The sequence below is a fragment of the Poeciliopsis prolifica genome, unplaced genomic scaffold (assembly GCF_027474105.1).
Source record: "Poeciliopsis prolifica strain line A6 unplaced genomic scaffold, Auburn_PproV2 SCAFFOLD099, whole genome shotgun sequence".
Classification (NCBI taxonomy): domain Eukaryota; kingdom Metazoa; phylum Chordata; class Actinopteri; order Cyprinodontiformes; family Poeciliidae; genus Poeciliopsis; species Poeciliopsis prolifica.
In genome coordinates, this window is record NW_026562474.1 from 1063466 (window position 1) to 1172500 (window position 109035).

At 40.2% G+C, this 109035-nt stretch overlaps 5 protein-coding genes and 1 long non-coding RNA gene across 6 annotated transcripts; 1 reads left to right on the forward strand and 5 right to left on the reverse strand.

Annotated features, from left to right (window-relative positions):
• Positions 1-529: 529 nt before the first annotated feature.
• On the reverse strand, positions 530-8671 carry napba (N-ethylmaleimide-sensitive factor attachment protein, beta a). Its single transcript, XM_055023363.1, has 10 exons — positions 8483-8671; positions 4635-4714; positions 4396-4512; positions 3346-3392; positions 3179-3256; positions 3035-3090; positions 1979-2063; positions 1767-1871; positions 1608-1676; positions 530-1409 (listed from the first exon to the last, which is right to left on the reverse strand). Exons 1-10 carry the CDS (start codon positions 8578-8580, stop codon positions 1257-1259), a joined length of 888 nt encoding a protein of 295 aa, XP_054879338.1. The 5' UTR covers positions 8581-8671; the 3' UTR covers positions 530-1256.
• A 1137-nt stretch (positions 8672-9808) lies between these two features.
• On the reverse strand, positions 9809-42502 carry LOC129353933 (1-phosphatidylinositol 4,5-bisphosphate phosphodiesterase beta-1-like). The gene is made up of 32 exons (XM_055023362.1): positions 42075-42502; positions 39828-39905; positions 36271-36339; positions 35514-35654; positions 35333-35412; positions 34283-34336; positions 33706-33781; positions 32622-32722; positions 32084-32247; positions 30870-31016; positions 29719-29876; positions 28676-28758; positions 27586-27670; positions 27313-27478; positions 24916-24971; positions 22197-22293; positions 21884-21968; positions 21220-21344; positions 19377-19531; positions 18645-18812; positions 18466-18565; positions 16761-16865; positions 15377-15489; positions 15121-15271; positions 14962-15015; positions 13965-14142; positions 13623-13755; positions 13434-13510; positions 12898-12987; positions 12745-12802; positions 12544-12630; positions 9809-11708 (listed from the first exon to the last, which is right to left on the reverse strand). Exons 1-32 carry the CDS (start codon positions 42171-42173, stop codon positions 11556-11558), a joined length of 3486 nt encoding a protein of 1161 aa, XP_054879337.1. The 5' UTR covers positions 42174-42502; the 3' UTR covers positions 9809-11555.
• A 10733-nt stretch (positions 42503-53235) lies between these two features.
• On the reverse strand, positions 53236-60285 carry crls1 (cardiolipin synthase 1). The gene is made up of 7 exons (XM_055023405.1): positions 59758-60285; positions 57564-57701; positions 55903-56032; positions 55703-55788; positions 54968-55036; positions 54686-54777; positions 53236-53874 (listed from the first exon to the last, which is right to left on the reverse strand). Exons 1-7 carry the CDS (start codon positions 60163-60165, stop codon positions 53781-53783), a joined length of 1017 nt encoding a protein of 338 aa, XP_054879380.1. The 5' UTR covers positions 60166-60285; the 3' UTR covers positions 53236-53780.
• Positions 60286-60530: 245 nt separating this feature from the next.
• On the reverse strand, positions 60531-71048 carry mcm8 (minichromosome maintenance 8 homologous recombination repair factor). The gene is made up of 21 exons (XM_055023404.1): positions 70915-71048; positions 70114-70397; positions 69895-69960; positions 69336-69418; positions 69110-69259; positions 68913-69010; positions 68645-68843; positions 67438-67523; positions 66675-66820; positions 66467-66541; positions 66262-66400; positions 65533-65563; positions 65302-65439; positions 64300-64360; positions 64066-64146; positions 63458-63653; positions 63171-63384; positions 61861-62070; positions 61704-61780; positions 61149-61338; positions 60531-61019 (listed from the first exon to the last, which is right to left on the reverse strand). The coding sequence occupies exons 2-21, from the start codon at positions 70373-70375 to the stop codon at positions 60927-60929; spliced, it is 2595 nt and encodes an 864-aa protein (XP_054879379.1). The 5' UTR covers positions 70376-70397; positions 70915-71048; the 3' UTR covers positions 60531-60926.
• A 23468-nt stretch (positions 71049-94516) lies between these two features.
• LOC129353952 (uncharacterized) lies at positions 94517-95929 on the reverse strand. The gene has a single exon (XM_055023403.1). It carries the CDS (start codon positions 95927-95929, stop codon positions 94517-94519), a length of 1413 nt encoding a protein of 470 aa, XP_054879378.1.
• Positions 95930-101326: 5397 nt separating this feature from the next.
• LOC129353953 (uncharacterized) lies at positions 101327-103700 on the forward strand. The gene is made up of 4 exons (XR_008605101.1): positions 101327-101454; positions 102732-102781; positions 102889-102995; positions 103265-103700. It is a non-coding gene; the product is annotated as an uncharacterized LOC129353953 (long non-coding RNA).
• Positions 103701-109035: the final 5335 nt, after the last annotated feature.

Consider the following 109035-nt stretch of genomic DNA (forward strand, 5'->3'; position numbering starts at 1 on the left):
TCACTTTTAAAAAGTCTTGAAGTGATATTTATTGTAAATTGATACTTTACAACTAAACAGAACTGATCTGAATTATTTCCATCTGTTTGGAATGGAAATTTTATTAAGAAGACCCTAAATAAAAGCAGTGTGATAACGAATAAAAATCCAACAAACTAGATCATAAAAAATAGACATCTAGTTATATTCAGAGTTTGAGGTGGCTCAGAAGTAAGAATTCTTTGTCTAGAATTCTTACTTCTGAGAAGAAAAACATCCCAACACAATGATTCTACCACATTTTATTGTGGGAGATTTTGTGTTCAAATTGATGTGCAGTTTTTCTTTTTTACTACCCAAATGTAGCCATATATTTGTTATACACATGTAATACGAGGAAGTATGTTAAATCCACAACTTAGTAAAGCAGATAGCAAGTCTTTAAGAACTCCTAATATACAACATTCAGGGAAGAGGTTCTGGCTAAAGGTGCATTGTTACATAATAAATAGAGTAAATTTCACCTGCCTGTTGAATAAACACCGACATGTAGAGTGATGATGTTTTATTTCAGCTCAATATCTGAGGTACATATTTACTGATTTCACATAAATGTATCAGGCTACACACAGGTTTTTACATGATAGCACAACACAGAACATTTACGTCAACGCAGACATGCACAAAGAAGGCAGCAACAGAAACTAGCTGTTCACTAACTGCTCCGCCCTCACAAGAGTCGACCAATCACAAGGTGGGATGTTACTCACTCAGATGTGGCCTGAAGCCATAAGAACAACATAAGAGGAGATTACAGAGGGCTGATACCTAAAATATTTAGACAAATTTGAACACTGAGCACAATAACAAACAATATCTTCAGTATTGACAATAAATATGAACAATTTCTTAAATAGCATTTCTATATTTTTCAGTATCATATATATATGCACACTTCATCAAAAAGTAGATTTGATCCTACTGGAGTGGACACGCGCACACATTTTCTCTGTTGCACTCACACATTATCTTCCACTTTGTCTCTTGTAGTGTAATTCTGTCCAGTCTTACGGAGCAATACTGTGGGACGGGGGACACAGGGTGCTTTAACGTGATTTAAAGGGGGTGCTAATTTGACTGGGGTCACATGCAGACTGATATGTACATTTGTAAACTCTCTCGATGCCACCATCCCTCAACCCTATTAATTTTTTTGCCACTTTTCTCCACAATCTTGATTTTTTCTCTGCGTCTCTCTGCCCTTCTTTGATGTTTCTCTACTTTAAGTCTCCGGCGTCTCCCTGGATGGTCTTTTTGATGCGGAGCAGCATTGTGGTCAGCCACTGGTCCAGACGGGACACGGAGTCAAACTCCTTCACGGCCTCTGTGAACGCCTCACTGTTCTGTTCCTCGTGGGCCTCAAGGAGTTTCTGTTCAAACAAAATTTGGAAAGTTACTTTCACAGCAAAGTGAAATACGATGTAATCATGGAAAAACAAGCTTTCCCAGTGGTGGGCACTAATCTGTCAATGTGCTAATAGCAGTTAATTTCTTGCTTAGAGCTTTAGCGTGTTTTTTTACTTTGAAAATGTTTAGGTATGTTTCCTTTTAGGAAGAAAGGAACATACCTTTAGCAGTTTGAGCTCTCTTGAGTCTGAGAAAGCTGGAAACATCTCTTCATACTTCTCTATGGCCAACTGGAAAACAGTCAGGTGAGCTAGCTGCTAACACTGAACAATTTAAAGCTTAAGCAGTGGAACAACCGAACACGGACAGAAGTGTGTTACCTTAGCATTAAGCTCATCCACTATGAAGTGACACAATGACGCTTTGAAGAAATACTCTTTGGCATTGTACTTCAGCAGAGGATTGTCCATAGTGCTCATAGCAACCTGAAATACACACACAAACATATTTCATTTTTTTCTATCTTTATCTAAACACACCTGAACATAACTACAATCCCAAAGCGGATGAAGAACTACCCCTTGCCGGGTACCTGTTCATAGATTTCGATTGCTTTCTGATACTGTTCCAGTTGAGCGCTGTAGTGTCCGACCTTCAGCAGACATTTGTTAGCTGAGCTGAAACATAAAGAAAACTTCAATCGGTGGAACACAGTAGTCTGCCTTTCATGCTGAAATCTTTACTGCTGTTTCTTTACTCAGTAGCTACAGATCTAGTCATTTCTAGAGCTGAAGAAGTGTGTAAGCAACACTGACAACCTCATTGTTTGTTTCAGAGCCAGTTTTCATATGAAATACTACCCCAGAGGTAAAAGTTTGTTGAATAGATCATATAAAATGAAGCCATCTACTGCTAGCAGTGATGTGAGCACTGACTGCATTGGTTATTTGAGATGAAGAAAGAGTTGGCCAGTCAATTTACGTTCATTTCCTAATCTTTGGGAAGTGACTGATAGAACTAGATCGTCCATACAAGTGAAGATGAGTTTCCTCTGCAGAAAATCTAGACTCTCCCTTAGAGACAGGATGAGAAGCTCTATCAGAGTAGAGTGACTGCATCTGTCCATGAAGAGGAACCAGTTGAGGTGGCTCAGGCATCTCAACCACCAGGGAGGTGGTGTTCCAGGAATCAAGAGTATCGGTCTGGATTCTTGTGCTTCTCAAGAATCCAGAGTACCACTACAGATCTATGTCCATTCTATTTAAACTCTTCCTCTTGCTCTCCATGTTTATGATAGATTTTTCACCCAACACTGCCATCCTTTGGCCAAACCTATGTTTCATTAGCATTTGCCCAAGACATATGTAAAGTGCCATTCCAACTCTATGAAGCTTACTGAAAAATGCGTGGCTGGCTGTAAACAACCGTCCTCCACTGCAAAGATATTTGAACAACGTGGATGTTAATGTTAATTCAATAGAACTGGACATTACCTGATTGAATTACTCTACTGATGAAAATACTCTGAAATCTCAGTATCAACAAAAAAACATACAAGATATCTAGATGCTAATCCAGGACACTGTGTGTGTGTGTGTGGGGGGGGGGTATGTTTTGTATATATGACATTTATTATTAACATGTTTACCTGTTTGACTCCTCTCCCTTGTAATAATCTGCTGCCTGCTCATAGTGAGCAATCGCCTGAACAAACACATTCACATTTAGTTAGTTTGATTAATACAAATGTCACCTCAGGTTTATACCAGGAAGAAAAAAAATATAATTTTACCTTTTCAATATCCACCAGCTCAGATTCATAAATCTCTGCAATGGTGATATGATGTTTGGCTGCAATGGTAAAGCGGCCCTGTTACAACAACACAAACACACACATTATGTTTTGTTCAAAGCTCTGAGTCCCACACAGAGGAATGTACTGGCTTAAGCAGTGCTTACCATGTCAGTGTAGATGTCAATAGCCTGGTTTAGACAGTTGATGGCCTCTGGAAAGAGAGACGGGTAGAAAGGAGAGGAAACTCAGAAAGACTTATGAAGTGTTTCTTAGTCTATTAAGTAAAATTAATGGTTTTTATCTCGGTTTTCTTCCTCTGTGACTGTTAACCTGTTAACCTACAGTGCTTCATTAAGCGCCTCATGAAGAAACCTAGATATCCCTTTTCCTCGAGCGACACTTCGACCCATTTTAATGCTTTGCACACCTGCACTCAAGAGTCGAATGACAAGACAGTAACCGACGATGATAGGATGGAAATGGTAGAAAAAGTCCCAATGCTTCCTTCTGGAACATAAAACTAAATCTGCATAATAAATTACTGCCAAACTCTGTCTCTTAGTAAAACCTTAGAATCTTCTTTTAGCCGTTTCAGTCATGCAAGTTTTGTGAAGTTTATTTTGGTATAAAAAATTAACTTGTTTTTAGAAAAATCTAAATTTTTTCAAACATTGTGTGCAGGATTGGTACGTTCTGCTGCGGCTCAGCTTGGTGTAACAACAGATCAAGCGCCCTAATTAGTGAAACTATTTGATCAGGCTGATTGGCCTAATACCTACTTGATAAAGACAGTCTATGTGTGTGTAATCTAGACTCGGGTTGAATCAAATTGTTGATATATATTTATATAGATATATATAAATATATTATATTTATATATAAATATAATATATATATATAGATTTATATATATAGATATATATAAATATATTATATTTATACATAAATATAATATATATATATAGATTTATATATATAGATATATAAATATATATATATATATAAATATATATATATATATAGATTTATATATATAAATCTATATAAATATATTATATATATCTATATAATTATAGATATATATAATGACTGGCTCCCTCTAAAGTTGTGGCAGACTGTCCTCTGCTCAGATGAGACTGAATTTAAACTTTCTGTCCAACATCTATACCCGTCTGTTTGATGAAACCCAAACACACTGCCGTGGCAGCTCTCACCCTGCGGGTCGGCCTTCTTGTAGGCGTTGCCGGCATCAACGAAGCTCGTGGCGGAGTCCAGTTTGTTCTGAAGCTGCATGTGGAGCCGGGCGGCCTGGCAGAATGCGTTCCCTGCAGCTGAACGCACAGCGTTAATAGTTGGAACATTCACAACTAAACTCAAAAATGAATAGAAATCTCTTATTTTCAGAGTTAGTGTTCAAAAAGCACATTGTTTTTCAGTGTAACTCATCACCTACCACTCCAGTTCTTTGCCATCTTAAACATGTTGGCTGCTCTCGCGTACATTTCACAGGCGTCCTCCACCTTATGATTCCCCCTGTAAAAGACCACAATAAACCTCATCTTATGCTAACATCACACTGTAAATGTGGCTGTAAAGGGAGAAAACAATTGACATGCTTGTGCTGATTCATGTTAGTGTCAAAGTTCTCCATTGAGGGGGAAAAAAAACAAAAACCTGAGCCTGCAGATCTCACTGCAGAGGACAGCTGAGGATGAGCAGACACTCCAGCAAAAACACACAAGCCAGTAGATTTTGTTTCCCAAGGCCACATTTTTGTCCTATTAGGAATTAAAGTAACTCTTATTATGTAGAGATATGAGCCATATAGTATGTGTATAAGTAGTTTTTGTCTGCACACAGAGTTGTGGCCCGACTTAATCTACTGTATTAGGAAAAATTATCTCGTTCCTATATGAAGAGGTAAATGGAGCCTAAATCACTTGGGTAATGCAGTATGTTGTAGCTGACACATGATACATAATTGACACATGGTAAGTATCAACAAGGTTTCGTTTAGTGCATTAGTTTCAGCTAATCATCATGTTGGTGTAGTACTTTAGTGGAACAAATGCTAGTTAGTAAGTACAAGTTATTGTATCTAACAACCACAATGAACCATGATTCACTTCACATCAGCTGAAGCCTCTTTGTCAAACCAAAGAGGCTAACATCAGGAGGAACTGGATCCTGCATGAGCAGGTCAGGAACAAACTGACCAAGGAAATCCAGGCAGCTAAGAGATGCTATAGTGAGAAGCTAAAGAACTGTTTCTAAGCTAACAGTCCAGGTATTTCCATTTTCTGCTTGAGAGCCATTGGTGACCAACTTACCCTCATCCTCACTGAGATCTTCAGCAAGTCTCTGAAGTTGTGTGAGGTTCCTGAGGTTCTGTCCTGCTCAAGCACTCCACCATCAACCTGTGCCCCCCACCCCAAATGGATCATAACAGGATTAAATCACTACAGACCTGTTGAGCTGATGCTTGTGGTTATGAAATCCTTTGAGGGACTGATGTTAGCATCTGCAGGACATCACATGCCCCTTGCAGTTTGCTTGGCAGCTAGTCAATAGATGATGCCTTCAACTTTGGACTATATTATATCCTACACTACCTCAACCACCCAGGGACGCATGCCAGGACAGTGTTTGTGGACTTTAGTTTGTCTGATCCAGGTCAATGACGAGCCTACCGACAGGAGATGGATTGGTTGGGTCAGAACCTAGATCCTTCTGGATCTTAGCACACTCAAGATAGTAGAAATGACAGTAGAGAACACCTCTCACACCTCCGACCTGGTGTGGAGGTGTAGGCGTCCTTCACCATCCTCCGCAACACAGGATGACTTCTGCTTCCTAAGGACCACCCTTACTCTGGACCTAAAAGTAAGGGTTCTCACTCACAGTCACAGTCTGGAAGAAGGCCCAGCAGAGACCATAACACCTGCAGCAACTCAAGCAGTAGAGTACTGCGCGGCGCCTGGTCGTCTACTCTACTGCCAATATTCCGTCTGTCTCTGCGTGGCTTTGCTCATCCACAAAACACGATGGGACAAACTTGGATCAAGCAATTGGGTCTTCAAAGAGGATCACCAGGTTTGACTTTCCCTCCATCCAGGACCAATACAGCTCTAGCGTTAAGAAACGGACAGATAACATCTTCCCTCAGACCTCACACATCCTGGACTGTGTTGGCTTTTACCTTCCAGTCAGTAATTCAGAGACAGTTTCTCCCTCCAGACTGTTTCTCTGATGAATACAATAAACACCAGACACACAGTAGTCATCAACTCTGCTGTGAAACAAAATAACCGATAACCGTTGCAATATGCCTTCTGTTTTCATCTCTATATGTAAAAAAATGACTAGAAAGATTGTGGAAAGAGAAAAAGCACAACTCCCCCATTTCTCTATGGTCTGACTGTACAAAATGCTGTTCAAAGTTGTACAAAATGTGGACAACAAAGGTATCCATGAATGTGCCAGCAAGAATTTTTGTTCAAGTTTTCTCTTAACAGAGTTCTCCACTCAATGAAAAGAGTCCATTCAAATTGAAAGTTGGATTTTTTAAATGTTCCTTCAAGAATACAAGACCGTTCTTTGTTCCACATCTTTACTATCGTAATTGTTGCTAGTGCCATACATTGTACAGATCCACTTGTTCCCATGGCTGAATTAGCCTCTTAATTCTGCGCAGGAGCTCATTAAATAAACATGTTTTGTGCTCAAATGGAAAATTCAGATGTGACCCAATTCACAACTTTCTAGGACAGTGTCTCATTACAGCAAAACTTGTGCATCTGTCAAAGTTTTAATCATATCTGTTTTTTTCAAATTTACATTTTGGACACTTCTAGCAGTTGTGACCAGAATGTCGCCCTGGAAACAAATTTGCAGAGTTTGCAACTTGAGGTTATCGCACACTGATCAGATCCATATTCATTTGTTGCAGAGCTGCGTAATATTTAAAAATGAATCTTTTTTAGACAGGCACAACACAGTCCTTAGGATGTGAAAGTGTCCACATGAAATCCAGAGCTGGGTTACCTCCACTGCAGAGCTTGCTCGACATTGGCAGTGAGTGGGTTTAAGGGAATCGGCACAGTCATTTTCACTATTTTGAAAATGACTGGAATTCTCCACCAAGTACAAGACTGAACAGCAGAAGAGACTGACAGGATCACTCCGTCCAATAACCTTTAGGGGTGAGTGTGCAAATATAAAAAAATAGCTAAAACATGTTGCCTTGTTCGGGTGTTAAACCTGATCACATTGTGTCTCAGTACAGAGACATATTTATACTTACTGTGTTGTGCCTGATATATTTCAAAACATTTTCTTCGTGTTATATGTGATGCCACCTTTTGTTGTTATGACAGTTGACAGAAGTTTGATGTTTGTCTCCATCATGTAGAGACTGAAATTATTGCCCAAGATTTTTTGGAGAGTAGTCAGAGAGGAGGAATTACATGGTTACAGATTTTTAGTTAGATATAGGTCAGAACCTTGACTAGGCCATTCTGATAATAGTTTGATCCAAACAATTCCGCTGTAATTCTGGTTGTGAACTTCTCCTTGTTCTTTATTTAGCTCCATCCAACTGACTTTATGTTAGTCTGTCACATAAAATCCCAATAAAATACACACTTCAGTGTGTGGTTGTTATGTGACAAAATGTGTCTAAATTATTTTAATTCCAAAACATTTTTGAACAATAAATGAATCAAATGAGTATTAAAACAAGACTATACTCTAAATTTGACGCCAGCCATCTGTCCTGCAAAATAAAGGAATTCCTGGGAAATCTTAAGAACCCTGACAAAGCTAAAAAAAAAAAAAAAAAAAACAATAACCAATAATCGTGATTGTCAATCGTAATCCATTTGATGAGCTCATGCGAAATTCATTTCCTTCTGTCGCAAACATCCGCCCCTCCCTCAAACACAAACAGAAAATAACCATCTTCCTCCTCTTCCTCTTCCTCCTCCTCCGCGGCTCCCTGCATCCTCTGCTCGGCCTCGCGCTCCATCCGAGCCCGCTCTCCTCCACATGACACCCCCCGCATCAAGCTGTCATTATGACCACGGGAACTGCAGCTGTCCCCTCACAAACATACACACACACACCCACACACACACACTGCTACCAAACGACCTTAATATGCTCAGGTTATCTAAATAAACGAAGATCTTATTAAAATGAACGGAGGGCCCCTCTGTGCACAAAGCGCCCCCCCGCCTCCCTCTCCCCACCCCCTTTAGCCCAAAATGATTCGCTGGTAAACAGATGAGAAGCTTCCTTTACCCGAACATCCCTCCCAGGAACGAGCCCGACGCTTTGACCTTCTTGTCGGCCTCGGCCATCAGCTGCATGGCCTCCTTCTCTTTGCCGGAGTTGTCCATGGCTCGGTGGGTCTGAAAGCGGGCCGATATTCCGCAGTGGGGAGAGAAGACGTCGCTACTGGTGCTGATGCTGAAGGAGGCTGGCGCTCTTCTTCAGCGGGAAGAGACACAGAGCTTGGTATGACTCAATGGCACCGCCTACAGGAAGAAAGAGCCATTACAACAGGCTGAGGCAAGAAAAATATTCAGGAGGATTTAAAACTGTTATTCTTAGTACAATATCTTGCAAAAGTATATACACTTTCAACCCTTTATGAAAAAAAATCGAGTTAAACAGCAAATTTCATTATGAATTTATCTTAAAATTATTGTGAAAGAAAATTGCCTATACGCTAAATGATATTTCCCTTAAAAATGAAAAAATAACAATTTATTATATTTTTATAACATGCTAAAGCAACAATATTTTAAATTATATTTAATAAAAATATCGATTTTTAATTTTTAAAAACCCAAATTTTTGAGAACTATCTATTAATTTTCTCTAAAGGCTAGGCACAGAAAAGTGACATTTCAATGGAACATAGCAAAATTATGCTTTTAGCAAATTAAATGCTTTAATTTAGAAATAAACTATTTTATTGAGTGACTTTAATGTAAACATTTTGAGTGAAAATGATATATTTAGAAAACCTAAGAACTAAATTAGTTGGTACCAGAAAGCAAGAAAAGCTAAGATTGTCCTTGAGAAATCAGCTTCCTGTGCATACACAAAAGATCTTAATTTATGTTTTTCTAAAAATATATATATATAAATAAAATGTGTTTTTTTTTTAATGAAACTACATGTTTTAAAACTGTTGAAAGAGAAAACAATTTTATACTGTAGAAGCTACATGTTACACTTAGGGATAAGGTAACAGACACTCAGTTTACCATTTTTGGAGTACATATCCAATTATGCAACTGAATCCGCATTTGCTGTTTTTGAACACTAGAGGGCGGCATAGTCCACCTCAAGATGTTAGTCAAATCTTTGCGTTCATTTCTGCTCAGCAGTCAAAATTTTCCTTTTCCAAGTTGCTAAAATGAGTTGGCCTACAAATTTGGGATTGGCGATCTGGTTTTGGAACCATCTTCGGCCAGTTGGCTTGGGGTTTAAAGCATCTTTTTAATTATTTTTAGTATTCCAGATTTCAGTCAACATCCACTCCATGATGATGAAAACATTCCACATACACATCACAAGTCAACTATTGTGAGATGAAGTAAAGTCATTTCAAATCAGTCATTTTTAGATCAAACATTTTATTCGTTCTTTTTAAACAGCACTCAATAAAACCAAGGAATAATTCCAGAGGTGGAGGAACTCAGGACAAGGAAGCATGCTCAGTGGAAACGAAGCAGAGTTGAGTTGAAGCATTTCTCAAGAGGATCAACAGACCTGTTGAACATATCTTCTGTTCCTCATAGACTGGCTTTCAATTTCTAAATTCGAAACAAAAAGGAAACCTGGAAAATGACTTTATTCTGAATAATCACTGTACAAAGAGGAGCAGGCTGGATTTGGCACACAGTTTTACAACAAAGAAGAAATCGAGCTGTTTCATGGTGGTTCTTCTTAATCAAATGTCATGAAATTACTTTTAATAAGAACACATGTCACCAGACTGTTAAGTCTGGAGAGGTTTCACATTAAAGAAAAAAAAAAAAAAGAACATCATGCAGTTGCAAAGAAGCAAACATCTGACTTGCTGATTGTTCAGTAGCAGGAACTCTGAGGGAGTAAAACATGACATATTCTGAATTTCATTGATTTAATAGTCATTTTACACAACATATCTGAAAACTCCCAATAAGATTTGGTACCAGGATGAGGTGGTTTTTCTGCTGTATTTATGTCAGTGTATTTTGCAAACCAGCAAAGGAAACACTTTTTTCACATCAAAGGAGTCATGTTATCAACAGCCGGATGTTACTACTGACAGAAACCATGAAGAAGATGACAGAAAGTAGCAGGAGGATGGTGGAGGTGTGTGTTATTTTAATGACTTATCGCATGAACAGACTTATTTATGTAATTTTAATTGTGTTTCTTATTTAGTGAAAACACCACAATTGTGAAATTGTATTTTTTCAACATTAACAAAATAACAAACTTTTTTGCGTATTTGTTAGTGGAAACGAGACAGTTCCTGTTTTTATGGGCAAAAATGCCTTTTGGGGTTAATATTATTCATATACAGGATACAAATTTATGATGTTGATGGCAGGATATAATCTGTATTTAGTACATATGTTGTGGTTCCAGTAAGTTTTTCATGTGTGCATTTAATGAGTAACATCAGGTTTTCTCAGGCAAGGGCAAGAAAGCCTGACAAATATTTTACTTATATATATTTTAAAAACTGTCCTTATAAAACTGTTGGGAAACTGACCAATCAGAATCGTATGAATCTTGGCTTCCTGCTTGTGCCAAAATAGAAATGAACTAAGATTGTGCATGGAGAAAATCTTTGTAAAGACTAAGTGGTTATCAAAGTCAGTTCTATATGCAAGACACATGAGATAGATAGATAGATAGATAGATAGATAGATAGATAGATAGATAGATAGATAGATAGATAGATAGATAGATAGATAGATGATAGATAGATAGATAGATAGATAGATAGATAGATAGATAGATAGATAGATAGATAGATAGATAGATAGATAGATAGATAGATAGATAGATAGATAGATAGATAGATAGATAGATAGATAGATAGATAGATAGATAGATAGATAGATAGATAGATATCATGCAGTAAGTTGTCAGAATGTTAGAACATAAGACCAAATGACATCTGATTAAATGCTGAAGTACAACACAGTTCATGCTTTGAATAATTTAAAAAACTGTCAGATTGTTTTTTCCATTAAAAAGAGAATTAACAGTCTTTATAAATATTTACTTCCTCAGTGAAGCGCCTCAGTTTCCTACAGTTTCATTTTCTGTATCACTCCTCTGCATCCTCCGAAATTTTTTGGGCTCAGTCTTCCTCTGAAAGAGCTTCGTGGGGAGTTGATGGCCGGGACTTGCTGTGACCTCTGCCCTCCATCTTCCTGTCCTGCAGGAAGTCTCGGATCTCGCCAGGCAGACGCTGGAACTTTTCCTGGAACTCTGCCTCCACCGCTGCCTGCAGCTGGCAAACCGTTTGTGATTATAAGAGATTGGAAAGTAAAGATTGTTTTCTGCAGGGAGGTCATATTACTCAAATGTTTGGCCAATATAAAGTCTTGTTCATTAATGGAATGTCTTCCTATGGACGCTTTGCAACTACATAACCTGATAACGTTAAAGTGCCGAGACAGAAGTGCTTTCCTGAGCAGTTTTTGCCAGTGTCGCCATGGCTTCTACTTGTATAAGTTTAGCTAACTAGATTTATTTTATGTCCCCATACATGTTAGGCTACATGCTGATGAGGCATTTTCTTCTGGGTTACAAATGATTTGATGTGTACCATCTCCATAACTCTTACCTCTTGCTAACTTATGAAGTGTATGGATGCTCTGCTAATTTCTGTGAAAACACAGAGGGCTGCCAGTCCCTGGCTGTCATCCATTGCCATCTTTTTTTCTCGATAAAATGACAAGTTTGGTTTGTTTCCTTGTGTGTTTGTGCAGCTGACGGCTCAAAACCCTATGACTAATTTCACTAAATTAGTCAGCTAAATCAACTAAATGAAAGCAATATTAGATGACCCAATGCAGGTTTGCTGTCAACTTTTAAAGGATTTAACGCACATCGGTTGTTTTGACTTCTGTCATGGCAGAGTGGACCGTCAGAATAATGAGTCAATTGTTCCTTGCAATGGGATTTTTATCCCTTGCACTTTTTGTCACACAGAGCCACAAATCTAAATCTACTTTATAGGAATGTTATCACTTCCAATGCTTGGTGTAAAGACCTGTCAATCACCGTGGCTGTCCTATCAGGTTCCAGATGTGGGGGTACTACCATATGTAGATGTTACTTACCTTTGGTTTCTGATCTTGGATCTCCTGCAGGAGGTCATTGTGCTGCTCTGCCAGCTGATCCTGACGCTTAGTTTGAGTTTCCTCAAGCTGACGACAACAAAACGTTTGTTTCTTTTGCCAACACATCATCCCAATCTTGTTCATCCTCTAAGAAGTTCAGTAATAAATTACTGGAAGGTAAGTTCCTCTACCACTGCTCACCCGCTTTATGTTTTGCACAACCTCGTTGACGTAGGACTTGTTGATCTCAATCTTTTCCCTGAAAGAAAGACAAGTTGAGCAAGTTTACAGTTAGATGTTATGTTAGCATGGTTAGCTAGTTGTATGGATCAGGGCAATGTGTCGAGGACATACTCCTCAGCCAGATGTTTTTCTTTGGTTTTGGCCTGGTTGATCTTCTCGGTTCTCCGTCGATCCATCTGCTTCTTCAGCTCCTTCTTCTCCCTGCAGCAGCAAGAAGAAACATTTGAGCTGCATGGTTGCTAGTTGTCAGTCTGAATGACCACCACATATTTCAGAATTAGGTTGAAAACCTAAATGTTGAAAACCATGTATTACTTTGCTACATATGCACAACTTTTCCTGTTTGTGGAATTATAAAATTCCTCTTTCATACATTGAGGTGTGTTGCCATAACATGGCAAAATTTGGAAAAATTAAATGGATTTGTTTTGAAACCATTGGATTGTTACCAGAGTATTGATAATTAGAAAAATAAAAGGTAAAAAGGACCCCTTTCTAGTCCAGTCTTGGACTGGTCCTAGTCCAGTCCAGTTCTAAAGCAGAGCATTTAGGTTGGAAGTGGGAGATCTGTTAATATCGCAGACGGCATCATTAAAGAGATAAACGTGAAGATCTTTTAGTTTTATGGACGGTTTTGCTGTGCTTACTTGTCACAGATGTCTTTGAGCTTCTTCATGTGTGAGTTGTGGCTCTCCTCAGCCAGACTGGTGAGCCGCTCTGTAAGCTGAAGGAAACAGAGATCCTCACAGCCCTTCACTCTCATCATAGAAAAAAAACATGCTGAGTCATTGTTACAAGTGCAGTCACCCTGAGGCACAGATGATGTCAGACCTTACCATCTTGATGTGCTCTCTCTGCAGATACTTCTGACTGTAGTACTGCTCCTGCCTCAGAGCCAGCAGCTGCTGCTGCTGCTCATCCCTTAGCTGCTGCAGACGCTCGTCTCTCTCACTCTCCGGACACGAAGCCCTGGCAAATGCACAAAGCAATGTCACCTTTCCCTAAAACTTACAAAAACATTCACCAAAGTTTGTTCAAAACTTATCCAAATTGACAGAATACTTTTGCAATGTCCTACACATCTTTAAATGCCACATTTATGCAGCACCTTAACTTACGTGGAAGCGATTAACTGTGTTGTGTTGTTATTCTGTTGGACTGACTGAGGCATTGTTTACCTGCTCTTGCTGCACTGCCTGGCCGTCTTCTTGTACTTGTTGCTGAACTCTCGGAGGAGCTCTGAGGTCTTCTTCTGGTGCCTCCTCACCAGCTCCTTCAGCTCCTTGAACTGACGCCGCTGCTCCTTCTGGTAGACCTTGGACTGCTGCAGCGCATCCAATGTGCATGCTGGGATATCTGTCAGTACGTCATCAGATTCATAGTTCTCATCAAAAAACATGAAACTGTAAGAAGATTGAATTTGGGTTAACAGACAATTTTACAATTGTGGCAGCCAGAGACAAACAAAAACTTCATTCACATATCAACATTCTTTGAGCAGAAACACATTTTGTTTTTGCTAGTGCCTTAATTACTGTGCTGTAAAAAAGTATGTTTCCCTTTCATTTGGAAACCAATGAAAAAAAAACTGTTTTCAAATGATGATTCTATTTTTCTATTTTATGTGGTGAGCAATTTCTGCTAATATGCTAACTTGTTAGCTAATATGCTAATTTGTTAGCATATTATCTAACCTGCTAATAGTGCAGTTAATTTATTTGCTTAGCATTTTTGCACATTTTGAAAATGTTTAGCAACAGAGTTACCAGTTCTCAACACTATAAAATAGATGTTTTCAATTTTGTTTTAAAAATCTGGCTGAATCAAGGTCTGAAATGCAGATTTCTTATGTAGATCTTTCTGCCTACTTCAACCTCTTAGACAGATTCTATTTAAGTGATTTCTTCATTCTGCATGTCACCAGTAAACTTTCCTTAATTGTTCCTAAAGAAACTAGACGCAAATTGGTGTGAATAATTTATTTGCCTAATAAATATATTAATTAAAACCTGCCTTTTGTATCTACTGAGATTACTTTATTAATCTAAGTATTTGTTAAATGATTTTTAATATTTAACAAGCAAAAACAAAATAAATCTATGTGACTTTTTACAGCATTGTAAATCGGTTATTGACTCTTTAATTCACATATTTTATATTTGAAGAAAACCTCACCTATTAAAACACTTAAAACCAGATCTTCAGTCTTTGCTGCTGGTTTGGCTGCTTCTAAAATTCAAAAATGAAATAATCCAATGAAAAGAGCAAGACAATTAAATCTATTGTTACATTTATTAATACAAAAACCAAAGTTGTGATGTTTTTATTTCCTACCAGTTGTAGCTGCTTGCTGATGGGCCGCCGAGGCTTTTGGTGTCGTAGCAACGGGGGTGTGACCAGTTGGACCTGAGGTAGGACTGAGTCCATTTTCCAGCGGAGCCGGTTTCAGGTCGTTCTTCCGCTCTGCTCCCGTGTCCATCTCATCCTGTAATCAGAAAAAATGGTTGTCGCCAAATTACATTTTTAAAAAAACAACAACTTGGTAAATAGATAAGTAAACAACAATAGATGGAATAAGAAGAAGCAGTACCTCGATCTGCGCCTCCTCCTCGCCGTCCTCCAGAGTCAGAGCTGCCAGCTGTTTGGCTCTCTGCTCCAGGAGGTTAACATACCGGATCGGGTTGGACAGAGCCTCGATCACATCTGGACGGAAATGAGGACACAGACAACCACAGGTGGATGAAAACATTTAGCAACGGAAGATGTTGAACTAGAACTTCAGAACTTCTACTGCCATAAGTCTGGATCATTAATTCTTCATGTACTCAAGGCAAGACTTGAACATATTTTGAGGATTATTTATTTGAACTGTAGTTATCACAAGTCTGCGCTTTTCATTATCTTAAAAACTACTTGAAAAAACAAAAGCAACCCAAAAATAATGTGAGATTTCACAGCATGTGTATTGTCCTGAGATCTGAAATGTTCTAAGAATGAATCAATACGCTGACAATTATGGGTCTGTAAAGTTACACAGTCAAAAGTTAACAGCAATAATATGGGTTATTTAGCCTGTTATAAAAGATCAAATGAAGATTAATTTTTCAAAGTCATATATTCATTCATTACAAAATGGCACAGTCTACAACAAATTATTTAATTGGCAACTCTGTAACTTCACAAGCAGCAAGACATACTTAATCAAGTAATTCTTCTATTAAAAAAAATGTCCAGCAGGTGGCTCTATGGAGCTGTGAAGTCCACAAGTTCCCAGGAAACTTCAACAAATCAGTTTAGTTGGTATTACAAAATGATGTTCCAAAAATGACAGTATAACTGATGATTTCTGAAAAAGCAAATTTTTACCAAAGAGGTTTGTGCAAAAATTTATATTTCAAAATCAGTCTATGAAGAGAAGACCATGTTTGAGCAATAAGCTGAAAACATATATTGGTGCCTCTTTATCATCTGTACAGCTATGCAATCCTATTAGCAGTTGACAAAGTTTTTTTCATCTGTTGTTAGCAATGATTGCATCCAAATGAAAGTGCTTCACATAAAAACGGCCAAAGGTATATATATAAAAAAAAGTAATAATAAAACAAAATGGTGCTAAGAATGTTCCATCTCATTGTACAGTTGCAGTGAATTCAGAATTTATTCAGTCCAAGGATGTCCAGCAAGCTTCAGGACCAGCATAGCATTGGCCCATCACAGGGATCAGAGAATGTCTCACAGATGAGAATGGTGAACTTTTGAACTTGCTGCCAGGATTTCTTCCACATTCTAACCAGTCAAAGAACTCTAAGCAGACTAAGCAGACAAATCAATATCATTTGGATCAACTTAAAAGTTCCATTAAGAAAGGATCACCATAAATCAGGACAAGAGAGTCAGACAGAATTAAAGAAGTTAACTAATATATTTTACTTGAAAATACCTTCCCAAAGACTGCATTTCTGAGGAGTTTTTACCTGCAAATGTATCTGGTACATAGTCTTTGACTTCAATGTAGACAAACACAGCTGGCAAAATCAGAGACTGGTTTTTCTCATTCCTCAAGCCGATGTAACGGTAGCCTGCAGAGGAAACATGTACCAAATTATTCACCATGCTGTTGACCCACATACACATTTCAGCTCATCAAGTTAACTTTGACATCAAAAATAACCTAAGGAAATACAACAATTCAGATTTCTAATGCTGCTTTCATTATTAAGCGAAAAAAGTTATCCAAACAGACCTGGTCCATCGGGAAAATGCTATTCGCTTTAATTATCCACATTTTTCAAAGGTGGTTTGAATTTCTCTTGCACTACCAGACCAGTAGAGTCACAAAATCATTTAAGTAGGATATTTCTGACAGAAGTACAGTGGACACTGGCATAGTCATGGTTCAAGATTTTCTGATATTTCTGTGGTATGTGACAACAAAGTTTTTGTGGAAAACACACTTATTTGTAGATTTTTTTGTACAGCATATCTAAAATGCATCAAAGCAAATGCAGCTTGGGAAGTTAAAACACACTGTGGTCCCTAAACACCATGTTAGGGGTCCAGTCTAGGCTAAAATAATTACAAAAGCAAAACATCAACCCCCAGTGTTTAGAAACAAAATGGTTGACTTCTACCAGACTCCTATCAGACTAGAAAAGAGTTAGAACAATTTCTTGGTGAACCGCAGTGAGAACTATTATCCATAGCGTACTTGTTTACTGGAATTAAGACTATGAACGCATCAATGCCTCACCCAGAAGGTCCGGAAGGCAGTAGGACTCACTTGCCTCAGTTAAAGTCTCAGAGTTCACAATTCAACAATAAGAAGAGAAAACTGGATGAAAACAGCCTCCATGTGTGAAAAGCACTGATCAAAAGGAACACAATGGTCCATCTCATATTTACCAAAAGTGGATCATTTTGGAAGGTATTCAGCATGACACACATGGTGTATCAGAAAAAGCAGATCTTCATTCCAACAGTCAAAGATTGTAGCTGTAGTTTGGAGGTCTAGTGCTGCTTTGCTGCTTACAATGACTGACAAAAACCATGAATTCTGCTCTCCAGAAAAAAAAATCCTGATGAAGGATACTCATCCATCAGTTCCTTAATTTAAAAAGCACACTTGTGTTAGGCAGGAGAACAAAAATCCAAAGCACACAAACAAGCCTCCCTCTGAATGACTCAGAAACAGATAATAATTTTTTTTAAAGGTTTTAATTATCTTGCCTTTGTGTGATCGTGTCATTTGTTTAATGATCTGAAAAATATTGCCCCAGAAGAAATCTGTACAAAAAGGGGGAGTGGCCCAACTTCACTCAGGTACATTTAGAATTGTAGGAAAGAAAAATAGGTTACATAGCATAAAACCTGGCAGGTTAATATATTTGCTGCTGAATCTGCAAAGAAAGAGTCAAGCAACACTTATTTAATGAAAGCAGCATAGATTCTCTAAAGCCTCAATGTGATTCTGAACAGAGTGAGTGCCAAGATGATTATTTTAGCAAGACTGTCAGTGTCTGAATAATATGCCAAGTCTATTTGTGAGATTAGACAGCAAAATGAAAAAAAAGTACTGAAATGAACAGTGCTGCAGCTCAGAGCTCTAGTCAGTTGTTTCCTCGTTTTTTTTGATGCCATAAGCAGCATTAGTAGACGAGTTTTGATCTGAATACTACAGACCTGGTCTGATGGCAGACACTGGAATAATTCGATGGCCGATGAACTTTCCTCCTTCCTCAAATGCGGCAATTCTCAGAGAGGCCAGAGTCGGAAGAATAACCTGCACGAAAGCAGAAGTCATCTGTCTGAAAGCGGTTTTTGATTCAACAAGGCCATTTGTTGCTCTAGGCGTCTCTCACCTTCTTGAAGACGATGGGCTCCTCGTCCCACACAGGATTGACAGCATTGTTGTTCTGGGAGGTTTTAGTCTTCAGAGCTTTCCTCCGAGTGTCTGCGGGGAGTCCGAACATCTCCACCTCCACATACACACCCACCCTCCGTTCAGTCAGAAACTGGCCTGAGATGACCTGCAATATGCAATAGTGGCTTTAAGAGCGGTTTTAAATGGATTTTTGTATTTATGTATTTAACCTTTATTTCACCAGGAAAATTCCATTGAGATTAAAAATCTCTTTTGCAAAGAGAATCCTGGGCAAGACTGGCAGCAGCACGTGGAGATTGCAGAACATTCATAGCAAAAAACGAAAAAGTTAGCACCGTCATAAACAAAATTATTTAAAGATTCTTCATTTGTATTTACAGACAAATAAGTTCTTCTCATAGTAAGAAAGAACAGCCTATCCTCATGTTATTATTTTTTTCTGTGATGAAAGGGCAACACCTCCTGTGACGACTACAGACTCAGGCACCTCTCTACCCATGTCTGCTGTTGTAATTTTTTTTTTTTTGTCGTTTGGTGTTTTTTAGATGGACTGTACTCAAACAAATTTTGTTGTGCATTTGCACATTCAAATAAAGGCTGAATCTGATTCTAAGAATATTTAGTGACAACAGCAAATTTAGGTCAATGTACTTGGTGTCATCATTATGAGCAGTTACAGTATGAGAAGGAGTTTATCGTTGAGCTGTACCTTCACAGAGAGAGTATTAGCTACGATGCCATCCACTGTGTTCTCTGCGAAAGGGTCAAAGTGTTTGTCATGACGCCTCATGAACTCTGGTTTCAGTCGGTAGCCACTGCGTCCGTTGTACTCGAACATGAAGAGGTTCAGCTGCATGGACAAATCTGGAACATAAAACTAATTTTTGTTATCAATATCACAAGATTTCAAGCTACTCTTCCTTATTTCAGTCGGAGTCACTCTAGGACTTAAATTTCTTTTAAATAAACCTCTTCAATGCAGTCTGGGTAATTCTGTTCAGGTTATTTATTGGTGATAAAATATAGCGATTGGCAGAAAACTGTGGACTGAGGCCTGAGCTACACTAGTCTATTAGTCTCAAACAGTTGAAACTGTTTTTTATTTAAATATTCTAGATCTACACCATGACAGCCATGGTTCTCCGACTGTTGTACAGATACTGTTAGTATTACTTCTGTTAATACTAAGGAGAGATTTTGGCACTATAATTTGCAGGATGAAAACACACAAATTAACTTTGATTTGAACCTTTTGAGAGAGAAGTGCATAAAAAAGAGGTATTCCCTCTTATAAATTGAAGGCAATGGCAGGAACTCAGGAAACTGTGCAAGATGCTACTAATCTATACTGATGTATTTACCACTAAGGACTTAACTTAGATATAACCTGGCTCAAACTTGATTTAATCTAGTCTGACCTGACTTGATTTCTTCTACTAAGCTTTAAAATCAAGCCACATTTACTTAATCAATCAGCGACATGGCTAAGTGCTATTAGCGAAGGAAGCTAATAACAATGTATTTATCCTGATTTTGTATTTGCGAACACTGTTGCAGCATGTTCACGAAAGGATTAACAAAATCCAGTTTTTATTTTGATCATCCAGTTCTGGTTGTTGGCTAGCAAATTGACATATTAGCTAAATATTTAGTGTAGTGCTGAATATTATGTTTGTTGATTAAATATTTTGCTGTCCAATAGATGATGACAACATCTAAAGAGGATCGACAAGGTCATCAACACTGTTAACGAGGATTTCAGGTAACATTATAAACTGAACAAAAAAGTGGGAAAGATGTAAACAAAGCCTTAAAAACTTCTCCATGATTGTTGTGGCTTCTTCTAACACAGAAGGCACGAGTAGGACTCTGTGTCATTGTTTCTAAAACCTCTTTCCATATTCAAGAATCATTCTCTATAATTACAAACTCAGTTTGTAAGTGGAGTGGAGGTGCAAACACACATGTTTTGCAAAAATCTACATGCACAGAACCGAAAACTTTAGTAAGAAAACCTAGTCACTAGGATCTATTATAAGCAAAACATGTTAGCTTTCAGCCTGAAAATACTAGTGAAAATCAAAAAATAATTAAATTAGTTGATCCAGAGGCAACTAAAATTATTAGCCAACTATCATTTAATACCAGAAAAATGATATGTGAGATTAATGAGAGAAATAGAATCTGTCAGTTTAATACAGACCTCCAAGGCTAAATGTCATCTGCAAAGGATAACATACATTAACTCAGAATAAAAGAGGGCCAATGACTAATCCCTGGAATAAAGTACAATTCAACTGATTCTAAGGATATTACGAACAAAATCAATGCTAAAGATTTTGTTTGGGACACAATTAGCAAAATAAATTTAAAGTGGAATCCATAATTCCGACCCAAGATGATAAAAGAAGTATAATGTTGCTGTGATCAATGGTGGCACTCAAGTCTAAAGGGGATAAAAACTGAAATGCCTTCTTGTTCTAACTTGTTGGTTATGAGTTAAAATTTACTTTTGTTGTTTTGCCTTATCTATTTTATTATTTCATTTTTACCAATAGTTTGGTAGTTGAGAGCCACAAGTTGACATCCAGCATTCCAGAACAGCTGAGGCATAAAGTTTGACGAGTCCACTCTGGTTCCTTTTGGGTAAATTCGACTCAGCTGGGATTTATTATATCTTGTCGACACAACATTAAGGAAAACAACCAGAGAATAATTATCTGGTAAAGAGAAATCATGCATGAAATTGTCTTCAGGGTATATATATATATATATATATATATATATATATATATATATATATATATATATATATATATATATATATATATATATATATATATATATATATATATATATATATATATATATATATATATATATATATATATATATATATATATATATATATATATATATATATATATATATATATATATATACACTTATAAAGGGTTTTGATTTATTTTTAGAAGTAGATGTTAGTAATTATAAATGTTGAAATGGACTTACAACCTTTGAAGTTCCTCCTCTGCAAGCCGACATAAATACCCGAGCTCAAATAAAAAAAAAGAATGCTAAAGTTCCTCAGTGACTCATACAGATTTCTGACATTTGAAGAAAAAAAAAAGAAGCATTGAAAGAGGAAGAGGGAAAACAAAGTAAAGAACCGGTTGCCATGGCGTTCCGCAACTGGGTATCGGTTGCCAAGGATACTCCACGAACTCCACTGGTGACTTTGTGAGGTGCTCCAAAGCTTTGGTCTCCACAAAAGATGACATGTGGTAACAGCGGGCTGCCTCTAGATACAGAAAAACACAGGAAGCGGCTCATTTCTTGGGCAATTATTTTGGTTACATCACTTCCCTCCTTCAGACATCGGCTTTAGGAAAAATGCCTCAGATGGTCTTACATCCTGATCCTGTCATTTAAAAACAATATTGAGGCAAAACATGTAACTGAGTTAGAGACACAAAGATCCAACATTCAAACTGTGTTGCAGCAGATTCTGCATCTGTTGCTCTCTTACTCTTTGATGCTTCAAAGGAGTTGAACTTGGTCGGCTGGACGTAGTTTACCAGAGTTGACATCTCCTCCGTAGCAACAGCCTCTCGCTCTGCAGAGCCCTGAGACGAAGGCCAACAATCACAAGGTTAAACACTGAAATATGGTCAAAAATTCCTTAGAAACAGATCTTCACAGCCAAATAATCATGCACAAAGTTGATTTTGAGAGCGTAGCTGCTGCTCAACAACAGAGACGCAGAACAAACGCACAGGTTTGCTGTTGCACAGTAAAACAACATAAAACAAATCAAAAACAAACATAAAATGAGCACAGCTGAATTGAGATGCAATTCAAGCCTAATAAAGAAAAACACCTTATCTTACATTTTATCAGAAAGTTAAGCTAAGAACCAGTGGTGTCATCTGGAACATGTCACTGTGGGATACAGTATAGTCTCAGCTTTCTGGATATTGAGCTGTTAGCATGTCATCATGACAGTCATAAGGCTGTCATACAGCAAGTCTTCAGATTGAAGATATTTAATTTCCCTTTGGGATTAATAAAGTATGTGTGAAATGAATTCAAATATATTCAGTCTAACTGTGTTTTATGTTCATTATGCTTTTGATTTCATGAAGTGTCTTTCTTTGGACAAGTTTCAGCTTTCTTTCTTAGTTTGTTTCTTCATAGACCCTTTTTTTAAAACTCACTCGGTCTGATGCTGCGACCCTCATGGATGTCTGCAAATGAGACTGCACTCTCCATAATTGAATTATAGAAAATCTACAAGGTCGTTCTCTAAATACTGCAAAACCTAAACTCCCTTAATTATCGTAGTCTGCTCTGTCTCTTCTTATAGACAGAATCACTGATGCTTCTCCAAAGCAGCCTGTTAACCAGGCAAACACAAATGTTCTTTAAATTCTTCCCCCATAATGGAAATAGTCTTTGACACATTCCTGCTTCACCTAAAATCCACAATCATGTTCTCTGTGAGAAATGACAATTATTTCAAATTCAACACTAATTGCTACTTTCAATAATTACTGCAGTCTCCAGATTCTTCAACCCCCTGGAAAGAAGTACAAACTGGGAAATCACATAGTCTGAAGCACTCTGGATGGAACCAGTTAGGGGTTCATTGAATGCATGAGGTGTGCTTGAGATGTAACACCTAAAAACCTGGAGTGTTGATAGTTTAATAGCAAGTGAAGAAAATTAGCTTCCAACTGCAGTTGAAGCAGGAAGTTTACATACACAGGAAAGTCCCCCAGTGCATTATAAGCTTGGCAAACCACTAGGCTTTACTTGCCCCCCAAGTCTTCTTTGTTTTTATTCTAATAGGTTATACACCAGTAACCCTGGACCAAATGCGTCTTTGCTGAGCAACACTGCACACCTTACAGGCGTAGTGCAGTTGTTCCTGAAAGACGGGTTTATCATTGATGCATTGAACGGGGCGCTTGTACCGTCCCAACTGTATGGGGAAATACTGAAACAACTTCTATAAAGATCAGCCAGGAATTCAAAGCTCAGGTGCCGATTTAGCTTCCAAATGGACTATGATCCATGCATACAACCACAGTGGCTACAAAGTGGCTTTTAAGGAAAACAAAGTCAATGTTGTGGCCATCACAAAACTTTGATCTCAGTCCTATGAAAGGTTTGTGGGCAGATCTAAAAAGGCATGTGTCAATGAAGTGGAGAACAAACTTGACTCAGTTCCACCAGTTCTGGCAGGAGGAAAAGACCAGAGCTCAAAGAAACTACTGAGCAGCTTGAGAAAGGAAATCCAAAAGATTTGAACCAAGTCATAAAAATGCTATGGTGTCTGTGAGAAAACTTGGGGTTCATTGACTCTCCAAACAGGCCGATGTTTCCAAGCACAAATAGTCCAGCAAAGCATGGCTTCTGAAGAGGTCCTATACTGAAGTGACAATCGTCATTGTTAATTTGCACTCAATTGCAAATCTCAACAAGCTCATCTAAGATCTGGGGATGAATGCCATCATGAGGCTGAACCATTTAATGACAACATCACACAAGTCACATCATCAACAACCGGATGTTGCCGCTGGCACAAAACACGAAGAAGACGACGACAGGAAGTGGTAGAAAGATCAAGGCACTGCATAATTTTTAGCGATTTATCGCCTGAACAAACTTATTCACATGTGATTTTAATTGCCTTTCTTATTGAAAGGAAAAAGTGCAAGTACAAAGTTATGTCTTTTCCAAATTAGTGAAATATAGACAAAGTTGCACACATTTGTAATGGAAAGGCAGCAATCGATTGTGAAGTCAGGACAGATGGAAACTAATAGAAGAGGCTCTTGATCACTGCATGGTTGCTCCAGCATACTATTAGAGATATTTGCTTTGTGAATGAGACACTAACACAGAGCAAGAGCACAGACCATGGGCACAAAGCCAAACTGAGTGGATGAGGTCTGAAGTCTTTCAATTAAAAACTGCAACAGCACAAGATAGATAACATCCAAACACTGACCAAAGACCAAAACACATCAAGAACAGCACAGATGACAAATAAAGAGCAGCTTCGGCGACAACAGACAAAAAAAAAAAAAAACAGCAAACATTCACGACAAGATCAACAGCGGCACCAGCATGTAAGAACAGACCAACAAAGCTGTGAAAGCACACATCGCTTGCTAACAATAAAAAAGGCTGACAGCGGTGAGGGTGGCCCTCTGTCAGCTCTTTAAAACGTCCCCACTGACCTTTTTACCATCATCATCTTCATCATCATCATCTTCCTCACTCTCAGCCTCCATGTCTGTTAAAATTAAATAAGTCACCATCATCTCCATGTCCCATCTCATTTCTACAGAAGAAGTAGAATGAAACATGACTCTGTGGAGGGAAAGAAGCCGGATGGCTATGAGGCAGATGCGTCATCAGATGTGCGGCCTCACTGCACATCGTAGTTTAATTAGAGTCAACACAGAGCTCTCAGTGAAAAAATGGTCTTGCAAATGTATTCACACCTTTGGACTTTCCAACATTTACAGTGTATTTTATTAGGATTTATGCGACAGACAAACTCAAAGTTGTGTAATTTGTAAAGAAGAAAAAAGGATAAATGTCAAAACGTGATTAAAATTTGTGATTGAGTTAAAGACAGAAACTGTAGGTAATTATAGAAAACCATGTTTCGACAAAATAAGCAACATTTTCAATTCAAAAACAATTTTGATGCTAGTTAATTAAAGAAATAAACATTCTCATGAGCTCAACAAGAAAGATAGTTAGTGTTTACAATCTATTATTTAGGATATTCAACCATCAGATTGGTGCAAAGTCAGATTATAAAATCTAGATAGCACAAAAGCTGGGATGTTTGTGTTGCTGCTACATTTTAGCGTGGAGTTGCTATTATTAGCGATACAGTGGAACAGCTGTTCGCCTAAAACTTGAAGGGTTTGGAGTCGATGTTGTTATTGTGGACTTTAAATCGCACAGATACAGGCCTGTTAATTGAAGTCTGGAATATAAATTGAATGTTCCAATCATGTTCTCTCAGTTTGAGCAGCTTTGCTGGTAGGCTAACTCCGTGTAGCACAAATTGAACACACCAGTAGACTTTTCAAGCGCCTCATCAGAAAGGTTTTTGAAACAAGAATGAACCCTCAGTGGACCAAGGGAAGAAGCTTTCTCTTGCTGCTACTTGTGGGTGTTGTTTGTCTGTCAGATGAAAGAATGTACCAGAAACATGCAAACATAAAGGTTCTATGTTTGGAAGAAAAGCAATTAATTATCTTTGTAGATTTGTAACACCTTAAAATCTAGGTAATTAATGAATCAAAATCAATACATTAAAGTTCCAGCCCTGATTTTTTATTAACATAAAAAAATCGGATACTTTTTTTGTTTGATTAAAATAACGCCCCTAAATAAAAAAAACTGTGAAAGCAAATAATAAATGGGCACACCAGGCAGGTCAGAGATGAAGTGTTGGAGAAATTTTAAGCTGTGTTTGTTTACAACGTATCACCTGAAAACAAAATAGAGTTCAGCACAACTGTGAACCGACCAGGAAATGACCATCTGCACTGACAGACGGTTCAAGAAGAGCATAAGTCAAAAAAGCAGCCATTAAATCCATGGTAACTGTGGAGATGGTTCGATGCAAATAAAAGAATGTGTTTAAAAGAACATACCATAGTTATGTTGAAACATGGGAGCTGCATGCTTTGATGCATTTCTCCAATTGATGGAGCCAAAAACAGGAGAATTTTGATGAAAAACTTGAGACTTTGGCCGATGTTCACCAGAACATGTTGGATGGCCCAAATCTGTTTTCAACTTAGAAGTTGTAGTAGTGTTCTTCATCCAGTCTGACAGAGCTTCTTCACATAAAAAGGACTTTAATATTTTCAGTCATAAAATCCCAATGAAATACACTGAAGTTACTGGTTGTGGCACATGGTTTTTCAAGCAACAAACAAAAAGATCAGAGCAAACACCCTGCAGCTGCTCTCGGACGAAAACAGGCTATTTCTTTTGTTTCTTAAAAGCGCTCAGTGAGAAGGAATTTCAGCTAGAAATTCCGGTCTGCCTTCTAAACCATGGCTGGGATCTTTTGTCCCAGAAAATGTTTTTAAGAACCTGGATGTCAAACATGTCAATACAGCCTTTTAATTTCCCTCTGTGCTTCTCTCTTAATTGGCGTCCAGCCCTTCTGATCTCATCTGGGATGTCTGTTCATTATTGAGGCATCCCTGATGAGATGCAGCGGTATGAATGTAAAGACATCTGAGGTTCCACTCCGGCTAAAAGGTTAAGATAAACACACATGAGCCTTGTAAAAGCAGCCGATCATTTAAAAAAAACACACACATGAAATTGCCTTGTCTCTCTGCCTTCTAAGGACGGCTCCGTCGCTGAACCTTTTCTGAACGATAGCAGTGACTCATATTTGCGATGTGAAAACAACTCCACAGATTGGGACAAAAAGGATTTTAATTTGAGTCCTGAAGGCTCTGACATTTTGTGTCTTCCTGCAGATGATGCAGCATCTCAAATCCCAAAGTAAATGATTGTCTTTTTTTCCCTTTGACTGTCACAGCTGAGCATGTTTCATGTGAATTTCTGCGTCTATTGTCTTTGTGTCATACCTCCCGTGTTGTTGCTAGGAGACACTGGTTCATTGCTCTGATTGGCAGGCTGGTCAATTAGCCTCTTGGTGTCGGTGGTGTTGGCAGGTTTGTGAGATTTCTTGTTTTTGATGAGGATTTTGCCCATCAGCTCCTGAGGACTGGGCAGAGGGACGCCCGCCTCCAGCTGCAGACACAAAAAAAAGTGTCAGGAAAAAAACAGAAAGAGAACAGCAGTCAGTGCAGGGCTACTTTCAAAATCACAGCATGAAACAACGTTCTGCATTTTCCTACAGGGTATTTGTCCAGAGGATCGATCAGCAACGCTTCTCCAAAAATAGAGCGACAATATTCGGCCATTTTTGCCTGCTGCTTCAAGCTGGAAAACACCCAAAGAGACATATTTACACATTTTATCTCAATAATGACATATTCTATATAAACAAGAAAATACATTCACCAGCCAGTTTACCTGAACCCCAGGTAAACTGGGTCATTGATTTGAAATGATCAAAGTAGATCATTGCAATTCAAAAACAATTTATCTACACCAAAGAAAAATTTAATGTCATAACTCATATCGTCCAAGTATCTTAAAATATGCTGTGGGCATAAAGTGTCTGGAGTAGCCGTCAGTCTTACAACTCTGAAGAGGCCTCTGATTGAAGGCTGTTGCTATATGACAATCTCACAGCTTTCTTGACATGCTAACAGATTAAAATCCAGGCAGCAGAAACAATATTCCATAACTAAGACAGTAGCGTGATTCTGTTACCAATGTGTGCCTTCGGCTGTTGAGCATGAGACACTGATGTGAAAAAAATGCTTGCATTGCAGTATTGTAAATTAAATTTATTTTGATCCGACCAAAAAAATAAAATAATCCCAACTCATCATAACACCAAAACCTCTCATCAAAAAACAAGAGGGTTGTTTTTTTTTGGAAATTGGCGTGTTTCTGTGAAGCAAATTTATTTTTGAACTTGTCAAATAGTCAATGAAAACACAGTTACTATCAGTTGCTGACAAACACTGCTATTCCACCTAATTTGTCTTTGCTGCTCCTCTTTAAATCTCTGTCTGGCCATAAAGCAAGGAAGGCTGGACATTAGATCCAAAAATTAACCAACCATATGTGGTGCCTCAAAGCAATTTGGCATCGAGACAGGTGAAGGCAACTTTAAAAGAGAGTTTTAGGATGGGGAAGAACAGGGATTTAACATGACAAAGAATCTATTGTAATCCAATGTCAAACACCTCTGATAGGTTTTCTAACCTCTTGTTAAATCTATCATAAAGAAGTTATGCATGTGTTGCAAGCAAGATAGGAAAGTGTATGAAAGAAAAACTGGCTAGTGAGTGTATATGTTAATAAAGTCCTTACGAGTCGACGTGGTTTTCAAATGAAAGTATGACAGGAAAAGGTGAAGTCTTAAAGGCGCATTCTGCGATGGCTTCAATCACCTCCTACAAAATAACAATAATAAAAAAACATCCTTTAGTCGAATTGCCAGATATCCATTTCACAAATGGGTATGCAGGAAAACAGCTTAAACAAGTTCTAAGATGGATTAGATTTCAGTGAAGCTGACTCAATTGCTTCAATATCAAATCTGTTTAAGACGTAAGTTTGAACCCGGCCAACGTTGGTGCATTGCCCGGCAACAAGAGACGTGACTGAGACTTAGCTTGACTAGTCAGTCACATGCTGGCTGCAGCCAGCAACATGCTTTTAGAGACAATTCTGACTGGAAATTTAATCACTTGGAAAAATTGGCAGTGCTGATTTAAACTGGTTGATTTCCTGGCATGGACTCATGACATGGTGCTTTACAAGAATACTGATATGACTTTTTCACATTTTGTCACATCACAACCACAAACCCAGATTTATTTTATTAAGATTGCTTAGGAGCTGGACCAACACAAGGTAATGTTGTGTTGGTCCAACAATTACAATTAAAGGTAATGTTTAAGTGTAAAGGAGAATGAAAATGAATGAAATTCACTTCACTTCACTTCTGAAGGTTATTTTATAAGATTTTAGTAAAAACATCAGCTATGTGGTTGTGGTTGTAAAAAATTAACACATAGCACTAAAATTGTGAACATGGTACAGATTAGGGCTTTAGGCAGGGCATTTCAGAAGACTATTGTTAGCCTACTTTGGCTATTATAAAATTCGGGTGTTATAACAAGATGATGACCCCAAGCATGAATGGTTAATGGCAGCTAATAATAAACTTCTGAAATAGCTTTTCCAAAACTTTGCCTTCAACCCTGTCTAAAATTTTAATATTATGCTTAAATTTCCCATGTCTTAAAATTGCCAATTAAGCTTCAGATGCGCTGAAGTATGACAAATTTCCACTGACAACATTCAAGATGTAGCTTTTATCTCACAGTTTCAAATAGAGGCTGAAAAACCTTAAAGGAGATTTCAGAGGTCATGGTGAAGCCGTGAGTTATGACCGGCTCCTCCTCAGCGGTCCTCCCTTTCCACACGTCTAGTTCCACACATCGACAACCGGCCAGCAAAACCTGCCGGTACATCTCCACCGAGGAGCTTCCTGCCAGCTGGCCCGCTGAAACGCACGTAGAAGGAATATAAACAGAAAGAAAACTGTGACAGCTTGTCGTCGACCCCAGGCAGCCAGACCCACCATACTGTTTGCCTAAGCTTAAAACACAACATTTATGTTAGAGAAGTTAGAAATTATGACTAATGACAACAAACTTGTAAAAACAGGTGGAATGTTGGACAAAATGAAAAAAATACCAAAGATTTTAACTCCTAAGAGCTGAAAAGCAAAAATAAAATTCAGCTGGATATGGGTTTGTGTCATTTTCCATCTACTAGCTGACCTTTTTTCACTTTGCTGTTCTTATCAAATGTGTGTGTTTGCTGAAGTTGGGTCACTTTAATAAAGACCAGTTATTTTCTATGCAGAGAGCCAGTTATGCCAGTAAGGCAAGAGACCAGCAATATATGTGCATGCGAAATTTTGAGCTTGCAGACGTACACATGCAGGGTAGTGACACAACACAAGACACCTGTAAAATGTTTCACTTTTGTCACTGTCATTTCCATTACATTCCATGTGTTGGGGTTTGCTCTGTCTGGTGGAAAACTATCACACCGATCTGTACCATACTGCTCAGTAGAAACTTGTTTAGAGCTGTAAGGCCTGGTTTTGTTCACTAGCTAATGCTGTAATGACATGCTACATTAACACCACTTTTTGGTAAGTTTTTGTTTGTTGTTTGGTTTCGCTAAGAAATACTGCAATAGTTTTCTGACCAGAGCTGAATGATATTTCACTTTGTTTGCATAGTTAAAATGTCACTGTGTTCAGTAGTTTATGTGGATACACACAATAAATAATTTTGTCTGTGCTCTTCATTTCTGTTTGTGTCAGCTATTTACTAAATTAATAACTTAAACTAGGACTACAGCTTATTTTGTTATACTCAGTGAATTAGATCTGCAGCTTCTTCAAACAACAATACAAATGTTATTGTTTCTTATTGTGTATGTTGGGTTTTTAATATGGTCTGTTTGTTGTGTGTCCCATTACCTGTAAGGTACGTATTATGCGATGAGTTGATGAAATACTGCGACAACGGAAAGTTCATGTCTTCAGACTGATCCAGTTTCTCAGGAGGAATGACACCATTCTCTTCACTGGACAGATAGCTGGAAAAAGCCTGGAGAGAGATAACACCTAAAGACAACATGCATACAAAAACACAATGTCACATAATAAAAGTGAGAAACATATGAAGTTAAAAACAATTTATATTTACAATGAGTGAGAAAAATATTTTGTAAAAGTGTGCACAATGGCTTAAAAACCCTCTAAATAGTTGATAAAACAATTTTATGATTTTTTTACAGTCCTGAACATGTTAAGAAGCTTTCACTCTACTTGAACTTTAGCACCTTGGTGGCTAGGTCTGAAACAGGTGTATGCATAAGAGTCTGTTAATATGCAGTAAAAGCAGAATTTATGTTAAAATGGAGTTCATGCTAAAAAGAAAGATTTGCTGAAAATAAATTTATGTTAACATAGAATTCATGCTAAAAAGGAGTTAATGCTAAAAAGCAAAATATGCTTCATGGGATGTCATGCATTTTAAATTCATGCTAGAAAAAAATTGACTCTAAAGAGGAATTTATGCTGAAAATTGAATTTAAGCTAAATTGGAATTCATGCTATAATGGAATTTGTATGAAAAGGCAAACATAACTTTTGTTATGGCTTTTGCATTTCGTTGAACCTTCTAGGCCACCATAGAAATTGGTACTGGCAGGTAAAAGCCTTTTAGTCTGGACCTCATCCCTGATAAGTAAATATGTTTTGCAAAAGTGATGCAACACTTGTTAGAGATGAGTCTTTCTTTTTAAGATATATTTTTACGGTTTTCAAGAAATTTGTATTAATCTGAGTAGCGCAGGCTGTGGTGAACCAAAAAAGGCCTTGGAAAAAAAAAAAAAACAAAAAAAACAATGGCCTATTCTAGAGCCAGAGACTGGCTTGACATTCTGCAGAGGTGGCTCAAATAATCTTTAGGTACATGCTTTTTGTTTTAAGGTGATTGAAACAAAGTGTAGAATTTTTAAAAATACACTAAAACATTTTTATGCCTTAATTAGATTTATACATCTTATTTTAGCTAAAGTATCATATGTAAACACCAAGCTATCTCTCAAATCATGAAATTTAAACATCAAATGTGTTTCAAACATATCGCAATCACTTATAATAAAGAAGGCTTACACTGTATATACCTTGCTTTAGATTTTCCTGGTCATGTTGGTAACGCTCCATCAGAGTGTGTGTCTGTGCGGGGCGAAGAGGGGGGTAAAGAATTTCATTAAGCCTCGGGTCTCTCTGCTTGTTGTTGATGAACTCGGTCATCTGATCGATGGACATCCCCCCACCCTTGCCTCCTCTGCAGAAAGGAGCGCCATCAGTTTAGCACACAACAACCAGAGGGCAAAAATATGGAGCTGATCAAGCTTAATTTTTGCCCAAAAGTGGCCAAGTAAACCTTCATGCTAAAATTTAATTTTTCTACTGATATTATGTTAACTATTCCTGTATTGTTACCTTTTGTCAAGAATCAAAAATCAAACACTACATTAAAAACAGGACTTCAGCCTTTTTTGATTCTGGCTATTTTCCTCAAGAAAATTCCTCTACTGTTAATTGAGAAATTCAAAACACCTTGATAAAAATCACGCACAAGTATTACACTAGTAAGACATTTTCTTGAGTAAAAAAGGTTCAGAAGAATTCTAAATGATGTGGATGCTGTTTTCCTACTGCAGTTTGAAGATGTTGCCGAGTTCAGGACGAGGACACAGACTCTCCAAGAAGTTCCTGTAAACATCCAAGGTGAAGTCCTCCAGTTTGATGCTGTCACCCTGGTCAAATAAAGAAGACACAGAAATGGGTTTAACTGTAACATCAAGAGGGGAAAACAGCTAAAGTCAAATGTGTCTGGAGCTGTGGGTGTTTATTGTTGTTTATGTATTTGGATTCTTTTGGGTTGTTTATTGTTTTGTGGACTGGCAACTGCTGTATCCCAGAGCCTCAGCCAACCTCGGCTGATGTTTTGACATTCCCTTCATCCCCTGAACCTCCCCAGACCACCTATTGTCCTTAACCTCAGGCTGCATCCACAACTCAAACCTTACCTCAGAGTGCATGAACACTCAGCATTCCGGTGCTCCCTAATCAAAGTCTCAACTCAGTGCTCTAATGCCCAAGCTTCATTTCAGAGCTCCAGAGCCCATGTGCCACCTGCTGCTCCCCTAGGGCCACCTGTTGTACCCTCCAGCCAGCTATAGTTTTCACACAGGAAATCCCCAGAGTCTGTCTCTCAGTGCTTCCTTCAGAGACTTCCTCTATTTTTCTGGACTACCACTTCTTTGCACGTGGGTCTTATTTCTACACAAAACAGGACAGTTTCAGTCCAAAATTGAAATAGCTTAACCATGAACAGCTTTAAGCTATTCATAGTTTTAGCATGAATAGTTCCATGTCCATTGACCCTATAATCACAATGAAATCCTTTGTTTCTGGTTTCATAAACCTCAGTGTGTGCTTTAAGAGAATCCCTGTTTGGATTTGTAAAAGTAATTTAGATTTTGAAAGACAGAGGAACCAATGAAGTCCATGGAACAAGCTCTGTAATTTAATGCTAATAGGAAGCTATGAAGAAGGTGCTAACTTCACGTCATTAGCAGCCAACAGTGAGCTAACATCAGTATTTTCATGGTGCTTACAAATTGTTAGCCTTTTGTCTGTTTACTATTGGGAACTCAAGATCTGAAACTGTGTTATCTTCACTGTCATCTTCATCTATTGTTTATTGCATCTTTTTATATTTTAAACTTCTGCCCACCCGTCCATATGGCAACTTGCAGCTCTCGAGGGCATTCTCAATTCTCTTTCTGTCTGACGAAAACAGCCGGCCAATACTGCAACAGAAAAACACAACCTCAGTTAGAACCTTTAACAAAGTTAATTAAATAAACCCCAGTGAAATTTCTTCTACCTTTATTTTACTTCCTCATCTGGCATAAGTCCCTTTTGAAAAATATCTTTGCATTTTTAGACCTCTTGAATTTTGTAGAACTCCATCCTTCCTTCTTTACTTTTCCAAGACACCAACTGACCTTAATTTGCTTCTAAAAAGCAGCTTTTCTTCATACAATGTCTTATGTGCCTCATAACTCCGGCACTGGTTGATTACCAGGTCAGTGCTGAATTAGGTACCTCCACGAATAATGTCCCTGTTTTTGCTTCCCCAAGTGCACATGGAATTAGGTTTAATCTTGGAAGCAAGGGACACGAAAGAGCAAAGTTTAAGTTTGTGAGTGTCTCTGCAGATTTTCTCAGGCTATTTCTTCACATTTACAAGCCTCTGTGCCTAAAGCCTAATGTTCAGACATAGAACACGGTAATCATGAAGGTCTTACTTTTTCACAGGAATTTTTCCCTCTGCGTTTGGCTGAAGAGTTAGTCTGACATACCTGAAACAAAGAGAAAAATATTGAAACATTTTGACAATTTGTTGAGTTCCAACTGTATGCTTTAATAAGCCCTGTTGAGATTTTATGAGATTACGCTTTTTCAACAAACAACAGTCCGAAATGTGTGACCGGTCATTGTATTAGTCTTCCTGAGTCCATACATTGTAGAATAAGCTTTTGATGAAGTTACGGCTGAAACTTTTGGGGTATGTCTTTACTATCTTTATCCATCTTTACCCATCATCAATCACAGGGAGCAATTAACATGAATGCCAAAGAGTTCAGCTCACTTTTTATCTGACCAGACTTCCTTCTTTCTCACAGTTGCTGTGTCTTCAGTGAGTTGTAGAAAACCGCATGAGTTAAGATGTGTAGATGTATAGACAGGTGTGCAGAGTTAAAGTGTGTAAGCAAAGGGTTTTGTGTTGTTTAGGCTGTGTGTTCACATGAATCAGGTGTTTTGGAAAATGACAAACCATAATTATTGAAAATGCCAGTTTCATGTTTTCAGTAACTGCGTCCCAAGTAGGCGGGGCTTGTTGCTCCAACACCTGTATAAGACGTCTCCTATGATGACTATATCTCATGTGTTTACATCTGTCATTGCCAGGATTTTTTATGACTTATGGCATTTACAAGCTTATTTAGATGTGACTATAAATGTATATATGAAAGAAAAAAAATTATTTTTACTTGGACTCTTTTGCTAAGCGCTTCCCTTTCATATTAAGATAATAGAAAGTGGTTTAGTGAAAGTGGTTCAATTCTCATGTCACTCTTTTGTAATTTATGTAGTCATAAACTAGTTTTATGACTCTTTGTGCCTCTAGGATTTAAATGGTGACAGGATGAGAACATCAGGTTACCCACAATTTATCCATAGTGTATCACATCAGCAATATTTTTGCTAACAAGGTTTTTCAATATTTTTCATCCATCTATTGACTTTCTCCAGTATGTGTGTGCATGAGTGCGCATGTGTGTGCCCAGCCTCACGCTTTCAGCAGACTGTGGTCTCTATTGAGATTGTGACTCAGCAAGTTAGTAGCCAAAGAAAACACCTCCTCACACCACAACTGTAAAACAAACAAAAAAACAATCTCACACATTTTATCTTCATTGTCCTAAACATTATGATCATCCCTAACTGTCCCAGAAGCAGGACCCAGCTCCTTACCTTGGCTTCGTCCTCCTGCGAAGCGATGAAGTTCAGTTGGCCGACGTTGACCAGGTCTGAAGCGGTGATCACGGTAACCATGCGGTTCTCCAACCGACCAACGAGGTTTCCTACATCAAGCAGCTCCCGCAGCTTGGCTTCCTGTCAGAGGACACGGAAGGAAAAATGTTAGCTGACTTGGATTCATAGTGATGATGGTGGTTTTAGAAAGATTACTGTAAACATTTAAGCAATGTGAGATTTTAAATCACTCAACAATTAATTTAATTTATTAGACAAATTTGGAAAACTGATATTTTTCTTAAGATTTTTTTTAATTACAAGACTACTTGGAAACTTCATTATACAGAAGAACCAAACTATTTTTTTCTTAAGCAGAAATACAGAAGTTCCCTTCACATAGGCTGGTAAAACATATGTTGTAAAAATTTCACATGATCTATTTAGTTTAAAAAATAAACGACAAAACTTACAAGATTAAAAAAATCTGACATATCATTCATTAGCCTATAAGTAAAGACATAAAAAACACAAGTAGGCCAGTCTCAAGAGTTATTGCGAATTTAACTTCAAATATGACAAAAAATTTATGAATAAAACATTAGCTTTTCCGCAACATTAGCAGAAGCCTCACTGGGCAACGGGGCACAGAGAACCAAGAGGCAAAAAGAAAATTCAAATGCAAAAGTAAATAGCAATAGAAATACAGTTCAGGACAAAAAGTCACACAGAGGGGAATGGAAACAGTCAGTGGTACCTTGGGAGGTTTGGTGCTTCTACCAGTTCTGACATCCTTCACATAGGTCAGGTCCAACAACTCTGTGTCCTTACGATAACACAACCAAAAGAAATCAAACACAGCCACAAGTATTTAGAAACAACCAGTGAAAAAAGTGTTTTCTTTAGAGAGAAAATCAGTGGTATAAATCAAGACATTCATTTTAGTCTTGCTTGTTTCTTCACATTCAAACTGAGATGTACTAGTAACTTACAAGACAGATAGACTGTTGGATGATAACACTGTTAGCAAACTCCTGTTCCTATTTTTTCAGATTAAATCTTCTTTTATTGGTGTTTTATAACAAGTGCATAACGTCCAGGATTTCTCCTAGTGTTTTATAAGCTTGGCAGACCACCAGGTTTTACATGTGCCCCACCAGGCTAAGCACTGTTGATTTATTAAACAGTTTTTTAATACACCAGTAAGTGTTATCAGTCTTTGGTGAAACGACTGGAAGCACAATGGCAGCATAGTATGGTAGGTACATAAAAGGGAGATTGAAGTCAGAAGTCTTTTTTATTTTTTTAATTCACTGCCTGTCTTTACTCATCTACACATTAACAGATGAGTTGTCACTTTATTCAGCAAATAAAGTGACAAGTCATGAATAAATTATCTAAATATGTTGGACACTTAAATCAGTATGAACCACACAAAATAATTCTATTGATTTAAGTTTTATGTTTTCTTATTCTTGGCTTTTGTAAAACTTTATGATATTACCATATGTGTCTTCTAATAACACATAATTATGTTGCCATATTTTACAATTTCCTATAAATTTTAAAACATTTTTCACTCAAAAACATGGTAGGTCACTGGATGGCTGCCGTAGCGCCTCCTACCACTTGGTTTACAAAGTTGTCGGGGGGAAACCCTGACGTCTGTGAACAGAGAAGAAAATAAAATCAGAGATGAAGTTTACTTGGAGTCAGTTTTGTGTTTATGTTACCCAGCAGCTACAATTAGAATAACTGTAAATAAGTACAGTTCCCCCTGCTAATGTATTATAAACTCCTGCAGCGTTTAGCCCATGTCAGGCTAAATGGTGCTTGTTTTTGTTTTTAGAAAAATTAATAATTGGAAAAAGACAAAAAAAATGTTTAATTAACTTTTTTGTTTGTTTTTTGTTTTTCAAAGCCAAATTGCAAGTATCTCTGTTGCTCTGATGGTTTCACTGGCAGAGCAGATTTATTCCTAAAGGATAGGTTCATTGTGCTTTTTAACCCGGGCGCTCATGGACCAATCACACTGCTGGCGCCTCTGCCGGTTGCCTCCAAGCTGCCACTGCTTGAAAGGAGATGCGTGTGATCCATGGATCATTCAAACTGGACAAAAGCTGACCTGCATGGATATTTACATCAACCCCCTGTGAGGAACTGTTATTCTTTGGAGAACTCTACATCAAGGTAAGAGTTTAAAACCCATTGCATTAGCTCTGGTTGCACAGCTTTATGTGAATCGCAGAAATAACTTATAGTTGTGCTTTCAGTTGAGAAGTGGTGAGAATTATTTATCTTTGTGAACAAAGAAATATGTGTGGCGTTTACATCTCAACACACTGCCCAGCGTGTGGCTCTGTGTTGAATTAGGTACCTCCACAAACTTTATCACAGACAAAGTTTGTTATCGCAAACTTTGTCTGCGATAACAAAGATAACAAATCGCTAACCTCATCGTGCAAGTTCAGCCCGATGAGGAAATTTTATGCTCGCCTCGTTGTCATGCATTACACTAGTTTTGTATTATTTTATCAATATAATTAGTATTATTTTTCTGGTTACACAATCCATCAAACCACACCAAATTCTTTGTCTACTTAGTCAGAGTTAGTGAGCGCTGATGCTACTAAAGCCACATTAGTAGCATTAAATTAAATCTCCCGTTTGTTGCGCATCTCCCCGCAGTGCAGCGGATTTAACTAATCATGCAAGGCTGCATGAGGCCTGGAGCAGAATGTGACGTAGGGGCTCCTCTTGCTGCTAAAAACATCAGAACCTCTTAGAGCTTCTGTGTTAGATTTAGTGAAATCTGGGAGAGAGGGAGAAGTTTAATTGGCTAACCTAAAAAACAATCAGTCATAATTGGAGTTTACTAATTGGTATTTGTGAACAAACAGAGCTCAATGTCAAACATTAAACCAAGATGAAAGCAACCATTAAAAGACTCATAATGACTGTCCCAGAAGCTACAACTCATTAAAATCTTAAATTTGAATGTTAAACAATATAGTGTTTCAATTTATGTATGCTGACACCATTAAATCAAATTCAGCAGCATTGATAAACTTAAGAAACAAACATTGCATTTCTATATCTGTCATCTGCTTTAAAATATTAACATTTATTGGGCCCCTGAAGCCCTGGGGAGATGTTCACTTAATTAGGATTAAACAGAAGCGCAAATAATTTATATTCATCTTAACTGGATTTTTCAATTTGTTGCTTTTAAGGCTAGTTGTGGATTTAAAAAGCGTTTCACTGGCGGCGTATTCCCACAACATATTGTTGCCCAGTAATATTTTTACATTTCCTGTCAACTTAACATCTTTTGATACAAAAACAAGGTGGACCGCCTCGGTGCCCTGACCACTGGGCTTAGCAGGTTTTCCTGGGGGATATCCTGAAATAGCAACTACTGTAGCAACTATAGTTACCTCAAAGCTGGCGAAAACGATAAGAACAATGTCCAGTTTTTTTTTTTTTTTTTTTAACAGGCCTTCCACCACAGGGGGGGACAGCTCTTCAAATGTCATTTTTTTCTTTTGGCAAAGAGTTAATAAATCATCCAATTTCAACCTAAGTTTCAGAAGTGCCAAAATATATTAATTATAGTTTTTAGTGGCAACATGTCACATTATTTTTCAGAAAATTACATAGTGTTTATGTTTTACTGCAAAAAAAAAAAAAAAAGAAATACAAAAAAGCAAACCAATTTTCATAGTAATTTTACCTGAAAATAATATTATCAATATGACGAGCATGCTGGTTGCAATAAAAGACTAGATTTAGTCAAAACTGTTTTTTGTTGTTTCCAGGATGAAAGCAACCATTAAAAGACTCATAATGACTGTCCCAGAAGCTACAAGTCTCCTTTTTGGGTTTATATATGGACCCAGAAATACCCTGAAACACTGTTCTGTTCATTATTTTGTATAAATGTTTAAAATATGCAACACGGTAAAATGTTAAGTCTGCTTTATATGTGAAAATTTTACTACTGCGTTACTTTTGCAGCAAACAAAAGAATAATAAATTGAATTTTTTTTAATGTAAGGAACAACAGGTAATATTCAACTGTGTAATGTTAAAAATGCCCAAAATGATTGTGAATGCAATTTACATTTAATTAAGCTAATAAGAATGAGTAACAAGTACTGATTAACATAAGTAATGATTAATGATATATATATATGATTAAAGGATGACTTAATAACTCAAACATTAATTTTAAAACCTTTTGTTCTTTAGTAACGAATTATCATGGACCAGGCTTTGTATTACTTGCATCCGGTGTTAGTGTGGGTTTCTCACCTTGTTTTGGTCAGTCCAGAAGAGGTAAAATCCATGAGGATCCACATGTAGAGTCACTGGAGTAACTGTTGACAAATCCTAGAAACATATAAATGTATGGAGTGAGTGACAAGAAGAAGAAGAGGAGCCTTTCTGCAGAAAACATTTTAGAAGTGAAAGAAACATTTTAAAAAATCCTGATAAGTGTCTCATCACACAGATCACTGCTTACTACTATGCAAATTATGCAATCAGTCCACCTGCTCTGGTGACACACACTGTGTTGACTCATCAGTGTTAGAAGATGATTTTACTAGAAACTAACATAAACTTCTGATGACACAACTCATTTGAGTGCATTCCTGTTCAGCAAGCGTCCCATGGCAGCTCCCAATTGGATTCACATCCAGCAGAATCACATCTGCACATCTAATATTGTCCACACTAACATTGTAGTGTTGTCCACAGAACAATATAATTATTCGTCACTATTTCAAAAATTAAAAGTTGTGTCTTCATCTGCATTTAAAAATGTTATTCTTTCTTGTGTAGTTATATAAAAAGCATTTAGCTTAGAAAGTTATTTTCAAATGAAGCACGTCATCAATTGTTATTATTAAGAAATTAAGAACAAGAAAAGGAAGAAAAATTGACCATGACCTTTTACATGTAAGGAAGCTGCTTAGTAAGCATCTGTAAGCAGCGTCTACATTCATTCCTACTCACATAAACACACATTGGGATGTCACATCGTCTCCTTATGTAGTAAAGTGATGACCTCTCACTGCAAGAATTAGCATGTTACAGTCGCTTAGCTAATTTAGATTTCATTTTATTTTTTTGTGCTTAATTTAACTTTGTGTTTTAAGAAATATATTTATATTGTTTTAGGGGTGTTTATAAAGGATTTTAATAGTAATGTTGATGTTGACCCCAGGAAGAATAGTCTCTGCTGTAGTATAGAATAATGGGGATCCTTAAATTAAGAAAGAAACAAATTCTTAGTTTGTTGTTTGCATCTGGTTGCTCTTACTTCTTTTTGTTTTTTACTTTTGGACAGTTGTAATTCCAGAAGAGTTGAAAATGAGGCTCTTCCACCAATCAAAAAGGGCAATGACCTTATTCCCTACTTCATCTTTCTAAGCAAAGGGCCACACAGATTTAAGTTGCAAAAGCAAATGAGGTATATTTTAACTCCACATACCAGCACTCTCCATGACCCCACGACCGTATGATATATTTATAAATGATGAGATATATAAATCAGTCAACATTTTACAATAAACACAGCAGAGATTGTAAATTGTACAAAACAACAATGAATGCATCTCCAGTTAAGATATTTATATAGATGAGCTTTGGGAGATGTGTAAATTATTTAGGATGTTCTTTGAAAAGGTCATGTTATTTGCTTTTAGAGCCTCTTAGCCAATCACAGCATTGCCTGCAAGAGGAAGTAGAAACCAACTGCTGTAATGATAATATCAAATACTTCAGCATACACCTGATGCATACACACGCGTGCACACGCACACACACACACATACACACAAACACACACACACACACACACATATATATATATATATATATATATATATATATATATATATATATATATATATATATGTATGTATATATATATATATATATATATATATATATATATATATATATATATATATATATATATATATATATATATATATATATACATATAGCAACATCCTGTGTTTCTTGCCATACCAGTTGCCATAGCGACTGGACAGCACGCTTTTCCTCATTGTCAATATACTTCAGCATACCAACACTCAGGCATAGCTCTACTAATATTCACACTTACACAGCTGATGATGCTCATGGAGAATATTTGCGTGTGTGTACATGCACACACACGTACGCACGCACGCACGCGCACACTCAAAGACATGCCAATGGATGCTGCACCAACAGGTGGCCAAACAGTAGCTGACTGCAAATGCGGTTAACACCATCAGTCCTATCTGGCGCGGCGCGCGCAGGTACTTACTGCCAAAGCTCAATCAACAAATGAACAGTAAACACATCTGATAGCATGGCACATTTCCTGCTCTTCCTCCTCATTTTTCTCACTCTCCATATTAATTCTCTTGGACTGAATTCAATGAAATTCCTAAGTCACTTCATAAACAAAGTCGGCCTACTCAATTCCCCACCGTGTAGGAGAAAGACATGTAAAGAACTTAAGGAGGTTGTAGGGGTACTGGGAGAGAGGGTCTGCATTCTTACCTCATCCCATTTAATGAAGTTGCTTCCGTTCCTCAGGGTGTGTGAGACGCAGGGAGGCTGGAGTTTCAGCGCGTGGACCCCCGGCTGAGCGCTCGCCATGGCTTCACGCACACATTCAAACACACGCTCGCGCGCTATAGATGCTCAGAGTCAAACGCCAGGATGATACGTTTCAAGCATCTCCGAGGCGAAACTCTTCAGAAGTCACAAGCTCTGCTGCTACAGCCGCATCCCGTCGTCCTCCCGCTTCTTCTCCGCTCACTCCTTTTTCTTTTCTTATTTCCGTCCTTTTTTTCTCTCTCTCTCTCTCTTAGCTCTCCCTCTCCTCCTTCCTCACACCTCTCTCTTTCTTCTGCCTCCCTCCCTCCCTCCGCGGGCTCGTCGTCTCCCTCTCTCCGCTCTGTTGGTGCTGCATCTCGCGGAGAGACAGACTGAAACAGATGCCTTCGTGGGAGACAGGATGCGCGCGCGTGCGGGCAGAGAGCGCGTGCACGTGCTGCCTCCACAAATTGACTCATATGCGACATGCGCACAATGGCAGCTTCCCACAGATGGGGGCGGGGGGAGGGATGGGAGAAAGGTAGAAGATAGTGAGTGAAAAGGAAAAGAAAAAAGATAAAAGAGAGGAGAAAAAATAAGACAAAGAAGACGAGTCGGAGTCACGTGAGGTCAGGGCAGAAGACACCATGCGGTACGGTTCCTCAAGTGTGCAGACATGCACCGTCCCACTCATATGTGCTTTGTTTACCACAGGCTTTAATCCGGGTCTAAAACAGCTTCCTCTCCTCTGGGAAGAATGTCCATCATATTCTGACACCGCGCTTCAGGGATTTGTTCCTCGTGAACATTAATGGCCCTTGTCACAGATGACAGGGAAAAACAACAATGTCACACAGAGTTAGTAAAGATTCCGCTGACACCAGGTTTTAGTTGGGGATGACTAAAGAGTTTTTGTTTAATTTGTTTGTTATTTTACCTTAAAGAAGAACAGGTTCTATTTCACAGTAAACTTGATGTTTTAGGTCAAGCAAATAAAGCAGACTGTTTTTAAATTCACAGTAAACGAACCTGTCCCTTCAGAATCCTCTGCCCTGCTTAGGCTGCTTTCACACCTGATAGTCCAATGGAACTTGGTTTCACTGGTAATCAAAATTGCAACATTTTTTACATTTTCAGCCAATGCAAGTTCGGTTTCACACAGCAACAAGGATGCACTCTGAATTAGGTCAGTTGAACTGTCATGAAGAAGTCCGATGAATATGTTGCACGTTGGCAACTAAAATCGGATTTGGGTCAAATTTGTCGGCAGTGTGAACGCAGGCTAATTACTGAATCACAAACACAAGAGCTTTAGAAGTTGGTTAAGGCTCTTTAATGACCTCCTGGTTGAAATATTAATTGCATTAATAATGACGGTAGGCCAGCCACTCCTGAAAGATTTCACATTGCATGTCTTCTTAACTTGTGGATGACAACTGTCTGTCTGTCTGTCTGTCTGTGTGGTGGTATATTTCAAATAAATAAGTATAGAAATTCTGTACAGTTAGCTAAAAACTGGGAGTGTTTGTTCCTTTAAATAATACAGGTAAAACAGGGCGGTGGTGCAGTGACGAGTCAGATAAATACATGGGATTTGTGAAGCATGAGTAATGGTTAAACACGGTTAGAGCTGAATAAGGACGTCTAAGGACACAACCTCGTCTGTAACATCAGCTCCTGCGTGTTGTGTTTAATAATTAGCGGTTAGCTCACATCCAGTTAGACTTTCTTTCCACCTTCTGCGATAAAATTTCCAGTCAGAGTCTTTCAAAGCAGGTAGACAAATTCTTATTGAAATAGCTCTGTATTTATTCCACAAGCAACGTTAGTGGCAGAATGAAAATGCTTACTGATGCACTAAAATATCCAATAAAAAGGAGCAATTATATATTATGGGAGTTTAGTTGTTAATTGCTCGCAGAGACTCTGCTATTAACGAGAACTGGAAAACGGTAGGAAATAGAAAGATTTTAATCAAAAAAAAGCTGAATGTTTTTATTCGGTGTTGAATATTTAAAACCTAAACACCGCCTTGTTTTTTCGGGTGGGGGCAAAACTACACTTTTTTAATGTCTTAACTTGGTGATGAGGGAATAAAAATATATTCTGTTGCTGCTATTTTACAGAGAAAAACAAAAGCAAATAAGGATTCCATGGCTGCACAATGCTTTGTGAAATTATTACACATTTCACATTTTGGTACATTACAACTACAAGCTACAGAGTTTTGGTTTCATCATAATTTTGTGAGATGAACTAGCTTGGAAGATAAAGGTCTCAGAGTTTGGTTTTTAAACTTAAGCTACCATCACAAATCTGAAATGAGTGTAGCTCATTGATCCTTGCCGCAAATCATTTGAAGTTTCAAAAATTTGCCCTTTGGGAGAATTCTTCTGAATGTATTCTTAAGTTATCTAAGCTATTTAAAAGAAAATGCAGTTTGGGTACCTGGAATACTATTTGTGGCATTTTCAAAGCAGCCAATTTATATCCAGGAAGACTATCCACTTTCCTAGGCGTTGATTGATCAAACCCTGAAGAGCAAAGATAAGAACGACCATGGATGTTATAGAAACTTAATAGAAACTGCTACGACAGTTTCTATTAATGCATAGTAATGTATATTCAGTGTTAAATCATTGAAACAGGTAGTTATAAGTATATTTTACAAGCCATCCGGATTTTACTAAAAGTGAACTGTGCATGCATGTGTGCAAATCAATTCCTTATAAATCGTTGAAATGTTTCCTATTTTGGAAAACATGTTAATTATACTAGACTTTTTTTTGTCAGCTGACTTACGAATCTTCCAAGCCTCAATACTGGGATAAAGACAATGTACCGCACAATTAATCAGCCACACCTGTTTGATTTCAACATGCAGCTCTCGTAAATATTGATGAATAACTCGCAACGTAGTGAAACTTACAAAGCACATTACGCAGTGATGCTGTATGATAAACTGATGCAGAGGCCCTCTTTACCAGCCTGCTTCCGCCTACACACTCACACTTGAGTGCATGAAAAGACACGTGCAGAGAAACTCGTGTTGCCATGACACTGAGAGTTTGTGCAGCTAATCAGCTCAGAAGATAATATTTTAACAAACATACAGTATAAACATGTTAGTTCAGATTATGCTGACTCTTCAGGACAAAAATAGTCAGAGAGAAAAACACAAATTACAAATAATCAGAATTTTTAATCTCAGCTCAGGGGTCTGAAATAAGTTACTGCTTGTGGCAACATGCAGAAAATGTAGACTTAAAAGTCAAAGTTAGGATTCAGGGAACCTGAACAGCACTAGTTCTGTGGGAAGAGTAGACAGCACAGCACAGGTGATCTGAGGATGCAAGAAAAATGGAGGGATGAGTAAACACTGCCTTTCACCCAATATCCTTAAGTCATTTAAATCTGTCAACATCAAGTTGTCATCATGTGTTGGACAATGAATAGTTCCCACAAGTCTCAATTGGAAGTGATCTGCACCATCTCAGGAGGCAAAGAGCTCAAACTAAGGCTTCAAGTCCAACAGAAAGAAAGAATGTTGAAACTCTTGACCAATGTGCAAGAGAAATTTATATCAACAAAACTGCATGAGACAGAGGATGGAAACATGTCAGACGATGTGGACAAGCTGTCTCCAATTTCCTACTGTGAACACAAAGGCATCATGAACCGCATCACAGCCTGAAATCCATGGACTCATGCAGTGTCTCGATGTCTTTCTGAAGGATGTATGGACTCTTCATTTGAATGACTGGCAGGATGAGTCCAGAGGCTACATGTCCCTCTTAGCTTGCAGATCAAAGCTGTAACTAAGAAGATTGCTAGTGAGGCAGTCGGCACTACAGTAAATATCACAGAAATTTATCTTAGCGTTACTCAAAAACTGTCATCAGGTAATTGTTGTAATGTACCTGTACTGTTCATAAGTTAGGATGAAGTGAGAGGTAGATCTAAGCTTGTGGTTTGTTAACTGTTGTCGTAATTCCATATCAACTGCCTACTAAAATGGCTGTCAGCTTCAAAGTTCCTGGAATGTGACATGAAAACTATGTGTTGGGTTCAGTTTGATCTGAGTTTATAATTTAGTCCGTGTCAGATCCCTGTTACTTGCTCCATGGCTAGTTCCTTGGTGCTTCCCTTTGTGTTATCATGGGTTATAAACTATTCATCTTCATTTTTGTTTTGTCATTAAAAATACCTCTTCACCTCGTTGTCTGCATCCTACCTGTGTTTGGGTTCTACGGTGCCACAAAACAGAACACCAATAAGAGTCAAATTCCATTCGGTTTGCGTATGACCTGATTTTTGTGTGCTCATATAGATTTTTCGCTATATTTTCTTCATTGAAACACTAGATTTGATGAAAGTATCACACCAAATTAAAATGCCGAGTTTGTTTTAATCTTCTGGGCAGACTTTCTACAGAACTGATGTTTTTAAGTATTGCAGTGACATAATTCACCCTTCCAACCTGCTTTCTCTTATGTCTTAGATGTGCTCCACAAAAAAGAGACAAATAATTTTCCTAGAATAATTTAAAGACAGATACTGCAGCTGACTGGATCTAACTTTGGAATGTGCATTCAGATCTAAAATAAGATTTTGAGTGTCATTTAAATGTTTGTTTTGACAGAGTCCTTTAAAATCTTCATTAAATCTAATCAACATCTTGACTGTTTTTTGTCAAGACCTGAATGTACATAAAATTAGTATGTACCTGCCACTCAAACTCGAGTGGCAGGTTTGTTGTTTGAAAGACGATCCTACCGCAAAAAATGTTGAACCATAGATATTGTACATCTATGTTGGTATTTGTAAAACATTTTCCATTCATTGCACAGTTCTATGCCAACTCCTGCTTTTCTGCCACAAACATATACCATAAAATACATGAAGGTTTGTGGATGTATTGTGACGGAATGTGAAAAAAAACAAGGTGGTGTATTCTGAGGTTTCAGTTTGTTTTATACTCTCATGTTGACATCTGTAAACATCTTGAGTTTTTTTTTGTTTTTTTTTTTGCTGAATATAGACTTTTTTCCCCTTAAAGACTCGTCATATCACCAGGTCTCTGAGCTGTCACATCACAGGATGGTCAAAATAGCACAAATGACACAGGAGTTATTCAATCAAAGCACATGCTATGTAACTCGCCACACACTGAGGTACCAGCAGGACTCGGCAAAGAAACATCCAAAATATTTCCGTACATGCACACACACTCACAAATCAAGACGCTCCTGCTGCCCACACTCTGGCATTCACACAGACAAGAAGCAGAGGCGCACATGTGCACACACAAACAGGCGCATGCATTAACACACACCAACACTTGCACACACCCTAGCCTTTACCAGAGGATGGATCTCCGTGCTGGGAGCTTATATAAGGGGGAGTGGGAGGCTGAAAGCTATTTCAGGACCTGAAAAGACGCAAGTGTGTGTTTGTGTATGGCTTTAGTACCCATATGGATTTTTTACTGGTGCTGCGTTATGAGTACAGGCCCACTCTGAGGTCTGTAAGCATTCTGATTCACTGGGGTTTCATAAGCAGTCAAGTTTGAAGTGAAGTTTGGCTCAGAAGCTCTGGCAGTGCTGAAGGTCTACGGACCTACAATGTGTTCAGTCACACCCCGGAGCAGCCTGCACACACACACACACACACTTATGCACACACACACACACCCACACAATTCCATCGCACAACAATCTCAGAAGTCTGCGTAGCAACTGGAAACTGCCCAAATGTTGGCCTGTTGGAGCTCCAGACAGATTAAGTGCATCCAGATGGTGGGTTAGCAGCATCTTTCACAGCTCTGATAACAGCCTTTCTAAACCTTTTAATTGCAGTTGTCGTACAAAAGTCTCTTTCTTCAAGCCGAACCTGGACTGCAGAAACTGAAGTTGCTGTGACTGCAAGCTGATGCGAAAGACAAAGAGCTGAGTGTGTAAACTGGTGCACCACTTTAGATAAGGTTGGTCCTGATGAGCCGTGACTTCTGCTGGAAAGGTGAAGGTCTGTTCATTTGTTTTACTAAAGCTGATGTGAAGGAAGATGATTGAAAGTTTAACAGATTTTTTTTGTGACAAATAAAAATCTGAAAAGTAATTATTTTGCAAGTCACAAGTATAGTTAATAATTATGTCACTTGAAGGTGTTTTCACATTCAAATTTGTGGAACTGAGTTAGGTAGGTCAAATCATGCATACAACTTTTTATATGTGCCCAAAAGTTTTCTAGGATTGAGGCCATGCCAACACATTGCCTTTGCTCTTGTAAGCCACTTTTGAACCACTGGGTTGAATGCTTAGGATCATCGTTCATTTGGAAGACCAATCTGCTGGCAAACTTTACCTTTCTGATGTTTTTAGATGCTGCTTCAATATTTCTACATATTGGCACGCTTGATTTTTCCAACTGGTGAACAATATAGAACATGTCTGTTCTGTTCTATGAAAGCCTTTAGGCTGGAGTTTGCACAATCAGTCTTATTCCCAGCTTTCACAAACACTCTTGAGACCGTGTTCAGCAGAACCAAGCTTTCTTTAGGTCTGGAGGAAACAGGATTCGTCTAACTCGATGCCAGAATGACTGAAGGCAGGGAGCTGGAGGGAGGTGCTGACAAAAGCGCACAGATCTAAAGTTTGTTCTTGTCGGTGTGATTCAGCCAAAGTGTGGGTTCTGGAGAACTGAGCTACGAAATGCGAAGCCCTCGCCTTCACTAAAACCATCCAAATCAGCTACAAGATGATTTAAAAAAAACAAAACAAACTGGCTGTTGAAGAAGCTTAAAAAGAAGCCTGAGGTCATCAAAACACAAATGGACCCTGGAGATCAGTGTTAAGACTGAAAGCACCAAAATACTCCCCAGGGGATTCATGCTTACAGAACCAGGGGCAGCAAGAAAAGTCACTGAAGACAATTAAAGATGGAATAAAACTTATTCTCCCTCAAGTAGAAATCCTTGTTTTTCTGCATAACTGTTATGAATATCAAGGATTTTGGTTGGAAGCCCTTCAAGGTGTTTTGGTTTCTTGCTAAGATCCCTTTTGAAATCCAGCATTTTTGCAGCTTCTTAGTGTGTCAGTTTAGCTCATGTTTCTGCTGTGCATATTTTAATCTGGAGAGACTCAGACAGACAAAAACAGCGATTAAAAAGTTTATTAACATCAGTGAATTAAAGTTCTTTGGTGCTCGGACCCGGACGGAAGGTACTTTCCCCCCGGTGGTTCAGGTCAGAGAAGGGATGGAGGCCTGAAGAGCCAGGAGGATGGAGGTGGAGAAGGGTGGAGGTGGAGAAGGGTGGAGGTGGAGACGGGTGGAGGTGGGTAGAGCAAAGCGGACGATGCCATGAATGAAGGTTCATATAAACGGAAGCTTGATCGATGATTGGCTGAGACGGGGCATGGTCCGACGCTGAGGGTCTGGCGGCGGATGAACGTGATGCGGCGATTGGATGATGCAAGTGAGTGAAACCTTTGGAACTTTAGTTCAGAAAGAAAAGCTTTAGTGCAGTGGTTAGAGCGGGTGAGGCTATAGACCTCGACAAGGCCGTTCTGAGTTCGACTCCCGAACTCGGTTTCTTTGCCACATGTCTTTCCCCACTTCCTGTCAGATTACTGTGGAGTGAAGGCCACTAGTGCCACAGAAATTCATTTAAGAAATGCCTCTAAGTTTCAAAAGTACGCAGCAAGAAGAAGGCATTGAAAGGCTTCAAGGTGAAGAATAATCAGAGCTGAAAGAGGATCAGAGAGTGGAGTATGGAGGGTTGAGTTCAGCTTCTCTTTCATGCCTTGCTGACAACAGTTACATCCAAGCGGCCCCCACAGCTTGCATCACACATCTCACTCAACTCCACTCACACCCACCAAGGACTTTCACAGAATCCCACTAGCAACACCCACATCCACTCAGCACCCCAGCGATCACCACTCCCTACATTTGATCATCTATGCAGTCAGCATTAAAGACTGAGTGGTGAAACCTTTGGCGACACCTCAAAAGGCTGGATAACAGTGATCTCAGTAATAGGTGTGTCTTCATTTCTGAAATTGCAACTTTCAGTTTCTGAAGTGCTTTAAATGGGATTGTTTACTTGTGTAGGGAGAGGAAGGATGGTCAGAACTTGTGAGGACAGAGGTGGACTTAATTGAAAGCCCTGAGTTCAAAGGTCCCATAGTTCAGGCCTAAGTCTAATTTACAATCTGTGGCAAGACTTAATTAAATATCGGTAGTTGTTATTCCATTATAAATGTATGAAATACTTTGCTGATATTATGCTGAATGTTGAAAAAACACAATTTTGCAATTGCTGTGTTTCCAAAAACTAAGAAACGCAATTAAAATCACACTTGAGTAAGTTTGTTCAAGCAATAAGTCCTTAAAAAAACAGGCCTTGCTATCATCATCCTCCAACATTCAGCTGTAAATCACAACTGGTATGATGTGAAAAAGGTGTTTCCATTGCAGTATACCTATTTCTACTATTTCTACTAAAGGGAGATGAAAACATGTTTGCCCAATAAGTTCTGATGTAGCAAACTTTATCGTCCACTGTTGGGTCTGTACCTTACCAGAGAAACTAAAGTTCCTCTGGGACATTTCTAGTCCCTCGGGCTTGGACTAGAAATGGAGGAGAGGATTCTCTCCATTTTTATGAGATGTGTGGTCCATGCTAGTTTCCAACCTCTACTTTTTATTGTTTATTAGAGCATTGCTTTCGTCAGCAGTTGACATAAATGTACATGTTGCTTAGCCTGGTCGATTGTTCTAAATCAATAGATGAAAACATGAATTATTCGCTTTACTGTTTTGCAACATTTTAAAAGTTTGCTCAAAAGCCACATGACAATTGGATGACAAACATAGATAAAGTCTGTTCACAGATCACCAGTCTGATTGAGCTTAGGCTATTCTGAGCGAAAGAACAGGCAAAAGCTGGAAGAGACCAACTGATAGACTTCCAGCTGCATCTGCAGTGAAAGGTGGTTCTGCCGCATTAATACAGTGGGGGCTGAATAAAGGCAAGTTGTACCAAACCTTCAACTCCCTGTTTAAGTGTGTGGGTGAATAAAAAAAAACCACAACCTTTCTTTCATGCTGCTGTATCTACATGGTTCTGACCAGGAGCGCCGCCTGCAGGATATTATCAGAGGGTGCACTTGACCCACACAAGCACAACCACATCATGTGCATGAGGCACAAAACCAGCACAAACCTAAACCTCACAAATACAGCCACATGTGCATAATGCGCTTGGCCCACAAGCACAGTGGATTTAATCAGCTTTTATATGCAGATGTTGGAATGGAGCAATTGAAGCAACAATGTTTGCTAGACTTGTTGTTTCTTTGGCAAAGTTTCAACTACATTTAATTGTTTAACCCTCCTGCAGTCTTAGTGCGACGCTCAGCAAGAATTGTCAGTCAACCAGGTGACTGAGCTGCATCTTTAACACAGAGTAACCGCATAGTGACATGACTACTTCTGTAACTGGCCCGCATTTGGGATAGAAACCAGGTATGGCATACCGTCACTGGTCCAGGTGTGGCATGCTTCATGTGAACCGGGCCATCACTGCCAGATCTGGCCCGAGTCTGGTTGACATCCAATTTGCCATACCAGAGGTTTGGCAGATGTGACCGGGACAGGTCGGTCTGCAATGTGGGAGGAGGTCTTTGCAACATCATATTTAGCTTAAAGAAAGAGCATCACGCAAATCAACAAAAGTAATCTGACCAATAACATTTAAGCTTCGAACCAATATGTGCCCACCTCCATAGACTCACACAGATCTGCTACATACAAGACATTCTGACACAAAATACATGTTTCCTCCACAATTTTGTATTAAGAGAGTAATATTTTCATTTAATCAGATATTGCATCATATACTAAGATGTAATATCTCGGGGGCAATTTCAGGTTAGGCGGTTTGTGATTGTTTGTTATATGGTGGTTATCAGCCATAAAGAGTTAGAGAAAAAAAATGACTTATAGCAAGGATTGTTAGATAGTAAAAAATCAAACATATATATTTTTCTTTTACTTATAGAAAAATCTAAAGGTAGGCACAGTGTGCACAGCTGCAGGCACTGCTGGTGCAGGCAAATGCTGGGGGGAAAAAACACCAGAGCAAATTGAAAAGGTGGCACATCCTCAGTTCAGACTTCCCAAGTGTCCCAGAGGGCTTGATAGGAAGCACTAGAGGAGGCGTGTTTACAAAAAACGAAACAAAAGAGATCCCTGTAGCCCAATGACTCCAGCACCAAGCAGGGAAATAAGCTGCACTCCAGATTTTTCATTTCCAGACCGGCTGAGATCTAACATGATTTACCTACAACTTACTAAATTAAAAACAAATCAGATTAAAAACCTCATTAAGAAGCAAACATTTACACCATTAATCACAAGATAAAACTTCTGGCTCTCCCCAAAACAGTGAATTATGTTTTTTAATTTAAAATGATAAAACTTCCAAAGGGGCAGTATTGTGTTTTCCAGACAGTGATTTTATAGCACAATCAACAATCATGTAACTGTTACCTTGAAATTGGGCCTTTCTCTAAGAAACTCCTGCTCTTTCTGAAGCTCTGCCTTCAGTACATAATCACGTCGCTCCATTAACACTTTAACATTTTTACCAGTGTTTAGAAGTAGTTCATTTTATGAGCTCAGCAAATGCATTGTTTTATCAGATGTTAGCTTATTTCTGCTGGCTAGTCTGAAGGGGCCTTGAAGGCGCAGCCAGGTCCCACTATAGCTGAATTAAAGGATTTCTCACATGGATCAAATAATCAAATCAGGACTGCAGGTGTCTTTTGGATGAAGTAATAGAAACATGATGTAAAGGTCTAAAAGTTAATTTTACACTGTTGTGCTCCTTTAAAACAAGAAGTCGATTAAATTAAAATGTAACCAGTAAATACTACAGGCTGTAATCGAGCTCATTTGGGTTTATCGTGACCCAGCAGCTTGGGAACCCATGCTGGGACGTCTTTGCTTTTCATGGATTTTGTTTGAAACTCCACTGAATGGATCAGACGTCAGATTTCTGTCTTGGCAGATTAAACTTGGGTTTTGCTCATCCAATCAAATGACAGACTCACCAAAGCAGATTTTCTATGTGTTTTGTTTAATCAGAAATCATCGGCTTACAAAAATTCAGGTTGATGAGACTCTGATTCAGTGGACGTTGCATCTGACTAAGAAATAAAATCAGGAAGAAGAACCTGGCAGCTCTGGGCTTGAGGTTGCTGTGTGCGGCTTCTGACGTGGGTGGAGGAAATATTTTTATTTATGTTTGCAGTTTTTTTCTCCTCTATGCACGCGGCTCTGGACGCGCCTGCTGGCAGAGCTGCCGTCTCAGGATCTCTGCGATGAAACCATCTGCGGCTTCACTTGTTTTCCCCCTGCATGCGTCATCGCCATGGTGACCCATGAAGGCTTGTCACAGCTACTTGTCTTCAGAGCTCCTGGCGACCGTTCATCTGCCCGTCTGTTCTACATTCGCTGTGTCTGATGAGCGTCCCCCTGCAGAAGCTTCTTCTGTTTTCTTTTCATTCCTACAGGCGTCCGGGGGGAGGCGGGGGGGGGTGTGGGGGGGCTGCATCCCGGGAGGGAGGGGGAGGGGGGGCCGGATCCCGGGGGGAGGCATCGTCATGGAGATCTGGTGTTCAACACCTTAACAGTCTTGCGGCCGTAATGCCAGTAGCTGTAGCCTGATGCTGTTGTGGTCACAGCTGTAATATACCTGCAGAATCAGAAAGCAGATAGTTTCACTTGACATGACAGTTTTCGTTTGGCTACATTAGTTTTTCAAATCAAAAGCTCAAATGATAGAGGATTCATTAATAAACGCCTGTTATACCTGGTACACTACTGCCCCTAGTGGTAGTGCCAGAAAAAAAACATTGTTATAGATTGAAGTGGGAAACAAAATGTTAGATTTTTTTTTATGGAAAAAACAACAACATTTTGATACTGAATAAACTTAAATTAAATTACTTCCCCCACAAAGCTGCAACCTTAATTATATTTTACTCCAAATCAGCCTGAATCTCTACAGCACCAACCAAAAATAGTTCTCAGTTCTCTCCATAATAGTCATTATTTTTATATTTTTGCCTCTGTATTTATGTGGTGTGGCGACATTTGCCACTTAAGACCCACAAAAAAACTCAATGAACATCTGGGAACATCTGCACAGTTCCAGACATCATGAAGACGCATGATGCCGCATCAAATTGATTAAGATCAGGTCCTGCAATATTCTAAAAATTATGTTATTAAAATTTTCAAAATAATACAGAACATATCAGAAGATATCAGCTTCAAGAGGAAAGTTTAAACGTTTGTGGTTCTGAGAAAAATAATACTTATTTAAAAGTATATGCTACTATGTAACATAAATGCTTACAGTAATTTAGATTTTTTTTCCAGCTCCCTATTTGGTCTGAGTCAAAGTGATTTGATTATTTGAGCCCGCCACAGAACGAGTTGTTTCTGCTCATTTGTTGCTGGTTTTAGTAGAAAAAAGGGAGGAGAGGATAAAAATTGTTTACCATAAACACTGCAGCAGGACGCTGTCTGTATAGTGGAAGACTGGAGCAGCCAGAGAGGTGGCAACCAGGAACAGCTGGATGGCCGTGTTCACCTGAACAAACAGTTATACACATTTTCAGTCAAGGTCATCTTTATGAAGAAGAAATGAAATATTTGTTCCAGATTCAGCAACATTTTTAGCTTTCCGTAAACAAGAAGGAAAACAGAGTGAACACAGTTTCAGAGTTAATGGAGCTCATGGTGTTTTTTCTCAGATAGAAAGGTTTAACAGTAGCTCTCACCTTACTGAAGAGTGTGGGTTTCAGCTGGGCTGTAGTGTAGCAAGGGTTAAAAAACTTACTGAGGGTCACCTGGACAACACAAGAGAAAAAAAAGTATAAGGCGTGTAAGGGCCATTGGAGATGAAAAAAAAAGGGAGTAAAAAAAACTCATATTTTGAAATTCATCGGAGTATTTTCTAAACAAACAAAAAAGGACATTTTGAAGTTTGAAAAGTTGAAAACCTACAAAAAGTACAATTTTGAGATTAATCTCAAAAGTCAAAATTTCCACAATTTTTCTAGATCACTTCTGAAATTATTCTCAAAATTGAAGCCTTTCTAGGAAGTTTTTGAGTTTTAAAACTTAGAATTTTCTTTGCTTTTTCTAGAAGTTTTCTGAGTTTAATATCAACATTTCATTTTTTTTTTCTAGCAAATTTGACTTTGGAAACTCAGAAATTTACTTTCTTGAAAATGTCTGAAGTTTTGTCTTTTTATTTAGACATTTGGAGCTCTGAAATTTCCCAATATTTTCTAGAAAATGTCTGAGATCATTCTCAAAAGTTTTATTGGTGTAAATATACTCTTTTTTTGTCTACAATGGTTCTAATACACATCAAAAGTAAGTACATCAATCAGTATAATTCAAACTAGCTGAAACTGTTGATTTTCCATATGAACAGTGACAGAAAAGCACAGGAGCGTTTGACAGAACAGTTTGCCAGAACCAGCCCTCCTGTTCTCAGCGGTTCTCACCGGTGGAGGAACAGTCTTGTATCTGACCCAGAAGACGGCGGCTATCAAACCAATGTCTCGAAAAATCACGAGAGCTGTCAGCGGAGCTGAAACAAAACACAGCCGGTTAGATTTGCTGCGGCTCTCACACAGATTCATGGACTGTTAGTGAATGACAGCGTGAGACAGAGAGCAGAGCCGAGGCCCGCTGGCTGTAATACCTGGGATAAGTTCGGCGTAGGTGAGACTCACATATAAAACACTGATGAGGATCTTGTCGGCCAGCGGATCCAGAGCGCTGCCCAGGGCCGACTTCTGAGTGGGCCACGTTCTGGCAATGAAGCCGTCCAGCTGGAGGAGACAAGAGGACAAAGAGGGGACACGGAGACAGACTTCAGGGTTCTGACTGGCCAAACAAATCTACACACTGCATGTTGTCAGACGGGTTCTGTTTGAATGATTTCTTCATCACAACTCCTGGCAGTAATTAGACCTGAATTCACTTTTTTGGGGGGTTAATTCTTCTTTTTCTACTTTTCTCATCCCTGTTGTTGGACGTTTATTCTCTCTGGTTTTGGATGGTGTGGAGCTGGAAGGGCTTTTGTTCTTAATTTTTATTTTGAGATAGTAACAGAGATTTAAAGAGAAGCAGCAACAGTAAACAAATGAGATTTAGTCAGTCCCTCCATGATGTTGTGATGTTTTTTGTGTGTGATTATTGTAACCGAGAAGGACTGATTTTGCAGCACTTTTTTCAAAAATTTGCTAATTCTTTAAGCTTTATTTTGTCATAATGTGGTCTTTAAAAAAAAACAAACTGAAATGATTCTTTCTCTCTTTCACCCTCCCTACCAGCTTCACTGTCCTGCTGCTGCATCTGGTCTAATGTCTCCTCTCCAACTCTGCTCTATTGTGACAAAGATTTATTTTAAAAACATGGAAAGCAACAAGTAGCGTAACTTCTGTGCAGAAATTAATTCTCAACATTAACAAACTAGCAAGCAATGTAAAATAGGCAACAACCTTACTATTCCTGTTACAGGCTCATTATGACAAACTGACATGGATTAACTAATTATTATTTAGCTAACAGTAATTGTATGCAGCACCACTCCACAAGTGAAACCAGTCGGTATGTGTACGGTCATGATGCGTTTAAAGACGGCTTGGAAAAATTCGTTGCATCTTGACAACTGATTAAAAAGTTGGAATGGCTTATAAGAAATAGAAGAATAAGAAAATCCTGCAATATAACTGAAAATGTTTGAAAAAGAAAAAAACAGGGCAAATGTTACTGTGTAGCATCACACACACTTTCAACTTTAAAGATGTCATAAAACAGGAAGTCAAATCAGAAAGAAGCCAAGAATTCAGCCGAGTTGCAGTGATTGGATGAAACACAGAAAACATTAAGATGAAAAGCTGAGATGACTGGTGAAAACTCCCAGTTGCCAAAACTTCAAAACTACTGAATGGATTTGTGTACTTCCTTCAGGGACAGATTAGCATAGCTAGCTAACAACTGATGATGTCATCTAGGACATGTTGGTGTTGAATATCATCTCTGCTTCCTGAATATTGAGCTGTTATCATTTTGTAACGGCCATGAGGTTATCATACAGTAACAACCTTCAGGAAAGACTTATTTAGCGAGACTGGCTGCTACTGGAAATCCTTCCTGCCCAAAGCATCACCACCCACAAAGACTCTCTGAATTAACTTGAATGATTTGAATTAATATTTAATTTTCCTTTGGGATAAATGAAATATTTTCTAATTGAACTGAAACATTAAAGTACGACAAAAATAGTCAAAAACCAGCAATTGGCATAAATGAGACAAATGAGTAAAAAGACAAACTATGAAAAGCTGAGAGTGTTACCAGGTCAGTGGCTCCTGCCAAAGTAAACAGAACCAGGCTGAGGTCAAAATGCTGCTGGGTGATCAGATAACCCAGATATGGAGCCAGCAGAATCCGACACACACACAGCAGGTTGGGGACCGTCCACGGGTTCTCATACTGTAGAGAGAGGAAGAGGTGACAAACAGGTTACAGATGGAAGTTAACAAAAACAAACGAAAAAAAAGATCAAAGTTCTTCCTGGAGCAAATCTCATCTGTCCGCTTATCTATGGTGACTTATCCATGGGTTGTGGAGGGAACAGATCATCTTTATCATTTTCTGTTACACAGTTTAAAATTATTATTTTTTTTAAAATCAAGGTTGTTTTAACGTGAGGAAAAGATGTTTAAAGGGGCAAGTTAATGTCACAAACACGAAATATAACTGCTGAAAACTAAAAACTTTAACGTCAGTAGAACTACCAGTGGACTGTTAAAACGCAGAGTAAAAAGTTCAGACTCAGCACATTTGACATGCATGTGAAGGGGAGACAGTACTTGGCCCACCTTCATACAAGACCAAAAACACAACCTAACTGACAGAAGTCTTTGTCTGCCTATGAAACTGATCTACCTCTGCAAAGGTCTATTAATCAGACGCTATTGTGCTTAATTTAGCAACTTCTCGGACAAAAAAATAATTCAAGACATTGATATCAGCAGATCAGGATTTTTAAAGTGAAACTGCAATTGACACACCTCCTAATTATCACTTGAAAATATTTGCTGCTCTGCCTACAAAGAGAAAAGTCAAAATTTTTCATAAGTTTTTCTTTAGATTGTTCTGTTAAACCATATGAGATGTTGGTGGCAGCTGACCTTTAACCCCATTTTTTACAGAAACATGAACTCTCGATTTACCTAGAATTTTAAGCAACAAACCGAAGGGTTTGTTGATCTCAAATCTAGCTTAAGATCAGAGACAGGCTGTCAAACAGGAATCAAGCTCCACAAGTTTCCAGATTATTGTGACTTTAAAATGTCTCACTGCAGTCAGTCAAAGAAAATCTGTTGTGAACAAATATCGATAAACGAAGATGTTAAAATAATCAATAAAACAATGAAAAGGACAACAGTAGACTAAACCAGAATGACTTCCACTCCAACACCTGGGGTCTGAAGAATTCGATGGATGAAATCTGCTCTGTTGTCCGTAATTCTTTCTGAAAGGTCATGATGAGGAGATCAGAACATTCAGCTTCAGATCTGCAGTTCTTCTGAGGATTCTCTTCCAGAGAGGAGTCTGCACTCAGTGCGTTTCAAGGGTGGTTTATAAGTCAAGCCTATCTGGAGATCTTTTTACAATAGACATGATCTGGGCTGAAAGGCGACAGATATACGCTACGAGCAAGGTCAAGTTCTCCAAAACAATCCAGGTCAACAGATTGTTTTATCACGAAGCCACACAATCTGAGAAAGAAATTGTTTTTGTGCTGTGGGAGGAAGCCGGAGTATCTGGAGTGACCCATGAACAGAAGGGGGGTGCATGCAAACTCCACATAGACAGCAGGCTTGCACTGGTCTTCTGGCCGAAACTGAATCTTTTTGGTTTGAAATGTTGCTAAATAAAACAAGAAAGACTGTCAAACCCTGAGAACAATCCAGACCTTGTCATAAGGAACATGATTCTCAGAATTGTACTTTCAGTACATCCTGGGTCATATTTTCACAACAAAAAAAATTGTTGTTTCTCTAAAAGCATATTTTTGCCAATATGCTGATTAGTTCAAATATTCTGCCATGACTCCATGCAATTAGCTGAAAAACTTTTTAAACTACTCTGAATAATGAATTACTGTAGTGTTTGATAGGATCAGTTTGAATGTATGTGATTGGATACATGTTTTGATTGACTTAAAACAGTTGTTGTAAATTGGTGCTTTATAAATAAATTGGATTGGATTATGATGCTGTCTATTTCTGCTGTGGGAAAATAAACTGATGCATATACGCCTAAACTTACGTCCGCTATATTTTGTTGTTCTACAAGTATAGTACCTGATTAAATTATTAATACAGTAAATACAAGAACTATAATATTAGCATCACTATGCCACCTTTCCATTTTTAGTGACCTTGGTTGAACTGTTCTTGCTGTCCGTGTGGGAAGCTGCAGCCCTCTGACAAGTGGGAGGGTGGACAGCCATGGCTGCCTCTGTCCCGTTTGGACTCACCAGTTCTTTGAATTTGAACAGTCCTTGTCCCGGCACTGTGGACCTGTCAGACGCCTCTTCTGTCTTCCTGCTGCAAAGTCCACGAACTCTGGGGAGGAACAGCGGTCTCAAAACGGCCGCTGACCTTTCAAGACCTCTTCGGTGCACGAGCATGGACCCCTCCGTGAGTCCAAACGTTTTCACTCGCTGGACGCTCGAGCGCGAACCCCGGAAGTCCATCCATTTGAGTTTGAAGAGCCACGAGCCACTAAGCCGAGGCCGTGTGAGCCTCACGCTCACCGTGGCAGGTGGCTGTCCGAGCCGCCATATTGGGGCCGCAAGCCGACACACACCCGGGCAGCGCTCAGGGACGCTCGCTGCCTTGAGAAACAGTGAAGCGGAAAGCCGGGTCAAACACGTCGTAATCATCTTCGAGAGACTCGCATTACTGACCGGCTGCCCGTGTGTCGTTTCCTCGCGTGCTCATCGTGGGCTACCGATCCTGACGGCAACCCTGCGAGGGCAGCAAGGCTGCCATCTTACCGGAAATACATACGGCACCTATGTTTTACGACAAGATGCCGTAAAACAGATGGGTTTCAAAATAGTTTGAGAAAAAGTTCCTTTATTCTGCTCAATCTGAGATTGTATTATAATGCGTCTATAGACTTAATATTTACAAATAAAGATTCCAAAATAAAAATATTTCTAGTAAAGAACATATGTAAACCATAAGATTAGCAATTTTTAAAAGATGAAAGTATTTAAAAACACATTTTAAAATAAGACTTTAATGAAACGATCGACAGAAACAAACAAGAATAATTCATTTACAACAGAATTTGCACAAACAGTAGTATTACATTTTTTACACATTTATCTACATAAAGAGAACATTCATTTTTGAAAACAATTATAGTGAAATTAAATAAAGCCTGCAAAGAATTAGCATATTCACGCACTTTAGCTGGTATGTAAACAATAGCTACTAGTATTTCTGTCAAATGCAGCAGTAGACATCCAGAAAGAAGCACTTTAGGGGTTTTTGGCTGGATTTACTCCCTTATTTTCTCCTGATGTCAGCATTCCCTCTACTCGTTTAAGAATATTATTCAAACAGGTTTTCTTGTATTTTTTGCATTTTTAGAAATAACTCAACAAACAGTGTGTTGTGCAGGAGTGTTCAGCAATCACATGGTCTGAAGTTGGTACAACTTGGGTCCTTTCTTAAGCAGGAAGCCCTGTTCATTGAGGGAACTCAAAAGACCTTGAAAATCCATCACCTGGAAGGAATCAACAGTTATTATTAGAACTGGCATTGTAGAGAATGTTCTAACTTTACTCACCCAATAATAATTATACAAATGATGAGCATGTCTATGTTTAACTTTTTTTGGGTCAAGAGTTTTTACCTTTATGTTCATTTTGTCAGCTACAGATCGAATCGTCTGCAGGTCGAACTGCTTCTGATTGGTCCTCTGAGCGTGAGAGTGGAGGGCGCTGACCAGTCGCTTTGCGGCGCCTCGCTGACTCATGCCAGAGCCGAGCTGAGAACGTTCAAAGTCCAGATTTCCCAGGCCGTCTGAATATGTGTCAGCCAGACTTCAAATGGAAACAAAAGATGTTTACGTCGCAGAACACAATACAACAAGACAGGCCCTGACCGCTAGAAACAAGCAGATGTTTACACTACCTTGTTTAGAATAGAAAAAAAGAAAGAAAAAACAATAAATCATTCACATGAAAATTATTGAGTTTGTTTTCATTTATCATTCAATTTATTGATTTATTGCTTATTGCGGCAGGCCTACAGTGGTATGATACCTCAATAAAAAAAGGTTCAATGGCTATCAATACTTTTGGAAAGCACTGTTTAGGGTTAGTACAGTGAGGAACTTCATTAATTTGGTGAAACAGTAAGATACAAATAAGTCTCTTTTCATTTGCTGACATTGCTGCAGAGTTACCTGTGTTTCATTATCTCCACCACATCTTCAGCATCACTTTGTGTCGCCAGTTCTCTGAGCTCCAATTTGGCTCTTGCCTGGAGAAAACCAAACAGTCACCAGAAAAGAAGATCAGACCTTCAGCACTCACTAAATACCTCAGCCCAAACCAACCCACCTCGGTAAGTCTGATTAAGGACTCCAGCTGCCGTGTGGTGATGGGCGTGGCGTCTGCCGAGTGTGATTGGGATCTCAGAGATAGGTAGAAATCCTGAAGGGTTTTTGCCGCTTCAGGAGACAGCGTGGGTCGGACATACTGACGGGCGTAACTGATGTACTTCCTCAACAGGCATGTTGGAATCACATCGACCAATTCATTTGCTGGAAACTGGAGACAACAGGTGGGATCAGTAAAACAGGTTGTGCAAACGCCAAGGAACGCTTCAGTTTCAGTAGACCTCTCTACTTTAACGTTTAGTGTTAGAGTTGCTAACTATGAGATAAAGAGTCTGATAGAGTTCATCCTAACATTACAGTCAGCTGATACTCTGGTGCCAGCTTATATCATACTCTTGTGTTGAACATAAACAGAGAAGTTAGGATAAGAATGAAGGAAAACAAATCGCCATGTCAACAGGGCAAGATTGTAACTCAGAAACATGATTTAAATAGTAAATAGTACATGTTGAAATGAGATCTTCTTGGAGCAAAGGAAAACTTTAAAAGAATGTAAAACAGGCTTGTCTAAATATAAAACAGAGTTCACATTTTAAACTGTAGGCACCTTCGATAGAAGGTGTGATTTCCACTGCATTCCCTTGTAGTGCTTGAGCAAGTAAAACTGCTAAGGGACAATCATCTGCCCTACAAGGTCACTGATATTTCAAACCTAGCCTGTGCCATAACAGATAATATTATTAGCTGCATTTATATTGACTATAGAATTACACAATTTGACATTACGAAAATAATGCCACTTAATAGAAAACACGACAATTTTGAAAAAAAAAAAAAGATAAAGAAAGTTTTGGCACTAAGGTGAGGTGGTATATTTAGCTATACCAAAATTAATTAATTTTGCAAAACTGCAATGGAAACATAGTTATATATTTAAATTGTAACTGCTGTGCCTATTTTGGGAGCAAAAACAGTCAACAAGTGTTTATAATTGCTGGCAATGAGTATTTTAAATCACTGTGGATAAATTTTGGCCTCAGAAAATTGTTTTAGTTCAACTACATTGAATGGTGTTTGAGCATTAGCAATCTGTTTAAGGTCTTGTTGCTGCATCTCTATCATATTTAGGCCCAGTTTTTGACTAGGCCACTCCAAAGCCTTCAACTAAGCTTTTTTTGGAGCCTTTCAGAACTGGACTTTTAGGTCTTTGTTCCATTGCCTCCCCCTAGAGCACCTGAGCTTCGTTACAACTTGGTGGCCAGATGTTCTCATTCAGGACTGTCTGTTTTCTGGGTTCAGAACCAGTTTTACCTGCAGTCGCTCAGACAGTGGCATGGCTGCATGCTGCAGCAGGATGGAAGTCGCTGGGTCATTACTTATTCTGGTCACCGTGGCGCTGCTGGTTCTGCCTTTCCCTGCCCTGTTGGCCATGATGTGCTCGGACAGCCGGCGGTCATGTGACTCATCTGGGATGTCCAGAAGAAGGAAGACAACATCGAAGCGGGAAAGGAGGGCGGAGCCCATTCTATGGACACACCAGAAGGAAATTAAAGCCAACATCCTCCTGAAGCTGGAAGTTACTAGAGGTGAAAACTCACTTTAGATTTTCAGAGACAGTCTTCCCTCTGTTGTAGTGGCCTCCGACGGGGTTAGCAGCAGCAACAACAGACGTTCTAGCAGGCAGAGAGGAGACGATGCCGGCCTTAGCCAGACTCACCGACTGTTGCTCCATGGCTTCCAGCAGAGCCTGCTGCTGGCTTCCCAGCTTGTCAAACTCATCAATGCAACAAAGGCCTGGAAGTACAGGAAGCAGGAAAACAGGAAGTCAGTCTGACACAAAAGGTACCAAAAAACAACAGGCAACATGGACTTCAAATTGTATCATTTGAAATCCACTTCGAATGTATTTATTAAATTCACAATCGCATTTTTGCAATACATCCGTTTATGCAAGCAGTCTGCTTAAAAACCTCCACAAATATTAGTCTTGAAATAAACTTATCTAAAGTCCATTGGTGAAATTGTCACTGCTAAACCGCACAATTATTTAATTAAGTCATATTTTCAAATACATTGATGTTTGTACCCAGCAGTGAAAAAATAATGAAAAAAAAAATCAATATGGAAAATTAATAACGCTGTTAGTTTGGGGGAATTTCAAATGAACTTTCCCAAAGGAAAGTTCACATGCATATACTTTGACTACCTTGGTCAGCCAACACCAAAGCACCTGCCTCCAGAGCATAATCTCCTGTTCCAGAGTCTCTGGACAGACTCACTGTTAGTCCTTCGGAGGTAAACACAAGATGTTACATTTTGGAACTAGAATATATCTAAACATAGTCAAAAGAACATAGAGTGTATAAAAAAGATGCAATCATAATTTAAAAAACCCCAACAAAGCACACCCTCTTTCAAGTATAAGGACAGAGAGGCTTACCTGTGGTGCTGGTGCTGTTGCCGCATACATAGATTCCCCTTGGAGCCACATTACACACTGCCTGTTGGAGGAGGAACATAAAGCAAAAGAATATGAACAGTTAAATCGTCTCAATCGGTACTGTCACAAAAGGGTCAGGCCTGTCACAGTAAAACTTTCACTGGATGATGAATTGTCCCAGAAATTAATGCAATAAACATTTTGTTGTTTTGAGATCATTCATAAAGGCGCAGTATTTTGTGTATTCCAGTCACATAGTACCATTTATAGCACAATCAAGTAACTATGTTAACTTGTTACAAAGGTGCTGAGTATATGTTTATTTAATTTTAAAGGCATCACAACATGGCTCCTCTATTAACCCTTTAACAATGTTTTACTCAGAAGTAGATCCTTTAATGAGCTCAGCAGATGCACAGTTCCAGTAGGTGTCTGCTAATTGCTGGTGACTAGTCTGAAGGAGCTGAATGAGCTGGAAGGGCTTCATGCTCGAAGTTGGAACTAGGTCCACGCAAGCGTTGTGCACGGCTGAATGGTTGCCACAGGAAATTCAAGGATTTTTCAAATGTTCATGACCAAAATCAAAGCAGAACTCCAGGTATGTTTTTGATGAAGGAATAAGGGTATGACATGATGCCAAGCTCAAAAAAGTCAATTTTGGATAACACTTCCCCTTCAAGGAATATATTGATAATGACATAATAACGCAAGTTTCTCCTTTTAAAGACCGATAAACTTTAATTTTTTGCACAAAAACACTTCACATAAACACTTAAGATATTTTAAATATCAAAAACTAACTCAACAACCAAAAACAATACATGCAGCGGAAATATAAACCACAAACAGCTGAAACCTTCAATAAAAAGAAATATGAACACAATTACCCTTCAAAAATTATTAATCACCAGAATGAAAGTCACTGAGCTCAATTTAATCTATCATGCAATGCATGATATATTAACTGATATATTGCTCATTGGGACAGCTTCTCTGTATTACCTGTAACATCTGACTCTTCCCCAGTCCAGGGTCTCCCACCACCAGGATGTGAGGATCTCCTCTCACCGGGACGCTGCTCTTGTCTGTGTGTTTCTGTCTGCCTCCAAACAATGCCAAAGCCAGGGCAGCTTTCACCAGCTGCCAACGCACAGGAAAACCAGCATGAACACTGAATATGAGCAGCGTGTCTGATTGCTCTAAGAAATCAGTCTAATTTCAGTCTGAACTCACCAGATGGCCGAAGATGGCAGGACACAAAGAGCTGGAAGAAGTCGGAGAAGTGCATGCATTAAGAGGGTTAAAAATCTGTGCAACTAGACTGCATCCAAACATAAAGGAACAGTTGTCCAAAAAAGTAATTTCCCCCAGAAAGGCATTGATGAAAGATTGAAAAAGGGAAAAAAAATCTCAATGAAGATACAGAGTGCAACCTGCTGCCTGTGCGGCACAATTCTACAATGATTCAGATAAATTACAGACTCTTCCAGATTTAAATTGGAAGACTTCCCAGTCCTGAGTGTAAATTCAGAAGTTTTCAATTCACTGCAGATACATCCATCAATTTTGGCCATCGCAAGAACTCATTTTACTTTAGAATTAATGACATGTTAAACATTTCATCCAGTTCAATTAAACAGATCCAATTATGTCATGTGTTCAACAAAAAGACTTACTAAGTCCAAAAACTAAAAAGCATATCCCTATAATCATTCTATTAGCTCATCTGTGTAATCATATAATATCTAGAAATTATGGCACTGATTTGGTGTGGCATGCCATCATAGTCCAATTCGCTAAACGCAGCAATAAAAACACCTTGAACTTTTTATTTGATTTTCCTCGCTATATTTTTCATACCCGACTGTGAAGATTTACACAAATCATTATTTTGAACCTTTTGATGATTTTACAACAAGAAGCACAAACAGTCAAACATACTGCAGACAGCGATAAACTTACTGCACGATGAGTCGCAGCAGGTTTGGCTGTGACTGGATCTCCTGGATGGCGTAGAGCTCCTTCAGACTGAACTCCTCTCCTCCAGTACGATCTTCCCTCGATCCTCCTGACCCTTCACTTCCACATTTGGACAGCTGACCTGAATATACAGCTCATATTAACTTTGTCCTGAACTCTTAGAGTTCAAAAACATGCCTGCCAGTACCTTTGGTGTTGCAGACTGAAGTAGCTTCGATGTAGAGGAGAAACATGCACTGATCTTTATTTCCTCTAGAGCTGCCTGCAGTCAGAAAGCAGATGTTTGAACTATGTGATGAAGACATCTGATTGGACGGGAGGTATCTTTAGTCTTATTTGTCACTGCTGAGGGAACATCGGTTACCATGACCAAATATTAATATGTATGTCCGCACCATCATTGATGACTCTGACTATTCCCGTAACGGTGACTGCGTCTCCTGGGACGCAGCTGTCGCAAAGGTCAGAGGTCAGGTGACACTCCACGGTGCGAGGGATCCGTCCTGTCTCCCTCTGCTCGCCACCCATCAACTCCTGCACCCTGAGCAGGCGAGAGAAACACGTTTCACAGAGTTCAACAAACACTTTTTTCACTTTTGATCTGCCTTTCATAATCTTTTTCCTTTCATATGGAGGTAATATGGCCTCTAGGGGTGTCAAACTCCAGTCCTCAAGGGCCACTGTCCTGCAGTTTTTAGATGTGCCACAGGTACAAAACACTGGAATGAAATGGCTTAATTACCTCCTCCTTGTTCTCCAGAGCCTTGCTAAAACCTAATTATTCTATTCTAAAAGTTGCAGGACACCGGCCCTTGAGGACTGGAGTTTGACACCCCTGCTCTAAACAGTTTTTAAAATTTTTATTAAGTTTTTTTTAAATAATATTTGTGCTACAAAAGCCTTGCACAATCTATTTCCTAGTAAATTACAGACACATAACAAAAATCTAAAATTGAAAAAAGATTTATGTCACAAAACTGTAGAACTTGCAATATCTGAAGACCACATTTTCTGAAAGCAGCAGCATGTAAAAATAAATAAATAATCCTTCATAACCCCATAAATCTAACTGCACAACGTCCCAAGCTTGAATTTACGGCAGCTCTTATATTCTCTGTAGGCCAAAGCCAAAAGCTTTCATCTCTATTATGCCCTTACTTGATGGTTTGCCAGTCTACTGTCTTTGTGGAGGGAGAACTTCGAAGAGGGATGAAGGAACGAGTACGACATCCAGGCTGGATACACTACGTGATAAAGCAAACAAAACTGTGTGATTTGTTTTAGTGACCAGATAGGGAATATATTTATATACATAGAATGATCTTTGTGGGCCAAAAGGCCTTTTTTCAGAGGAATGCTGTCATGATAAAAATTGCTTAGTGCTTTAAATAACATAAAATAGGTAAAAAAACAATGTTGGGTACATTTTCACTAATCTGAAATTAGCAGAGCTAATTTTTCATTTTAATGCATTAGCATATTTCCTGACTATGAAAACAGTAAGAGCACTTCCTCTAAATTAAAATTTCCAGATAAATGAATGTAGGTTTGAAAACTGTCATCTACATTTAGTTTGACACCTGTTTTGAAGTTTTGATTATCGACTGCTAAGAATTCTTCAATGAGTTAAGCTTAGTGCCAATTCTTTAACAGTGAAGCATTTTTGTTTAGCGCATTCGTGGCTTTGCTAACTTTGAAAACGTTTAGCACACTTGGCTTCCCCTAATTTAATTTTTCCAGATAAAGCAGCATTGTTTTGTGAATAAATTTTGACATCTGTGTTGAAGTTTTAGTTATTGACTGTTACGAATACTTCACACAGACAGCCGTGGTAGATATTAACGTAGTTGAATTTAGCAGTTTAGCATTAGCTTCAGCTAAATAGCATGCTGGAAAAGAGCTTTAGCATTTAACTAATGTTCATGACTAGTGCTTTGGGTTTTAGCCCAAGTAATGTTGTAGCCAGCAGTAAATTAGCTAGCAAAGGTTTATTAGCAACTAGCTAGCAAAGATTTATTAGCAACTGGTGGTAGTCTCAACTGTCTCGAGTCACACAACATACTGAAGATGTCTGCGTGTAACTCAAATCTTTGCCTGACAAAAAAATAAACTACATATAACATACAAGATTAAATAGTCCTGGCACCACAAAATGTAGAACCTGTAATTGACTTATTTAAGGCCATTACTTTCTACTTTCAATTTAAGACATTTTAAGACCTTAATGTTAGATCTGTGCATTCAAGACTTTTTAAGGACACCCTGCATTGAACTATGTCAACATGCATTGAACTATGTCAACATTTAAAGTTTGTCACCAAATTTGTGAAACCAACCCAGATCACTTTGAAGTGTGTGTTCAAACCTTCGTGGGTGTTGCATATTTCCCATGCTGCAGTGGTAGGGTCAGAGTGCTGGCGCAGGTCTGGCACTTGAACGCCATCCTGGTACACTGAGGTCTGATGCTGCTCACCCGGACCACGGTTCCTCTCACACACACCATCCGGCCGAACACGCTGGCCCGCAGAGTCCGCAGTGGAGTCAGCGGCTCATAGTTATACAGCCTGCGAAGGAGAACCTACGGCTCAGCTGGGACAGTGAAAGAACTTCATGCTCTGTACGGCGGACGGTACCTCACACTGATATGAGGAATATTGATGATTGGTGTAGCAACAGGAAGTTCCTCGTCTTGGAGCTCTGCAGCTTGTTTTTCCAAATCTGCAGTCAACACCTAAAGCACACACACTCTTCAGCTGGAAATGTAACACCAAGCAAACTAACTTCACAAATTAAAATAGATTTATGGTAAGAATGGCTTTTTTGTGTTTACCTGATGAATGGCCACACCCAAACAGTTCAGTATCACGTCTGGCTGTTCCCGCAGGTCTGTCACAATGTCAGGGAGAGCTTCACACACGGCTTTGTTCCCAGTTAAATCTGTGTAATCCACCAGCACGCTGCCCTGACGCTCAATCTCATCCTACAGAAAAACACAACTGTTCTCTTTTACTCACCTTTAACTGAGAAAACACAAAACATACCAACACAGTACTGACTTTATTATACAGATGAATCTGTGATATGAAATACTTCTCAAAGACTTTGATCTTCTCCACACTGGGTGAGCTCTCTATGAAACCTTAACAGGAAAAAATGAAAATGTTATCAAAATAAGTACATTTTACTTTTGTTGTGTACAGCCAGGCTTTACTTAATTTCTGCCAGGCTAAACTTTGTTTGCTAAATAATTTTAAATATGTTTTTTGATACACCAGTGACAGTGAAAACAAACAAGGGTTAAAGAGCATTTTTGGTGACACTGCAGAAAACGTTGAACACACAGAGATTAAAATTAAAACATTACACAAACACAGAAAAATGTCTTCTTCTGTAACTGAACAAATTATAAAATTAGGCCGATGTAAGGCTTCTCATACCTTACAAAATGCAAAAATAATTAACATCCAAAACATTAAAATTTTACCAAGTTATGTTAAAATATGAGGCTACATATGTCCAATAGTGACATGTGTATTGTCACTATTGACAATACATATGTATTGACAATACCACTACATATGTATTGTGAATATATGACAATACATATGAACTTACCGTCTGTGAAATACAGAGCCCAGCCTTTGTATGGACACAGTCCATCAAGAGTAGTCTGGATTGGGGCTGAGTGGACAACAGTAAAGCAGTCTGGATGAAGCTGAAAGAACTTTTGATTTGTTATAAACTAATAAAAATGGTGACATGAATTTTTTGGAGGTGATTTGAAATAAATGAAGCTACATTCTTGCTAGATACAGAAATAATAATGGAGCTCACCTCTCTGGGAGCTTAAAGCTGGATTTCCACTAACACCATCTCCTCGGCTCCCTCCACCTCCTGCTGCTGCTGACCCTCCTCTCCACGGCCTCCTCCATCCTCCCTGTCCTCTCCATCCACTGCTTCCTCTTCCTCTCCACCCATTCCCACCTCCTCCTCTCCAACCATTCCCACCTCCTCCTCTCCCTCCACTGCTTCCTCCTCCTCTCCATCCCTTGTTCCCACCTCTCCATGAGCCTCGAGGTGTTCCTTCTGTATTCATAGTTTTGGGGGGAAGGGAAAGTCTAAAAAATTGAGAGTCAGAAGCACAGATTTAACTTTTTAAAATCCTTAGTTAAATGAAAACACAGCTGCTGCGTATACAAACGAGTCACTGTGAAAAGGAGATTGTACATCTAGCACAGGATTTATCACTGCAGTCTTCCAAGAGAAATAAGCCATGGCCACCACTTCCATCACTGGATAGAATCAATGAATAAAGCAGGTAGCCAACATAGTTATTTTTAACTACAAACACTGGCTCTTCATGGCGTCTCCCAGCTCTGATGGCTTTTATTTAGCGGTTGCCAGACATGATGAAAATGGGTAATAACAGAGAGACATGCGGCTCAGGTCATCTGTCCGGAATTCGAACCTTTGACGGCCGCGGGTCGTACGGTGGACACCTGCGCCACCGCGCGCGGTACCCACATAAAACCTTATTTTTCAGTTGTTTTCGGTTACAGAGATTGCTTACATAATCTTGTTATTACTTTACATAATAATAGAAAATCTAAGAAAACTATATAAGGTCATACGTACCTTTCGTTCTGGGTCGATAAGATACTAGAACTATTCTGTAACTAGACCAGTCGACTAAATATCACTTTTCCCAAAACGCGTCGATAATTTCTGTGCTAACAAAAGTGTCAAAATTCCCTCCACTGACAACAAGCTTCTTCTGCCGCTGCTTACAACACCACAGGGTGCGAGGTGCTATACTGCCCCCTGAAGGACACTGCAATAACTACATAAATATAGATTCAATGCTCCTCTCTCTCTCTCACTCTCTCTCTCTCTCTCTCTCTCTTTCTCTCTCTCTGTTTTTTTCTAAAACAAACACCCAAGTGTAATTATGCACAAGAGCCAATTTCTGGGCCCAGACATAGACATTTTCAGCTGTGAAAAAAGAAAAACATCCAGGCAGACCAACTGGCCTCAAAGCAATCTGATCTAAAATACAAAATAGGCAGTAAAACAAAAGTAAAAATGAACATAGACAATAGTTTGTAAACAGCATTTAAGAAAACTAATGAAAATTCACACAGAAAAAACAAAATATAGAAATGCTATTTCTCAAAAACTGATGAAAACTTGAGTCAAATTATAGGAAGGTTTGAGTTCAGTTCTTTATTTTCTACTAGCACAATCATATTGCCAACAGCTAATTTGACATGTTTTGTTATTACTTCAGTTGCATGCTTTTTGATAAAACTATCGTGTCTTCGACAAAAATAAATTGTAGTAATGTACTGAAATACGTTTAAGATTAAGAACAAAAAGGTTTAAAGAGCGACTAGAGAAAGATAAGAAATCTAAATTAGTTATCTAGCTCCATCTTCTGGACATTTTTATAACGACATTCAAGTAAGTATTGAAAGAGCTGCACTATTTATCAATTTTGAAGTACATTAGTAAAAATACCAGTCATCATCATCATCATCAAATTTTATTTGTACAGCACATTTCAGCTACAAGGCATTTCAAAGTGCTTTACATCATAAACACAAAACACAAAGGCATGCAACATAGAATAAAATACCAAGGGTTTTTTTTTTGTTTTTTTCCCCCTTTTCCTTTCCTTTCTTCCCCCTTCCCTTTGTCACGGAATTTAAGCGCCTGTTACCGCTTACATATTGTGAGGAGAACACCCCGACATTTTCACAACAGCTGATTTGTTTCTCCCCATTCTTTTTTGTAAAATAGATCTAATGCTCACCTGCAATTTTCAGACCTTACCATTGATTCCCAACAGTATTTAGATCTGGACTTTGACTGGGCCATTCTGACATATAAATGTGCTTGATAGGATTTTGTTGATTAATGAGTTCTATTGAGTTTGGCAGGAATATATGTGAATTTCTTCTTAATTTAACTTCAACAAAAGAAAACTGACAAATGTTCTCAATTGTGTGTTTTGATGTGGTGGAGAAAGACAATGAACAGAGAGGAAAAATCAATAGTTGAACTACTGTGCCCTGCAGTAGTTAGTAGTAATAGTCCAGGATGCACACACTCAGGAAAAGGGAGACAGGCGATGAACTGTGTTGTGGCAGGTTGCCGCAAAGGCCAGAATCAACTTTTGCAGTAGAAGCAGGCAAAGAAATTAAAAGAAAAGTGTTGTGCACCTAAATTCATCCCCAGGTGTTATCACTCTGCCATGATGAAAAATAAAAACACCTCTGTTTGTGTGTGTGTGTGTGTGTGTGTGTGTGTGTGGTGTGTACGTGTGTGTGTGTGTGTGTGTGTGCGTACGTGTGTGTGTTTGTGTGTGTGGTGTGTGTGTGTGTGTGTGGGTGTGTGTGTGTGTGTTGTGTGTGTGCATCTTGTCGGTGTTTCCAGGAGAGTAATCGTGGAAGTGGAGGTGCTTGGCGGGAGCTGAGGGGCTAACAATCATGGCCAAGAGATGGATGTGGAGAACATGGAGAGGTGCAAACTCTCAGCGAGGCATTTAGTGGCTACGTGATCAATCAGGAGCGGGTCGATGCGATCCAAAGCAGTTTAGCAAACAAGAGGATTTCATTTTTCAACTGTTTGTTGTTGAGCAAGACCTCAAGGCTTTGAAGTCCGATAAGTGTATCACTGCTGCTGACATGACAAGAGTATTGATATGTCTTGAAAGAGTCTGAGTGTAAGAGGTGAATGATGCCATTCAGTGTGTGTGTGCGTGCGTGTGTGTGTGCCATGTATTTTTAGTCCCCACTGCTCCTTGTGGGGACTAAAGCCTGGCATCCACAAGTTATATACATTATTTATATACTTAGTTATATACTTTTCCTGTGTGTGGTTTCAGTTAGGTTAACGCTGATATTTATTAAGAATAATATAAAGAACTGGACAAACCTTTGCATCTTTATGCATCAAGTGACCACAGTGGTTATTTGTGACCTTTTGTTTTCATAAACCTTAAATGTATTTTTAAGAATGATTTTAACATTTCTGATGTCGATTTACTTTTGTTCTTCTTTCACTGTCATTGTAGCACAAACCTTTGCAGGATGTTTCATGAAGTTTATTTTTTCTTCATAAATTCACAGAATTTCTTACTGTGTGAAAATATCTCCTCAGTTCATACAAGCTGGTTCCTCTCAGGAAGCACAAAGGCCCTGTGATCAGTTGTGATTCTCGGAGCAGCCCAGCCCGGTGTGTGTAGGTGGTGGGCCGTCGTCACTTTGCTGCAAAAGAAAATTGAACTGCCAAACTGTCATGGTATTGCTCTGCAGAAAGTAGTGGATGTGGACATTCATTGAAACAACACCTAGTGTTTTAAAAAATATTGCTGCCTTTCAGATGTCTTCTGTTTTTGCCTTTTTGTCATTCATAAAATATATTGAGTAAATACAAAAAGCAAGTTTCAAATAATGACTCCATTTACTGAGGGATGAAAAAAAGCTATCAAACCTACCTGATCCTTTGTGAAAAAGTAATTGCCCTTAAACCTCAATCCTGACAACAGCTACCAGCAGTAGCTTGTGAAAAGTGGTAATGAGTCTTATTTTGCTGAGAACAAAATAAATTTAAAAAAAGTTGTTGACTTGAATAGCGGGAAAAAAATAAAGAGAAGAGCAACTGAGAACATCCTGGATATCTCACGAATAGCAGCAGGAATAATGATTTTATCACCATAAAAGAAGCAAGATTTCAAAGCTGAATCTTCCAGGCCAAATAGGTGGGTTCATCAAACACTGCCTTTAGTAAATCCACTCCACCACACACACCCAAAATTAGATGTGACATAATAAGTAAACAAACACACCCACCACAAACGACATTGAAGCAGAAATCCAGCCCACATTCTGGGTCTGGGAGAAACTGCTTTGGCTATGTGCTGCCAAGTGCTACTGACATTTCTGCCTTTAACACAGGCCAGCAGACTATAATTACAGACCAGGGCTTTTCAGCGGTTATCTGAAGGTAACATATGCATAAAGACACCAGCAGTATGTCTGACACAGAAACTAAAACCTGCCACTTAGAGTCTTTCTGCCAGCAGCAAGTCTTTACTCCAGTCCAATTTGGTGGCAATGTCAAGGACTTTCTTTTCTTTCTTTTTGGCGCTTCTTCAATTTGTGTTCAAATTACTCTGATGACAGCTTTGTTCTCTGCTTTTCTTTCAATTCCAGTATTAAAAAAAGGGTTTATCACAGTCATCTCGGCTTTTCCACTAAGGACGGAGAAAAGAGCAATTGAGGACCTTGACACTCATCCCGTCTCTTTCTGACTGCTGTCTGCTATTTTTTTTCAGCAGAATTAAATGCCGAAGAAGATTAGTTTATATTTTTTCTATTTTTTCTACACTTCTTTGAATTATCATCCATACATTTTGTACAGCGTAAGGCGGGCTGGGTCCAAGGGACAGCAGTCTGAGTAAAAATCCTTCTCCTCAGTTATCTCCAAGCATGCAGCCTGGTAATTCAAAGCTGTCTGCAAGGTACAGTGTGTCAAGCAAGTCTTTTATCTGTTCAGATGTTTCTTTCTAGAAGAACAGATCTAAAACAGTTCTCTTGAGATACATCAGGAAGGCTTCCTCAAATTCTCAAACTGTCAATGTGAATGACTAGAGTCTTACTTTCTCAAAAATAGCTGAGCTTCCAAGTTTGTCACTCAGCAAATCATTCAGCTTCTCAAGGAATCTTTTTTTAACCTTTGCAAATTCAGTCCTTTTGTGATTATCTATATCTTAAACTGTTAGAGGAGAGTTGGATTACAGCCAAATCTGTTCTGATGCCTTCCAATCATTGGAAGGCATCAGAACAGATTTGGTTGTACATTGTGCTCCCAGTTTGTCTGGCCGTCCTGCTTTTTAGGGTCAGAGTCCATCAGAAACTGAAATTAACATACATAGTTACTTGCTATAAAATGACACAATGTGCCTGGAAAACACAAAATACTGCCCAGTTAACACCACAGTGTTATTGGGAACCTGAGGTAATTTTGTGAAACATACTTAAAGTAACAGCAAAAAAGAAAGTGAAAGTGTCATTTGAAGAGTTTTCTCTTTTGCAATCATTTAAAATTTTTCCAATTTCACACTTATTTCTAAGTAAAAGGGGCAAAGTAATAAGTAAATTAATTACATATTAATTAATTTGGTCTGTAAATTAATAGACCGAAAATCAAATAATTGTATTTGTGTCAATGTGAGGTCCATTTTTCTAACATGAACTACGTTTTGGGGACCTACTTCCCCTTGTGGGGAGCACAAGAAAAAATGCTGTGTTAGTGTCAGAGGTCAGGTTCAGGACCAAGATGTGAATGGAGTTTAAATGAGGCTTGAGGTGAAAGTCGGGGTGAGGCCATATGAATGAATGAATGCAAGTCAATGCAAAGTCCCTGTGAAGATAGAAAGAAATGCTGTGTGTGTGTGTGTGTGTGTGTGCATGTGTGTGTGTGTGTGTGTGTGTGTGCGCGTGCGTGTGTGTGTGTGTGTGTGTGTGTGTGTGCATGTGTGTGGGTGTGCGTGTGCGTGCGTGTGTGTGTGTGTGTGTGTGTGTGTGTGTGTGTGTGCGTGCGTGTGTGGGTGTGTGTGTGTGTGTGTGTGTGTGTGTGTGTGCATGTGTGTGTGTGCGTGTGCGTGCGTGTGTGTGTGTGTGTGTGTGTGTGGGTGTGTGTGTGTGTGTGTGTGTGTGTGTGTGTGTGTGTGTGGTGTGTGTGTGTGTGTGTGTTATGGTTTATGTGAGGGTGGTGAGGACATGATGTTTACAAGAGCCAACTTGGCAGAATACATTGTTTCAAGTCATCAAAACAGTGACGAGGGAACAGTTTGAAGTGAGAATGCAGAATGATTTCATCCACTGCGTAATTAGCTCTGAACAAAGTGTCGCCTTTCAAAGATCCTGATTGTAACTGCTGAGCTGAAATGAAGTAGTCAGTTAATGTTCATTGTATAGGTTTTCCTGGGATAAATAAACACGTTGCATGTGCAAATCATTAAGGGCTTTAGTGTTGTTTACCAAACACAATTTAAATCTAATTTAGGGGGAAAATTAGCTTAAAAAAATCAGCTTCAGTGAAATGGAGACAGGAAAAGAAACAAATGATTGACATCGTGGGTCAAAGTGTTTGGCCCAGTTTGATTAAACCTGTTGTTACCTTTGAAACCCCTCAGGGAAATGGGACCACCATGGAAACATCTATTGTTGGGCTCAATCCTTATCAATGTAAAAACGTGAGAAATCTAACTACTTAAAGTTTAATCATGTCTACATTTAAGCACATTCTTAAAGCTGCAGTAACTTTGATAGAAAAACAAACACATATTTGTTAAAACTGTGACTATGTTGTGACAGTACAGTATGACTCAAACAATCTGCGGTGCATTTCTTCAGACAGCAGCAGAAGTTGAGGGAGGAGGAGTTGGAGAAGATCAATGTTTTCACAGATTATCTGTCTTCTAACAAACTGTTGTGATATGGAGATCTTTTCCAAAGCAGAATAAAACTTTCTGGATACAACAAAGCATAACAATTCTATCAATTGTTAGAATGTGTTTAAAATGTTGTGGTGGTTGAAGTATGAGGAAGTCCCTTTAATTAATTTATTTTTATATAGTTTTTAAAAACATTACTTTCAATTGCAAAGGCAGTGTTCTCGTCAAGAAAATAAGTTGTTGTATTCTGAGCAAGTCCTCACACTTCCAGCTGATTGGTTGCTTTAAGTGGATTAGACCAGCACTTTTTATTGCCTTTCTTATTTTCTGTGTAAGACAGAAGGACATTCTTAGAGTTTCTAATATGCTGCTTGTGCATTTTGGCAGAAGTTTTTGAGAATAAACAGGAGGACTGTGTGTTGGAGTTTGTATTTCTTTTAATTCAAGACCTAATAACAAGCAAATGGCCCATTTATTACTCTGTGATGCAAAACCTCAATAATAAAGTGCCGAACCCTTTGAGAAATAAATCAGTGCCTTAGGTTTTGGTTGATAGATTATCAAGGGAAAGGATTTTTCTGCCGGTGGAAGCATTTTTTTCTCCTCACACTTTTCCAGAATAAATGACTTTGGAAGCTAGAAGTAATAAAACTTGATTTTCTTTGCAGTGAAATGAGGAATATAAACTACTTTTCAAAAGCTACTATAAATCAAAGTAACTGTAATAATTGTGGTAATAAAAAATATATATATGTGAAGAAAATGAAACTGCGTGCCAGAGAGAACATAAATAACACTCAGATCTTAGGTTTTAGTCAAATAATCCCAAAAACAGTAAAATAAATAGTATATCCAGTGATCATGCAGTCCATAAGTCAAACATTTTGCTTTTGTTTGAGGAGTTGAAGATCTCCAGTTCTTAATTGTACCATCTAAGCAGTAAATGGTGAAGCAGATAAAACTGTCCTGTTTTCAATAACCGGTTGCAGAAGAATAGTCTAATAGATGTGTGCATTACTGATACCAATCTAAATACCAAGTTTAAGTATAAGCAGCTTTGCTACAAGTCGTTGTAAACTCTGGTGGAATTGGCTTCCTCTGCTCTCTGAAAAATCTGAGGAAAACCATATTTGTCTCTACTCATGTTATCTGATGTTGCTAATTAATGTTTTGTCCCACTCTCCTTTGAATTTCAATCAATCCCTATGACAGAGTGTAAGAGTGATTGAAAGAAACAAAGGAGTAAACTTCTGCCCAATAAAAAGAAACTAGGATATTTCTGAGTTTCAAAGGTAGAAAAGTTTTGACTTTTGGAAATGCTCTGCATTTCAAAGCTTCCAAACTTCAGCTTTACAGAGCATCCCTTCCCTGGACTCCCCTACTCAGCACCTTCAGACTAGCCAGAGGCAATTAGCAAACACCTGGTGGAACTGCACATCTGCTGAGTTCATTATAGGAGCTACATCTGAAGGCAACGCTGGTAAAAATTTTGTTAAATGTTTTTCACCCCCCAAAAAATCTGTGCTTTCACTTGGATTCTGGCAAGTGAATCCATAGTTACTTCACTGTGCTATAAAATGGCATTATGAGCTAGGAAAATACATAACACTGGCCCTTTAACAAAAGAAAGAGTAAAATCTCTTGATATGAAAAACTTTAAAATACAAATACTACAAGTACATATGATGTTCTCCAGTACTTGTAGCAGTGGGTGGTTTTTTCAATGGTGTAAGTAAAAAAACTGTAGGAAGGTAGTCATTGAAGGGGACCTTGTCTTTTTGGGAAAGCAGCCATTTGTACGTCATTATGACTGACTGCGTGAGCTATTTTTGTACTTGTGTTCTTAAGACCCTCTCTTCCCTCTTTCCCTGACGGTCCGACCTTGTCAGCCACATCACTTTGCCAATGAAATGCTTTGTTGAAACAAACAAGAGCTACAAACTGTAACTGCCTCTGGAAAGTGAGGATGGCTGTTAGCTAAAGGTAACAGCAGTGGGTGGTTTTTAACTGGAACAAGTAGCAGATTTCTCTGCGCAGCGCCTTGAAAGCAGCTGGTTCTATATTTTTATCTTGGTGACAGCAAAGCACACATCTTTTTTCTTTTGCTTGTTTGGGAAAATAACAAGTTTGAGTGCTTTCAGGCTCTGACTGTTGCTGATAACCCCGGTTTCCATTAAACAACTCTAATGGTGGCTAACAGCCCCCATCTGTGGCAGCTAACCAGAGCGGGAAGCCGTCATGGAGGCAGCAAGTGTGAAAATAGTTGCCTTTTCTTCACTGCAACCAGGGAATAAAAGGACTACCACCTTGAGGGACCTTTTCCATTACAGCTAATAGGGCAGGATAGATGCTGGTTAATGAGGCAGGGGGTCGGCCTTCATCCGGATTGTTCTTTGTTTTCATCGGTACATACAGCTTGGGAGTGCTACTGTGGTGTTTACCTGCTCTAAATCGACTTCATTTAAAGGTAATACGCTGTGGAGAGACAGTGATGCTGTAAAGTGATGAAGCTCTTGTGCACTTTCATCTGAATTACTGGTGTTGTGATCCAGCAGGACAGATACTCTTGTTTCAAATGCCTCTGAGAAAAAAATCATAGGGTAGATTCACCTAAAATAGAAAAAAACATGTTGGAAACAGCAACAGAAAATGAATTTTACAAAGGCACATGTATAATGTAATGTACATTGCACAGTGGAAAATGTGATTATTGATTTTGATTATATTTTGCTTGTTTATATTGTAAGGAGGCGTTGATTGGCTGCTCATACAGATGTCTGCAAAAACTAATTGATGCCAAATAAAAGGAGCTCAGGTAGAGGGAAGCAGCTGAACTGACTTGGTGGGCAATGCAGAGAGACGCGCTCCAGGACCAGGAGGGAGAACTAACGCACTAGGTGGCGAGTCCTGGGACGTGGACAGACAGACGGCCCAGCACAGATGATCAGACGAGGGTTGAGTGGAAGCAATGAAGCTTTCCAGTCCTTTGATTTGCCCAAAGGTTCATTAGTCAGTGCATCATTTATTACTCTCCAGTGACATCTCCTGCTGAAAGCCTTGTCACTCAGATCATATTTCCAAAATCATGTATGCAATAGTCACAAAGTTTTTGCCAAACTCTTGTTTAGTAACAGTATTGTCAACTAAAACCTATTTAGCTGTAATCTTTATTTAGTTGTACAAATGATTTGTATTCAAACTAATCCTGCTATATTGACTGTCAGTAGTAGTTTTGTTTTATGTCAGACTAATTTGACAACAAAGACATTTGATGTGTTAGTGTCTTGGAAGTGAGGCGCCTGTTGGGACAGACAGTATTCTTGTTGTTTTGATTTGCCTCCTGAAAAGTTCTTTTTCATAAATTTCTGGTTGGTTCTGATCCCGTATATTTAGGCACTCACAAAATGTTACTCTTCCAACAGCCTTAAGTTTGTTTCTGCTGAGCAAGACCAACAAATAATGGAATAGTGCAGCTGATCAGTTTAACTTTATGCACAGTTGGGTTTATGCAGTGGGACATAAATCCTGAACTCAAACGGACTATTCTACTAGTGGTTAATCCCCATTAGGGATTAACCACTACTAGAGATTAAAAGACTCATTTTCAGTCATGTCAAAAGCAAGATTGCAGTTGTTGCCACAAGGATTGGCATTACCAGCAATTAAGTTTTACTTTTTCACAAATTTCCAAATTAGGATTGGTCCACATTTTTAATACAAAAAATACTTTTTTGTATTCATTAGGTTATTGTTAGCTTTATTCTGACCTCCAAGCTTTTGAATGCCTGCTAATTGGCTATAAAAAAACTTCCTTCATTAGAAATTACTGTTTTTGACCATCAGGCTTTTTCCATAAGATTTGAAGTACTTCAACTAAAGCAAACTAAAAAATAACCCTCTTAGTCTTAGCATGATGGGCTGGAGGAGCGCGGCAGATGACATGCTCGCACAGCGAAGAAGTGAGCTGGGAGTGTCCAGTCAGACTGTCAGTTCCAGAAACCACACACACACACTAAAAAGCCCTGGTAAAATTGAACAGGGTGTGAGAGAGACGCACAGGGTAAAAAGCTCCATCTCTTAAGACCGCAGGAGAACTGAAACTAGGCAAAACGACACTTCAAACATTTATTATTATTATTATTATTCATGTTTCGAATGCATGGATCCCAAATGAAAGCATTGAACATTCCTGTCTTCACACTGTCGTCTGAATTCATAGAAGCAACGAACCCCCACTGTTCTTCCTCTCCAGGCTTCTTCCGTGGCTCCTCTGGTGAAGCAGAAGAGAAGTGTCCGGGAGCAGTTCATGGATGCTGGCAAATGTCCCGTCTTGCTTTGAGTCTAGATTGTCAGATAAAGGCGTTGAAAACGCTGCCTCTCTCTGATCCTAATTGGCATGACGCTGAAGAAGTGGAGCGAATGATCTGGAATAAGTCGCGTGGTTCCATTCTGTTTGTTTGTGGCTACGGCTTTGAACTGCGCCGGTGTCCCGCGGGTGCTTTCAGATACCACCAGTAATATATTGTTCATGGCGCAGGGCCTCAGGCAGACAGAATGATGGATTGAGCTGTTCTGTTTTCTTCTCACAATCCGTCTTCAAAGAAACAAATCGATCTGGAACAGAGGAGAAGGAATGGGTAAAAAAAAAAAAGAAGAAAATCACACAAATAGACTTTCTTTAGAGTGTTTTGATGTGATGTGTTATTTTGTCAGAAGCATTTTCAAATCAAAGTTTACCTTTTGGATCAGAGAACAGCAGAGGTGTGTGAAGTTTTGAGTGTGTGTGTTTGTGTGCATCTTGGTTGTGTGTGTGCTAGTGTGGGTCAAATCTATCCAAAGGAATGTATTCACATATTTAATAGCTAAACAATAAGAGTGCACTGACATTTATATTTATTTTCATGTAGTAGTTTGAACTTGTTTTGTGTGAGAGTCAGATCCTTGTAACCAGGTTTTTCACTGTTCTTAAAACCATGCATGTCTTATTAAATACATGAAAAAATAAAATTAACCTCTACTTTTTTACAGTAGAAGTATTAGTATTATTTTTTTTTTCCAAGGCCTTTAACATTTTTGAATTTGTACTAGCTTTAATTATAAGTTTGTTCAATTTCAACATTTTTGAATTTGTACTAGCTTTAATTATAAGTTTGTTCAATTTCACTAACAGTTACAATAATTTCTTGATAAATTATATTTATTAAAATGTGTCTTTTCAGAATAATTATTATTCAAAGATATTCTGCAATGTTACCATAAACATTTCATGATTATTAGACATTGTGAAAAATAATATTATTATAATATTAATATTTATTTGATATATTCAAATCGTCCTACCTTTACAGATTCAAACATGAAATTCATCCCTGATCCACTATTGTTATTCTTCTTCTCCTGATCTGTAATGCAACCACATTAAATGTTTGTGGTGTAAACAGACTCAGCCACAGTTTGGTGACTCCAGCCCCATGCTCTGTGTACATTAGGAAGCTGCAGTATATCCTAGGGAGGCTTTCATAAAATCTCTGCTGTTAATTAGCAAAATCCCATATCTCTCATCTTCTGTGGCATTAACAACCTGTAGCTGTCAGCTTAGGTTTGTCTGCTCAATAAGCACACAGTGGCATCTCTTATAGACACAGCAGTGTCCCCGTGAGACAGCTGCAGTAACATCTGACGCCTCTTGAGGGCAGAATGACTCTGTGGTACAAAACCATAAACAAACTAGATTTTATTATTCTCCTATGCTCTCATTGCCCTATTTCATTTCTTTTTAATTTCCTGTCCTCAACAAAAGCTTTTCTTTCTTTGCATCTTTCGTCCTTGAACATAAGTTATATTTTGACATATGGTCTGACATAAAACTGAACTTTCTGTACTGCATTGTTTTGATAATCGCAATGTAAATAATAAAGTTTTACCAGCATTTTATCCAGTCATAATTTCTCCTAATCTAATCCCTTAGATTTTATGTCCAATTTGACTTGACTTCTTATTTATCTAGATATTAAATAAAAGTGCAATCACAATATAAATAAAAGCACTTGAACAAACATTCCTCTATTATTTAAATTGCAAAAGAGTGTGATTGAGTTTTCTTTGAAGACTGGACAGTGGTTTGCTCAGCCTGGACAGTTTGGCTCCATTGACCTCCTCAGAGTCACGCTGCTGCAGACTGGAGAACAGAAGGTCAGCAGGATTTCTGGATGACAGATGAGAATGGTACGGAGGAGAGGATGTGTCACATCCAGGTGACTTTTCCTTAGCTGGAGGGAAATCTGCTGCTGGCACTTTTTGAGCATGGCCTACATGGTGTCCTTTAGCCTGATGTCTACAAAGGTTAAAAGAAATGGAGGTATTTTTTTTTTTTTTTTACAACAATACAGCGTGAGTTTTATTTAAAAATTTAAGCAAACTTCAAACAAAGCAGGTATTTCAGTAATATGACTCGTCAGATATTCAGCTCATTGCTCTTCTGGAGATGAACAATTGTCCAACACTTTTTTCATTTCTATTCTTTTCGTCGTGGCTTTTGAATGATACGGGGAAAAGATAGCTTTCACAGTTGACTCTTCAGAGGTGAAACACGCTGATTCCTGGCTGCATCTGCTTTTGGCACCCTGGGTTACCCCTCCTTCTGATCCCCCCCCCCCCCCTCCTACACACACACACACACTCGCCGGGTGTGTGTGTGTGTGTGTGTGTGTGTGTGTGTATATATATATATATATATATATATATATATATATATATATATATACACACTTAGCAGGGTTTTAAACCCTTTATGGAAAAAAAATCTGATTATATGTGGTGCACATGTGAGAAACATGTGATCCCAGGAACTCGTCTTCTTCTTCACAGGTTCAGCTCACCTCTACTTGTGTGTAACAGAGTTACAAAAGCACTTTTTTATTATTATTTCTAATTCATTTTATATTGAGAATTTGTGAATTTTATCTTATTCAGTTATTTTTATTTGTTGTCTTTGCCTGCGGGGTCGCCCTTCTGCACTCTGCCTCGTTTGTGTCTCCTGGGCTTCCGTAGTTCGTTCCAGGCCTCGCAGATCCTCCGTTTCCCTCTTTTCCCTCACAGCGTCTTTCTGCTGCTGTAGGAAAGTCAGCGGAATCGATATGTTTGTTTTCTCTCTGGATGTTGTTCATTTTGAGCTCTCTACCATATCTTGTTTATTATTGTTTGTGTGTTAATTTGCAGTTTTGACCAACATTGTGGGTTTTTATAAACCGGTGCAAGTCCAGCACTATGGAAGCCCGTTACTGAAACTCATTGTTTTGAAAAAAAAATCTCAAAATAATGAGAGAGCATCTCATTATTTCAGTCCAAGTACTGAGAATAACAGTCAAAACCATTTTAATTTTCGGTGTTTTACAGAAATCTTTGCATCGCTGCATCATAAGTTTCCTCTGCGCAATGATCCATTCACATCTTTTGTGGAAATCCATTATACTTCATCACAGCATCAATGAAATAGCCAGCAATAAGGTGAAGGTCACTATTAGTCTTATATGCTTCTAGTCAGATCATTTTCATGGAAACGCCACCTATGCATTGTTGTTTGTCTCCTGACCACTTGTATGACCTGTTGCTCCCGGAGTGAGCATGGCCTCCGCTCAGCCGAGCTGCCTGGCCTGTGGACAACCGTTGACTGTTTTTTGGATATTTGTGACCATTTTTTTTTTTTCTTACATCATGGACCCAGAGATTTTTGGGGACACTGCTGAGGACTATTTGGCTGTTATGGAAAGCCCATATTCAGCTCGCCAGCGTTTGGGCATGGCCACTCGTCTGCTGATCATGTTGGACACTTGGATCCCGCGATTTCCGCACATGGGGCTGACGGAGTTGAAACTGGAGGCAAAGTGGAAATTTCAGACAGCGACTGCTATACTGAGGGGCGGCCTTCTGCCTCCCAAGATGGACGTCTCCGCTCCGCTCGCCGCTGCCTCCGCAGCTCTGCTCGCTCACAGTCCGATCGAAGTCAGTCCTGCTGCCGCCAGATCAGAACCAGCTCCACTCGCCGCCGCAGCAGGACCAGCTTATTTCGGTTCACCTCCGGTCCTGCTGCAACCGCAACAGGACCAGCTCACCTCCTCTCTCCACCGGTCCTACTGCCGCCGCAGCAGGTCCAAATCACCTCCTCTCTCCTGCTGCAGCCACAACAGGACCACCTCACCTCCTCTCTCCGCTGGTCCTGCCGCAGCAGGACCAGCTCATTTTGGTTCACCTCCGCTGGTCCTGCTGCAGCCCCAGCAAGACCAGCTTATTTCGGTTCACCTCCACTCTCCACCGGTCCTGCTGCAGCCGCAGCAGGACCACCTCACCTCCTCTCTCCACCGGTCCTGCAGCAGGACCGGCTTATTTCGGTTCACCTCCACTCTCGGCCGGTCCTGCTGCAGCCGCAACAGGACCAGCTCACCTCCTCTCTCCGCTGGTCCTGCTGCAGCCGCAGAAGGACCAGCTCACCTCCTCTTTCCGCTGGTCCTGCTGCAGCCGCAACAGGACCAGCTCACCTGAGCTGTCAGCCGGTCCGGCTGCCGCCGCAGTAGGACCAGCTCACCTCCTCTCTCTGCCACATAAAAGAGGACATATCCACGCCCAGGTTCAACACCTGGGCAACACCAACATGGGTGGGGTTGATATGTGTGATAGAATGCTTAGCTTTTATAGAATGGCTAACCGCACAAGGAAGTGGACTGTACGCACAATACTACACTTCTTCGATCTGGTGATGGCCAGATCGAAGATACCTTACAGTATAAGGAAGACAGCCAAGCTTTGGCACGACCTATGAAGAAAACTCTCCAATACCATGACTTCAAACTGCTCTTAGGTGAGGAACAGATTGCCCAGGGGCAGTCAGGCCAACCCAATCCAATTGAATCTGATGCGTCGAATGATGAGGAGTACGTTCCATCACAGAAGAGAAGGAGGCCCCAGCCAGATAAGGAAGTGAGAAAGTATGGAGCTGTCCATTTGCCACAGATGATGGACAATCCTAATACTTCCAGGTGCAGAGCAGAAGGGTGCACTGGAAAAACCTACATAAAGTGCATCAAATGCAACATGTACCTCTGCATCTCAAAGAAGAACTGCTTTATGGACTACCACAAACCAAAACAGAACTAACACACCTGATTAAACTACACTAATCAACTTTCTTTTGATAAGTTGAATGAGGTGCCTGGAAATCTGAACCACTGGCTTAAATGATGTAGCCTTTTGAAATTTACAGCACTAAAGATTGTCAGAGTTCAGAGGTAAATGTATGCCTCGAAATGTGTTCACATTTGCCACAAGAGAGTCCCGATGTCCTCTCCAAAGGACATACTCTAAAAAATAAATATTTTTTAATTGTAGTGATGTTTTTTCACTCCAAAAAGTCATGTAGTGTAAAAAAAAAGAAGGAAATTCAAAAACTTCTTTTATTTTGGGTCTCAGGAGGATATGGGGCCCATAAGCCTGAAAACACATGGGCCCCACATAGTGTTGCCCATTTCTGCCCCATTCCCAGGTTCCTCCCACATAAGATCATTCCATTCTCATGTCATGTGGGTTCAATGTGGTCAGCCCACATGGGTCCCATGATACTGAAACCACATGGGCCCCACATAGTGTGGCCCATTTCTGCGCCATTCCCATTAGTCCACTTTGTTGCTGCATTTAGCTCAAATGGGCCAACATATGGGTCCCATTTTATATATATATAGATACATACATATATATATATATATATATATATATATATATATATATATATATATATATATATATATATATATAAGGAAGTTACACTTTATTTGATCTTAAGCTTGGTTTTCTATTTCTTTATTTTAGTTTTCCAAGCCTAGATCAGTAAATGCGGCGCAGCTCGGGAGAGGAGACTAGTATCGCGAGATTCATTGTTTTATGTTCTGTTTATTCTGTTCTTGACAGCTGGTGGTTACCTTAGCAACCAGTATCTAAGAGTTGATCCGTTATGTTTCTGTTGATGGTTATGGCACTCACCGCTCACTGCCCGGACATAGCTAATTGCTGTCAGTGCCAGAGCTAGAGGCCAGAAGTTACACAGTTCTTCAGTGAGAACAGCTCGGTTGTCGTTGTAACTCATCTGTGCTGGAAGAAGTAAAGTTCATGTAAGAGACCCTTCGTTCTTGTCGTGCACCTGCAACTACCACAGGCCCGCGTCACACTGAAAACCAAAAGCACGACAATATAAATATATATCTGAAAGCCTCCGAGGAGGCTGGAGAGTGAGCTGGCTTTGCTGTTGCCTAGCTACATAGCATACATCAAATTATTCCACTGATGGACCCTGATGATGTCAAAGTGTTATGATGTCATAAGGGACAGATGACTTGAATATCCAGCACCCGAATCAAAGTTGCACAACTCAAGCAGGAGCACAGACGGTGGATTTTGGATTTAACGTTGCATTTTTTTGTGGTACATCGATCGGTTGGACAGTCAAAATGTCGGCATTTGACATTGATTCGTTAACCAAGTCTCAAATTAAGCAAATGACTAGGAATGAATTGATTCTCTTGGTTATGGACTGGTCACAAAGGTTTAGAGACAAACCTGCGGTAGTGATCAAGGAGAACAACCTGCAGGAGGATTTGGAAAAAGCTCATAGACAAATTGGGATTCTAAATGACAAAATTGAGTCAATCACCAAAGAGCTGCACTGGTCTGTCAAGCAAAAAAAATACCTGGAACGGCAGCAAATCCCAAAGTTGAAACACGAGGTAGAGAACCGGAGTTCCGACAAGACTCAGCTGTTGTCTGAGGTAAACCAGTTAAAAAATACAGTCAAAGAGCTTCAAATCTCTTTAAAAAACCTCGACAGGGACTCAAAACTGCAGGTTGAGAAGATTTTGTCAGAAAAGAAGCAAGTGTCGTCTCAACTCACAGCATACAAGGGGAAAATTGAAAAGCAGTATTGTGACATGAAGAGACTTGAGTTTGAGCTCATCCGAAAGACTGACGAAATCGGAATGAAGAACAGTGAGATCATGAGAGAAAAGGACAGGTCCAGACTTCTTGAGGGAAAGATCAAAGCTCTGGAAAAGCAGCTGAAAGAGGCAGAGAAAGAAAATAAAATGAATAAGAAATCACCAGTGGAGGACGTCACAGAGAAAACTAAGCCAGAGTTTAAACCAAAGATCGATTTGACTTCAGGCGTATTAGCTCAGGAGAAACAGCGAAAGACATCATCAAAACGTCTGATGAGAAGAGATAGACAGATGAGCAAGAAATTGAAGCAGCAGGCGAAGAGCTCCTCCAAGGCCTTAGCCTCACTACCACAGCGACAGGCCATGGTCACAAAGAAAAGTTTGGACTATACATCTCACTTGAAACAGCTGAAGATAGAAACTAAATCGTTCAATTATCAGATAAAGACACCAACTGACGAAAGCAGAAAGATCAAGGTCACGTTAAAGAAGCCACCAACCAAATGTTTACGGTGAGAAAATTGAACATTCAAGAGAGGACGACACACAAACATTCAACAGAATCTATAAAGACCGAGGCAAAGGCAGAACACAATTTAGCGATGGAAGGACCTAAAATTGAAATTCAAACACACATGAACGATAAACAAGTCAAAATACCACATCTTGAAAAATCATCCCTCAAGCTAACCAAAACCAAGTCATCAGCTAGAAATCGGAGACTTTTGCTTCTGCGTGAAAGCAAGGGGGAGCTAAATTTGAAAGAAGACCTGACAGCTCAAGAACAGCAGCTGAAACCAACGCCACCGCAGGTCAAGCCAACACCACCGGAGATGAATCCAACGCCACCAGTGATTAAACCAACGCCCCCTACGACAAGGATGCCTCAAATGCCACCATTTACACCGGCAGTCAGGATGTTTTTTCTGAGGGAAATTGAGAGGAGACGAAACAGTGGACAACCTGGCGGGAATACCACAGTGAAAGACAAAAGTCAAGATCCCTAGAATATCCCTAGAGGAGGTGAGCTGGTCCTGCTGCGGCTGCAGCAGGACCAGGGGAGAGAGGTGGTGAGCTGGTCCTGCTGCGGCTGCAGCAGGACCAGGGGAGAGAGGTGGTGAGCTGGTCCTGCTGCGGCTGCAGCAGGACCAGGGGATAGAGGTGGTGAGCTGGTGCTGCTGCAGCATCAGCAGGACCGGCGGAGAGAGGAGGTGAGCTGGTTCGGCTGCAGCAAGACCGGTGGACAGCTGAGGAGAGCTGGTCCTGTTGCGGCTGCAGCAGGACCAGGGGAGAGAGGAGGTGAGCTGGTCCTGTTGCGGCTGCAGCAGGACCAGGGGAGAGAGGAGGTGAGCTGGTCCAGCTGCAGCGGGAGCTGGACCGGCGGAGAGAGGAGTCGAGCTGGCCCAGCTGCGGCGGCAGCTGGACCGGTGGACAGCTGAGGTGAGCTGGTCCTGTTGCGGCTGCAGCAGGACCAGGGGAGAGAGGAGGTGAGCTGGTCCAGCTGCGGCGGCAGCTGGACCGGTGGAGAGAGGTGAGCTGGTCCTGTTGCGGCGGCAGCAGGACCGAGGAGAGAGGAGGTGATCTGGTCCTGTTGCGGCTGCAGCAGGACCAGGGGAGAGAGGAGGTGAGCTGGTTCGGCTGCAGCAAGACCGGTGGGCAGCTGAGGAGAGCTGGTCCTGCTGCGGTTGGAGCAGGACCAGCGGAGGAGAACCAAAATGAGCTGGTCCTGCTGCAGCAGGACCAGCTGAGAGAGGAGGTGAGATGGTCCTGCTGCAACCGCAGCAGGACCGTTGGAGAGCTGAGGTGAGCTGGTCCTGTTGCGGCTGCAGCAGGACCAGTTGAGAAAGGAGGTGAGCTGGTCTTGCTGCGGTTGCAGCAGGACCGGCGGAAAGTGGAGGTGAACCGAAATAAGCCGGTCTTGCTGCGGCGGTAGCAGGACCGGTGGACAGCTGAGGTGAGCTGGTCCTGTTGTGGCTGCAGCAGGACCAGGGGAGAAAGGAGGTGAGGTGGTCCTGTTGTGGCTGCAGCAGGACCAGGGGAGAAAGGAGGTGAGGTGGTCCTGCTGCGGCAGGACCAGGGTAGAGAAGAGTTGAGCTGGTCCTGCTGCGGCCGCAGCAGGACCGAGGAGAGAGGAGGTGAGCTGGTCCTGTTGCGGCTGCAGCAGGACCAGGGGAGAGAGGAGGTGAGCTGGTTCGGCTGCAGCAAGACCGGTGGACAGCTGAGGTGAGCTGGTCCTGTTGCGGCTGCAGCAGGACCAGTTGAGAAAGGAGGTGAGCTGGTCCTGCTGCGGCGGCAGCAGGACCGGCGGAGAGTGGAGGTGAACCGAAATAAGCCGGACCTGCTGCGGCGGCAGCCAGACCGGCCGCCATCTCAGATGCGCTGAGAAAGGAGGTGATCTGGTTCGGCTGCAGCAAGACCGGTGGACAGCTGAGGAGAGCTGGTCCTGCTGCGGTTGGAGCAGGACCAGCGGAGGTGAACCAAAATGAGCTGGTCCTGCTGCAGCAGAACCAGCGGAGAGAGGAGGTGAGCTGGTCCTGCTGCAACCGCAGCAGGACCGTTGGAGAGCTGAGGTGAGCTGGTCCTGTTGCGGCTGCAGCAGGACCAGTTGAGAAAGGAGGTGAGCTGGTCCTGCTGCGGCGGCAGCAGGACCAGTGGACAGCTGAGGTGAGCTGGTCCTGCTGCGGCGGCAGCAGGACCGGCGGAGAGTGGAGGTGAACCGAAATAAGCCGGGCCTGCTGCGGCGGCAGCCAGACCGGCCGCCATCTCAGATGAGCTGGTCCTGCTGCGGCTGCAGCAGGACCAGTTGAGAAAGGAGGTGAGCAAGTCTTGCTGCGGTTGCAGCAGGACCGGCGGAGAGTGGAGGTGAACCGAAATAAGCCGGTCCTGCTGCGGCGGCAGCCAGACCGGCCGACAGCTCAGATGAGCTGGTCCTGCTGCGGCTGCAGCAGGACCAGTTGAGAAAGGAGGTGAGCTGGTCTTGCTGCGGTTGCAGCAGGACCGGCGGAGGTGATCCAAAATGAGAGAGGAGGTGAGGTGGTCCTGCTGCGGCAGGACCAGGGGAGGGAGGAGGTGAGCTGGTCCTGCTGCGGTTGCAGCAGGACCGGCGGAAAGTGGAGGTGAACCGAAATAAGCCGGTCCTGTTGTGGCTGCAGCAGGATGGGTGGAAACCTCAGGTGAGCTGGTCCTGCTGCGGCGGCAGCCGGACCGGCGGAGAGTGGAGGTGAACCGAAATAAGACGGTCCTGTTGTGGCTGCAGCAGGATGGGTGGAAACCTCAGGTGAGCTGGTCCTGCTGCGGCTGCAGCAGGACCAGTTGAGAAAGGAGGTGAGCTGGTTCGGCTGCAGCAAGACCGGTGGACAGCTGAGGAGAGCTGGTCCTGCTGCGGTTGGAGCAGGACCAGTTGAGAAAGGAGGTGAGCAAGTCTTGCTGCAGTTGCAGCAGGACCGGCGGAGAGTGGAGGTGAACCGAAATAAGCCGGTCTTGCTGCGGCGGTAGCAGGACCGGTGGACAGCTGAGGAGAGCTGGTCCTGTTGCGGCGGCAGCAGGACCGGCGGAGAGTGGAGGTGAACCGAAATAAGCCGGTCTTGCTGCGGCGGTAGCAGGACCGGTGGACAGCTGAGGTGAGCTGGTCCTGTTGCGGCTGCAGCAGGACAGGTGGACAGCTGAGGTGAGCTGGTCCTGCTGCGGCGGCAGCAGGACCAGGGGAGAAAGGAGGTGAGCTGGTCTTACTGCGGCTGCAGTAGGACCAGGACAGAGAGGTGTTGAGCCAGTCCTGCTGCGGAAAGTGGAGGTGAACCGAAATAAGGCGGTCTTGCTGCGGCGGCAGCAGGACCGGTGGACAGCTGAGGTGAGGTGGTCCTGCTGCGGCGGCAGCAGGACCGGTGGAGAAAGGAGGTGAGGTGGTCCTGCTGCGGCGGCAGCAGGACCGGTGGAGAGAGGAGGTGAACCGAAATAAGCCGGCCCTGCTGCTGCGGCAGCAGAACCACCTCAACTCCTCTCTCCGCTGGTCCTGCCGCAGCAGGACCAGCTCATTTTGGTTCACCTCCGCTGGTCCTGCTGCAGCCGCAACAGGACCAGCTCACGTGAGGTTTCCACCCATCCTGCTGCAGCCACAACAGGACCGGCTTATTTCGGTTCACCTCCACTCTCCGCCGGTCCGGCTGCCGCCGCAGCAGGACCAGCTCACCTCAGCTGTCCACCGGTCCTGCTGCCGCCGCAGCAAGACCGCCTTATTTCGGTTCACCTCCACTTTCCGCCGGTCCTGCTGCAGCCGCAGCAGGACCACCTCACCTCCTCTCTCATTTTGGATCACCTCCGCTGGTCCTGCTGCAGCCGCAACAGGACCACCTCACCTCCTTTCTCCCCTGGTCCTGCTGCAGCCACAACAGGACCAGCTCACCTCAGCTGTCCACCGGTCCTGCTACCGCCGCAGCAAGACCGGCTTATTTCGGTTCACCTCCACTCTCCGCCGGTCCTGCTGCCGCCGCAGCAAGACCAGCTCACCTCCTTTCTCAACTGGTCCTGCTGCAGACGCAACAGGACCAGCTCCCCTCAGCTCTCCAACGGTCCTGCTGCGGTTGCAGCAGGACCATCTCACCTCCTCTCTCCGCTGGTCCTGCTGCAGCAGGACCAGCTCATTTTGGTTCTCCTCCGCTGGTCCTGCTCCAACCGCAGCAGGACCAGCTCTCCTCAGCTGTCCACCGGTCTTGCTGCAGCCGAACCAGCTCACCTCCTCTCTCCCCTGGTCCTGCTGCAGCCGCAACAGGACCAGCTCACCTCCTCTCTCCTCGGTCCTGCTGCAGCCGCAGCAGGACCAGCTCAACTCCTCTCTCATTTTGGTTCACCTCCGCTGGTCCTGCTGCAGCCGCAACAGGACCACCTCACCTCTCTCCACCGGTCCTGCTGCTGCCGCAGCAGGACCAGCTCGACTCCTCTCTCCGCCGGTCCAGCTGCCGCCGCAGCTGGACCAGCTCACCTCCTCTCTCCCCTGGTCCTGCTGCAGCCGCAACAGGACCAGCTCACCTCCTCTCTCCCCTGGTCCTGCTGCAGCCGCAACAGGACCAGCTCACCTCAGCTGTCCACCGGTCCTGCTACCGCCGCAGCAAGACCGGCTTATTTCGGTTCACCTCCACTCTCCGCCGGTCCTGCTGCCGCCGCAGCAAGACCAGCTCACCTCCTTTCTCAACTGGTCCTGCTGCAGACGCAACAGGACCAGCTCACCTCAGCTCTCCAACGGTCCTGCTGCGGTTGCAGCAGGACCATCTCACCTCCTCTCTCCGCTGGTCCTGCTGCAGCAGGACCAGCTCATTTTGGTTCTCCTCCGCTGGTCCTGCTCCAACCGCAGCAGGACCAGCTCTCCTCAGCTGTCCACCGGTCTTGCTGCAGCCGAACCAGCTCACCTCCTCTCTCCCCTGGTCCTGCTGCAGCCGCAACAGGACCAGCTCAACTCCTCCCTCCCCTGGTCCTGCCGCAGCAGGACCAGCTCAACTCCTCTCTCATTTTGGATCACCTCCGCTGGTCCTGCTGCAGCCGCAACAGGACCACCTCACCTCCTTTCTCCCCTGGTCCTGCTGCAGCCGCAACAGGACCAGCTCACCTCAGCTGTCCACCGGTCCTGCTACCGCCGCAGCAAGACCGGCTTATTTCGGTTCACCTCCACTCTCCGCCGGTCCTGCTGCCGCCGCAGCAAGACCAGCTCACCTCCTTTCTCAACTGGTCCTGCTGCAGACGCAACAGGACCAGCTCACCTCAGCTCTCCAACGGTCCTGCTGCGGTTGCAGCAGGACCATCTCACCTCTCTCCGCTGGTCCTGCTGCAGCAGGACCAGCTCATTTTGGTTCTCCTCCGCTGGTCCTGCTCCAACCGCAGCAGGACCAGCTCTCCTCAGCTCTCCACCGGTTTTGCTGCAGCCGAACCAGCTCACCTCCTCTCTCCGCTGGTCCTGCTGCAGCCGCAACAGGACCAGCTCAACTCCTCCCTCCCCTGGTCCTGCCGCAGCAGGACCACCTCACCTCCTCTCTCATTTTGGATCACCTCCGCTGGTCCTGCTGCAGCTGCAGCAGGACCACCTAAACTCCTCTCTCCCCTGGTCCTGCTGCAGCTGCAGCAGGACCAGCTCACCACCTCTCTCATTTTGGTTCACCTCCGCTGGTCCTGCTGCAGCCGCAACAGGACCAGCTCACCTCCTCTCCCCTGGTCCTGCTGCAGCCGCAACAGGACCAGCTCACCTCCTCTCTCCTCGGTCCTGCTGCAGCCGCAGCAGGACAAGCTCGACTCCTCTCTCCGCCGGTCCAGCTGCCGCCGCAGCTGGACCAGCTCACCTCCTCTCTCCCCTGGTCCTGCTGCAGCCGCAACAGGACCAGCTCTCCTCAGCTGTCCACCGGTCTTGCTGCAGCCGAACCAGCTCACCTCCTCTCTCCCCTGGTCCTGCTGCCGCCGCAACAGGACCAGCTCACCTCCTCTCTCCCCTGGTCCTGCTGCAGCCGCAACAGGACCAGCTCACCTCCTCTCTCCCCTGGTCCTGCTGCGGCTGCAGCAGGACCAGGTCACCACCTTTCTCCCTGGTCCTGCTGCAGCCGCAACAGGACCAGCTCACCTCCTTTATCCCCTGGTCCTGCTGCAGGCGCAGCAGGACCAGCTCACCACCTCTCTCCCCTGATCCTGCTGCAGCCGCAGCAGGATCAGCTCACCACCTTTCTCCCCTGGTCCTGCTGCAGCCGCAGCAGGATCAGGTCACCACCTTTCTCCCCTGGTCCTGCTGCAGCCGCAGCAGGACCAGCTCACCTCCTCTAGGGATATTCTAGGGATCTTGACTTTTGTCTTTCACTGTGGTATTCCCGCCAGGTTGTCCACTGTTTCGTCTCCTCTCAATTTCCCTCAGAAAAAACATCCTGACTGCCGGTGTAAATGGTGGCATTTGAGGCATCCTTGTCGTAGGGGGCGTTGGTTTAATCACTGGTGGCGTTGGATTCATGTCCGGTGGTGTTGGCTTTACCTGCGGTGGCGTTGGTTTCAGCTGCTGTTCTTGAGCTGTCAGGTCTTCTTTCAAATTTAGCTCCCCCTTGCTTTCACGCAGAAGCAAAAGTCTCCGATTTCTAGCTGATGACTTGGTTTTGGTTAGCTTGAGGGATGATTTTTCAAGATGTTGTATTTTGACTTGTTTATCGTTCATTTGTGTTTGAATTTCAATTTTAGGTCCTTCCATCGCTAAATTGTGTTCTGCCTTTGCCTCGGTCTTTATAGTTTCTTTTGAATGTTTGTGTGTCGTCCTCTCTTGAATGTTCAATTTTCTCACCGTAAACATTTGGTTGGTGGATTCTTTAAAGTGACCTTGATCTTTCTGCTTTTCGTCAGTTGGTGTCTTTATCTGATAATTGAACGATTTAGTTTCTATCTTCAGCTGTTTCAAGTGAGATGTATAGTCCAAACTTTTCTTTGTGACCATGGCCTGTCGCTGTGGTAGTGAGGCTAAGGCCTTGGAGGAGCTCTTCGCCTGCTGCTTCAAGTTCTTGCTCATCTGTCTATCTCTTCTCATCAGACGTTTTGATGATGTCTTTCGCTGTTTCTCCTGAGCTAATACGCCTGAAGTCAAATCGATCTTTGGTTTAAACTCTGGCTTAGTTTTCTCTGTGACTTCCTCCACTGGTGATTTCTTATTCATTTTATTTTCTTTCTCTGCCTCTTTCAGCTGCTTTTCCAGAGCTTTGATCTTTCCCTCAAGAAGTCTGGACCTGTCCTTTTCTCTCATGATCTCACTGTTCTTCATTCCGATTTCGTCAGTCTTTCGGATGAGCTCAAACTCAAGTCTCTTCATGTCACAATACTGCTTTTCAATTTTCCCCTTGTATGCTGTGAGTTGAGACGACACTTGCTTCTTTTCTGACAAAATCTTCTCAACCTGCAGTTTTGAGTCCCTGTCGAGGTTTTTTAAAGAGATTTGAAGCTCTTTGACTGTATTTTTTAACTGGTTTACCTCAGACAACAGCTGAGTCTTGTTGGAACTCCGGTTCTCTACCTCGTGTTTCAACTTTGGGATTTGCTGCCGTTCCAGGTATTTTTTTTGCTTGACAGACCAGTGCAGCTCTTTGGTGATTGACTCAATTTTGTCATTTAGAATCCCAATTTGTCTATGAGCTTTTTCCAAATCCTCCTGCAGGTTGTTCTCCTTGATCACTACCGCAGGTTTGTCTCTAAACCTTTGTGACCAGTCCATAACCAAGAGAATCAATTCATTCCTAGTCATTTGTTTAATTTGAGACTTGGTTAACGAATCAATGTCAAATGCCGACATTTTGACTGTCCAACCGATCGATGTACCACAAAAAAATGCAACGTTAAATCCAAAATCCACCGTCTGTGCTCCTGCTTGAGTTGTGCAACTTTGATTCGGGTGCTGGATATTCAAGTCATCTGTCCCTTATGACATCATAACACTTTGACATCATCAGGGTCCATCAGTGGAATAATTTGATGTATGCTATGTAGCTAGGCAACAGCAAAGCCAGCTCACTCTCCAGCCTCCTCGGAGGCTTTCAGATATATATTTATATTGTCGTGCTTTTGGTTTTCAGAACAGAATAAACAGAACATAAAACAATGAATCTCGCGATACTAGTCTCCTCTCCCGAGCTGCGCCGCATTTACTGATCTAGGCTTGGAAAACTAAAATAAAGAAATAGAAAACCAAGCTTAAGCTCAAATAAAGTGTAACTTTCATATATATATATATATATATATATATATATATATATACATATAAGCCCCGACAAGTAAGCTGGGGAACGGTTTTAAGATGTACGCCTCTGTACACATTCACAGACACGAAGTTGAGTTTTACTTTCTTTAAACTTTGTGGCTAACATTAGCTTTAGCTTATGAAAGTGGGCAATATTCTCTGACATTTTTCTTGTAACAATGTGCTGTTTAGAGTCTAACCATTTTTCATTTTTTCTAACAGAATGTTTTTACCGTATTTTCAAGAATATCACTCTAACGTTTATTGTCGTTAGAGTCAGAGACCAAGTAACGGGGGATTTTAGGTTCAGGCTTTTTGCTTTTGAAGCCTGACGAAGCAAACCAAAATCATAGCTTACCCAGCCAGCACCCATGAGGGGCCCCACTTGAGTTTGAAGTGGGCTACATGGGTAATGATTGGGCGTGGGTTTTATCTGGGCAAACTGCATGGGACACATATGGTTTACCTAAAATGGGACCCATATGGGCTGGCCCATTTGAGCTAAATGCAGCAACAAAGTGGACTAATGGGAATGGGGCAGAAATGGGCCACACTATGTGGGGCCCATGTGGTTTCAGGATTATGGGCCCCATATCCTCCTGAGACCCAGAATAAAAGAAGTTTTTGAATTTCTTTTTTTTTTTACACTACATGACTCTTTGGAGTGAAAAAACATCACTACAATTAAAAAATATTTATTTTTTAGAGTATGTCCTTTGGAGAGGACATCGGGACTCTCTTGTGGCAAATGTGAACACATTTTGAGGCATACATTTACCTCTGAACTCTGACAATCTTTAGTGCTGTAAATTTCAAAAGGCTACATCATTTAAGCCAGTGGTTCAGATTTCCAGGCACCTCATTCAACTTATCAAAAGAAAGTTGATTAGTGTAGTTTAATCAGGTGTGTTAGTTCTGTTTTGGTTTGTGGTAGTCCATAAAGCAGTTCTTCTTTGAGATGCAGAGGTACATGTTGCATTTGATGCACTTTATGTAGGTTTTTCCAGTGCACCCTTCTGCTCTGCACCTGGAAGTATTAGGATTGTCCATCATCTGTGGCAAATGGACAGCTCCATACTTTCTCACTTCCTTATCTGGCTGGGGCCTCCTTCTCTTCTGTGATGGAACGTACTCCTCATCATTCGACGCATCAGATTCAATTGGATTGGGTTGGCCTGACTGCCCCTGGGCAATCTGTTCCTCACCTAAGAGCAGTTTGAAGTCATGGTATTGGAGAGTTTTCTTCATAGGTCGTGCCAAAGCTTGGCTGTCTTCCTTATACTGTAAGGTATCTTCGATCTGGTGATGGCCAGATCGAAGAAGTGTAGTATTGTGCGTACAGTCCACTTCCTTGTGCGGTTAGCCATTCTATAAAAGCTAAGCATTCTATCACACATATCAACCCTACCCATGTTGGTGTTGTACTCTGCCACCTCTGCAGGTCTGGACACTTGAACATGCCTTTTGTCTTTCAGTGACCATCTGGTCTGGGTATACTGGGGCTCTATTCCATGCACTGTTGATGCCATGAGTACAGGTTTTTTGTCAACCCATTTTGTCACAGCCAGCTCAGGATACTTCCTTGTCACCATTACGAAGGAGCTTCTTCCTTGTTTCAATAACTCTTCATCAGATGTAATGGTACAATCCTTTGGGAGTCTATTTTTCATCAGTGTTCCACTTGCAGGCAGACCCATTTCTAGCAATTTATCCAGTAGTTTTATTGAGGTGAAGTACCTAGACAGACAGAAACAAACACAAAAAAAGTTAAATAAGTTTCATTTGTTTACAGAGAATCATTATCAACAGCACTACAGTTGACATTTTCATCATACCTGTCAAAGTACAGGTGAGTTCCCCTGGGAATGGACTCAGTCAACCGAAGAACTGCATTTGCTCCTATTCCAAGTCCTGTGTCTCTGCCGACGAAGGTGTTTTTTCCTCGGTAGACTTCAAAATCCAATCCAATTCCAGTTGGAGTAGCGAGAACAAACACCTTCAATCCGGTTGGATTTGGCTTGCCAGGAACGAATTGATGGAACGAACAATGGAAACATTTTCTGGTCTGGGTAGGTTTAGGCAGCCTTGTTGCACCTTCTTCAGAAGTGGACTGACTCTCCAAATCATATTTAGCATCCTCTCTTCTTCAGTTACATCAAGATCATTAGTGATTTTCAGAGAACATCTGATCTTGAAAAAGCGATCCCTTGTCATGGACTCAGCAACTATTGGCACTCTTGTTTTTTTGGCCCAATACATTTTGATTTTTGGGTAACTGTTAAGAATTAAAAGAGGAATAACTTTATTTAGCTCGTTAATTCTCCTCTGATCCCGGATTCTCGAGCCTCAATATGCGCAGTGAGAAAGAGCAATCATACGACATCAGACTTCAGATATCTAGAGTTTTATCCAGAGAAAATCAATGCACAAAGGAATGTCACAATAAGCAATCTCACCCAGATTATAAAAAGTCCAAGACGTGACAAAACAGAAATAATTGCACGAGTTGAAAGAAAGCAAGCACAGAAAATGCATTTTCCGGAAATTGCGAACTCGGGCAGAAAGCAATTTGACTCCTCTGTTCTAAGCAAAGCTTTTTAAGCCTTTTTTTTGTGGGCTGTCTTAATGTTAATTTTATTACCTGTGAGACATATTGAAACACCCAGCTCTTCTCGTACCAGTCTCTTGCACTGTGATTTACGGCGTGCATCTGGACCGTTATCCCTGCCCCACTGATTCAACCAGAAACTAGTTTGTATTTTTAAACAAACTAACACAAAATCTAGTGCTATATAATAACTATAAGTTTGGATCTAAGAACTAAAGTGTTTTCTTTTTATAGAAGACCTCTTTTTGAGAATATCAGACCTATTTTAAAGTAGTTTTATAAATCTATTATAATATAAAATGCATGCAAATAGTATGATTACAAAATAACTAATTTAAAACATGCTGTCTTAATACTTAAAGAACATCCCTTATTATATATATTTAATTCTAGTATTAATAAAATTATTTATAAAAAGTTTTAAGATCCTAGTGAACTTTTGAACCACACTAAGGAATTTGTTAATTGTCTGGCAGACAGACTCCCTGTCTATTGAGAGTTAAGGAAAGTCTCAGCCTGTCTTTCTGTAGAATCCTCTCTATAGAATTTATGTAAAATCTGAGTGGCCAGTTGTTTTAGTTTGGATCTTTTATATAAATGTATGTGCACGTAGAGTGTACTTTAACTTTCTATAGTATATTACATTTGCATCAAGGCTATCCTGTGCAGTATTGTGCTAATTAAAAAATCTATTTCAACACCACACTTTAAAATTTTATTATTTTATGCTAGAACAGTCCAGTCTGGATATCTTAAAACATTTTTTTGACATCATCTGTTTTAAATGTGTGTCATGTATATATATTCTGCTACTCAGAATAAGGTCATGGTTCAGAGTGGACTTTTGTTTATTTTATTATTATTTTCTTTGATCAATTGGATGTCCAACACAACAGCGCCAGATTGAAATAAACTCTGACAGAACAAAACGCTTTAAAGTGTCACACAACTATTTAAAAAAAAAAATTAAGTATGAACTACAATGCCTTCATCCTATTTACAAAAAGGCTTTTAGGCCCAATAAACTCTATAGAGTTTATTGTAGCCTATTTGGAGCAGGATATCATTTTTATTTGGATAAATAGTTCAGATCAAACCATTGTGGAAAAATATCACAAAATGTTTAGAAAATAAATTCAAACAAAACTCATTAACAAGAGTAAAATTTTGAGCATCTGTTTTTTTCATATATTTGCAAACATTTTCCAAATCATCAGTATAAATAAAATAAAAAAAGAACGTAACATTTCTGTTAATGATTTATTTATATCTTTTAATCGGTTGCAATTTAACCTTTTCGTTCATTGTTTGCTCTGAGGCAACGTTGCCAATAACGGTTGGTGAATTGAAGTGGCACTTTACACATCTGTGACTTCCTCCCCAATACACAGCACACAGCGGAGACCAGTTGGGTAAATTTCTGTAATGAGTGTTAACAATAACAAAAACACAGTAAGCCTCTCTACTGGTTCGCCAACTCTGGGTACACAGTAGAGTTTCTGACAGACTGTGTCCTACAATAATCACTACAATTGCATTTTTATAACAGGTGATCGTATAGTGGATTTTCATTAATATCAAAACTTTCAAATAAAATTCATACAATACTTCTCTTATAAATCAATAAAATCAGGAAAATAAACATAGGCAGCAGTCAAATTTAACTAACTAACTATCCAACAGTAACTTCCAACTGAAACAGAGAACAAACAAACTGACAGACAGGCAAACACAACAAACTGACAACATAATAAACACACTGACAAACTTAACTGAAAAATAACCGACAACACAACCGACAACATAAATTTCTGACATTTAACATAATATAATTAGCCTACCTGTAATGAGTGTTAACAATAACAAAAACACAGTAAGCCTCTCTACTGGTTCGCCAACTCTGGGTACTGCAACAAAACTCCACATTAGTCTCAGAACACAACCACCACTATTGTTCAGAAAGGAACTGGACCCGATGACCCACCACAGTAGAGTTTCTGACAGACTGTGTGGAATCTGCAGTTCTTCCTCCTTTTATAGGCAACCAGTAGGGGGCGCCAAAAAAAAAACACTCATCACAGGACAACCATAAAACCCATACTAGCAGAATTTAAACTGAACCATTTCAACTATGTTACACATCCACTGAAGAAAATAGTTCCAAAGCACATTTCAATAAGGAGGACTACAATATTTATTTATTTACATCGATAACTTTTGCTACATCAGTTTTACATTGGTTAAACCGATGAAGCACTCTCAAAAATTTATCTTGTGTTTCTTGGAAAACGTCAAATGACCTGCGGATGGATATGTGGTTTCAAAAATCAAGCCTGTTCTCTTCATCAGTCCGTTGGCGCGGAGTCTGTCTGTTGGCTGATCTGCGAAAGAATCTGTAAGTACATTTCTTCTGTTTTACCTAGTATCAAATTTTAGGGAGAGATTTTAAATCGCTTGTTAAAAAAATTGTTGCTCGTAACAGATGGGATGACAGGAGTACCCCAAAAGAGACTTAATGTTATTTTTGCTTTTCTTTCGGGTGATAATTTTTCTGATATTGTTAACACACGCAGCTACACACAATAAGCAGATTTTAGTGCAGAGCGATTTCAAACCATTTTCAAATAGTGCCGCCATTCTATTTGCTGAGCTGCCATTGGTTCATTTGAGTGCCAAATAGGCAGAATAAAATCGGTTCACTAAAGAATCTTAAGTTGCTAGCAGAAGTTGTTTCAAAGTGTCTGGACACAATAAAACCATTTGTATGATTTAAAAAGACTAACTGTTGTGCTTTCAATCTTTTAATAATCTTTCTCACAGTCAAATCAGCATGCATGGGTGGGTCTCATGCATGAATTCAGGCTGGTTTGACTGGGACCCACCCATGCAAGATTATTATAGTTTTTTTTTAATAAAACTGCATTGAATCGTTTAGCTTTGGGCTATATAAGTAATGATAAGTGGCCATGGGTTTTATCTGGGCTAACACAATGAGGCTCATAAGGTTAACCTAAATGGGACCCACATTGTTGGCTCATTTGGGCTAAATGTATGGGCCCCATTCTGCATTAATGTGGGCTAACTGGGCATGGGACAGAAATGGGAACACTATATGGGGCCCTTGTGGTTTCAGTATATTGGGCCTAAAAGCCTTTTTGTAAATAGGATGAAGGCATTGTAGTTCATACTTTTAAAAATTTTTTAATTGTTGTGTGACACTTTAAAGCGTTTTGTTCTGTCAGAGTTTATTTCAATCTGGCGCTGTTGTGTTGGACTGGAGTAGTCATCAGTGGCCAAGCCTGAAACAAATATTGAAAGATGAAGAAATTCTTTTTGATATTTTTGTAATATTGAGCTAGCAGTTATTTGAAATGTACTTATATGTAATTGTAGCTCTAATTCTTTTATATGTACAATGTTTTAGGCTTTATTGTTTACAGAGAATCATCATCAACAGCACCACAGTTGACATTTTCTAAACTACTCTTAAGATTAATACTACTGCCTTAGTCCTGTCACAGTGACAAAGAAATGAAGATAATTGCATTAGTGTTCAGTGTTTACAATATGAGACTTCAGTGGTTAATCTATACAAAGGCTGTTTTGCCTTAAATTTTTTTGATAAATCTAAATGTTACATTAACTGCACTAATAAAATCTATATTTTTGCAGACTTCAAGAGCATCAGCGTGTGAAGATCACTTTATAACGATTTGAAAAAGGTAGATTAATATGTTAGTAAAATTAAGCACATAAGAGTGATATAATAACAAACTGATGAACAAAAACAAAATGTTGTCTTGTTATTGTCATTATACTTCATCCTTAGATGACTGTGCGATTCCTCATGTCCCATGAATTGGAAGTCCAGTTCAGCCTTTTTGGCCGACATTGGAAACGAGCTCTTGGACCTGCGAATCTTGGATGTTTTGTATGGTAAATATCAGTTTTTATTGTCAGAGTAACTTTTTTCCACTTTTCTTTCTTAAACATATATTAATTTATTTTGGTTTTTTTATGCCTTTGGTTTGTTATTTCTGGTAATCTTTTAGGTTAAAAATTGAGTCTTCAATTTTTGGATTTTGATCATGGCATATCTCTGCAAGCATTTTTGCCCCAGGAAGGGGGAGGTGCAAATCTCATGAATGTTACATTATGCTAAAATGAAACACTAATACAATTTCTACCTTTGCTTGTTATTTCAGGGGACTTAAAAGAAATGATGCATCTACAGAATCACACAAGTATACGGCAAAGACACTCTCGAAGCGGTTTACTGGAGCTTGTGACAGAGGTGGAAATAGACTAGAGCAGGGGTGCTCAAGTCCAGACATCAAGAGCTACCGTCCTGCAACTTTTAGTTGCAGCCTTACTCCAGTAGACCAGGCTCAGCTATGAACAGGTCTGATAACGAGTCATTCATTTGATTCAGGTGTGTTGGAGCAGGGATGCATCTGATAGTTGCAGGATGGTAGCTCTCGAGGACTGGACATGAGCACCCCTGGACTAGAGAGACTGCCAGTTCAAACTCAGGTGGGGAGGTCTTTCAAGATTTCAAATTTAAGCATGCATGTGGCATATAGGTTATTCTTAAAAATGTTTGACTAAAAGGTATCGTGAAAGATCTATGTAGGTGTGTATATCCTCTTGACTACCAGTAGTTCAAATTTGTCCTCTGTAGAGGACATTTCTTAACTTGAATATCTCCCATCCATTCTATGCTACTGAATTAATTCCTTTTGGAATCTACAGAGGACATTTAGGGCTTTTCAATGATACCAAATGTGAGGGGGTGGGGCTTTGGAACCTTCCTTTTCCTCATTCAGAAAATGGCGTCCATCAGTTCAACCACATTTTATGGGAAGACAAAAAGTAAGTGCATAATACATTTTTTGGTGCAAATATTGGTTTAAAATTATTTTGGCATAGTCTAAATAAGTCTCTTAGCAGCATATTAAACATTGAGTTGTCTGATGAAGAAGGGGAAGATTCAATGTTTCTGGCAGAAGCAGAAGAAGTTGATTCAGAGAGCTTTGAGGATGAAATTCAGGCAGGGCAAGCAGAGTCAGATGCAGAAAGACAGTCCAATAGGTGTCCTTTGTGGAGACAGAATACGAAGTATACCTTGAGTTTGTAGGCTATTCTAAAAAAAAAAAATCATTTTTTCTCTAAAAATTAATTTTAATTTTGTTCTTTTTTTCCCTTTATTTTTTTTTTAAAGATTCCAATTCCAACACAGTGATTATCTCATCATTCAGAGCAATGATGCCATGACAGGCCAAAACTGGACCCCAATGGATTATTTTCAGCAATAGATGACTGTTTGAAGTGATGACCCTGTGCACAAATCAACGTTAAGTCCTTGTGTCTGGAACAACATTAAATACCACTCCTGAAGAACTGAAGACCTTCATTCTTTGGGAATTCCATTTACATGGGCTGTCTTGGATATCCAAAGACAGCCCATGTACCAGAGTTCAAATTGTGGCCGAATCCATGACCAGAAATCGGTTTTACAAGCTTAGAAAACTCCATCAAGATCGTCAATGACCTTGATGTTTCAGATGATGAAAAAAAAGTGATTTCTTGTGGAGAATCAGGCCTCTCTTGACCAAAATAAGGCAAGGATGTTTGAGTCTGCCTAGAATAGAAACATTATGCATTGATGAACAAATGGTTCCATTTACTGATCAATACCCAGTGTGCCAGTACATACCAGGCAAACCACATCCAACTGGATTGAAGGTGTTTGTCTTGGCTGCACCAACTGGTCTGGTCTTGGACTTTGTATTCTACAAAGGTAAGACTACCTTCCAAGTTACAGGAGGAAATGGTATTGGAGAACAGGCTGTTCTTCATTTGGCAGTCTGTTCCAAAGAACCCACCTGTTCTTTGACAGGTTCTTTACAACAATTAACCTCCTTGATACCCTGATGACAAAAGGGTTAACAGGAACTGGAACACTCGTGAGTAACAGGGTTCCAAAGGACTGTAAGATCATAGAGGATAAGACCTTAAAAAAGAAAGGAAGAGGTGAATCAGAGATGGTTGTCAGACGAAGCCCTCCTGAAGTTGCTGTCATAAAATGGTTGGACAACCAGCCAGTTTTCATGGCATCCTCTGCCTATGGCATTGAACCTCAGGACACATGCAGAAGATGGTCCAAAAAAGACAAAAGATTTGTCCAGGTGTTAAGTCCACTGGCTATTGCTGAGTACAACACCAACATGGGTGGCGTGGACTTGGTTGACCGCATGTTGAGCTTCTACAGGATGGCTTCTCGCACTCGGAAATGGACAGTGCATGCAGTTTTCCACTTTTTTGACCTGGCAATCACCAACTCATGGCTTCAGTATAAGAGTGACTGGCAGTTTCTGGGGAAGAAACCACTGAAGTTGCTTAACTTCAAACTGCTCCTTAGTGAGGAGTTAATTACTCGGGCCCAAGCAGGAATCAGAAGTGACAGCGAAGATGACTGCACTCCTCCACGTCAAAAGTGGAAACCACAGCCAAATGCAGCTCTGAGACACTCCGGTGCCATCCATCTTCCAGAGATGGTGGACGAAGCACATGCGTCGAGGTGTCGCAAATCTGGTTCCACAAGCAAAACATATGTGATGTGTACAAAGTGCAAAGTGTTCCTTTGTGTTTCCAAGAAGGGCAATTGCTTTTTGAAGTATCATAGCAAGTAAGTGCAGGAATTGCTATGATAGTCACACTAATATTTATGTTAGTGTGATGATGGACAGTTTTGTCCATGTGAAATTTATTGTTATGTTGATGTTCAGATATTTTCTTTGGGACAAACTGGTTGCCATCAAGGTTCAATTTCAAATGCATGGCGTTCCGATGTCCACTGTAGTGAACACATGATATCTCAAAAATAAAAACTTTTTTTTCCCAAAAAATGTTTTCAGTATTCTAATTACCTTTCAAAGATTGTGGAATAAAAAAAAATGGTGATTGGACAAAAACAGCCGGTCTCGACAGGTGATATTGGCTTTATTTCTGCTTTGATGATTTTGCTGGATCATCATCAGGTCACCAGGTCACTTGACTTCATCACAACCACCGTGAAAACTAAACAAATACAAATATTTAAATACAAAACACAAATCGACAATACAACAACAAACAAAAACGTTCCTCACTGCCTTTACTGGGGAACGCCATTTAGTCCAAACGTTTGACAGTTCACTGCAATTCCCCAGTTTTATAGGCCGTGACCTCTTTCTCTACGGCAGCCTGTGAGGTATGTATTAAACCAAAAAAAATCCCAAAACATTACAAAATATCATTAAACCAAATAAATTACCAACAATGCAAACCAAAACAGACAAACATACATAAACAATCTGAAACAGTCGTATATTAGAAATTCATTTAAATAAACTACAAATAATTGAGACATTTCATTTTACAATAATTTACAATCCATTACACTCCCACCATTAATGCATGAACTATCACTAAAATTATGCATTATTTCAAAATTTTCTTAAAATCATGCAGATTGTTTAAAACCACGCCTGTCTGTGTACATTAAGTTGACAAATTATTTTCCAATAACACCACCAATTTTTGCACCGGTCTTCCTATTACTGAACTATTAGAAATAATATTCCTACCTGATCTTTGTTCTCCTGTTCTCAATTTTACTTTTTGAACCAAGCCATCACTATCAACAATTGTTTCAACAACATGACCCAACTGCCACCTATTTCTTGGGAGAAAATCCTCTTTTACTATTACAATATCATTTATTTTTAAATTGCGCCGAACTACATGCCATTTTTGTCTGATGGAAATATTCTGGAGGTATTCTCTCTTCCACTGACTCCAAAACTGCTCAACCAGAAACGGCACACGGCGCCAACGTTTTGAGGTATAGATATCCTCCCTCACAAATTTCCCTACAGGAGGCAAGGCAGACTCAGACTTCATTTGAAGCAGATGGTTAGGAGTTAAAGGTTCAAGAGAACCAGGGTCATTCATTCCCTTTAGTTTTAAAGGACGACTATTAATTATGGCCATGGCTTCATAAAAGAAAGTTCTTAATGAAGCATCATCAAGTTTTCCCAAATTTTGTGAGAGAGTAAAAGCTAACACATTTCGAATGATTCGTATCTGACGCTCCCAAACACAACCAGCATGACTTGCTGATGGTGCATTAAAGATGAACTCGCATTGGTTTTCTGCAAGGAAAGACTCCAGATATTTAGGACCAAATTGCTTCAACTCATTTTGGGCTGCTACAAAATTTCTTCCCTGATTGCAATATATCTGGCGAACGGCTCCTCTCAAACTAATGAAACAACGCAGGCCATTAATAAAAGAATCTGTGGACAAATCCTCCAACATTTCAATGTGAACAGCTCTCGAAAAAAGGCAGGTGAACAATAACTCATAGCTTTTGTATTCCTTATGATTTCTTTGAACAACAAAAGGACCAAAACAGTCCATTCCACAATAGGTAAATGGTGCAGATGCTTCCAAGCGTTCTTTTGGAAGCTCAGCCATAAGCTGTTCTTCCACTGGACGTCTGATCTTCCTGCACTGCACACATTTATGAATCATCTGAGCCACAAACCTGCTGCAGCCAATAATACAAAACCCATTAACCTGGAGCTGCATTTGAGTTGGACCTCTGCCTTGATGACCTACTTGATTGTGACAGTAAGACAAAATAAGATGAGTAACATGGCTGTGTTTTGGCAAAAGCAGTGGATATCTAAAATCTTCACTAAGAGATGAATGTTTTAATCGTCCACCAACTCGCAGCAGTCCATCTTTTACAATAGTATTCAAATTGAACAAAGAGCTAGAACGTGGAAGGATGTCTCCCCTTTTTAACAACCTCATCTCTGAGCCAAAAGCCTGATCTTGTACAAGTTTCACCACTGATTTAACAGCATCTTCACGTTCTTTAACACTCACCACGTTTGAATAACATTTGTTGTGGCATCCAAGTCTTTTGATTCTGGAAAGAACTTTAATCAATTTTGACCAAGATGAAAACCTAGTGAAACGTTCCAAAAAATCTGCAGTGTCATTTGCTGTTGTCACAAATGTTTGAATAGCTTTAACCTCTGGGTCACCCTCTAAAAGATCAGGATAAAATTTAAACCCCTGGTTAATTTTCTTTTCCCACAAACATTCAGGACCTGTTAGCCAATTGGTTGTTAAAATCTCAGAGCCAGTTTACCCTCTCGATGCATGATCTGCTGGGTTTTCAGTAGTGTCAACATGATTCCATTGATTCGGATTGGTTTTCTCTCTAATTATTTGAACCCGATTTGCTACAAATACTTGAAACCGTCAGGCTTCATTATTAATATATGACAACACTACTTGTGAGTCTCAGCGTCTATCTTCATGTCAAGTTCTGATTTTAACAGAACACTCAACCTTGCAGCAACCAGTGCAGCTGAAAGCTTGAGACGAGGAATGGTTGTAATTTTCAAAGGAGCGACTCTAGCTTTAGCCATGATCAAAACACAATGTATTTCACCCTTGCCATTCTCAAATCTGAGATAGGAACACGCACCATATGCTCGGCTGCTAGCATCTGAGAAGTGATGCAGTTCTAATTTAACAATCATTCCAAATACTTCGGGATGATAACATCTGGATATCAAAAATTTCTTCACATCCTGAAGGCTAAACTTCCACTTCTCCCATCGTACACGTAAGTCTTCAGGCAGAGGGTCGTCCCACCCAATACTTCTGCAGCACAGATCTTGTAAAATGCATTTTCAATTCACAATGAGTGGGGAAAGAAATCCCAATGGATCATAAAGAGAGGCTATTACTGACAAAATTCCATGTCGTGTATCAGGTTTGTCCCTCAGGTCAATGTGAAAACCCAAACAATCATTTTGAACATTCCAACGCATACCTAAAATATGTTCAGTAAGTGTTGAATCAGGTTTAAGATCAGCAGAAACTGCACTTGTGGCTCTCAGATGGATTCACA

What these genes read in the sequence shown, in the direction of transcription:
- napba (XM_055023363.1), bottom strand. Translation starts at nt 8,580, where the DNA reads ATGGACAACTCCGGCAAAGAGAAGGAGGCCATGCAGCTGATGGCCGAG. An exon ending in TTCCTGGGAGGGATGTTCGG is followed by an intron (nt 4,715 to 8,482) that starts GTAAAGGAAGCT and finishes GGTCTTTTACAG; the next exon opens with GGGGAATCATAAGGTGGAGG. An exon ending in CAATCGAAATCTATGAACAG is followed by an intron (nt 1,872 to 1,978) that starts GTACCCGGCAAG and finishes TGTGTATTTCAG; the next exon opens with GTTGCTATGAGCACTATGGA.
- LOC129353933 (XM_055023362.1), bottom strand. Translation starts at nt 42,173, where the DNA reads ATGGCGAGCGCTCAGCCGGGGGTCCACGCGCTGAAACTCCAGCCTCCC. An exon ending in GAAGCACCAAACCTCCCAAG is followed by an intron (nt 35,655 to 36,270) that starts GTACCACTGACT and finishes GTCCTCTGACAG; the next exon opens with GAAGCCAAGCTGCGGGAGCT. An exon ending in GACCACAGTCTGCTGAAAGC is followed by an intron (nt 34,337 to 35,332) that starts GTGAGGCTGGGC and finishes TCTTTGTTTCAG; the next exon opens with GTATGTCAGACTAACTCTTC.
- crls1 (XM_055023405.1), bottom strand. Translation starts at nt 60,165, where the DNA reads ATGATTACGACGTGTTTGACCCGGCTTTCCGCTTCACTGTTTCTCAAG. An exon ending in TGTTCAAATTCAAAGAACTG is followed by an intron (nt 57,702 to 59,757) that starts GTGAGTCCAAAC and finishes CTCTCTCTACAG; the next exon opens with TATGAGAACCCGTGGACGGT. An exon ending in TGGCAGGAGCCACTGACCTG is followed by an intron (nt 56,033 to 57,563) that starts GTAACACTCTCA and finishes TGTCTCCTCCAG; the next exon opens with CTGGACGGCTTCATTGCCAG.
- mcm8 (XM_055023404.1), bottom strand. Translation starts at nt 70,375, where the DNA reads ATGAATACAGAAGGAACACCTCGAGGCTCATGGAGAGGTGGGAACAAG. An exon ending in GGAAGAGTCAGATGTTACAG is followed by an intron (nt 64,361 to 65,301) that starts GTAATACAGAGA and finishes CTCCTCCAACAG; the next exon opens with GCAGTGTGTAATGTGGCTCC. An exon ending in TTTGGTGTTGGCTGACCAAG is followed by an intron (nt 63,654 to 64,065) that starts GTAGTCAAAGTA and finishes CTGTACTTCCAG; the next exon opens with GCCTTTGTTGCATTGATGAG.
- LOC129353952 (XM_055023403.1), bottom strand. Translation starts at nt 95,929, where the DNA reads ATGGACTGGTCACAAAGGTTTAGAGACAAACCTGCGGTAGTGATCAAG.